The 144,179-nt window shown below is 41.1% G+C and overlaps 6 protein-coding genes across 18 annotated transcripts; 4 read left to right on the top strand and 2 right to left on the bottom strand.

The window, feature by feature from the left end:
• Positions 1-12,346: 12,346 nt before the first annotated feature.
• On the top strand, positions 12,347-19,211 carry LOC307024970 (uncharacterized protein). Of its 3 annotated transcripts, XM_079659510.1 has the most exons (5): positions 12,433-15,064; positions 15,764-16,791; positions 17,647-17,799; positions 17,987-18,076; positions 18,741-19,211. In XM_079659510.1, exons 2-5 carry the CDS (start codon positions 16,690-16,692, stop codon positions 19,047-19,049), a joined length of 654 nt encoding a protein of 217 aa, XP_079515636.1. In that variant the 5' UTR covers positions 12,433-15,064; positions 15,764-16,689; the 3' UTR covers positions 19,050-19,211. The 3 variants fall into 3 exon arrangements, 1 of the variants encoding a protein (XP_079515636.1); XR_013804031.1 differs by lacking the exons at positions 12,433-15,064; positions 17,987-18,076; positions 18,741-19,211 and adding an exon at positions 12,347-12,420 and having other exon boundaries at positions 17,647-17,785; XR_013804032.1 differs by lacking the exons at positions 17,987-18,076; positions 18,741-19,211 and having other exon boundaries at positions 12,786-15,064; positions 17,647-17,785.
• A 10,776-nt stretch (positions 19,212-29,987) lies between these two features.
• On the bottom strand, positions 29,988-91,144 carry arhgef28a (Rho guanine nucleotide exchange factor (GEF) 28a). Of its 8 annotated transcripts, none has more exons than XM_079657961.1 (37): positions 90,916-91,144; positions 88,467-88,521; positions 79,770-79,914; positions 79,311-79,682; positions 70,444-70,633; positions 70,129-70,312; positions 69,054-69,123; positions 66,612-66,658; positions 66,358-66,430; positions 63,240-63,337; positions 56,949-57,220; positions 56,682-56,865; positions 56,456-56,567; positions 55,658-55,744; positions 54,520-54,562; positions 53,118-53,219; positions 52,114-52,237; positions 51,255-51,429; positions 50,875-50,930; positions 50,693-50,753; positions 50,471-50,585; positions 50,256-50,371; positions 49,430-49,570; positions 48,575-48,825; positions 48,364-48,489; positions 47,800-47,917; positions 47,423-47,677; positions 46,290-46,366; positions 45,964-46,142; positions 45,578-45,669; positions 45,299-45,484; positions 44,176-44,411; positions 42,933-42,980; positions 40,998-41,516; positions 38,401-38,680; positions 37,821-37,835; positions 29,988-32,023 (listed from the first exon to the last, which is right to left on the bottom strand). In XM_079657961.1, exons 2-37 carry the CDS (start codon positions 88,497-88,499, stop codon positions 31,854-31,856), a joined length of 5,352 nt encoding a protein of 1,783 aa, XP_079514087.1. In that variant the 5' UTR covers positions 88,500-88,521; positions 90,916-91,144; the 3' UTR covers positions 29,988-31,853. The 8 variants fall into 8 exon arrangements, with proteins under 8 accessions (XP_079514087.1, XP_079514089.1, XP_079514088.1 ...); XM_079657963.1 differs by having other exon boundaries at positions 51,255-51,390; XM_079657962.1 differs by lacking the exon at positions 37,821-37,835.
• Positions 91,145-94,359: 3,215 nt separating this feature from the next.
• ankra2 (ankyrin repeat, family A (RFXANK-like), 2) lies at positions 94,360-97,946 on the top strand. 3 transcript variants are annotated; one of them, XM_079658998.1, is made up of 9 exons: positions 94,360-94,476; positions 94,733-95,059; positions 95,639-95,797; positions 95,877-95,942; positions 96,325-96,422; positions 96,523-96,648; positions 96,737-96,803; positions 96,951-97,031; positions 97,171-97,946. In XM_079658998.1, the coding sequence occupies exons 2-9, from the start codon at positions 94,777-94,779 to the stop codon at positions 97,224-97,226; spliced, it is 936 nt and encodes a 311-aa protein (XP_079515124.1). In that variant the 5' UTR covers positions 94,360-94,476; positions 94,733-94,776; the 3' UTR covers positions 97,227-97,946. The 3 variants fall into 3 exon arrangements, with proteins under 3 accessions (XP_079515124.1, XP_079515126.1, XP_079515125.1); XM_079659000.1 differs by having other exon boundaries at positions 94,365-94,447; XM_079658999.1 differs by having other exon boundaries at positions 94,374-94,508.
• A 167-nt stretch (positions 97,947-98,113) lies between these two features.
• LOC307025190 (chromodomain-helicase-DNA-binding protein 8-like) lies at positions 98,114-104,754 on the top strand. The gene is made up of 7 exons (XM_079659803.1): positions 98,114-98,436; positions 99,121-99,190; positions 99,426-99,524; positions 100,037-100,148; positions 100,330-100,497; positions 100,611-100,756; positions 104,479-104,754. The coding sequence occupies exons 5-7, from the start codon at positions 100,411-100,413 to the stop codon at positions 104,645-104,647; spliced, it is 402 nt and encodes a 133-aa protein (XP_079515929.1). The 5' UTR covers positions 98,114-98,436; positions 99,121-99,190; positions 99,426-99,524; positions 100,037-100,148; positions 100,330-100,410; the 3' UTR covers positions 104,648-104,754.
• A 5,485-nt stretch (positions 104,755-110,239) lies between these two features.
• On the bottom strand, positions 110,240-122,035 carry btf3 (basic transcription factor 3). Of its 2 annotated transcripts, none has more exons than XM_079656660.1 (6): positions 121,948-122,035; positions 120,768-120,836; positions 120,445-120,558; positions 120,128-120,329; positions 113,078-113,140; positions 110,240-110,743 (listed from the first exon to the last, which is right to left on the bottom strand). In XM_079656660.1, exons 2-6 carry the CDS (start codon positions 120,834-120,836, stop codon positions 110,697-110,699), a joined length of 495 nt encoding a protein of 164 aa, XP_079512786.1. In that variant the 5' UTR covers positions 121,948-122,035; the 3' UTR covers positions 110,240-110,696. The 2 variants fall into 2 exon arrangements, with proteins under 2 accessions (XP_079512786.1, XP_079512787.1); XM_079656661.1 differs by having other exon boundaries at positions 121,885-122,009.
• Positions 122,036-126,934: 4,899 nt separating this feature from the next.
• foxd1 (forkhead box D1) lies at positions 126,935-129,307 on the top strand. Its single transcript, XM_079660881.1, has one exon. The coding sequence runs from the start codon at positions 127,761-127,763 to the stop codon at positions 128,784-128,786; it is 1,026 nt and encodes a 341-aa protein (XP_079517007.1). The 5' UTR covers positions 126,935-127,760; the 3' UTR covers positions 128,787-129,307.
• Positions 129,308-144,179: the final 14,872 nt, after the last annotated feature.

The raw sequence follows: 144,179 nt of genomic DNA, 5'->3' as shown, positions 1-144,179 counted from the left end.
AGGTGTCCAAATGGTTTATAATATTCAAAAGTCTCCTTATATTATCAGAAGAATATCTGCCCTTGACAAAACCTGTTTGATGAGGACTAATTAGTTTAGGTAAAATAATTTCCAGTCGTTTTGCTAATAATTTGGTGATAATCTTATAATCATGATCCAAGAGGCTTATGGGCTTAAATGAAGAACAATTCAAGGGGTCTTTCCCATCTTTATGTAGTACAGTAATATATGCAAGATTCATTGATTGAGGAAGTGTTCTGTTGTGAGAGAAGTTGTTAACCATTGACATAAATATAGGTTGAAGTTCAGTCCAAAACTCTTTATAAAATTCTGCCGAGAAGCCATCTGGCCCTGGGCTTTGATTTATAGGCATAGATTTAATTGCAGCCAAAACTTCTACTTCTGTAATTGATGAGTTTAGATACTCTTGATCTAAATCAGATAATGTAGGTAAATTAATGTTATGGAGATAATTGTCCAGTTCATCGTGTGAGTAATCACATTGAGATTTGTATAATTTGTTATAAAATTCATAAAAAGTCTGGTTAATCTGTTTTGGGTGGTAGGTTATCTTGTCGTCTTTCAGACGAATTGCCTTTATAGCCCTTTCTGCTTGCTCCTTCTTTAATTGATAGGCAAGTAGTTTACTTGGTTTATAGCCGAATTCATAATTCTTTTGTCTGATAAGATTCATTTGTGTTATAATTTCATTTGTTAAGTCAATATTTAATTTAGCTCTGGCTGTGTTTAATTGTTTCCAGTTTTCATCTGTTGATGCGGATTTATGAAGTACTTCACATCTGTTTACTTCTCTTTCAAGTTCTTGTCTGAGCTTAACTTTTTCACGTTTTTTAAAAGATGTGTATGAGATAAAAAGTCCTCTTAAAGTAGCTTTTGCAGTTTCCCAAATAATATTCGGATCTATAGAGGGGTCATTATTTTCTTTTATATAGTACCTTATCCATATTCGCATTTTTAATTTGAATTTTTCGTCTCTAAGTAAGGAGTTATCAAATTTCCAGCGCCTGGATACCAATTCTCCACTGTCCAAGTGAATAGTTAGATGAACTCTTGCATGATCTGAAATATTAATGGAATCAATTTTACATTCTTTTACCCTATGCATGTATTTTGAGGGAATAAAAAAATAATCTATTCTAGAATAAGAGTTGTGGACATTTGAAAAGAAAGTGTAATCTTTGACATCTTGATTTAATTGACGCCATACGTCAATAAGGACACATTCTGCACAAAGCCCCTGAAGGACCTTTGAGGATTTAAGATTGTGGCTCTTGGACTGGTTAGATTTATCTAATGTAGGGTTAAGAGTGCAGTTAAAATCGCCGCCCATCAGTCCTAATCCTTTGCAGTTTTCATTGAAGAGCAGCACCATGTCAGACATGAACATTGGTTCATCTATATTGGGAGCATAGATATTTAAAAAGGTGATTGGGGTTCCAAAAATAGTACCAACAACCAAAACAAACCGACCATTCGGGTCCGTAACTAATTTTTCTAATTCAAATGGGCAAGTTTTGTTTCTCACAATAGCTGTCACTCTACTATGGGTTTTATATGATGAGAAATACACCTGACCTATCCAATCTCTTTTCAATTTAAGATGTTCAGTATCTGAGAGAAAGGTTTCTTGTAAGAAGACCACATCAGTGTTGTCTTTTTTAAGAAGAGATAGTACTTTATTCCTTTTTATGGGATTTCCCAAGCCTTTAATATTCCAAGAATAGATTTTCATGTTTTGCATGCTGACTGCTGCATATCTGATGTATTATATTTAATATGTTGTATATTTTGGCCCCATGGTCATGGCCCTGGTAGATTTATAAGGGAAGATATGTATGCTCGCAAAAGGTGGCGTCATGTTCAGTACCTTGCAGAGCAGTTCTGGAGCCGTTGGAGAAAATAATACCTCTTCAGCATTGCCACCAGACAACGCTGGCATAGCCTACTCCAAAGAGAAACCTCGAAGTCGGTGACATCGTCATGGAGAAGACAGATCTGCCCAGGAATGAGTGGAAGTTGGCAAAAGTTATAGAGACAGTTGCTGTGTCCCAATTTAGAGGCTGGGTCCTCCGCGGACTGCGAAATGAGACGGTCTACGGAGCATGTCCTTGTATGTCACCGGCAGTTACCCCTACATTTTGCCGCCCCCGTCACCTAGCAACCAGCTGCAGTCACAAGTGCCGGTAATAATTTCTGACACTAGGCAAAATATTGTCAAACTGTTTTCAAAACTGTTTTCAAAACTGTTTTCAAAACTGTTCAATATGGAGTCAGATCTAGCTGTACTTATTTTGGTGTTATATAATATGTTTAAATTATTTTCCCGAGGTCGCAACAGGCCCCCGTGAAGAGGGCTTCATTCTCCCCGCGCATCTGGATAAATTGCGCAGTCTGCTCCTTGCTACCTATCAAAACAAAATTGTTGCAGTAAGATTTGTATAACAAAAGCAGTTAAATAAATAAATTAGCTTTATAATGAATCCCAACAATATGAAAACCAAACAGGGTTTAGAAATATTTTAACTTCATATTATTTAATGTATGTAATATAAAGAAGACATCTCCAATTGCCCGTATATTTAAATACACAAATTAAATAGGTTTATTTTTCTTTCATGTCGTTTACTATTTGGGTGAGTACATTTAAAAACGAATCCAGCTGAAACCGTTGTAGCCGTTGATGGGACGTTACAAGCCATATTTTTTTTTAAAAACTCATTCGTCACAGTCACCCGTTGCATCCTGGGATATGGTACACCGCGGAGTGTACATCAGATGTATCCTCTAAATATGGGTTATGGCTAGAAAGGTTCTATTTCGTATATGGCTTCGCCCTCTAAGGCTATCGCTATTGGGTAATCCCCCTGCGCCCCCGCGCAGCACTGAAACACTTGTAGTCCACGCCCACCCGCAAGGTGGGCCCCACCCTCGGGCCTCCTTCCGGTATAAATAGGAAGGTGGCCCGGCGATCTGCTCCCTCTTTTCTTCAGCAACCGTCAGAGTACTGAAGCACAGGAAAGGAATTAGAGTCATGAGCAACAATTGTGTCCGTGATTGTCCCTCATGTAAAACGGGGTACATCATGAGCTATGATCTACACGCGATATGCGAATCCTGTCTGGGGCCAGAGCACGCGCACGCGGCTCTCAACCAGCAGGTCGCGTGTTCGCATTGTGCCCGTCTCCCATCAGCCGACAGGCAGCGAAGAGCGGATGCTCTAGCTGCCGCGGCTGAGGAGGACGACTGGCCAGTCCAGGAGCACAGGGACGACAGCCTGTTTCTGGAGCCGAGTGGTGGGCAGGAGTCGGACGACTCCTACCCCGTTTCCCTCCATGGCTCGCCATGCGGCTCTCCCCTCCCCCCTCTCCCCCGGACGGGGGAGACGGGGTCGGAGCGAGGTACGGGTATGGCGGCCGAGCACGCGGTCCCCTTTCCTAGGACGGGAAAAGGTAGCTCTGGATGACATGGCCGGAGTTTTTTCCCGCGTTCAGACGGGCAGGAGTGACCCGATCTGGCCGCGCTTCCCAGCCATTAGGAGGTACCAGGAGGGGGCTGCGGCGAACCCGAGGACCCTGAGGGCTCCGGTGGCCACCTTTGTTCCCTTCACTAAGGTGGAGGGATTCACTGACGAGGGTTTCGCAACCACCCCCGCTCTGGAGCAGAACTTGACAGCGTTCTTTGGGGTTAAGCAGGCCAACTTGGTCGCCGGACGGCGCCCTGTGTTGGCCTCCCCCAAGGATCAGTATGTCGCCCGCCAGGCTGACCGGGCGCACCAGTGTGCGGTTCAGGCGTCTGCGGCGGCGAACAACATCGCGTTGCTGGCAAACTCGGTGGTTACGCTGGTGGAGCGGTCCACCACCGTGGCTCCAGAGGAGGCGGAGGAGATCGGCAAGGCGGCCAGCACGGCGCTCACGCTGTGCGCGTCCGTGGCTGTCTCCCAGGCGAGGATCGAAGCGTGGATGACGCAGATCCAGCGCCACCTCTGGCTGCAACAGGCGGCTGTTACAGAGCCGGCCAGGAAGGTCTTGCTGGACGCTCCGATCAGCTCGGAAGGGCTGTTCGGACCCCAGTTTTTGGCCATGGTAGAGGCCATGAAAGCGGCAGCGGAGCAGGCGGATGATATCCGCCAGCACGTTGGCTGGCTCCAGCCTGCGGCGAAGCCGCAGCGGCACCAGCGGCAGCAGCAGCAGCAGCAGCAGCGGCCAACCCGGCCACAGCGGCAGGCAGAGAGACAGCCGAGGCGGCAGACTCGCCCGTCGGCGGCGGCAGGGGCACCGTCCCGAGCCTCCGCCCCCCCACCAGAAAAGAAAAAAGAAAAGTACTCCCGTTCGTCGTCTGCTCCACGAGAGCCGCCGAGGAAGCAGAGCCGGCCCTGACGGTTTGGGGGGGAGTGTGAAGGAAATAAAAGAAGCTTAATTTTCAACCTTTTGTCGTCAGTTTCAAATGGGTTTCACATATCCCCCACTCTGGGTGAACCAGCTGCCTATGACCTATCGGTTAATAGCCAGCAGGGTTCGTTACAAAAGCCTGCATATTTTAATCTATCGGTTAATAAGTTACAGAGCGCAGTAACTACGCCAGCTGCCTCCAATCTGTTGATTAGTAGGCAGCGGGGTTCGCTGCGGGGGCCTGATGGTTATAACTTTTCGGTTATTAAACCACAGACCTCGCGGCATTCCTCTGTCCGAGATCTGCCACCTACACACGGTCACAATAAGCCCATGAGCGCCGTGGTAACGCCTCATGTGGATATTACTGCACACACCTCTACTCATCCTCTGAGCGTGTACGCGCCTCACGATGAGAGTCCGAGTGAAACGCAGCATGTGGAGGCCCCCTCACAGCCCTTTCGCTCTAGGCCCACCTTGGGTTGCCTCACGGGCAGCGGCGGCGAGGGCTCTGGCGTGGCTCGTCGTCATGACAACCACAACACGTCTCGAGCATGTGCGCCCGCTCTCAGAGTGTTTCTCGGAGTGGCAGCGCGTGTGTCTGATGGACAGATGGATGAGCAGGCTGATCAGCAGAGGGTACACCCTGCAGTTCGCCTCCCCCCCCCCACAGTTCAACGGGATAAAGGAGACACGCCTGTCATCCCGGGAACAGTGTCGGGCGCTCCAAGCAGAGCTACGGGAACTCCTGTTGAAAGAGGCTATTTCCAGGGTTCCCCGAGGGGAAGAAAATCAGGGATATTACTCCCGCTACTTCCTTATCCCGAAAAAGACGGGGGGAATGAGACCCATCCTCGACCTGTCAGCGCTCAACGAGGCAATAATGAAAAGGCCGTTTCACATGCTGACGGTCACAAGGGTGCTAGAGTGTGTTCACCAGGGAGACTGGTTCACCTCTATAGACCTAAAGGATGCATACTTCCACGTACCCATCATCCCACAACACAGGAAATTCCTGCGGTTTTCATTCCAGGGAATATCGTACCAGTACAACCGTCTGCCGTTCGGTTATTCCCTGGCTCCTCGCACCTTTTCGAAGTGTGTAGAGACGGCATTGCAGCCGCTACACAGAGGAGGGATGAGAGTACTATTTTACCTGGACGACCTGCTGCTGATGGCTCGCTCCAGGGAGGAAGTGGCTTTACAGACGGTACAGCTCATATCGCATCTGTCAAAGCTGGGTTTCATGATAAACTGGAAAAAGAGCTGTCCTCTGCCTCTTCCCTCCCAGAGTATTGTTTACCTGGGTGTGGAATTGAACTCAGCCCGCATGAGAGCGCGACTCTCACGGCAGAGAGTGGAGACGCTGACAGCTCTCCTTCGACGCGTCACACCCGGCAGCGTGGTGACAGCCCTCTCCGTGATGCGGCTGCTCGGCATGATGGCAGCCGACCACGGGGTGATTCCCCTGGGTCTCCTTCACATGAGAAGACTCCAGAGGTGGTTTATTCGCCTACGCATCGACCCCGTGCGACAGAGGAGGCGCATGGTGGTCATCCCTCTGTCCGTGGGTTCAGACTTAACCTATTGGAAAAGTCCCCACGTCCTGTCAGAGGGTGTGACCCTGGGCAGAGTTACGTCACACATCTCGGTGTTCACAGACGCATCTCTCTCAGGGTGGGGAGGAACGTGCATGTCGCAGGCAGTGGGGGGACAGTGGCCGGCTCACATGTCCTTCCACATAAACGTGCTGGAATTGATCTCCGTACGGAGAGTAATTCAGCATTTTGCCTCGCTGCTGCAGAATCAACATGTATTGATTTGCACAGACAACAGAGCCGCGGCAGCCTACATCAATCGCCAGGGCGGGGTACGCTCAGCGCAGCTTCTGAACACAGCAAGACGGCTGTTGATCTGGGCGCACGCGCACCTACTCTCCATCAGAGCACTGTATGTGCGCGGCGAGTTGAACAAAGGGGCAGACCTCATGTCCAGATGAGGCCCGCGCCAGGAGGACTGGAGCCTACACCCCAAGCTGATCGCCCAGGTTTGGAGCCGGTTCGGGAGGGCGGAGGCGGATCTGTTCGCCGCACGTGGGAACGCGCAATGCGCCCTCTGGTTCTCCCTGTCAGCGCGGGACCTTCCCCCCCTAGGGGTGGACGCGTTCGCACATCGTCCATGGCCCAGGGGACTGCTCTACGCCTTCCCCCCAGTCCCGCTGATTCTCCGGTTTCTGGACCGAGTGCAGGAAGAGGGGCTGTCAGTGATCCTGATTGCCCCGGAGCGCACGGGCGCTTCCTGGTTTCCATGCCTACAGCGTACGCTGTCAGGCAGACCGTGGGAAATTCCGTGGCGCGGGGACGCTCTCTCGCAGGTGGAGGGAGCGATTTACAGTCACCCAGTGATAGGCCAGCGCCTATGGGCATGGCCCCTGAACGGGAACACTTAGAGAGGTTGGGTCTCTCTCAAGATGTTGTACGCCTGCTATGTGGCGCGCACGGCGGCCTGGCGCCGTTCTCAGCGCCTGTTCGTGCACTATAGAGAGCGCTCGATCGGGCAACCTCTGTCTGCACAACGGCTGTCACACTGGCTGTGTGAGGCTGTGTCACAGGCATATGTCTCCTCTGGGGTGGAGCCCCCGGAGAACATCAAGGCGCACTCCACCAGAGGAATTTCCTCCTCCACGGCTTTGCACGGAGGAATGTCAGTGGAAGATATTTGCACGGCTGCATCTTGGTCTTCCCCCTGTTCATTTATTCATTTTTATTTGAGGGATGTCTCCCATTCCTCTCTGACACACCCTGTACTGGGTGTCCTGTCGGGGTGAGTGATGTCAGGGAGCCGGCTGTGCGCCTCTCTCTCTCCTGCCTTTTGGCACGCGGAGAGCGGCCCATTTCCCCTGAGGGATGTTCCTTTTTCCTCTAACACACTTTGTACGGAGTGCCTGGTCAGAGCGAGTGACGTCAGGGATCCAGCTGTGCGCTCTCCTGCCTGTCTGCACGCAGAGAGCTGCTGTTCCCCCACTACGATCGCAGGACGAGGTGGGACTTTCGTCTCTACTTTCTCACAGCGGCCGGTATGTATTGTTCCCAGCCTTCACCCCGTCGGAAAGATAGGCATGTTTTGCTATGTTCCAGGTACGGTGATGAGCCATTACGCATGGCACATCAGGCAGGGGGGTGTTATTGAGCAGGTATGTCTGTGCTTCTAGTGCCGGGCGGACCCAGTGGGGCGCAGACTACATCATGCTTCGCCCTTAACCCAATAGCGATAGCCTTAGAGGGCGAAGCCATATACGAAATAGAACTGAGGTTACCTACTGTAACCCCAGCTTCTATGAGTAAATGGCGCAGCCCTCTAAGTGCGGGGCCCCACTGGCTCTACGAATAGCTGAAGAAAAGTTATGTTGTATGGGAGCAGATTGCCGGGCCACCTTCCTATTTATACCGGAAGGAGGCCCGAGGGTGGGGCCCACCTTGCGGGTGGGCGTGGACTACAAGTGTTTCAGTGCTGCGCGGGGGCGCAGGGGGATTACCCAATAGCGATAGCCTTAGAGGGCTGCGCCATTTACTCATAGAAGCTGGGGTTACAGTCAGTGCTTGAATTGGAATAAAAAAGGTGCCAGTACTCTAAATCAGCAACAAGTATTTGGTACAAAGTCATAGTATATCCTATAATGCTGGTGGGTTTGTCTCTTTACTGTATATTTTAGAAAGGCTCACTGTACTTAAACAAAATGACTCAGGGTGCATCTGAGATTAGAGGGGGTGCAGTGGTAAAGTGCTATTTTTATAAGTGGGGAGTGGACCTGACACCCTCTAGTCTAGGGGGGTCCGGGGGCAGGCTCCCCCGGGAACATTTTTTTTTTAAATATTGAAGTTAGATGCATCAATCTGGTGCACTTTGAGAGCAAAATGAAGAGATATATGGATACCTCTCAACATCCATAATGAAACAACTGTAAACAGATTTACTTTTTCTTTATGGATATAAAAGAAAGTAAAGCTTGACTCCTACTGGCTGGTTAAATGACTCCTCGTCCCGGAGGCCACTACCAGTTTTTTGTGCCATTTTGCTGGATTTATTTGTCAATAGCCTTGCTGCACAAAGTGATAGCCCTCTAGTTTAAATCTACTACCCAAAAAGAAACATATGGAGATGGGTTACTATTTAAAAAAAATTGCAAATCTATTTGGGAACAATGGGGCCGGGCTTCAAATCCTATTGGGGGGTCCGGGGGCATGCTCCCCCTGTGAGATTTTTTTTTAAATGTTGGACTTAAATGCATCAATCTGGTGCATTTTGAGGGGGAAATAAAGAAACTACACCCATATGAAACAAAAATGTATACATTTAAATAATCATAAAATCATAAGTACATGGCCATAACCAATAACATACAATATCCAATATGAAAAAACATTGAAACTTGTTTATTTATTTGTTTTTGGTTCATTTATAGTTGTGAGTGTGTCTGGGCTCCTGAATCGGCCTCTCCTGTCTCCCTCCTCTCCCCCCTGCTCCTCTTTGAGGCAACAGCAAAGACTAGTTTTAGCTCTCAACAAGTTTATCTTACCTTTTTTCACCTAGTTAACATTTTGTTTGTATTATTCATGCATATTTTACGAATCACTACCCCCTCAAATGGAAATATGTGTTTACAAAAATGGTGACCGAACCGTTTGAGACCCACTGAGATAACTTAAACTAAGTTAACTATCTAAAGACTCAGAGAGTAATTTACCTCACCAGAGCTGTAGTTATCAGCCTCTCAGTCTGACAGCAAAGGACTTTCCCTCCACCTTGTTGTTGAAACAGCTCCTTATATCCGTTAGCGCAGCTAGCTAGCACCAGATGCTAACAACAATACACGTAACCGGTGCGCGCGCTTTCTCGCTCGCTCGCGCCACACATACACCAACACACACCCTCCCGAGCTTGAATGACACACAGAGACCAATGGAGGGCATTAGTATGATCTGTATGAAAGTGGCAATGTCGGCAGGCCACGTCATGTAGACAGCCAGTCACCCTCTGTGAGGCAGAGTCAGACCCACATTTGCGCTGCGTTGCGTTTACAATATATACGTATATTGCCGGCGGCTGAGTACCGGCATTTTACTGAGTACCGGCACCTTGCCGGTACTCAGTAAGAAGTGCCGGTACCACATGGGTAAAAATCAGAAGTGCCGGTACTGCGTACCGGTGAGTACCGGCCCAATTCAAGCACTGGTTACAGTAGGTAACCTCAGATCCGTCTTGTGTAAAACTCTCGCGAGAGTTTGGCTGAATGTCACATGGCTGAATGTTTACGTTTGGCAGGCAGCCTTTCAGTTACGATCGTTAACATCAGTGGGCCACAGCAACTGATGATGAGAAGCTAAACTATCTATTAATTATGTCAATTACAGGGAGTGTGATTGTTGAAATAGGGTGTTAGCGATCTTGCTGGTGTTCAAAGAAGAATGACAACACTGTAGATCACCAACACTATGGTTTATTTTTTATTCACAGGCAAGTCAACGTTGTCGCAGTAAAAGTCCCAAGATAGCTCCTGGTGCAATAAAATGTTCCCTTGCAATGTTTTACTATTATGTCTGATGTTTCTCTATTAATATTGCTGCTGCATTAATGTGTATGTTGCATCATGTTACTGCTGTAGATGTGTTTCCGAGCCGCTCCGATTACAACGAGAGTTACAACGAGAACGTGACGTCATATTTACACTAGACGGATCCTTTCTAGCCATAACCCTAAATCTGGGGAAAGAAGGCTGCATTTGCGGGCCGCATTCGGAGGAGTCTTGGTTTAAAAAAAAATTGGGACAGCCTTCGTTTGGCGGAAGTGACGTATGCGGTCTCCGAATGCATCCTCAGGAGGATGCGGCCGCTGAATTGGGACACAGCTAGTGACAGATAAAGATGGGCTAGTGAGAAGAGTCAAGATTTGTATACACTGAAAAAAGGGGGACTGGCCATCTGTTGGATTTATCCAAGCCTATTGTGTGAATGTTATACAATTGCCTCATGTTCCGAAGCAAAATGTAATAGTATTGAGTAGATTCTACATTTTATGTGGAGAGAGTACATGAACTTGTTTAGGTCATGTTGGGTTAAAATGAGTCAATCAAATAAATGTATCAATTCCACCGCAATATACCCCGCGAAATTGCGCAATGCATTTCTTTGTGGAAGAAGACAGCCGCAAGGAAGGCAGCTCTGTCCCGCCATTACCCAGCTTGGATCGGTAAGTATGGATGGTTGGAATACATTGGAATATTAGTTAATGCGTAACTATATGTAATATAATGCATTGAAAGTCACCAACATAAGTTAATGAACTGTCATGAAGTTATTTGCTCTCGTGCTGTTGAATTACCATGTGCTACGTTTCCTCTGTGAAAATGTCGGGTGGGGCCCGCCGCAAGGTTTTGGTTCGTAGTTACTTAATGCTATCTGTTAATTTAGCCATTGTTAGCTAACGTCTCATTAGGATTAAAGTTAGCTTTCAAACGAAAGCTTTGGTCAACGAGCAGTACGAGTTTACATTACTGTCTTTTAATTAAGAGGCTGGGGCGCTCACTTTTTAACCAAGCCACGCTCCAAAGTTATGCTAAATTTTAGCAAGGGAAAAACGGCCATGCTTTTTTAATGTCAATGCTTTTGTTGCTGCTGCAGATTGCTGCTGCAGATTGCCGTCAGACGACCGTAGTGCCTCAGCTGTGGCTCAAGTTCTGTGGTGAGTATGTATTTTATCTGTAAATAACAGGATTAGAAGTGTGGGTATCGTTTATCAGAATTATGATACCAGTAGGCTACCCTTGAAACCTGATTTGGGTACTAACGGGGCTAACGGCTTAGCATGGTTAGCAGTCCGGTGCATCAGCTTTAGGGCATATATGTTTGTGCGTCATTCTAGGTGATACAGACAGGATATATGCTTTAGTTACCAGAAGCACATGGCTAATTATTATGCAGCACATGGTTAATTATTATGCAAACTGACATCATCTGACTATCCCAGTGCCCCATGTAGCAGTGATTATTATGATAAGGATAGGTATCCTTTGACTTGAGAAGTCGATACTACTTGGTACCAGATTATTTCGGTAGGTACCCAGCCGTATATATACATGTACATTGAAGAGAGCAATGGTGTCATTTACATTTTCAGATGCAGACATGTATATTGGCTATTAGTTGATCTGCTATAAAAAAAGATTGGCATCATCCCTCAAAAAAACATAATCTGTTGACCTGTAGAGTCATAGCCGCGGGAAGTCATTTTACTTAGGGGGTGAGGCCAAAAGTGGGGAGAGATTTCAACAGTAACATGAACATAATAGTAACCAGCAAAAAATGTACACCATTCACCAACAGGGGGTGCTGCAGCACCTCCAGAACCCCTACTTCCCGTATGTGTAGAGTATTTACAATTTTTGTTTATAGAAATACTGTTTTGCATTGTATAAGTGTTTTTTGTGTTGCTGTCCTCTGTACAGACCTCCTTCAGAGGCTGGCCTCTTCCAAGTGGGACCAGAGACGAGAGCGTGGCTTTGTGACACTGAGCTGGACATATGACGACGATACACGAAAGAAGAAGAAGAAGAAGTGTTGCTCTTTGTTGCAGCAGATTGAAACGCGAACTCTGTGCGTGTCTGGAGTCGGCGCTTTTACTGTGGGCTCAAATTGATGTGGTGAGAATACAATTGTATTTTGGTTTAACCCTGTCCCACTCGGTGTGATTGGCCATTGTGTGATGTGTCACACTTTTTGAAATGCTTTTTATAAACAGTTGTGTCACTACTGTTACTTAGACCTTCCCCATTTTATTATTGATTGATGTTTGTTATTTCATTTTGACAGCTTGTCTTACATTTTTGTCAGAATTTTCTCATTAGACATTAATCCTTCTTTGTTTCCATTTGTCTTTTGCAGTGAATGGTGCTGCAAGTTTGCCAGAATGTTGCTGTGAATGTGGCATTGTAAGGCCTGCCCCTCAGTTTTACCAAGTAGGTCCCAAATATTAAAACATTATCGAGTGAAACATAGATATTATGGGAATAATAATCGTTTTCCTTGTGTATATGTAAGCTGCCCCTGCACTTTTAAAACGTGGAATGCGCTTTTAATTCATTTGAATAGATTTCATGTGACTAAAACCAGTCATCAGTCCAAGAGCTGTATATTTAGGTGCCAGTTATGTCCTTGTAAGGATCTTGTCTCGGAAAGGTATTACTGGGCTCACATTAATGCACACCTTAACAAAAATGAGGTTGTAACTTGCATGTTTTTAGATTGCAACTTTCAAACAAATATCTACGGAACATTTAAATCCCACAGGAGCAGAAAACATACTTATTATTCAATTACAGATTTTAAACCAGAAATTGAGACATCAACCACCTTTGTTTCTCTGGAATCTGCGCAAAATACTTCAGATGATGAAATAGGTGAGGCATACTCTGATGCACAACCAGATTGCAGTGTTTATGCCCCGAATGACCTTCCAAATGTAATTGAACAAACTTTTGCAGCAGCTTTGTTAAAGTTGGAACATTTAACCCATGTACCAAGCACAGCAATCAATGATTTTTTGCTAGAGCTTCACAACTTAACTAGCTCTCTCTCGAGTTCCCACACTGATGGCGTTCTAGTTGATATTTTTCAGAAGCACAAACTCCAGGTTGACAGAGCTATCATAGAGGAAATAACCACTTCTCTGTGCACTGGGAATCCTATAAATAAAGCCATAGAGAAGGGTGGTCCTTTGAGTTCTACATATCAACGTAAGCAGTTTTACAAGGCAAACTTTAATATTGTTGAACCAGTTGAATGTATTTTGGATGCTAAAGAGAAGAAAACCTTCCAGTATGTCCCCATTCTTGAATCTCTACAGGTGCTGTTGAATAGGAAAGATATTGTGGACAAGTTAGTTTGTAGTCACGAAACGCAAAGGGAAACAGAGACAGCAAAAGAAATTGTGTACAAGTGTTTCAGGGATGGTCTGCATTGTAAGCAAAACAGTTTATTGTCAGGTCAAGAGTTAAGGGTATCTATTGGTTTGTATGTTGATGACTTCGAGGTCTGTAACCCTCTTGGCACCTCCCGTAAAACCCACAAACTTTGTGCTGTGTACTGGGTGCTGAGTAACCTACCCCCAGGGTCTCATTCCTCTTTGTCCTCCATTTACTTAGCTATTTTGTGCAAAACAGACAATGTTAAGACCTATGGCTATGACAAGGTTTTAGAGCCACTTCTACGTGATCTCAGGTCTTTGGAAGTTGATGGAATTGTTGTCCCACAACTGGGAACATCGCTCAAAGGTACAGTTCAAACTATTGCTGCAGACAATTTAGGAGCTCATGGATTAGCGGGTTTTGTTGAGAATTTTTCAGGCACCTATTTTTGTCGTTTTTGTACTGCAACAGCTTCAGACATTGCATCAAATGAGGTTAGAGCAGGAACTTTCAGCCTCAGAACAAAAGAAATACATGACACTCATGTCAGAACAGCCCTAGATAGTGGCAGCAGCTGTTTTGGAGTTAAAAGAGCTTGTCCTTTGACTAAAGCGCTTTCTCATTTTAATGTCATCAGTGGCTACCCTCCTGACATTGCCCACGATCTCTTTGAAGGCATTGTGCCTGTTGAAATAGCACATTGTCTAACATTTGTAATCTCAAAGAAGTACATAACCTTGGAAGATATTAACAATTCCATTCTACATTTCCCATACAAGTGGACAGACAAAACAAATAAGCCTCATATTTTGCCACAAAATCTCTCACACAGGAAAACCATAGGTGGTAATGCCCATGAAAACTGGTGCTTGTTAAGATTGCTCCCATTTATAATTGGGCCTAAGATTCCTGAGCATGATCCAGCATGGCAGGTCTTGTTGGACCTAAAACAGATTGTTGAGCTTGTGGTTGCCCCAGTTCACAACGACGAGTCTATTGCATACCTTGAGAGCAAAATTTCAGACCATAGACAAAGGTATCAAGAGGTTTTTCCTAACAATAGACTGCGTCCCAAACACCACTACATAGAACATTACCCACAACTAATAAGGTTTTTTGGGCCTCTTGTGGGACTTTGGACTATGAGGTTTGAGGCAAAGCACAGTTTCTTTAAAAACATAATCAAACACACCAGTTGCTTTAAAAACGTGCCCCTACCTCTGGCTGTGAAACATCAGTTTATGATTGGCTACCACTTGTCGTCTCCAAGTATTGATAAACAAATGCTGGATGTCTCAGATGTATCTTCTGTCCCCTTAGATGTTTTGAAGGAGGAGCTAGTTCAAGCTTTTAAACAGAAAGATCCTGACATATCTGAAATACACCTTGCAAAAAATGTTTGGAGCAAGGGAATAAACTACAGGACAGGTATGGTAGTTGTCCATGGGTCTAAAGGTGGCTTGCCCGAATTTTGGGAAATCCATCAAATATGCATTTTGCATCAGAGAGTGTTTTTTGTCTTGAAACTGCTGTGTGGATGGTATAGTGAGCACTACAGAGCCTTTGAGGTGACTCCATCTCCGTCACGAGAACTTGCTCTTGTGGAAGTCTGTGAACTGGTCGATGAGTATCCCTTGGCCGCCTATCTGGTTGGATGTGTGCGGATGGTGACCTTGAAGAGATCAATCTGTCTGAGGTAAAGCAACAAATTAAACACTGCTTGGGCAGGTACAGACTAAAGTACCGAGAATAGGTACCGTTGGGTACTGGTATCGGTTCAAACACATATATATATATATATAAACAATAGATGGCTCATGGGAGATTTTCCAGCGTAGCTCACCGGCCGCCATCTTGCTGCAGTCACCAGCTACTGTTGTAAGGTGAGTGATCTGCACAAAAATAATCTTAACTCGCTGAAATCTTGACTGATTTACAAACGGTTTGCTTTATTATAAACGTTATTAGCATGGCTATGATACAGGAGACAACAAGACATGTTGAAAAAAAATTCATAATTATAATTATGCAGTATCATAACTACATCTTTGATGTTTATAACAAACCAACCCGTTTGAAAATTGAGCAAACTGGTTATTTAAATAGTAAACCATAATGTTATGAATGAGCGAGCTGACTGCAGCAAGATGGCGGCCATGTTGCAACGTCGGTCTCCATTGGCCAGCAGCACGGGTGAGCCATCTATTGTTTATATCTATGGGTTCAAATGTGAACAGTACCCAACCCAATACATTGGTCCAATAACATTGTTATTGTTCTTCACAATGAACCCTTTTAAAAAATGACAAGCATTCACTCTTCTACCAAGCCCCATGTACTTGAAATAAAACTAATTATAAACCTTTTATTGTTTATATACTCTCTTTCCTAACAGACGGTGAAGAAAGACCATGATGACATCAGCTGTTCTCAGAGTAATCCTAGGGGCTGACAGCTGTCAGAGGGTGGTGATTTCTGCTGGCCTGCCTTCAACTGTGAATGAACTGGAGAATGAGATAAAGACTCAGTGTAATGTAAAGGAACCTTTTCGGCTGCAGTTCATGGACACGCTTTTTGGCGATGAATTTATGAACTTAACTTCCATGGGAGAAATACAAGACAAAGCTACAGTCAAGGTCATATACACATCATGCAGACCTCTCAATGCTGATGCAGATCAATGTGTGGACAGTTGCTCCTTTCCACCAACCAGTCATCCTGATGACACCACATCTTCTCTAGGCGACAGCACCGGGATTCTCACATCTCCAGAGTCCACTTCTTCACGGTCTTCATGGCCAGGTGTGTTCCATGTTCCCCGTTTTTCGTATGATGCAGAGATTAAGCTTGAAAAGGCCCACAGAGTTCTCAGAGAAGAAGGGACACTGTTGATCCCTGATTCAAAGCTCAAGTCTGATATACTAGAGGGGTTGATTCAGGAGGTAGTTAAGCACAAAGTCTACGCCACGGACAGGGAGTTTGACCAAGTTGCAGAGGCGCTCGTCATGAAGCATCCATGTTTACAAGAAAAAGGCTCAGCCTCTGGCTATGGGGGATGGAAGACTAGTCTCAAATACAAGTTGTCCAACTACCGCACACATCTCCGGAAAGTGGGATGTCCTGAAGTATGTGTAAATACTTTGAAACATAAACCAGAAGGGAAACGTTCTCCTGCTTTTAAAGTTAAGAAACCAAAGAGGGGTGAAGTGGCCTACTGCCCTGACTTTCCACTTGGAGAATGCGCCCAGTCCTTGGAGAAGATGAGGGTTGAACTCCTTTCAGATTACAAGAAGCGTAATAACAGAGACAGTTAAGGCTAAAATGGAGAAAACATTTGCATTGAGAAGAAAAGAAGTCATTAGTGATGTTCCCATGACCAGTGATGTACAAGAGAGATGGCCAGCTCTCTTTGGTGTAATGGAGGTGAGTACAAAGATAATGGTGTAACTTTTTGTGCTGTAGATGGTATATGCAACTGTTAGAGTAAAGCTTGGCCCCATTACGATGTTGTTCAGAAGTAGGTGCAAATGAATGCTGGATGTTGAAAAGCTGATGCTTCACTGCTTTGCTGGCTTAAATGTGTAAGAAGAAGCTGAAGTAGTAGGAATATTTGAAAAAGTGGGAACATGATTGAAGCAGATGAGTAGGGCTTGAGTTTAAGGATGTCCGTCATCCCGAGGGCCGAAAAAAATAGGATTGAGGAGGAGGAACATTTATTTAGCGAGGAATTTGGGCCTAGAGTTAAAAGAAAAAATACCGTGATAACGTCATAAATTAAAATGACTGCAAGTTTTGTTTAGCACAAGTTCTTATTAAACCTCCTTGAGAACAGAAACACACAGCACATACTGCTGGTGTCATGTCCCTACTGGTTTTCAGACTAACTGGTTTCCACATGTTGTGTTTACCGAACACAACAGTTGTGGTCTGCCTCTGTCATCAGATTCGTCACACATTCACAAACATATTATTGGCAATTTTCAGGTCCAAATCTCGTATCTACTGTGGCGAATATGATTGTATAAGTTAGCACTACATCAAAGCCGCCTAAAAAAATAAGTTTGTCTAAAATATATCAGATCGCGTCGAGCTGGATTACATCTCGGTAGAGCAAAATGCTTTCAGCATTCACACCCAATATTCCATAGCCGAAATCAAATGCTGAGCAAACATGCATAGTGCATACAGTTATGTGATTGGCAGCTGTAAGTTTAATGAAACAAATGTGTGTATGTCAGTGGGCCGTGTTGTTAAAAAATGGTTTCTTTTTTTTTTCAGGTTAACGCAGAGTTCAAGCGGATTACAACTATGGCTCTACAGTCAAGGTTCCTGTCACAGCTTGACCTACACTCCGCAAGTCTGCTGAGGGTGTTCTCGAAAAAATCGGGGCAGCAGGGCAAGAAGTTAAAAGACATGGCTGCCATGATGACGGTAAGAACTTTTTAACTGTGTGTATATGTGTAGATATGTGTGTGTGTGTGTGTATATATATAATATTTCCTTTTTGGCATTAGGTCAGTCTAAAATCAATTGCAATGGTAAATTATCCCAAAATGTGACCACTCCATCGGTTCAATTTGATTCAAATGTCCCTATATTCTTTGTTTTAATCCTTAAGGAAGACATCGATGCTGACAGGGAGTGCCTCATTAAAGGACTCTGCATCTACCTCAATGAGGATCCTGAGGATCTGGTGAATGAGTACATGGTGAGTGTGTGCTAAAGTAGTAGGCCACATACAAAAAAGAAGTTAGTTTGAACATGTTTTTAAGAAGAAAAATAGCCTCAGTTAAAAGAACCTCATTCGACCAGATATACCAGACCATATTACTAGACATGTTACTTAGCTGTCTTCCTGAAATTGATATTATAATTGGTTTTGTTAGAATTAACATGGTCTATCATGATTTGTGTTCTTCTGATTCCAGAGACACATTCAAATACTAATGCAATAGTCTTAAGGACAGCTCTATCCTCCTCAGGCTGCAGTATCTTCCACCTGTGGGGCTTATATTACATTACATAGGGTGAATTATGAATCAGGAGTAGTACCTAATGCTTTGCTCATTAGTCTCCAGCATTTGGTGTCATTTCATTTCACCTGTTTATTCTCTCCAACCTTCTCCTCTTTTTAAAGTCTCTGATATATATATTACCAATAATAATTACAATTCACTCAATTTAATGTACAACCTACAATCTGTTAGCCAGGCTGGTGAAACCCACAGGTGAAAAGAAACCAGGTATTCTTCTTCGCAAGCATTGTGCTAATTAGTGTAGTGCCACAGTAGAGTCAAATAAGCAAATTGTGTCTTAATGAGGTCCGAGTAAAACAAATCTTATCCTTAAAGAAATAATTTGTCTTCCACCAGGAAATGACTGAGGCCAACACACTACGTGAGGTAGAAGAAACAACAGTGGGGATCTATGTTGCCAGAGAGACTCCCAGCAGTGACTATTCTGATGTCGGAGTTATCCTCGAGGGTGTGGTGGTGCTTCAGGATCTGGAGAATGTGGCTCTTGCAGCTGTAATGCTGTTTGGACTCATGTATGCCCTAAACATGAATTACCCGTTGAAGCTCCGCAACACCTTAGAAGTTATTCAGAAGCTTATAATGGAGGTGGATGCATCTGACCTTTCAAGAAAGGCCCAAAACTTGAAGAGGAAAATGCACGAGTGAAGAGAGCTCACTGTCCATGTTCACTGTCCATGTTCACGGCTCACTGTTCCTACACTGTTCTTGTAGTTGAGATGCAGAGTATACATTCCTGGACTGAGTGGTGTGGCTGGTTCTCCCACCATCGCAGTTATTGATGCCTTATAAAAAGCAGGGGATGCTTTATTTATATATATATATTGTTTTTTTGTTTACATTGTTGTTGTTGTAACGAAATTGCTAAACGATATGTAAGGTCCTTTTTAATATTTGTAATTCTCAAATTGGAGATTAGTTTTGGAAAGACTTGAGTGATTATTTAATCTCCAGGTTCTTGAATAAAGGTCTTGAAACAAAACTTTCTTATCGTTTTCAATGCAAAAAAAGTGGGTTATGTTTACTTTTAAAATCTGTTTCATATTTACATTAAATTATATTTATAAATATAATGTATAACCAAAAAAATTACAATTCTGAAAACATGTTATAGACATGGGAATATTAAAATAACAAATATTGCTAGAGTTATGTGATCAAATAGTGTTGGAATAAAAGGGATTGAATTGTGTTTGAATAAAGTGATCAAAATGGGTTGGAGTAAAATGATGAAAGTGTTTAATTTACTTTATTGAAACACATTTCAATAACTTTGAATCAACACAAAGTAATTGCGTTGATTGGACATAAATCGTTTGTGTTGATTTAAAACAATTCTATAGGTTGCTGCCAAAGCAAATTATTTGTGTGCAACAGATGTCCACAATTGAATTGAGTAAATCCAATGTGTTCTTTTTTTCAGTGTAGGAGACCAGAAGACGGGAAATATGGGACAGTGTTCTGGAAAGCCATCCATTCTCGAACGTCCAGTGCAGAAGCTGATCCTGCTCTTGGAGACGGTTTGACCACCCTCTTCACGGCACAACCATATCCTTTACAGTATGAACACTTATTCATGGAATTTCTAATGGAATAAGAGTTAAGGTTAAAGGTCAAATCGAGTTCAGAAATTATTCGTGCTTTATCTATAAAGTTAACAAATTCACTCATAATTTGGTGGAAGTGTAAATGACCTTTAATATGTTTAACCTTTTGTAGAGGTGGTTATATTTGTATGCCGATGTTTTCCTGTGGTAAAGTTTTAGTTTTGTACTTTTATTTTGATAGTTATAAGATCCGGACTTTTATTTTGAAGGGACTTTTGCCGGAAGTGAATAGAGAACGAAGGATTGTAAACACGTGTAATGACGGATGAATGACGGAGAAATTAACTTCAGATAATTAGTTACGTTAGGTTTTTTTAGCACCTGGATGATAGGGGTACAAGGTTTGTTATTACTTTAATTAACATGTGTATTGATATTATGTGGTGTTATTTCGTAGTTTGGCAGAGTTTTGATTTCACACTTTTGTATTAGCAAAACTGCTATAAGGAATGGAGATGTTTTATCTGTGAGATGGTGGCTAATTATTGTTTTTTCTTTCTTTTCTTAGCTCTTACGTTGGTACTTGACAATTAATGTATACATGCAAGTACAATAAAAGGATACCATCAGTTTGAGAGTTAGACCATTATTCAGCTGGGGACGCTACACACATAATCAAGGATTTTAGCCTGCATAATCAAGGATTTTTGCCCGCGTTTTTCTGGAGGGTCTAGGTTACCTCTTTCTTAACAGTTGTAGGCCTATGGACGGTAATAGAGCTCTCAAAGAAAACACAGGAATGGTCGGAGAGCGCTACATCAGTCACCACAAGCTTAGCTATGTTCAGACCCTTTGATACAATTAAGTCCAGGGTGTGCCCCTTATTGTGCGTTGGACACTTGACATGCTGAGTCAGTCTAAAATTGTCGATAACACAAAACAGTTCTTTAGTCCCTCTGTCCTCAGGGTTGTCAACATGGATATTAAAATCGCCAACAATGATTAAACGGTCAATGTCAATACACACTATAGACAACAACTCGGTAAAATCATCAAAAAAGCTTGCACAGTATTTGGGTGGTTGTTGTGACTTGACAGATATGTTAGGTTTAGTTATTTCTCTAGTTTTGTGTTTGGATCTTGTCACTTCCTGTTTTTATTTTGAAAGTAATCTTTCCTCTCATTCCAGATCCCACATTTCCTGCCTTTGTGCGTTTCCCACCCGTGAGATTGCTTGGCCCTGCCCTGATAGTTTTCACCTGTGCCCATCCCCCTCACCTATATATAGCCCTGGTGTTTCTTTGTTCCTTTGTCAGTTCGTTATGTTTCATGTCGTGAGAACCTGGGCCTTTTTTTACTCCTGATACCTACCTTGAGATTTAGACCTTTTTCCAAGTGAGTTTTTGTGTTGCTGTACAACTTAGCTTTGGCTATTTAACTGCTTTCTATTTTTTGAAAGTATGATTTAGTTTTTATTATTAAAGAACATTCTATTTTTGGACAACTGTCTTCGAGTCCTGCTTTTGGGTCCTGCGTCCTGTGTCTCGGTTCATAACAGTGGTCTGTAGATGTTTAGAAAAAGAGCTCGAGAGGAGCATTTCAACTGAAGGGCCACATATTCAAAAGAAGCCAAGTTTGAAGACATGGTCTGCTTGCATTGAAATAAATCATTAAACAAAATAACTACTCCACCCCCTTTCTTATGTAGTCTTGCCTGACTCATAGAATTAAAGTTGGGAGGAGTTGATTCTATAAGAACAGCTGTGCTGTTTTGGTCTAACCAAGTTTCAGTTAAAAACATAAAATCCAGGTTGTACTTGGTGATAAAATCATTGATTAAAAATGATTTACCTGCTAAAGACCTGACATTAAATAAAGCCAATTTGATACATTACATACATTCAGACGGATGCCTTTGGATCCTCTGTTCTCAGTCCGAGTCACCAGCCTGTGTAAGCAGGCCACAACACTAATAGGACGCTGCACTGGTATAGAAGCCTCTGGTCGTTGGGTGGCGCCAGAGAGCGAGGCGGCAGGCGTGGAAACAATGGCCTTGGATGACACCGCTGGAGAGGGGGGTGTGTCAACGTGGCGCTGGAAAAGTCAGGGAGACGTCTGAACAGCTTGATGCATGTTAGCCGCTAGCATGCGACTACCAAGCCTGCTCGGGTGGTTTCCATCAGTGCCGAAGAGGGCAGGTCTGTCCCAAAATAGATTGAAATTGTCAATAAAACAAAAATTGTCAGCTCTGCAGGCGGATTGGAGCCAGGTGTGGAGGCTGAGGATCCTAGTGACACGCCCTGCTCCACGGCCTAGCGTTGGGATCGGACCTGAGATAAAAAACGACTTTTCACAGCTCTGTAAAAGAATAAAAAGTTTCTTAAAATCCTTTTTTGTCAGCTCCGACTGCTGGCGGGCTGTATTGTTAGACCCCACATGGACGATTAGACCATTCACAGAGTGTCACATCATTTATTTTAAGTATATCTCTAGGGGCGCCTCCCTCCTAATTTTGAAAAGTAGATTTAGATGTTGCTTAGATGTGGAATTGAATCGCCTTGTCAGGATTTATTTCAATTTCTTGATCATTATTACCATTACCCTTTAAGGTGGATGATATAACATGTATGAAGTTGTTTACTTGAAGTTCAGTGGTTGTCCTGGATAAGTATGAAAATAAAATTGCTGATAAACTTTTATGTCCTAAACAGAAGTTGCGTTAACCGAATATTTTCCGTCGGAAAAATCTGGAAGCACTCCGTCATTTTGACAGATTAGAACAACAAACTCAGAAGAACAGAGCCAAAGTTTCCCTGCAGCGAGGCTCCGGTGTTTTGCCGTGTTATGCATGCCCGTCAAAAAGGAAATTATATTGTTTCCAAACCTAACTTTGCCGTACAAATCATTGAAATGCGCGCTCCCACAAGGTGCAGTGGGCATGTACAGATAGGCGAAGTCCCTCCCTTAAACCTTATTTCAGAAAAAGTATGTATTGAAGTAAATGGCGAGAGAAACGTTATCTTTCGATCCCATTACACATATGATGTTTGTCAATTTAAAAGATAATTTTCCCCAAAAAAAAAAAATGTTGCCGTAAAACTTTTTTTGTGTGAAACCGCTCAATGAACTACATCTCTGGTCTCGCACAGCAACACACGTCACCAAGATGGCCGTCACTACTGTCTTGCCAAAGAAGGGATTGAATACCCTCACTATCACCACAATGAAACACGTCCAGAAGAAATGTCATGCAAAGCTGCCTGCCTTCCTTCGATTCTCCCTGAACTGCCTGATCTTTTAAATGTTCAATGTTAACCATTTGTGCAGATAGCATGAAGTAATAAAAGATCGCCGATGCTAATGTAGCGTTAGCATGTCTCCCTCGGGGGCATCCGGGCTTAAACGTGTATTATAGAATGATCACACCGGTGTGACAGTACTCTTCAAAGGGTTCACAAAATATGACTACTTCTCTACTGTTTAACACTTTGGTTAACTTAATGTTACTTCATGTTAAGGCTAATAAAAATTACAAGGCTAAGCCGGCTGTAATGCTAACTAACAGGCTTGCTACTAGCTAGGTAGCTAACTTGATCCAGCCAGCCACTCCTGGTCCTTTCATCAGACGGGAAGCGAAAGAACGAGTAAGACCCATTGCTGGTATGATTACAACCTGGTACAAAGCACACAGGCATATTGTTAAAGTTATCTTAGCTATCTCTTATATTTAGTGGAGGAAAACAATGATGACATACTTACGCGAATCTGGGATTTGTAGTCTTTCTAGTTGCGTATTGTTCATAGTCTTATATTTCAACAGTTTTACGACAAACTCTGACTTTTTTGACATGGAAATAATTTTTTAAGATTGACAAACGTCATGTGTAATTCATGGCACAATTCAAATGGGATTGAAGATACGTTTTCTCTCCCCATTGACTTCAATAAATAACTTTTCCGAAATAAGGTCCCATGGGGCGGAAGTAGGAGGGCGGGACTTCGCCTCTCTATAACACGGCGCTACAGTTCGTGTAGCACCCCCCCCCCCCCGTTGTACAGACCGACGGGTAATAATGGATTTTTACGGAAATGTTAAAGGTCCCATGTCGTGGCCATTTCTACTGATCAGAATTCCATTGTTGAGGTCTACTAAAATTGTTTTATATGATGCAATTTTCCAAAATCACATTGGTTTCTCACACAGCATCTCTGTATGTATTTTTGTATTCACTCTCTGTCCTAAACGGCTCCACGGATTGGTTCATTTGGACCCATGGGTCCATTTCGGTATGGGCACGTCACCATACCCAGGAAGAAAACGATGGAAAAAGAGAAATCTCCAACAAGGCGTTTTGTGACAGCATAGACAGGTCTTTTCTGTGTTAGAGTTTTACTCGCTACAGGGTGTACTTTGAGGGTTTGTGCCTTTGCAGACCGTTTACAAGCAGAAAAACCTTCATAACACACAAGGGGACGGGTAATAACCGTAAAAGCATGACATGGGACCTTTAAGATCCTGTCCGTCAAAATGACGGGCAGCGAAAAAGTCTAGCGTCACCACTGGTCCTAAGAGACTTCTGTAGGCTACTAGAATTTCACAAAGAAATCCCTATAATAACAATGTTGGCAGAGTTTTTAATTAATGCTGTGTTTACGTCACAAGGAAGGAATACATTTGCCATTTTCCAGCTTGTAAAAGCAACATCCAAGTAGCTGAGATGCATCCGACTTGGCTTTACATAGAATGGAAATGTAGGAAAAAGGAAACAAACATGAATGGCTTGCGTCAACCAAATTTAACTATTATAGGGGAAATAAATCCTTATTTAACCCTTTTTTTGTAGCTAATTCTGGATAAATATTAATTTCTGGTACGTTGTGACCTTCACTGCCGATCTGACTTTCACACCTTGGCTTCTTGCTGGGACACTAAAGCTGTCTCATGTCTGAGTGCTGTAGTTATCATTTATTTTGGGGTAAACATCATTGCATTTGGCTTTGGCCCAGATCCATGAGACTGTGACTTAAAAGGGACACGATGAGTGAAACTAATTAAATCCAGGACCCAAAATAAAGCTCAGAGCATAATGTCACTTAATATGTCAGTTCAAACGTAACACTGCATTCTTTGCAAAGAGAAGCTGCTCAAACATGTTTCAGGGAGTGTCAAATTCACACTGACATATTTTGTTAACGAGAATTTTTTTTATTGAAAGTAACTAATTTGGAGGAAGTTGTCGTAGATTTTATTTTCTCCTACGGGTGTGAACAGTCAGTATATTTATTGAGTCTGGCGTGTCACTATATTTCACCCCAAGAGAAATCTAATAACCTGTATATATGCTGTATATTGTTCAGGGTTTCTCATAAAAGCATTCCTCACTGGGATAAGCTTTAATGGCTGTTATTTATATTTGGGCCGGGCAGGTTTATTCTGTGCGCCTACAGAAATCATTACACTTTCCCTTGGGAAAGACTTTAGCGACACGTGTTTCACCCTGGCAGATGACTCAGCGATAATATGTTTCCCCTTTATTGGTTTTTCCTTTGGCATTATTGGTTACCTTCCACCGAGGTCATTAAAAAACAACTAGGGAAGAGAGACACAGGCCACATACAGCACTGGTTTCCATACTGTGTAATGAGGAAGGAACTACTTCTGATTATTGAATCCACACCGAGCGAAGCTGCAGGAGAGAATCACTAAAGAGCTATTAAGTATTTAACACTATTTTAGTTGTAATATTGGGCTTGTAAGGTTTAGTAAAGGAACTCAAGGATATTTACCCTATTGGCACACACTGAAAATAGATCCATCTTGATAGAGTTATCAGAAAATGAAAATACTTTTATCATTTTATTAGGGAATTATATCAGTGTCAGTTCAACTGGAAGTACCCAGATGGCTCGTTGGCATTGATCATAGTTAGAGTCTCTGTTTGTTCAATAACACCATGTCAAACAAACACAAAGCACAGCTTCTAAACATAGACATACAAAAAGTGTTTTTTATAAAATGTGCTCTTCCCTTTCTGCCATTTCTCCTCAAACAGCTGTTAATGGTTTTGAAAGTTTCCCTTAGGCAGAGCTGAACAACTTGCAGAGGCACATAAAACACAGGAACATTTACATTATATCCTACTTTATGGTCCATAAAATCACGGTAGAAACGGCTGCTCACTGAAGCATACAAACTGTTTCAAAAGTGATTATGCGAGGGCCCAAAAAGAGATGATGGAAGAGAGGGTAATCTTCAATTTAACAGCAAGTATAATGAGAAGAATGGTGTGTGAAGAAGAAAGAGTTCCAAACAGAGGCTTGACCACATTTCTTTTTTCTTTTTAGTTTAAAAGATCAGGAAGTGGAAGCAACACAATATCCTTTAATAAAGTTTGAAAACACATTTTCAAAAAGATCTAAGCATATATTAGAGTAGAATATTAGCTAGAGAAATAACAGTATAATGTGATTACAGTGCAACAATAACCAAAAACGTAATAAAGCAGGTGCAGACAGAGAAACTGTTGAATTTACAGCAGACCTCAGATGTTCCAGATTCGTGGTGCAGAGAAACTAACGACTATGTTTCTTTAACCCTTAGTAGTGAAACAGTCCCAGTTGACCTGAGAGGCCGTAAAACTGAAACGGATCAGGGAGGTATTTTGAGCCTTGAGTATTTTAAAATCAATACTTAAAGATGAGAAGAAGAAGTAGATGATGATGAAGAAGATCAAACATGTGGTGGTAGTGGATGGTTCAGAGGGTAATTTTATAAAAAGAAAATATATGCAAATTACACCTGTTTGTACTGGTTGTTACGGGTGAGCGAAGCAAGCAGGACCCAAATGCAGAGAACACTGAAAATACCTTTATTTCAAGGATAACACGGATAAACAGAACACTCCACGGTGAACACAGTCACAGACAAACGAACGACGAACCATAAATGACAGACAGAAAAAACAGAACTTAAATACACACAGGATTAATCAAGGAAACAAGAGGCAGGTGAGGAGGGAGGAGAAAACACAGGGGCACCAGGTGAACACAATCAAGAAAACAGGTAGGAGGGAACAGGTAGGAGGGAATACACACAGACAGGAAACCAAAGACAGATCTAAACAAGGCAAAACAACGCAGACAGAAAACCAAAGACAGATCTAGACAAGACAAAACACAACACAGACAGATCGTTACATTACTCAAGGGCGAAGACCACGGCTCTCGGGGGGCTGGGCTCTCAGGGGGCCGGGCTCGAGGGTGAAGACCGCGGCACTCAGGGGGCCGGGCTCGAAGGCGAAGACCGCGGCTCTCAGGGGGCCGGGCCTGAGGGCGAAGAAGGCGGCGACGGGACAACTACGGAGGCCGGGCAGGACCCGGTGTCGGCTAGACAGGAACCAGAGCCGGTGGGACAGGCTTCGGCAGGATCCCCCACGGAAGAGGAACAGGAGTTGGCAGGACCCCTGGCGAGACAGGTGACGGCAGGACCTTCAACGGAACAAGACATGGGATTGGCAGGACTCTCAGCGGGACCTCCAACGGAACAGGACATGGGGTTGGCAGGACTCTCAGCGGAACCCCCAACGACACAGGACATGGAGTTGGCAGGACCCCCGGCAGAAGAGTTGTCGGCGGGACCTCCAACAGCACAGGACATAGGGTTGGCAGGACCCCCGGGCAGAAGATTAGTCGGCGGGACTCCCAACGGGACAGAACATAGGGTTGGCAGGACCCCCGGCAGAAGAGTAGTCGGCGGAACCCCCAACGGGACAGGACATGGAGCTGGCAAGACCCCCAGCGGAACCTCCAACGGCACACGACATAGGGTTGGCAGGACCCCCGGCAAAAGAGTAGTGGGCGGGACCTCCAATGGCACAGAACATAGGATTGGCAGGACCCCGGCAGAAGAGTAGTCGGCGGGGCCTCCAACAGCACAGGACATGGAGTATGGACTTGAGAGGGGACTTGAGAGGGAACTTGAGAGGGAACTCGAGGGGAGACTTGAGAGGAAACTGGAGAGGGGACTCGAGAGGGGGCTCGAGAGGGGGCTCGAGAGGAAACTGGAGAGGAAACTGGAGAGGGGACTGGAGAAGGGACTAAAGAAGGGACTAAAGAAGGGACTTGGGAAGGGACTAGAGAAAGGTCTTGAGAAGGGACTAGGGAAGGGACTAGAGTAGGGAATAGAGTAGGGACTAGGGAAGGGACTAAAGAAGGGACTAAAGAAGGGACTAGAGGAGGGACTACAGAGGGGACTTGAGAAGGGACTAGAGAAGGGACTAGGGAAGTGACTAGAGGAGGCACTTGAGAAGGGAATTGAGTAGGGACTAGAGAAGGGACTAGAGAAGGGACTAGAGTTGGGACTAGAGTTGGGACTAGAGTTGGGACCATGGCGGCTGGGGCCGGAACCAGGGCCGGAACCATGGCTTCTGGGGCTGGGACCATGGCTGCTGGGGCCGGTACCGGAGCCGGAACCATGGCTGCTGGGGCTAGGACCGGAGCCGGAACCATGGCTGCCAGGGCTGGAATCCTGGTCTTGCGTTTCCTTCCATGCTGCCTTGAAGCCTTGTGGAGGCTCAGAGATCCTCCAAAGGCCAGACGAGACCCAGCGAAAGGGTCCTTGAAAAGAGCCTTGTTGGGAACTGTGGCCAGCAGGGGGCTAGCATGCCAGGGGCTAGTAGGCCGGGAAACAGATTTGACCTCAAAGCCAACGAAAAAAATCCACCCACTTGGGTAGTAACTCCTTTAACCAGGGCCTTGAGGTTACTTCTTGGCGTGCCGTTGAAATAATTGACTGCCTCTCTTCACTACTGGAGGCATATCGACAGTCGTTTTTAAAGCACATTCAATTGTACGTCACCTCGTACAGGCTGTCTGCTCGGTCCATCTTTTGGTTGGTTGGTTCTGTTACGGGTGAGCGAAGCAAGCAGGACCCAAATGCAGATAACACTGAAAATACCTTTATTTCAAGGATAACACGGACAAACAGAAAACTCCCCGGTGAACACAGTCACAGACAAACGACGAACCAACAATGACAGACAGAAAAAACAGAACTTAAATACACACAGGACTAATCAAGGAAACAAGAGGCAGGTGAGGAGGGAGGATAAAACACAGGGGCACCAGGTGAACACAATCAAGAAAACAGGTAGGAGGGAACAGGTAGGAGGGAACACACACAGACAGGAAACCAAAGACAGATCTAGACAAGACAAAACACAACACAGACAGATCGTGACACTGGTCCATTACGACAGATTATCCACCTCTGCTCTCATTAATTCAGACTGAAATGTTAAGGAGTGGATAAAATAGAAATAAGGTTGAATCAAGTTCATGTTAAATTATTAAAATCATTACACGATAATTCAAGAATTAATTAGCACTTGATGTCATTGTAAATTGCATTTCATAAAGCAAAATGCAATAAGATAGAAAACAGGCTGAGGAGTGCGGTGACAGGGAACGAGTGGGTGTTTGTATGCAGCACCTTAGAGCAGGGAGCCTGTTGATCTCAGGCATCTGCTCTTCTGTCTAAAAAGGGAAAAAGCAACAGAGGCACAGGTGAAGCATGTGAAAAACATTACTGCTGTCAGGGAAAGCCAGAAAGCTCCAATTAGGTTAGCTCAGTTTTTATTTGTAGCCTTTTCTTGAGAGACAGTTTGTGATTAGTTGGGGTGTTTATACCCATAAAAGTTTAATGTATGTAAAAATAGTTATGTATTAATAAAACATACATTTGGTGACAAAAATATTGACTTCATTAATTCGATACGGATGTGTTTTTGATGATTGCAATCTAGAGGCGCAGTCTGAAAGAAAATCATTAACATTCATGCACCTGCTCTACCAACTGTCACTGCTGGAAACTGCACATCTTTTGACACTGCATTCAGAACAGAGCCATAAAACTGAAGTGATATTTGTACACAGGCGTAAAATTGGTGTTTGTGCTTCAACAAAGTTTTTTTATTCTATAATATTTTAATGTCATCTTCACTGAGCCCCATTTAACAGCCGAAAGAAAAACAAAGCACTGTGTCAGTCAATAAAAGTTATTTTTATCAATGCGGACATGTCTTCGTCCACAAAAAAAGAGACGTCTTCACACAGATACACTTTTATGTACAACACAACCCTTCACAAAGCACTGTTAAACTCTTTTGTACTGAAATGAATAAATAAAAGCACAGGCATATAAGGTACTACAATTACAACAACATACTGCCACTGCATTGTAACCCATTGATAACAGTAATAACATGTATCTTTTAGTGTCTGTAAGAAGAAGAAGAAGAAACAACACTTTATTAATCCCTTACAGGGAAATGTCTTTCAAGGGACATCTAAAGCATTTGCAGAGGGACCTCTTTACACATAACAATGCCTATGAGAGATTATATGTAAATATACAACATGAATATTCAAATGTAATAGCTTATAGCATTAGCATGACAGCATCAATACGGCAATTTACTGTTCTGGGAACTTACAAATATAATTTCAGGACAATATATTCAACCCTTTACAGCTTGTATAAAGTTAAAATATATTTTTTATATAAAGTAATGACAAAAACAATAGCTCAAAGTGGTGCTTTGAGCTAAATGCTTATTTCAGCATGCTAACATGCTTGCAATGACAGTGTTTTAACATGGTCATGTTTTTCATGTTACATCTTTCTTTAAGATGCCATTGTGCTGTCAGCGTGCTGACATTTTCACAATGACAATGCTACCAAGCTACTGTTTGCCATCTTACTTTAAGATGTTATCATGCTAACATTTGCCAATTAGCACAAAGCAAAATGAAGCTCAGGCTGATGGGAATGTTATTAATGTTTTAGATATTTGGTCATAAACCAAATATTAATATGGGACTATATGAAAAGTTTGTGGATAACCAAAGTTTATACCCAAAGACATTGTACACTTGGTAGGGCTAGAAAATGTGTCATGTAATGACCAAATGTATTAGGGTTTATCCTCATATTTAAACTTATATCTGCGCAATATTTCACTGCGATGGACCAAAGGAGAGGACTGAATCACTGGCAATACCATCCCCAGAGCCATGCTGCTAGTGTGGCTAAAATGAAAGAAAAATGAATGAGAGAAATACAAATGTAGCGGACATTTAACATGTTTTCTTTCTTTCAATCTTCCTGCACCACATTTCTTTCCCCAAGGATAAGTGTGCTTAAAAATGCTTTCTCAGACTTTTGCGGATGAATGTCTACGTTGCTTATTTCTCTTCACATGAAAAACGTGCTTCAGATGAAAATAAATAAATATTGGGGTTTGAAAAACGTGGGACTGACGCTGTTGCACCTCATCTTTCAATCCTAATGTTCGGCTTGTACATACACAGAAGCCGTCTGATAGATGAGGGGAAGTTTACTCGATGGTAAGACAATCACACTAGAGAGATACCGCCTGATGCTTCGCTTGTGATGGGTATACGCATTTTCTCTTCTTCTGTGGTAAACATAATAAATATAGTGCTTAAGGGACCTGAGAAAGAAAAGGAAAGAAGTAGGTATGGAAAGTAGCAGAGAGGGGAAATAGTGAGGCTGCAGGGACCCAGTCAATAAAGACCACACACATATACACACACACAGAAAATAGACATTGAACACCCAGTAGTGCCTCAAGCTAAGGTGCATGACGCATGTGAGATTGAGTATGAAACACCCGTGTTTCTCGCTCTGTGTTCCTGGAAACTTTACACTTACAAAAGACCACAAAACATCTTTAAAATATAAAAGAAAAACATGACAAAAGACTGTTTCTCAGTGAAATGCTCACGGAAGCTACCCCGATTCCAATCCTGTTGCTTCATAAATGTCTTTATATTTTTTCCAAGTGCTGTGTTGGCTGTTTGAGAGTCTGAAATGTTTCAACGTTCAGAGGTACACAATGGTTTCCTCACAGCCCTCCTCACCACTGCTGTCAGTCTCTAAGGAAACAAGAGCACGGAGGTCCAGCTGAGGGTCAGCGGGATGCGAGAGCAGAGGATACGGGTCAGCCCCGCTGGCTGTTGACGGCCATGTGTCCCCGATGTAGCTGTGAGGATCTGAGAGAGAGAAATACAAATATTAAACTGGAGGGAAGAACTGAATGTCATGTTATACATTTGAAGCTTCTCATGGGAATTTTGAATTATTTTTAAATAAATGTCATCATACTTTACAGTGCCATAACCATAAAAAAAGTTATGTAATTGAACAAAATCCTCGATTTGCATAAAGTGATTTATTGGATTAAAATACATTTGAAGTCATTAATTTGCCTCCCTTTGTGTGCGGCTAGCAAGAGAGAAAACAGTTTTAGACTGCAGTGGAAATGTTGTTTTTGAAAGGCTAAATAATGGCAACAAAAGTGGATTAAAGCAAAAATATTTAGTGAGAGAAAAACATGTGGTGAATTTCAACTATTGGACTTTACAACTCTGGAGTTATTTTAAATGTTTTGATCACACAAGACTGAAAAATTCCTACACAGCCATCACCACTGGAATCTATTTCTATAAAGTCTAGAATACTAATATTATCAGTGTAGTAAAAGAAAGAAAAAAGAGGTGCAGCATTGAAATGTTCATTTAGAAGTCAAACGTTATGCATAAAGCTTTAAACTATTCTGTACAGCCCTATTGTACTGTGTGTAGAATAAATGCAGCTACTATTAATACATTGATCTTATCAATCATTCACTAACCAGTGATACATAATCACCAGGATTAATTGGTTAATGAGTTCAGTCTAATTGTTGCGCCCACTCTTCTAATCACTACCTGCATATAGATCAAACCCCCCCCCCCCCCCCCCCCGTTCTGCAGCGGAGCATGAGAGTGAGAATGAGAACAAAAAGAGGTTTTAACTATCCATCATTCCCCCTTCTACTTAGAGGTGTCCCTTTTATCATTATCTTTGTCAGCATCATCCATCGCCATGGTTAGGATTTCATGACTAACGCCTTCTCAAATTTGACTGTTAACCAGAAGAGATGAGGAACATGGGTCCGGAAAGGAAAAGGAATTAACGAATATTTAACAATTGTAATACTGTGAACCATGCACATTCCTCTCTATATTTATATAATGCACATGTTTTATTTTCTGTATTGTGCTTGGTTTTTATATTTAAAATGTATTGTAAATAAATAATTCTTTTTTTTTAAATAGTTTGTAAGATAGATTGCTATTGATCCCTGAGGACATTAAGGTGTTTAAGAAATGATTATAAATATGTATTTAATCAATATTGTTTTGATACAAATATAAATATATTAAAATATGTACTGCTGAAGTGTTTTTTAAAGAAATGTGATATCTCCAGCTTCAGTGGTGTTCCTCTCAAGGATCAATAACATTACAATTTAATTAAAGGCGATCTGAAATATACATTGTTTTCATGGGTGGCCTCTAGTTGAGGAAGTGTGTGCTCTTACACGTGTGTGCGTGGTGGGTGCTGTCTAGCATTAGGGCAGGTGTGCTGTCATGGTAACAGATGGCGTGAACTATAAATTGCCTCATTGTGTCCCTGAAGGAAAGTGCCTTTGTTTGATTAATTATATAAGAGTCTGTTAGAGTGGATCTGTTAGCCACCATATAGATGGCCTCTGATAGATGAGACATCAAGTGTGCAGCAAGATGATAAAAACACTCAATCTCTGTCTTCATCTATAAAGTAATACGATTTTAGCGTTATTAATATGTTGGAACACAGACAGCTTAATGCATGCTATTAAAAGAAAGCACCAAAAAAATATCCATTTGTACGGGCTGCAGAACATTTGGAGAAATGAATATCAGTCTTGTATGGTTACCCAAACAGAAACCAGATGGCCGGGGTTATTAGAACGACCTGGATCATTGTGGATTCCCTTGCCAACATCATTAGATGCTTTGTAAGATACTACAGGAAAACTTAGCCTGTAACACTTCCTCTCTGAATTTGAGTTAAAGCTTTCTGGACGAGGCAATACAACACATCTGGTAAACGGAAAGAAATAAAAATGATTTTTTAAAGCCATATGCGGTTGTTTTGACATCTTATGAGAATATATATTGTTCTCCTTCAGTACAAACGATCAGCCTCTGCAATAAACAACCTGTTATGACAACAAAACAACTTTAGGTTTAGGAAAAGCATAGGTAAACATTTTAAATAAGTATGTTTGTTTCATATTTGAAAAGTTTAAGACACCCTATTATGCTTTTTGGGGTTTCCCTTTTCTGTAGTTATATAGGTTTCAGTGCATGTAAATAGTTTGCCAAGGCTAAAATCCCTGTGTTCCCTCCAGAGGGAGTTTCTCTCCCACACACTTCCCCCCCCCCCGCCTAAAAGGATCTAATTCTCTGCATGTCAGTCTCAGTATTGAGAAAGAATAATCATTGGCATTTAACCATTACTGCGTAACCCAATGCTTTGTTAGAAAGTCACATTCCAGTTTGTGTTTCACGCAGCACATTATCTATGTGACAAATCTGCATACTGTAAAGAGCACCAGTCTCATCTCTCTTTTCTTCCTCAGCTAACTCATCATCCTTTGTATGAAAAGGTGAGCAACAAAAAGCAGACACGACTCATCAGATGAAACGTCATCTCACAGGAAATTCCATCCAACTGGTTCACCGAGATTACATTGTGCAGGAACAAATTATGGAAATCCACTGAATGAAAAAAGGGTGTGTATGTGTGTGTGTGCATGAGAAGACATTTTCACATGCTCAGGTGAGAATGAGAAGTGAGATCGTGTTTTGATCAACGTGAGAGGCAGCACAATTGAGGATTTGCATTTGAAAGAGATTCCTCTTCTTTTCACACGATAAAAGAGATACCAGGTTCCTCTGCACAGCAGGCATCAGTGATCCGGTATGAAGAGGACTACAAATCTGAGATTGCACATAAAATACTCAAATGAGGCATAAAGCAGAAATACATCTAACAGGGATTTATGGGAAGAAGGCAATAATTATCCGATTGCATTTATAACATAATCGCCTGATCGCAATTATATGAGATGACTGCCATCATTCTTGCTAAATCGTTGGGTTCCAATTCCAATAAAAAAAAGGGAATTTAAAGTTCAAACTGTGGCAACAAATAGAAAGTATCTATCTACTGGGTAACAAGTGCACAAGGTTCAAATATTGGGAGAAAGAGAGTTTGGGTCCAGCTCTCGCTGCCGTTGGACAGGTTTTTTTTTTTTTTTTGAAGAGGCCATATTTCACTCTTACAAAACCAGATGCTGACAGGAAAATGCTGATAACAGATCTCTTTTTCTATAGCAGAGTTTCCCCTATGTGTTCAGCACTGTGTGCAGGGTCGCCCCTCCCTACATGCCAATCACGCAGGCTGCATGGGGCCCCCCCTTACCCAGAGGGCCTCAGCTCCTGTGCGCAGTTCTCCGCGCACCCCCCGCTGACACGCGAGAGTGAGAGGTGATAAGGGGAGCACGTCTGTAACCCGACACCGTTGCAATGAGTCGATGAGTTCTGACCAATCACGGCTTTGATACGGCCATTAGTGCAGGTGAAGAGATGTCGGTGAAAAGACAGTTTCAGTGGGAAAAAAACAAAACATGAAGAAACTAGAGCATCACTCGAAGGTGGGTTAGTGTATGAGTCAAATGTACAGCTTGCGAATGTTGTATAAGTCAAATTGCCAATTGCCATATTAAAACATCAGCTGCAATTCACGACATGAAGAAGGCAGTCTCTGCATAGCATATACTGTAGGCTAATGGAGATGCTGTTATTTCCAGCATTCTTTATTTAACATTCATTCAAGTATGTTATGCCTTTTGTCTGCTAATGTACAGGAGGAAGAGTGATGAACTGTCTGCCTAGTTGGCTGACATAACAGTTAAAGTTTACAGCCTAAAAAACATGGAGCATTTTTTCCCCTTTTATTCATTTTTATGTCAATTTGCACATTTCATGGTGATGCTCAGGAGTTAAGAGGAGAGGCTAACAGTCATCATCATGTCAACCATAACACAGAGAAATACTGATAGAAATGTGTGTGTAGTTGTTGATACATTGCTGACAGAGGGAACTACATTTGAATACAGATTTAAGAAATATCAGTTTTTGAGCATGTCATAAGCATGTTTTGTCTTGACTATATTACAACTATATTATAATAAAATAATATAGTACATCTCACAATGTTGCTTGGGGCCCCAAGTTGGCCAGGGGCGTCCCTGACTGCGTATGACAGCTCAGAGGTTAGTTAAGCACGTGTTGTAGCTTTCAACAAATGTATTAATTTGATTCATCTCATTAAAATGTTCAGATGGAAACATGGTGTTATATAAGAGGAGTGTAGGTCATTTAATAAAAAGCTTAGTGTGTAGTGTGAGTTTAGCTAGTGTGTGGAAAAGAATGTGAGAAAAAGAGTGATGGTGATCATGCTAAGAGAAAAATAACAGTTAAGTGTAAATATAAGAGAGTATCAGTTGGAGGCAAAACAAAGTGTGTATCCCTGATTCATTTTTGAGTTCTTGAAAAAGAAAAATCACGCAACCTTCTACCAATGCACAAGGTTAGTTATTAGAAATAAGTTATTAGAAATAAAACTGTGCAGCACAGCGGCAGGTGCAACACGGATTCGGAAAAATTTAAAGATGAATTGATACTCTTTTGGCAACGAACGCATAATTTGATGTGCAGCAGTTGAAATGTCCTACACAGATTGAGGTCTAGTTGTCAAGTCAAACACAAAAGCACTGTGTGGCACAAAAAAAAGAGGCTTTTAAATTGTTAACCACAACTATTTGTGTGACAATCAAGTGTCAACTTAATATTCATGATGGTGACAGGTCTAATTGCAGGTCCTCATGGGACCCACTGAGGAATGCATTGTGGGTAGATGTCAGCTGGAACGCACCCTGGTGGTAGATGGCTGCCAAGGTTCCACCCCAGGCTTGTTAATGAGTGACTCAGGTTTCACTGGGGCTGTTGTGAGCGCTCAATAACGAGGAAAGGTTAATAAGCTGATCAATGAGGAAGAGATTGTGCTGCCTGCTGTAGCCTCTAAACAAAACCAGCAACTCCCATCAGCCGCACTTAACTCTGACCCGGTTTATTAGAAAAGAGCAACACGACACGTGTAACCTGTAATTTTCCTGTGGAAATGAGAATGAGCGTGTTGCATGAATGGATTAGGAACGGGGACGGCGTAAACGTCAGAATGTATCCGACACCTTGCGAGTGAAACGCAGATGAATACGCGTCTCTCATTTCCCTCCCCCCTTCTCCTGATGCGATGACAAGTCATGCTGTAATGAGTTTTATAAAGATTTTTTTAGATCGATGTCCCAATCAGTCCGCCATCGCCTCTGAACTGTGATTCACATGCTGTTGTCTGTCCTGCCAGTCGATAGATAGAGGAACCATTGATTTTCTTTCCCTTTGGCAGGTGGGGGCCTGGCTCACTGCTGCTGCAGGTGGAGGTGGTGAGGAGGGGGGGGGGGAGGTTTATTTTTAAGGAGGCACTGATTAACTGAGAGGAGGACAGACAAGGCCTCACCAGGGATAGAGAGCAGAGTATGTATGTATGTATGTATGTATGTATGTATGTATGTATGTATGTATGTATGTATGTATGTATGTGTGTGTGTGTGTGTGTGTGTAGTAGGCTCTCATGACATGGGTGAAACCAGTGCAAGCGGAGGTTTGTTTACATTCTCACAGGAAGCAGGTTTCTCATTTACGTTGAGCAGCAGACAGGATGATACTGTTTTTCATAACCGAGGCACTTTAGCCAAGTAGTGTGGCGCTAAGATACAGGATATTAAACAAAACCAAACATTAAATTATGAATTGAGCATAATTGATGCATTCATTAGCGGGAGTTTTTGCATACCTTGTAAGATGATATCTGAAAACATAATATGGAAATTAATGTAGTTAATATGTGCTCAAAAACCTAATAAGCAGTTTGAATGACGAGAAAGAATAATCTTGATTATTGTTAAGTACTTCATCAAGCAGAAACTTTTAAATTCTCTTTAGTTACAGCAACTAACTTGAGGATTTGCTTTTATTAAGTTGTTAGTTATTTCAGTGTTTCTCTGCCTGTGGTAGAGACCCGATAAATGCGTCACAATGGGGGTCTAAGGGGTTAACATAATGCTCAATATAAGGCTTTTTTCTACTCTTTGCTGTTTAGATAACAAATTGACAGTTAGAGCTCTTTGTGCCTCAAAAATGCATTTAAATGAGACAATCTGAGACATTTAGAGGTCAAAACATTTAACTTATAGACTTCGGACACCTGCTTAGACACTGCTTTACTTAAAGAGATCCTAGCCATCCAACATAGGATGTATTAGAAGCAGGAGACAACACTTTTAAATATGGCTCCCCATGAGCCGGGTAATGGCCATTTAATTTGTGATTAGCTCTAAACATCCTCTATATCAGATAACAGATGACCTCCTCACCTCTGGCGCTGTGCTGTAGCTCCAGCCTCCCTGCAGGGCTGTACAGGTACCCTGTCCCTGTCATCCATCCCTGGGGGTCTGAGTGTGGGCTGTGGAGCGTCTTTGCTCCGGGGGGCGGTCTGCTGTTGGATTTTGCCAACAGGGAGTTGAGACAGTTGTGAGCGCTGGGGTCATCTCTTTTGTGGCGGACTTTGCGGTTGTTGATGGCAGAGCTTGTGAAGGCGGCCTCATTCACAAACACGGAGCCGTTACCGGCCAGGTCTCCGGACTGGGTCGATTCCTGGAGGAGGGGGCGAAGAAATCAAGAATACAGAGTGAAAACACATTCAGAAGGAGAGCTTTTTAAGAAAGAATGATGATTGGATAGTTTCTACACCTAAAAAACAATACAACAGTTATCCTTTGAAATTCATTGGTGCATTTTAACGAGAGATCATGAAATTCATTTTATAATTTAAAAAAGTTAGTGGACGTTAATATACATTTGTCAAAATATCTAATTCAAAATAATTATAAGTGCCCAAAATCAATTGTCCCATTTGCCTATAGTGGTATCATGTATAAATAGATTGATACTTAATTTTGTTTTTATTTGTCCAGGTTTGGATATTTTTCTGTCTGAGATTCCACCTTCCAACCCAATACAATGTAAGCGAACAACATTTCACCTGAAATAATATACATAAATAATATTAATACACAGTCTTTACTGTGAGAAGTTTTTTAGGGACTATTCATTCAGCAGAAATTGGCTATGAGACCTCTTTACAGTGTGTTGTGTGGATTGTGTTGATTCATGTAATTCTATTTCTGAAAAATACACTTTTTTAAAGATTTCTTAGAAAAAAAACCTCTTTGGTCAAAATGTAAATGCAAAACTCTCAGAGATTGAATTCTTAAGCTCTGGAGTAATAAATGGTCACATACTGTACACTTGATGTACAATAAGTGGAAAAAATGGAGATTCATTTGTGTGGACCCCTTATTGCATAGGAAAAGGTATTAGTGCTGCATCTCTCAACCTGTCCTCTCCTAATACCCCTGTCCACTGTCTCATCTTCACATTAATGTGCCCTCCTTTTCTCTGCAAAGCCGAGGCAGCACGGCTAATTAGAAACGACCTGAGAACAGTGTGTGTGTGTGTGTGTGTGTGTGTGTGTGTGTGTGTGTGTGTGTGTGTGTGTGTGTGTCCATGCGTCATTCGATCTGTGTCTGACCCTGTGAACTGCTGCCTCTGGCTAAAGCATTAGCAGGGGAACATTAGGACCTCTGCACGCCTTTTTCAGACCACTGCAGCCTCCACACCGACTAAAATAGATGAATTGAAATTAAAAAAAGGTCCGCCCAGAGCCAAGAGAGCCTGATCCCATACAGCCTGTTAAAGAAGCCCAGGGTGGTGTGTAAATTAATGAGGCAGAGAGGGAATATTGTAACACGAGTCAGCTCATTTGTCTGTCCGTTGGAGTGCTCTCTGTGTGCGTCTTTTGAACGCTCACACCTGCTGAATGGAGCAGCACAAAGCAGCGCAGAGGTGTGTGTGCTGTATTTCTTGTCCACATGAGGTGCATTGAGACTTAAAGGGCACGGGGAACAGTGCACCCTTTATCCTCCCTGCTTTCCTGCTGCGGGGGGGCATTTCACCATAGTGTTTTTCAAACAAAGCGTTGATAATTGAAGTCCTTTCCAACACGATTGATTGGATACTCGGGCTGCGTGCCTCTAGTTTTAATTATTTTGTCGGAGCTCTTATTTGCAACGGTTTACTTATCATCAATCATTAAGATGTTTATGGGTGAGTGGACCTGCAGGAGCACTAAGACAAATGATGCTGAAATGGCTCTCATTATCGCAGGTCATACATCAAGAGGGGATTGAGCTGTGTGTGTAAGTGTGTGAAGCAGCGTAACTCAGGCTGAAAGCTGTGTGAGAAAAGCTTCTAGTCAATGACTTCAGAAATACTCCATAAACTCTGTGTATCTACCGCACACTTGTGTCAGGGTCAAGAGCTTTGGACCAGGGGTGTCCAAAGTGCGGCCGGTGGTCCATTTTTAATTGGCCCACAGCAAATTCTTAAAGTACAATGAAATAATAAAAGCCCAATAACTTATCTGCATAAAAAGCTTGAAATAAACCCTTCCTATTTCCCCTACACTTAGATCGCAGGTTCCTCAACAAACAATAAACATAAACAAAAACAATAAAAACAAAAATAGTGCAATCTCAGGCGTTTAATACTGAGTCTGGTGGTTTTAGTCCTGATGCTGCGGTACCGCCTGCCAGATGGCAGCAGACAGAACAGTTTGTTGCCGGGGTGATGGGGGTCTTTGATAATCCTGAGGGTGAGGGCCTGAGGACAGAGGGTGTTGTATTCATCTTCTTTACAAACTATAAAATGTGTGATATTGGGCTAGATAAATAAACTTAGATTGATTGGTTGATAAACCTAACCTCCAGTGAGTGGCCCAGCCAAATGTTTGGACTACCCTGCTTTATACAGAATTGTTCTAAGCCCTTGATCATCGCCCCGATTAAACATGAGAAGTTATATCAAAGTCTATAGACAGAGGAAACAGTAGTGAGTTGTCCATCCTCCTTACCTGCGTCCCATCCAGAGGGATGACCATGTGGGGGGTGACAGTGGGCAGGCTGCTCTGCCGGCTGTGCCTCCAGGTCTGCAGCAGGGTCTGCTGGTGGTCCAGGCGCTCCCTCTCCCTCTCCACGCTCCTCTGGCCCTCCCTGAGCCGCTCCAGACTCTGCTGGTACTCTTCCAGCTGCTCGTCCAGCTCTCCCCTCTCGCGCTTCAGCCTCTCCGTCTCCAGGTGGCACTGCCTCTCCCGCTCCTCCAGCCTGCTCTCCTGCTCCCCCTGCTGGCTCTCCCTGGCCTGGCACTCCCTCTCCCAGCGATCCTTCTCCTGGCGCAGCCGGTCCTGGAGCCGCCGAGCCGCCACCACTTCTTCTTTCCTCTTCTCCAGGTTCCGCTGCTTCTCCTGTTCCTGCAGGGCGTTGCCCCGGATGCTGGGAAGGTGCATTCGCTGGGCTCGGGGGGAGGGGCGCCCCGTCTCCTGGAGGAGGAGCCTCTGGACCTGGAAACAGCTGTCCTGGATGGTCACTGCGGCCTAGAGCACAAAGATGGGGTTCATGGGAATATAAAGGCTCAAGCACAACTGTAATTACATGTGCATCCTCCTCATAACAGGCAGAGATAGAAGAAGTGCTGCGATTATTAACTCAAGTAAAAGTAGTAATGCTACATGGTAAAAGTACTCTGTTACAAATAAAGAAAAAGTACTAGCAATGAAAAAACTAAATAAAAGTACCGAAAGTAAAATTACTCGTTATGCAAAATAAAGGCAGTGGTGTAAAAAAGTATTTGCTTACAAAATGTAGTGAAGTAAAAATATAAACTAGATAAAAAATACTCAGGTAAAGTACTTGTACCGACATTTTTTACTTAAGTACAGTATATGAGTAAATGTACTTACAGTAGTTACATACAGTTAAGAGATGGTGATTTGAATGGGGAAAAAAAGATTAATAACTAAAATTATTATGTTAAAGGTCCCATGACATGGCCATTTCTACTGATCATAATTCCATTGTTGAGCTCTACTAGAATAGATTTACATTGTTCAATTTTCCAAACTCTCATTGGTTTCTCATACAGCATCTCTGTATAGTATGTGTATTCACTCTCTGTCCTAAACGGCTTGCTGGAGCTCCTGCCCCCCCCCCCCCCCCTTCCTGTAAGCCCACTGTGCTCTGATTGGTCAGCTCGCCCACTCTGTTCTGATGAGTCCACCACCGTTACAGTGGAACATCAGTGATTAAGTGCTATAATGGCGTTAGCAACCAGAAAACTACACCAGTAATGACAAACAGATGAGAATGCTGCGCGGCTCGCTGCTGTGAGGAGCGGACAGTGTGAGCTGGATTACTGGTGTTGTTTCCTGGTTGCTGCGTGGGGTGAAACTCAGCCTGAAATCAGCCTGAGCACCATGGACGCGGGAAGGCGGGGTGCTGAGGGAGCTGCAGTACCCCCATCTGCGAGGCTCCATTAGCACCCGAATATTTGAATAACTTTGAATATGAAAACATCAGTCAAATCAAAACCTCAAACTCACAAAGATCGGCAAGAGTGCGCACACCTATCGCCCTCATGCAAATACACACATGTTCTCCTTGCACACATTTACATGTGATACTTAACAGCAGTGTGTCAGTGTGTGTGGAGAAACATGGATCCTCCTACATGTATATCTATAAGCAGGAAAATGATCAGTGGGATCTCGCACGTGCTGCTACCTCTGGCTTCAAACAGCTGAGCTCAGCGATGGTTCTCTGTTTACTGGAGCTGGAGTGTGCAGGCGTATTAAAGCCTTTATCTGACTGAGAGTGAGGATAACAAAGCAAGTGTGTTCTCAGGGAAGGAGAAGGGAGGTGGGTTTGTTTTCAGACCTGCTGATTGGATAGTGATATGGATGAGGGCTGTGAGCGGGATAAAAGGTTAACTGTATGTTAAATAAGTCACTCACCTGCAGACTGTAGAGTAACTGGGTCAGGCTCTGGACACTTAGAGCAACCTGTTCATGGAAAGAGACAATCAAAATACCACATGTATATTAACCGGCAGTGTTTTAATGCAGGACTTAATAATGAGCTTTACAATCTACTCATCTCCTCAGATTGTTCCACTCATGCCCATTTTAAACCTAATTCCTGCAACATGTGCGCCCCCTTGAGGCCACCTGTTGTCCCCTCACACTGTTTTGGATTAAATTAACGCTCTGCAGTCGACAATAAAATGATTTTCACTTCTCAGAGCACTTCTTTTACCTCACAGGTCACAAAAAGCTGCTAACGGAAGCACAACTGCGGCATAGTAATTGGAATAAGTATTCATATTCATTTTTAATGCCGAATGCCTCAAGGAACTAAATGGACTTCTTCCTTTATTATGAGTTTATCAATAATGTATCACATTAAGACTGAAATGCAGTTCTAATAGACTGTACTGAATTATTAAAACAACTGTTGGCAATCTTGAGCCACACATCTGTGGAGAAATGGAAAGCGCTGAGGTTCAGATGCAGGCTATAATGACCTGTAATACTGCTGTAGCTACAGTGAAAAACATTACATCATATTGCTCTATTAACTAATAAATCCACAACCTTTAGATGTTTTACAAGGAGGTCATACAACAATTGCTGTACGCTACATGATGTTATATATATCAGCAGCAGTAGAACTACTAATAATAACTTAAAAAATAAAATGTGAAATACTACAGTGAATGAACACTCTGGTAAAGTAAAGGCCTTGCATTTAAATATAGTTAAAACGTAACATATCTATCAAGATATACTTTGAACACCAACATTAAAAGTGCTTATTATAAAGAATTTCAGTATAATATATATTATGGGATAATACATATTGATGCTTTAATGTGATTATCACTTTAATATTGCAGCTTATGAAGATGGAGCTGCCTGTAATTGCTGCATGGGTTGACTCATTTATACATTACATAATAAGTTATTAGTTGTCGACTATTGGTTATATTTTATATTTATCAAAATCTTTCCAAAGTAACATGTAACTACATCTGTCGAATCAACGTATTGTAGGAAAACATTGAATTTCTCCCTCTGAAAGGTAGTGGTTAAGAAGTATAAAGAAGTACAAGATTGATATGCTTCAGTTAATAACAAGTACCTGACATTTTACTTAAACAAATGTATTTTTTTCACATTCCACCACACCAGTTTGTACCTTGAAGTCGATGTCATTGCCGTCTGGTTTTGGCAGCCCACATGGGGCCTGCAGCAGGAAGCCGCCGGTCCAGCTCCCCTCTCCGGCCCCCGGGGTCTTAGGTGAGGCCTCAGAGTCTGATGGGGGGGGGGCAGGAGCTGCCGGGCTGACAGGAAACACTGAGTCTGTGTCAGAGTCCGGGCTTGGGCTGGATGGAGAGCAGGCCTTAGAGGACAGCGTGGCTTTCAGGTTCTTAGCTGGGACACAAAAACAACAACAACTGAGTGCACTGCTCATCGATTAAAACGATTAAATATGAGACCGGGTTCTCCTGGAAGAACATAACATTATACTGCGCTCCTTTAAAATGTATCATGATGGCAAGAGACTGAAAAAGAAATAATTGAATATTTGGAATAAAATTTAATTTCTCTTTTGTTACAATATATCTGGGCAAAATCCAAGATACATTTAAGCCACGGGATGAATGACTCTTTAAGAAAACCTCTAATCAACAATGATGGGTTGCATGACCTTCATTTTAAAGATAACTACCAGAAAAATGAATACAACATGAATAAACATTAAGTTAATTATTAAAGAAATAATGAGGTCACATTTCTTTATTTGATGGAAATATTATTGCCACTGTCAATTGACACTTTATGCCCCACACCAATACAAATGTTTAAGCAGTACATGAACATGTATTGGTTTATAACACATCATTATGTAGTTTTGAATACATATTAGTTTTATTATAAGTTCTATAGTTTTAAATTATAAGTATCATATTATTACCGATGTGTTTTACTACTTTGTCATTAGTTATCTGTTCATAACCCAGCCTCCACTTATGGGTAAGCAAAGGAGGAGTGATAGTTGCTGATATTAAAGTATTTCTTAATAATGTAAAATACATTATTATTTATGAAAAATACTATACATTAGTAACAACTTAAATATTTCCCTTTATCTGCCTAAAAATACATAATTGGATTTAAACTATTTGAAAATGTTTATAAGAGGGGTCAAAATAAGTGTATCTAAGATTTTTCTCACTTTTTTGTCCCGTGTTGTTACAAACCAAACAGAGGTGCTGTGTATGTGTGTTTGTTCCTGCAGGGTACAGTAAACTTCTCACCCTCTTGCAGAGCTGCAGCCAGCAGCAGGGCGGCCTGTGGAGGCTCCTCAGAGAGGGGCTGGACGAGGAGCCGGGGGTCCAGCAGCGAGGCGCCCCCCCGCCCCCGCAGAGCGGAGAGCGCTGCGTACAGCTGCAGCTTCTCCTCCAGGCTGCCGCAGATCCGCTGGTCTTGGCTCAGCAGACTCTCTGAAACACAGGGTCGGATGGTGAAATGTTGACTCGGGGGTAAACAAATATGAAGGAAAGGGAAGAACAACAAAACAAAAGTATAAAAAATACCTTGTAACTTATGGATCTTCTGAATACGAGCCTCGGCAGCTCGCTTCTCCTCTTCAGATCCACTTGTGTATTCTTCTTCTTCCTCAGGACAGCTAAGCACAGAACAACAACATGTTTTCACAAATGCTGGGAAATGTAGCCTTCAATATTCTCCTCTTGGTATTTCAACATGTATATTTTCTATACATTTTTTTTATTGCTGTTTTATTTCTATTTTGAGATGTTTACATTTTTTAATTGTTTATTTCTACTCTTAATTCCATTATGTGCAATGCCTTGTATTTTATGCTTTTCCCAAATTGGGATCATTAAAGTATCTCAACTCATCATCTAATCTCTCGTTCTAAGTGTTCATTTGTACACACATGTAAAACAGTGTTACACACCTCTCCACAGCCTCCCTGATGAGCCTCATCCAGGTGTTTCTCTCCTCTTTGGATGACGTGTGGACCTCGTACATCTCCGGCCCGGCGGCTGAGGCGCTGATCAGGAACATTCCTCTCTCTTCATTTGCTACCTCTCGCACTATTAACTTCTGCAGTGCGATGACTGGAGGCTTCTGATCCTGAAGCACATGAAAAATGGAGATGTACATTTTTCCAGGAAGTGTTAATGGCCCAAGATAAAATACAACAGGTAATATGGTGTGAAATGATAGACACACAGCCGAGTTTTGGCTCTTTGAGATCAGACATAATGAATGTGTACATACCACTGCGGCAAATGTATACTTCTGGTCTTTTTCTTGCAAGAATATCAGTGTATCTGTGAGTAGGAGAGCCAAGACATCTATAGAAGGGAAAAAGCAGGAAAATGTCAGGAGTTTGCATCTAAACAATGCAAACAACAAATTAAAGGGATAGTTTGGGTGTTTGAAGTGGGGTTGTATGAGGTACTAATCAACAATCTGTGTAATAACTGCGGTAAATGTCGGTCGGTGTAGAAGCGGACAGTTTTATAATGCAGGCTGAGCAGCAAACTGCTGTGGACCGGGGCAGCATGAACAAATATTTTGGCCACCTCAAAGACAGGCTTACCAAAACAAATCAATATCAGTTTAAGTGTACTCTTTATTTAGAATATTTCACCACTTTAAATTGTAAGCAGACAGCCCTTTTCAGCGGGGGAAGCCGCCATATCCATCTATTCTCTCGGCAAAGCCGAAGAATACTAAACTGTTACTTTTAAATGCATCCGCTGGCCTTGGAATGAGGATGGATAACAACTTCAATCCCTTTCATAGACAGACTGTATACCTGTTATACGGCAATATAAAGCAGCAAATATGATGTGATAAAGCATTGATTAAACTGATGTTGATTCTTATATCAATGTGTTTCCTTAGGTGGCTAAAATCCTTTTGACTGCTGCCTCTTTCACTGCAGTACATCGCTTTGATTCAGTTCGATAATGCCATTTACTATAGGTATCACACGGAATTTCATACAACACACTTCAAAACATAGATGGATAGATACACATTACCCAAAATGATTTGGCATAGCAGCATATAGGCAGTCAATCTACAATCTAGAGAATAAACATATTCTCAGTAATACATACATATATTTAGAGGAGTATCTAAAGTTTAGACACTCCTCTAAATATAGGTATTTTCAGATTCTAAGCATTTTACAATACAGAATAAAATTGAATACGCTCGAATATACCAATCTACTATAAACAGGGTGTATTACATGCATACATACATTTGTTTTGCTTAAAACTAAAAGTAAAATATATCCTGTGAGGAAGTGTAAGTAGGCTGTAATATGTAAGTACAGTATGCGCAAATTGCTCATGCATCCCAACTTTCCCTTTAATTGAACAACAGGGCAGTGTCACCTTTCAGCCGCCCGGTGGCCGTCTTCCACAGCAGCAGGCCCTGGTGTTTGAGCATCTGTCCGGGCTTCATCATGTCCTGCTTGCGGAAAGTGTGTCCGTTCTTCAGTTTGGCTGCGCTGCGGTTCTCCGTGCGGTTCCACACCTCCTGCAGCCGCTGGTGCTGCTCGTACTCACTGACGCTCAGGTTCACGGCTGCTATCACCTCTCGGATCTGAGCCAGGGCTCTGGAGAGGTCGGCATGCTCCTCTGTTCCCTCTGAGGGGACGGAGGACAAATACAGGATGACCAAATGTTATATTGTGTATTCAAATATTGTAAAATGGGCTGTAAATGGACCATACAAAGATGTAGCCAGCAGAGGGCAGTATATAACTGACCTTGAGTGTATTGTAGGATCCTCTCCAGCAGCACCGGGTACTTTGTTATTCTTTGGGTGACAAGCAAGATGCATTCTGGGATCTCCCGCCGCCTCACCAAGGAATTATTACCTTGTTGCTTTAAAAGAAAATCAAGAGTTATGCAACATTTCCCTCAGCAGAAGGGTAGTGGTGCTTTTGTTGCAGAATGATATATAACATAAAATCAATAAAATCGTTATAAATAAAAAAAGGATCAAAGAAAGAAGATATGGGAACTTTTGTATTTCTCTAAAAATGTGTCTGTAAAACACGCAGCATAATCAACAGGTTTTAGCTTCTCACGTGCACCTTTTCACTTTAATATTTGATTTTCAAAAAGGCTTGAATAGATTTTAAACCTATTTGACATTATTGTTTCTCTTTTAGGGCTGAGCGATGGTTGAGCATATATGGTATATTGCTTTACTGTGGACTTGTTGGTGTCCACAGGTCTAAAACACTGGACATACACATTTTTCATAAATTAAGCTGAAGATACATTTGTACAGTAAAATACAAAAAAGATCTGAGAAGGTTTCATACCTTAATGAAGTTCTGAAATCTCTTGTTATGCTGCTGGAGCTCTTTGAAAAAGCTGACTGCTTCGTTGTGATGGCTGCAGAATTCTCCATACACCTGCTTCATATTCACGCTGTTCTCATCTGAAAACTGCAGAAAGATAAACACTCAGTTATTCACATCCTACCTCATTTCTATTGTACCTAAGGTAATATACCCCAGAAGAAGAGCGGACCTGTTGGAGCAGGACGTCCCCTACTCTCTGGATGAGGTAGTTGCTGTGTCCCTGGGGTTGGGCGGAGCTCTGTCTCCGCTCCTTCATGGCAGAGAAGAAGGCATGATGGAGGAGCAGCAGCTGATCCAGGCAGGGGAAGACCCGGTCCAGCGCCTCCGCGTCCAGCTGCACCTCCTCCCTCATGCCTCGCCGGAACACCTCGGCCATGATGTGCAGCGTCTGCAGGTGGTGCAGCTCCGTCTGCATCAGCTCTGCAGGCAAACAAGGAGATGTGTGTGTCACATACAAACATGCAATATGTCCCTTGCAAAATCTTAAATCTGTCACTAAATCATATCAACCAATTATCAGCGTTGTTAATTGAGTGTATTTACTTAAGAGCTGTACGGTAAAATGTTGAGGTACTTGTGTATGTTTATTTTCTGCCACTTATCTTTTTTCTCTTTTTTACTACTTATTTTTGGCAAATATTGTACTTTTTGTATTTAACACTTGAAGTTAGCAGTTATTTTTTACAGACATAACACGATGTGATGTGAATACCTTTCATTTATTCAGCAGCACTCAGTGTCTAAAATGTGCCCCAAATTGACATATTACATCAATAAAAAAACTCTTACTGTATATATGCAAGCACTTTTATTTTTTATACTTTAAGTACATTATGCTGATAATACTTTTGTCCTAAAGTTTAGGTATCTTTTTAAACCCAGGATGTGGTATTATTACTTTTACTTAAGTAAAGAAGCTACTTTTTGCAATCACTGCCAATTAAATGTGTTTACAGCAATCTTGAATATGATATTCTGACACTGACAGAAAATGACACATTCCATTGGTTTTCCTTCTGCTCACCAAAGATGACGTCCTGCCTCTTCACGGCTCGTTTCTCCTGCTTCTTGCAGAACTTGTGCTCCACAGTAAGACTCCACGACTCCGCCTCGTAATCCACAGCATCAGCCGAGATGTCGTCATGGATACACGCATCCACGCAGTCTAGGGAGAAAAAGACATACCAAATCAGTTTTTCTTATCAAAACTGCAAGGTATTGCATTTCTATAATCACAACATTAACTACCATCTTAATCTACTTCTTTAGCCCAGGGGCTAATTATATGTGTGTTAACACATCTCAGTCCTGGTGACAAATCCTTTCTTCATTATTAACAAATAAAATATTCATATAGTTGTATCGTGATTTAAGGTAATCATAAAAGGCATTTCTCCCTCCACAAACAGAAAAACTCAGTTAAAGTACATTTATTTTACATATAAAATACAATCATTTACATATTTATGTTGTTTTTAAGTCCTGGTTGAATAATCAGACAACAGGTCTTTATCCACCTTTTTAATAATGAAAAATTGACATCGTGTTTTTATTTGTTGATCAGGAAACACACACCTGTCATCAGCATTGAGACTAATTTCTAAGGAAGTATGCATGTTACTGATTAAAAAATACATATTTTGTATATTAAAAAAATTAAAATCACTAGAAAAAAATCTGATAAACAAACCGTAATAACATATGTGTAAAAAATGTATGCAGCCAATCAGTTTTCCAACTATTTCCAATGGGAAACACGACAACATGTTTGTGCATGAGGACATACATTCCATGTGAAAACAATGTCCTTTATAGGAAACTGAAAACAATGAGCCTCATTCATCACATACCTTCTCCAAAGGATGAGTCAGTGGAGGTGGACGACACTGGAGTCTGCAGCAGCTCCTCTGATTGGCTGTTCGCCTTCCAGCCGTCACACTCTGTCTCTGAACCCTCACTGAGCCGACTGAGGAAAACACGGACAACCAATATTACCCTCAAATTGTCACCAATAACTCCACATTATAATAATTATATAATTCATAATGTCTGAGAGCTTAATGACCTGTCACTGTTTGTGAAAGACCCAGAGAGAAGGCATGACTCTGCAGTTTCCTTCATGACAGGTAGAGAGATAGAGACGGGGACACACAGAGGAGGACTGTCTCTTACTGTGAAATCTGTGGGCAAAAGAAAATATATAACAATAAATCATCCCCAGAATGAAATGATACAAACAGGAAATGTCACAAACAACTCCCTTGTGACCCTTGTGTTGTAAACTCACTCTGTGGGAGGGATGCTGTCTTGTTCTTCACCGTGGTAACAGCATACTTATCCTGAAGTTTCTAAGTAATACAAATGAGAGAGGCCGGTAACAGAGTATAAACAATTGACACAAGGACAGACTGCAGTAGATAAAGCAGTTCAAACCACTTTCTAACAAATACATTTCAACACAATATTCACCTTTAAACACGGGGGGACAGAATCCTTACAGCCCTTATGGACGATAGCAGTGCAACCTGGGAAAGAAATACAAACATCTGAGATAATCTATGTGGTTTGTAGGGCTGTGTTTCTTAGTCAAATAAGATTTAGAAAAATAATCAATAGTGGATTTCATTGACAAATCTGTTAAATTAATTTCTCCATAATAAATCATGCAAAAGCAAAACTTCCCCAGAGATATGCTCAGAATTAACCTGGAAATAAGTCTCTCAGCATGAAAACAGCTTCCAAAATTACTAATCCACAGATATCTTAATCAAATCAAACCAAAACAACCAATCCAAGGAGAGGGAAACCGTGGTGGGTTTTGCAAAGATAGAATATACACTTTTACTCACTGGAGCAATGCAGCAGGTCCTTTCCAGAAGCTGGTTTGTCACACACCACGCACATGTTGGGGCCCAAACAGGAGCCTGTGTTGAACCGATGTCCATTTGGCTGCCGGTCCTTGGCCTCCCTGTCCTTCCCCTTCCCCTTTGAAAACCATGCCGGAGACATGAGTAAACAAAGAGGCTAGACAGACAGAGAAACAGTGACAGCTCCGAGCCTTAACTCATATTTCTCTAAACCAGGGTGAGTTTGTATTTGCAGAGTAAACTCTTCCACATGTAGGTAGATACATGAGCCGGGACGGAATCCCCGCCTTTTGCCAAAGTATAAGAAAGTCCACCGACAAGGAAATGGAGCGTAGCATAAACAACAGATGCAGGTCGAGGGGGGGGGCTTCCGGTCTCTGTGCTGACTCAACAACAGGGGATTAATCATTGAAAGGAAGGAGGCTGGACACCATGTTTGGTCTGTCGCTGTGACCTTGAGTTATTCCCAGAAAACATTTCCTGGTTGTGTCTCCCAGAGTGTCCCATATTTTAAACCTGTGTCCAGACCTGGACTAGTAGCCTTCACAACTGTTTTATAATGGTCATTATCTGTAAATTATCCATACCTTTATTAAATAAATAAATATATATATATTGTAATATATAGAAACACAATTGCTGCAGAGGAGCACAAACGTCAATAAAAGTAAAACACATTTTATTTTGAGGCTAATAAACAAAGCTGAGAGTCTAATATAGCATGTAAAGCTTGCTTGTATGTACTGGAAGAGGACGTTTTGTTATGTTATTCCTGATACTCTATGGAATCTTTGACAGGTGTAACATCAGAGGCGTGGACTGTTTGTGTTTTGTCTTTTACCTTTGTCTTGTTGCGTGTGCTAGACATCCGGCTCTTGAGGAAACTGAAGGTGCGAATGACTTTGTACTTCTCTGATTCCACCTTTGTCGGGATGTTGTACTTATCCAACTCCTCCTCTTCAATTCTGAAGAAAAAATGAAATAATGTGAGTGCAATTTGTTACCTATCACAAGGGTATATAACCAACAACAGTATAAACATCTTGGTTGTTTTGCAGACATGAGGTAAGTGATAAAGTCTCGGCATCCTGTTTTCCTCCTGCTGAGTCTACAGGACAACAAAGGCAAGTTTGGTTAATGCAGGCGCAGGCACAGTGAGAAAAGTGTATGTATTCTTATATGCTTATAGCACAAAAGCATATAGCAGGTTAGTTCATACTGCAACATCCTGCCATGAAATGATAAACAGGTCATCCAGGGTGTACTTTCTGTTATCATAAATGTTTGATAAAGCAATATTTTAGTCAGTAAAATGTGTCAAAAAAAAGTATTCATTCTCTGCGACTCTGTGCTGTGAAAGAGGAAATCGTTAGGGGCTGGATACATGCAAAACCATAGAGACTTTGGTGCATATTGTTAAAAGACAATAACAACCAAACTTTTGTTGTGCTGTTAGAAGAGAAGAAAGGGGATTAAACAAGGAGAGGAAAGGAAACGGAGAGGAGAGGAAGAAGAGAAGAGGAAACAAGAATATGAAAGAAGGAGGGGAGATGAAAAAAGGAGAGGATAAGAATCAAGGGGAGGAGATGAAACAAGAGAAGAGCGAAAACAAAGAAAGGAGATGGAGCAGTGAGAGTAATAGAAAAAAGAAGACTGGGGGGAAAAAAGGAGATGAGAGGAGAATAAACAAGGACAAGAGGAAACAAGGAGAGGAGATGATATGCAACAGGTAGAGAGGAAGAAATGAAACAATACAAGGAGAGGAGAGGGTCGTGGGTTAGTTTGCTGGAGGTGGATGGTTAAGGATGCTAGAACAGGGGATCGGGGGTCCACCCCCCCACATACTCTTTGAGGAACTCAGACAGGGTGAGATGTTGGAGGGACTCGGCCAGCTCCATGCTGCCCTCATCGTCAGCAGACTGCGCTCGCTTACGGAACCTAATCTCCCTGTGAAGAGCAGCGCACACACACCCACACACACACACACACACACTGATGAGTTAATACTGATGAGAAGCCACAGCGGTCGAGGGGAAAGGCTACAAAGAGAAAGCAAAGATGTGCTCAGTTGTCACCTGCATATATTTAACACTACATACATGTGTTAATGAATATGGCCTCTGCTCCTAAAATATTCTACAGATGTTAGTCATCAAGGGTTAAACTAAAGAAACTTTAACTACGCTGCAAGAATAAATAAAAAGAATGACTTTACTATGGGGGAGTTTAAGTAGATTTTGAAGCATTAAGAAAATGGCAGTCTTGGTTATTGTGATTGCTGGTAAACTTTTCAATGAAATAATTGTATTTTGTATGCATTTTGTTGTATTGCGTATTAACTGGATATTCTATGTATATATAGTGTGACAGTTGTAATTGTGTGCATGTATTGTTTCAGTTTGTTGCTGCCTTCTTGTAAGCTCACTGTTAAAAAATTGAATTTAATATCAATGCATATACAGTATACACGCATCAAGTACATTCTGTATATTAGCCCTAAATGTGTCTAGTATCCTCCACTAGGGGGAGCCCCTGAAGTGCATTGGTTCAATAGGTGTATGTACACATGAAGATAGTAAAGATGGTGAGATCAGTAGGAAAACAAGAGGAGGAAATCCTATGTTATGTTAGTGCCAACCCTCTTTGGTCTGACAACAACCATCTAAAGCAGCACGGTCACTTGTACACTTACATTGTATACAATTGTTCAAATCATAAACCGTCATTTGCCTGTGCATTGTAGTATACAGTACACTCATTTTGAATTGGGACATCCTTGATGCAGCTGATCATGTCTGAGGCAAGACAGCCATGGAGGAAAAACAAGAGCATTGTGCATTTCAATAACAAAGCAGGAAGCCACTCAGGGTCACGCTGATATCTTTACTGTACGTCACTAGAAACAGAAACAAACGGGGTCAAAACCACCAGCTCGTAAAGCCTCTGCTCCACAAGGACAAAAGAGCTTTATAAAAGACGGCAGCGAACTTCACAGAGTGCCCGCTGTCACCAAGCAACCCGGTCGTCACGGTTACCAACATAGGTTGCTCCCCACGCTGGGGATAACATATTTGATGAAATTATCTTTGATTTTAATTAAGAGTTAAAGACCTGCTAATGTGAAAAGATGAGTCATTTTGTAAACACTGAAACTAAAAAGAGAGAAAAAGACACATGGAATATAACGTCACAAATAAATAAATAATAAGATTTAATTCAATTAAATAGTAAAGTAAAGAATAAATACCTTTTGTCATGTGACTGCTCTGATATACTGGAGGCTCTTTGCTCTGTGAACATGAACAATGATGAGAAGTTATCAAACTAAAACATTTAAGGGTTCGATGTTTATCCGAAAGAAAAAAAGAACATGACATTCAATATCATAAAAAACAAAGATCTATCATTTTAACCTCAAACTGTTTCAGCGAGTGAATATTTTCTGAAAGTTTAATTTTTGCCAGAGAAGCATTTCGTATGAGAGCATAATAATACATATATATATAATAATCAATTAAATCACAACCGATATGCAAGACAACAGATGATCGGGGGTATATGAAATTACATATGAAGCTGCAGCACAGACAGACACAGAGCGCAGACCCCTCAGAGATCCCTCGCCAGGCTGCAAAGCAATCAGCTGGCTTTTTATCTCATCACTGCAAAATAATGTGATTTCTTCTTGCACTCCCACTGCCATTCTGATTACTATAAGGCTGTCTCATGATTAGGGAAGCCATACACACAAACACACATGCAAACACATACATGCATACACACGCCAAGGTTAGTATGTTTTCATGATTCTAATTTACTTTGATTATTGCTTAAAATCCTCATTCTTGTTCAAACTTTTATCTAATTGTGGTTTCATTGTCCATGGTTTTCTACTCAAACTTTTAACCTTAACTTATCTTATACTCAACTTCAATGCAGAATGATGTTGCTGATCAGGTAGTTATATTTGAACCAGACAACAGTTTAAATATAGTCCTTTTTAAAAGGTGCAAAATTGTATTTGGCCACTTGGGAGCAGTGAAAACAAACCCAGAACAAATATTGTCCCCTATTTTAAATTGATATGGCAATCCTGACAGTTGTTTATTTACATGTTTGGCAGTTTCAAAGCAACCTCTACATTAATTTGAGTTAACAAAAAAAAATTGAGATAAAACCTATGAATATCTGTAGAGCTGTGGATATTTGCACTGCAAACGTTCCGTCTTCAAATCAAATCAAATGTTTCAAAACTTTAATTCAATAATCAGAATCAGTTAACAATAATAACCTTGACTCACACACACACACACATAAGCACTGACACTGACAGCGGCATGCTGAGCCTTGGCGCAGTGTGACGGCTGCAGGTGTCCAGTACTTACTACCAGGGTGGAGAAGAGACAGAGATTTAGACAGAGAGAGGGCCTGAAGGAGAGATCGGCTGTGGCTGACACTGTGGAGCCCAGCATCTACAGGACACAGTGGACAGAGCTCAGGCATCAACCACAGAGCAGCAGAATATCACCGCATACAGTCAAATCCAGACTGAGAGCTCTAAAATCAATGTGAATTGCACTGGTGTAGGCTCACTGTGAGGATTTGAAAAGTGTTTTTGAATACTTCAGAATCTTGGAAAATGTTTGCTTTCTTGACAAGAGTTGGAGATGAAGATCAATATCACTCTCATATCAGTCAGTCGATTTTCCTGGCTAAGAAATAGTGCATCATATCATCTCCAAAATAAACCAACATTTTGGGTTTTTGAATGAATTTAACAAAATAAATATATAACAGGTTTAATTAGCGAGTTTCACACGTGCTGGTAGGCCGATATTTGATCAGCCTATGCTAAGCTAAGGTAAGCTAAGCTAACTTTCTTCTCCTTGTTCATATTAAACAGACAACAAAAAGAAAGTGATATTGATCTTCTCATCTGCAAGAAACCAAATAGGTGTATTTTCCCAAAATGACACAATATTATTACGGAAGTTGACTGCACTTTTTATTAGTAGTGTGATTATCTGCATTGAACAGCTGGTGAATGTAAAAAAGAGAATGTAAAAAGTTAGCTCTGCACCAACCATTAGTGACACATAACACAAGTAAAGTTAGTTGATGAGAGCATTGTTAGTTAACTTATTTGTTAGACTACTGTACATTTCTGACTGTGTGTTACTGACCGGGGCTGATATCTGATGTGTGGTTGTCCCGCGCAAAACGAGCGGGACGCAAGCTGATTTTGGATGAAGAGTAGGAATACGAACGCGGGCGAATCCCCTGGTCACCCAATTCCTGTGAAAAATAATATTTCAAAACCTAGAAACACAAGACTTCAAACAATGCTAGTCATGAATGATATGAGGGGAACGGGAAATGAGTGTTAGAGAGCCTGATATGGTATTTTACCTTAGTGCTGGGTTCACATGCTGAGGAGGCAGATTGGCTGCGAGTGCATGTAAGGTCATGGGTGGGGCGAGATGCTTCACTTTTCTCTTCACTCTTCTGAACATCTGACAGGAGCGGGGAGAGTGGAGACTTTGGCTCAGTGCTGTCCTCTTCACTGTCCAGCTCCAGAGCCACCAGGCTGGGACTGGAGAAATAAAGAACCAGTTACACACAGTCACCTGAAACACTGCCTCTTGATTAGAGAAAATGTTCTACAATGTTTTATACCTGAGGTCGCAGGTTTCCATTGGGGAATTTTCTCTCTCATTGGTCGACTCAGAGGAGGTGGGACTTTTTAGCCTTGCGAGGGCCTGGTCAGCGAGGGAGAGTGGGGGAGAGCAGGGGAGAGAGGGAAGGAAGAATTCTTCTGAATAGGGCGGAGGAGAGTCAGTGGCTGCAAGGAAATCATCTGAGTCCACCGTGTCCCACAACCCGCTGTCCGTCCCCGTGCTGCCCCTCGTCACTCCGCTGACGCTGTACTGAAGGTCTGCATCTTCATCCTGAAGTCAAAATACACAAGTCGGATTAAAGAGTGCAAAAGGAAGAAGACATTTATTTTTATAAAAGTAGCAGGGGAAGATTCCCAGCTACAGCTCACCCCAAAATCCACAATACTTAGATTGTTTTTGTGTGAGTAGCAGAATGATGGAAATATAAGCCAAAAAGATGTCTGCCTTCTCTCAAATATAATGTAACTGGATAGCACTCAGCTCAAGGTGCTCTAAGTGGCAAGAAAGTAGATTGCCAGCATGTTCTCTTTCCAAGAATCAAGACCCGGTTACTGAAGATAATCAATAGACCTTGTTATGAGCAAAGTAGGAACTATTATCTTTCTACCGAACTACACCCACCAGCTGTATCCCCTTGAGTAACAGGTCATGATTCCTGGAAAGAGACTGATGGCCACAGCCACACAGGGTAAACCAACTACACTGCATCCTCATCTTCAGTAGTTTTGTTTCAGTGCAGCTACAATAAAACATGCCAATTAACACCACATATTTGCTCTAAAATAGTAAACTCTTTATTTGATTGTAATCTGACATTACTTCAAACATTTTAGCACAGCTAACACAAGTATTTGTTTGTATTAATGACTTTCTTTGTCTCTTGAGTTACCATGTCCATTGGGGGAGGTTACTTCCTGGTTCAGCAAAAGGTGTGGCCGAGCGCTGAGGACTCAAATACTGCAAGGAGCCAATTGGGACAGATTGGGACAAACCACCTGCTTCCATGTCAAAGGGGGGATTTGGGTTTTGTCAGTGTCCTTTGTGTATGATGTGACTATTAATTATCCCTTGGGTTCAACGTGGTTTGGCCAAGCCACTATATAGGTTCCTTGGTTTTTCATTGTAGGAGGTCAGTTTGTTGAGTTAACACCTGTTATGTTTCTTTGAGGTATTTTCTGTTGACCTCTTTTATAGGCCTTGTTATTATATGATGCTTTGTGGATTTTTGGGTAAATAAAACCCCTAGTTTATTTAAACCACTCCTGTGTCCTGTTGTCTTACTGCTTGGTCCCTGACAATTGGCGGCAGTGGTGGGATCATTCAGTGGAGGACACAGGTGTTTTTTTTCACTTTCTTTTCTTTAAAAAACAAAAAGATGCAGCGTGGAGGGAGAATTACAAGGAAACCGCGAGGACCGACAAGCCTTTCAAATGTCCAGGAGAAGCAAGCCAGTAGTGAAGAGGAGGACAATGGGGCCTCTGGAGTGGTAGAAAGCACTGAGGGTGAAGGTAAGGAGCCATCCATGTCGGACCTGGTGGCCCTGCTTCAGGCCCATATGGGGCAGACTGAGGGTCAAGCGGCAAAGCAGAGCGAGATAACTACAAGACAGGAACAGCGGTTTGAAACAATGCAACAGCAGTTTCAGCTTTTGCAGTTAGAAGTTCAGGCCAGAACATCTCCAGTACCAGATTCTATGTCCGCAGACCCTGATCCATCAGAGGTGGAAGTCTTACCATCCACCAGCAACCATCCTCAGGTGCAAGCTGAGTTTTTTTACCATGGCTGCCCATCCAAACCTTGCAGGTCAGTCTCGCACACACCATGAGCCCAGAATGGAAAGATTAACGGAAAATGATGACATTGAACACTTTCTGATTACGTTTGAACGGAATGCTTATAGCATGCCGGTGGCAGAAAACAGATTGGGTTTTTCACTTGTTACCATTGCTTACTGGCAAAGCTAGAGGTGCTTATGTGCATATGGACATTGATGATTCCCTTGACTACGACCAAGTCAAATCTGCTATTCTTTCCAAGTATGACATCAACCCTGAGACCTAAAAGGCAAAGATTTAGTTCCTTTGAGTTTAACCCTGACGAGAGCCTCAAGGAGTTGTATGTAAGACTCAAGGAACTTTATGGGAAATTGATCCAACCAAAAGGTAAATCCATACATGTAATTGGTGAAATAATCATACTAGATATACCAATATTTGAGAAGGTTGTCCCCTGAGCTTCAAGTCTGGATCCGAGAGCGTGACCCAGGATCGGCGATGGAGGCTGCTGGACTGGCTGATGTATTTGTTGCTGCCCGTAATAAAGTTCAACAATGGAGCTATAACTCATGGAGTTCAACGGATCGACACAAACCAGCTTGACAGTACGATCAGGAGGCACCCTCCGGTGTGGGTAAGCCTCCCATGTGGGAAAAGCAGTCAGCTAGCGGCCCATTTAAACCTCTTGGTAAAAAGCCAATTTATTATCTCTGTGGAATAGAAGGCCATAAAACCTATGTGCAGCCAAAATGACACAAATGTGCTTTGTGCCTCGCCCTCATATTGAGCATGTTCGTAAGGATGACCAGTCTATTAAGATGACACTCATAGAAGTTAATGGACAGATTATCAAGGCCTTGCTGGATTCTGGGAGTAGTCAGACTCTTGTACACCGGAAGTTTGTACCACCCAACATTATTAGCACAAGAGACACGATCCCAATCTGTTGTGTGCATGGAGATGAGAAAAGCTATTCAACAGCTGACATGTACATAAAAGTAGAGGGTCAAACTTACCTCTTGAACATTGGGGTTGTTGATAACTTGCCTTATCCAGCGGTGCTGGGGCGAGATCTTCCAGTGCTTTTTGATTTGTTGGAGGGGAAGCAAAGCCAAAAATGTAATTTTGTAGTTACTAGAGCACGGGCAAAATCACCAAATGAGCACTCTGAGACTCTTAGTGCTTTACCTTTTTTCAATCAGAAGCTTGACACAACATCTGGGAGACCTCGGAAAACTTGCAGACAGAGGAGGCAGGAAAAGTTCCAACACCCAGTTGTGAACCCACCATCCAGCACTGAGCCAGATTTAACCTTACAGTTTCAAATGCCAGCCAATATCATGGAAATGCAGAAAGCTGATCTATCCCTAGTTTCTCTTTTTCAGACGGCGAAGGAAAAAGAGCCAGGGGCTGAGCTGGGCATCAACGAAGAGGAGTATGTTCTGCAAAATGGCATTCTCTACCGTCAGCAGGGGACAGTGTTGCAGCTAGTGGTTCCCCAAGCAGTTAGATACAACATTCTCTCTTTGGGGCACTCTATCCCCTGGGCTGGCCACCTGGGTAAGCATAAAACCATAGCTTGCATCCAACGGTATTTTCACTGGCCTGGCCTGCGAAGAGAGGTCACTCAATTCTGCAGAAGTTGTCCTCAGTGCCAAATAACATCTGCTAGAACCCCCTCCAGAGCTCCCCTCCAGGCTTTACCCATCATTGGCACCCCATTTGAGCGCCTTGGGATGGACATTGTTGGTCCTGTTGAAAGGAGCAAGGGGGGAAACCGGTACATGCTGGTCATAACAGATTACGCCCTAAAGTACCCAGAAGTTTTTCCATTGAAATCCATAAAAGCAAAATCAGTTGCTTTCTGTTTGGTTCAGTTCTTTTCAAGAGTAGGTTTCCCTCATGAAATATTAACTGATCAGGGAACTTACTTCATTTCCACTTTGTTGAAACAGGTGTATCACTTGCTGGATATTCGGAGCCTGAGGACCACACCATATCATCCCCAAGCTGATGGATTGACAGAGCGTTTCAACCAAACCCTGAAGCAGATGCTACGGAAGTTTGTCAACAACAGTGGCACAGAATGGGACCAGTGGCTGCCATACCTCCTCTTTGCTTATAGAGAAGTACCCCAAGCCTGCACTGGTTTCACTCCATTTGAACTTTTGTATGGACATGAAGTACGAGGACCTCTCTCACTGTTGAGGGAGATTTGGGAGGGAAACAAGGCGAGGGAGGGTTCTGTTAACATTGTATCCTATGTTGTTCAGATGAGAGATCGATTGGAGAAAATGAGTCAGCTTGCCCAATCTCACGTGGCCCAGCAACAGCAGAAGTCCTGGTATGATCGGTCAGCTCGGCAAAGATCCTTCAACCCAGGACAAAAGGTACTAGTTCTCCTCCCAAGTGATAACAGCAAGCTGTTGGAAAAGTGGCAGGGACCATTTGAGATCAAGAAGCAACTCGGGCCCACAACATATGAGGTATCGACTCCTGGGAAGCCACGCTCCAGAAGAGTACTACATATAAATCTCTTGAAAGAGTGGGTGCCGCGACCTGAACAAGAAGCAAGAGTGATGCTCATCAGGGATGTGCGAGAGGAAGAGGAAGTAGAGGAGCAATACCTATCTCCAGGGGGGGCTACGGTGAGCCATGACCTCAGCCACCTCTCAGAAGACAAACAGCTTCAGGTGAGAACAATCTGTCGGTCAGAATTATTTCAGGAGAATCCTGGGAGAACAGATATTGTTGAGCATGACATTGTGGTTAGAGAAGGTGCTTCTGTGAGACGGCTGATTTACAGGATTCCGGAATGCCTGCTGGCGTCACTGAAAAAGGAGGTCGATCTGATGCTGTCCCTGGGGATCATTGAGATTTCGAAAAGCGAGTGGTGCAACCCAGTGGTCCTTGTGCCAAAGAAGGATGGTAGTCTTAGGTTTTGTATTGATTTTAGGTACCTGAACTCAATTTCTTTGTTTGATTCTTATCCAACACCAAGAATCGATGAACGGCTTGGAAAAGCCACAAACCAGGAAGCAGCTCCAATCTTTTCTGGGCATGGCAGGCTTCAACCACCGCTTTGTACCACAATTCTCTGCCAGGGCAGCTCTACTCACAGACCAGACTGGATCCCGGTCTTCAAATCGGATACAGAGGAGTCCTTGGCAGCTTTTCATGACATCCAGGGATCATTGAGTAAGAAATCTGTTCTTTACAGTCCAAACTTTGATGAATATTTTATCTTGCAAACGGATGCTTCTGATAGGGGTCTGGGCGCTGTGCTTCTCCAGGGGTCATCAGACAACCGCCATCCAGTGGCCTACATCAGCCGGAAACTGTTCCCCAGGGAGGTCAGGTATTCAACCGTGGAAAAGGAGGCACTGGCTATCAAATGGGCCCTCGACTCTCTCCGCTATTACCTCCTGGGTAGAGAATTCACCCTGGAGACTGATCATAAAGCGCTTCAGTGGATGGGAAGGATGAAGGATACCAATGGAAGGATTACCCGGTGGTACCTGGCACTGCAACCATTCCGCTTTAACATTCAGCACATCCCAGGCAAGGACAATGTCACAGCCGACTACCTCTCTCGCTGTTTCAGCGAGAGTCTTGAAGGGGGGGGAAGTGTGTGATGGCCACAGCCACACAGGGTAAACCAACCACACTGCATCCTCATCTTCAGTAGTTTTGCTTCAGTGCAGCTACAATAAAACATGCCGATTAACACCACAAATTTGCTCTAAATGGTAAACTCTTTATTTGATTGTAATCTGACATTACTTCAAACATTTTAGCACAGCTAACACAAGTATTTGTTTGTATTAATTACTTTCTTTGTCTCTGGAGTTACCATGTCCATTGGGGGAGGTTACTTCCTGGTTCAGCAAAGGGTGTGGCCGAGCGCTGAGGACTCATAAATACTGCAAGGAGCCAATTGGGACAGATTGGGACAAACCACCTGCTTCCATGTCAAAGGGGGGATTTGGGTTTTGTCAGTGTCCTTTGTGTATGATGTGACTATTAATTATCCCTTGGGTTCAACGTGGTTTGGCCAAGCCACTATATAGGTTCCTTGGTTTTTCATTGTAGGAGGTCAGTTTGTTGAGTTAACACCTGTTATGTTTCTTTGAGGTATTTTCTCTTGACCTCTTTTATAGGCCTTGTTATTATATGATGCTGTGTGGATTTTTGGGTAAATAAAAACCTTAGTTTATTTAAACTACTCATGTGTCCTGTTGTCTTAATGCTTGGTCCCTGACAGAGACATTTGTTGAGTTTTTCAAATGTAAACATTTTAGCGAATTTATCACCAAAAGCTGGTTTCATTATACTTGAGAAAAAGGCAGACATCTCTAGGGCTGATACCGCTAACAGTCAGCGACTCACACTAAAACAATCGAGGTTGAAAAATAGCAGTGCAGGTATGAGGACAAATAAGTATAGTTTATTTTGGGGTTAACTGTCCATTGAAATGATAAATCTGTGTTTAAAGAGAGAGGGTGATGTATGACCTGTGAGTGTGTGATGATCCGATCGCTGCTGTTCATCATGGAGAGCAGAGGGTCTGCAGCATGCTGCCTGAACTGGCTCTGCATGGGATGCCCATCTACTGTGAAAACAAACAGAACAATCTTCAGTGAAGTTTATATGAAGCCACTTATTACTATTATTCATCCTAACATCAGTTGGTTTAATATAAAAAACAGCTCTCAATGTGCCATGAGTTACCCAGATTTCCAACCTGTACAACCAAAATACATTACAACCATTTCAATGAAAACTCTCCATCAGATATGCCATCATATATTTCTGTTAACAGTTAGCCTTCTGTCCTGCTTCTTTCTAATGATTTTTGGATCATTGTGCCATAATTTATTGATCTTTCTCCTATGAAATGTCAGGGATAGAGTAAAGAAAGGAAAATGTGATACTGCATACCTTCTCCCTGTCTGACCTTTACAGGTTTGTTTTTATAGAAACCTGCACATGTCAACCTTACCGCCAAACTGACCGTTTTCTAGGAAATGGATTATGGACTGGAGCCTTGTTCTCCTTTATAGACCACATCTGGTTAACAGTAATCATGTACACTCTCTTTCATATTCATACATTGAATTATAAAAACAGGATGTGGGCAAATGTCTAAATTGGGAACTCTGGGCATGACTACAATTCACATATACAAAATGTTTTTCCTTTTTTTTATATATATATAGTGGTGTAATATTATAGTTTGTATGAATGCTCCTACCACCATTTTAATTAAAAATAACATGATTTTAATACCTTGGTTAGGTTTTGGGACTCTTTTTGTAGACTGAGAATATAAGACTCTTTGTCTTGTTACTTTTTTAACATGGAAAATCTCACAAAATACCTGCCGATATGGAATAAAGGAAGACATATTTATCAAATATTATGAATCAATGTATATTTATAAATGTTTCGATATGACAATTACTTATCCTTCACATTTTTTAAATCTGAACTCCTGTACAGTATTTAGTGTTTATAGAGTAAAAAGCACACTAAATAAGGCTTTTAAATGTGTATAGTGCAGTAACAAGTACAATGTTTCTGTTTAAAATGTAGTTAAAGTACAAACCAACAATAAAGCACAGTCAAAGCACCTTACAAATGTAAGAAACTCAGATAAATAAGTAAAGAATAGGTGCAGTTTACATACTTGTGCAGACTAAAGTGCATGTTAACAAGAGCTGGTAATTCTAAGATAACAATGTGGAAAATGACCTCTCTTGATGAGAAGCCATTTTCAAAGCCCTCTGAGCGCTTTCCCCTCAGACTTTGATGTCTGAGCGGCCATGCCCACACTAATGTAAGGGAAATCCTGAGCATCACAGAGGCATTTCCTCTCTGCTCTCACACAGTGAAGACATTAGCTGCAGCTCAAACACACAAGTCTGTGTTTATTTTACATTCTGTATATGTCTCTGTCTGCATGCTTCCATTTTATTTGCTCAAATCAAACTGTCAGTGTATGCAGCTTCACACTCAGACACAGAAATCTCCCCTCTGTTTCATTTAAAGCATGGTGAGGGATTGAAGACTCAGATGGTGGAATGATTGTCACACAGGCACGTTCCAACAAGAGCTGAAACTGTTGAAACTAGGTGACCATTTCGACAGATCTGGAAAAAACAATAACTCTGGATGACAACTTTATACCACAACCATCGTCAGGCGCTGTCATGACAACAAAGATATTCAGCTCAGCTGGGAGTTTGATGCCTTGAGTAATACTGAAAAATCTGCAGTCCTGCTTAAGACACACACACACACACACACACACACACACACACACACACACACACACACACACACACACACACACACACACACACACACACACACACACACACACACACACACACACACACACACACACACACACACACACACACACACACACACACACACACACACACACACACACACACACACACACACACACACACACACACACACACACACACACACACACACACACACACACACACACACACACACACACACACTAGGACTCCCAGTAACCGTGGCAACACCTGAAACATTTGAGGATCCTCCTCAAAGTTTTTTACAAGCCAGTGACTGTTTGCGCTTAGCTGGGCTTCTACAATCTTGCGTGTAAGAACTGGAGAGAACTCAAGGTTAATGTATGTGGCTCATCTAAAATGTCAGCTTTTGTAAAAAGCTACGAAATTTGAGCTTGTTAACATTCCCCCCTCTCAATTCAAGTACAGAGCCCCACTGTCCGATCCAGGGGAGTCGGGGGAGGGGACGGCAGGGAGACAGGCTAGACTAGGAGGGGGGGCATCTCCGTTCCTGACCCCATTCCTGCTTTTGTCCCAGTGACAGGGCAGATTCCTGGGCTGAGTCATTGTGGACGCAACCTGCAGCCAGACTCCAGGAGGATAATACGTCGGTTTAATCAAACAAAACTGCTCATTAACCTTCTCCAGAAGTGGATCCCTGTCTGTGTCTGCCAGGCAGTTAGTGTATTGATTTCTTATGATGTGATTCAAAACAGAGCTCTACATATTGTGCAAGCGCCACCAGAGAAAAGCTCGAGTCAGGGCTTCTCCTCCACCTTATTATCCCACACCCTGCTGCTCAGTACAGCCACAGATATGCTGTTGTGTTTCTTTTTTATGTGTAACAGATTCATTATTTAAGACACATGGAGCTCCTCGCTTATACCTGTGCAAAATAAAAATATTTAACCAAAGTTTGATTAATGACATACGAATCTCCTCCAAGAAAACATTCGCATTAGCACATCAGGTATTCTGGATAAAACTCTTCAGGAATTGAAACCAGATGCCAGTATTATTGCCATAATATTAAAATGGAAAAACGATTTTGGGTTTGGCTAGGTTGGTATTGTGTTGCTTGAGGTAGATACATTGAGAGAGGAGAGAAAAAACACTTTATATTCACATATTTTGTATATTTAGAGGTACTTCAAATAAAGTGCCTTTTTTTACTTTCTGAAAAACCCTTTATATTGTAATAAAGTGCTGTGTGAATTTATTTAAAAACAACATAAAACTAATTCTCTCGATGTGTGCAAAATAGAGAGAAGAGGAGATCAGAGAAGAGAAGAATTACCAGATAATGAGGATGTGTACTCGTCTTCATCGTCGTCATCATCCAGAGAAAGGACAAGCTGCTCATCAAATACCTTTCAACAAAACAGAAATCACACAGAGGAAGCATGGCTCTTAAGAGAATTCAAGTATTGTTTACTTTGAGTAAACAGAGATACGATCACAGTGAAATGCAAGAACCAGGAGGAACTGAAGAGGCAAATCTATAAACATTTACAGCGACACTCACAAATATATATGTGCATGTATACTCACGTTGTCCACCAGCGTGTGCTCCTTCACTTGGAGCTCCGTGCTGATGCCTGGGCAAAATACAAATGTTTAGCCAGGAGTTGATTCATGACAGGCTACAGCTCTCCTCCCGAGAGGAAATGTGCACATGGCACGGCATCAGCTCCTCTGGATGTGTCTTCACTTTCCAGGAATTAAAAAATGTTCTGTGAGATGTTGGAACAGAGCACACACTCCCCCCAGTGAGGTTGTTATTGGGAGAGGATTAATGGACGGGGCTGAAGTCGGACAGGGTTAAGGTCAATACCGAGGTACACTTCCTGCTCTGCTTTATGAGTCGATACAGGCACGTGCCATCTCTATGGTTACTAAAAACATTGACCAGGTAGGAGAGAGCTACCCAGAGTGTGTGTGTGTGTGTGTGTGTGTGTGTGTGTGCGCGTGCGTGCGTGCGTGCGTGCGACAAGAACAATATGTAAGATTTGCAGTGGTGGGTAGTGATGAGTTACATTTACATTACATGTCACTTGTTAGACGCTTTTATCCAAAGCGACTTACACACTCAATACTGTGGACAATCCCCACAGGAGCAATTTGGGGTGAAGTGTCTTGGCCAAGGACACAACGACATGCTGACTGCAGTGGGGTTTGAACCTGCAACCCCCTGATCCCAACACCAAGGCTCTATCCACTGCGCCACACGCCTCCTGTTACTATGTTTATGTTACATTATTAGTAATTTCATTAAAACATCTCAATCGTAAGAGTGGTTGTTTTGCAGAAATACTTTTTTCCTTTACCAACTTCTCCTTCATTTTAGGTATATATATATATATATATATATATATATATATATATATATATATATATATATATATATATATATATATATATATATATATATATATATATATATATATATATATATATATATATATATATATATATAACCATGAATAATGTTAATATCCGGTATTTTGTAGTTCTTGACTGACAAAACAAGACATTGAATTTGAGAAACTGGGACATTTTTCACTGTTTTCTGACATTTTATAGACCAAACAATTGAAAGATTAATCTAGAAAATACAGTCATCAGATTAATTGATGAATAGTTGATATTTGCAGCCCTAGCTCACACACACACACACAAGGATTTATTTTTCTCTGGTTTTAAGAGTTTAACAGTCATTACCTGCACATATCTCTCTCTATTTGGCACTTGAATGACACTTACAGTGCACTTCTCATTTGTTTTTTTTGAGGATCTGTTTGAAAAAATACAATAAGTTGTGTATTACACAGCATCTAATTAAGTTCATCTCTGCTTGATTAGTTTTAATGGTTGTTATTCTTGAAGATAGTTATTTCTACATGTACTTTCACTTGAGTCAATATAATTATAAAGTGACAATAGTTTTGCTTGAGTACCGTTGTGTTTACTCTACCCACCACTGAAGGTCTTAAAGGATCTTCCTGTGCGGTTAATAGCCAGCCCAAGCATGTCACCAAAGGAAGAGAAAAACAATCTGCCGCTCAAGATTTCTCTGTACTCTCTGAGGAAGAACAAACACACGTGTAGGAGGAGAGTGTGCCTTTTATGGTCTCTTTCAAGAGTGTTTTCTTAGTCTCTTTAGGTTGTGAGTGATGGATGACCATACGGTTTGCTCAACTGAATCTGTGGGGATTGTTTTCCACAAATGCACGCAGACAGAGAGCAAATATTATAAACTGTTTTTGCAAGAAGAAAACTATCATGGCGTATTACTTGGTAATCTGTTGATTATTTTATTTTCTCAGAATCAAATAATAATTTAGTGTTGATAATAAAACAAGACGTCTGGGAAAATGTACCTAAGCCTAAGAACACGTCTTCAAATGATTTGTCCGACCGAAAACAGTTAAAAATCCAAACAACGTCAGCATTTAGAAGCTGCTTCCTAAATGAGTTAAAATACTAATTAATTTGTTCAAATTAGTTGAATGTAAATTAAAGGAATGAGTTGTATTTTCAGCACTACACACATCATTGAGTCTAATGTCACTGTGGACTTTGAGTGTGTTCAGGTGTACGTGTCTGGCGTTTGTTTTTCAGAGCTCGTGTTACACAGTTAACATAATGACAGCTAACATAAGGAGAACAAACACAAAGCAGGTATCTGGATTGTGCTCACCTGTCACTCAAGTCAGATGATCACAGGCTGACACTTGATTAAATGTTCTTGCTTTAAATTAGTGTTATTGTGTACATATTCAATGTACCTTTTGTCTAAAAGTAGAAATTCTTAAAGTAGCATTGTACTTTGGATGCAGGTAGGATATGGTAAAAAGCATCTTGTGACAAACAGTCCTTAATAACCTGATTTTCAGATGAATGCAAATAAATCTAGAGTTAATAAAAAGCCACTGTAAACGGGAATGTTATACTTTATAGAGCACAGAGTTAGATTTAAATAAGCCACTTTACCTTCATCAGGAGGAAGGAACTCTTTTTTGCCCGTCTTGTCTACCTCACTGTCAGCTTTGAGCATGTTGATCTGGAAAAGAAACAGATATGTTAACAAAATTGAATGGAAAAATATACCCAAACTAATCTCCAAAACCAGCAAAAACAATATAAGACATACTGTAATGGGATCACACTAGCTGCAGCGCTAAATCCCACCTGAAGCGTAAAGAGGGGGAGGCTATTGAGGTCACAAAATATGTCCAAAGAAATACACGCCAACCGAAACACCACGCTGTTCGAAACAAGGCCATCTTTGAACTTTACCTTCGTTTTTACTTCAACTACACATGTAAATGTCACGCCTCAAACTGACGGCACTTGTCTCAATAGCATGTTTTAAATTGAAGTTGTCAGAAGTCCTTACCACCAGCTGCTCTTGCAGTAATAAGTAGTACCTTTCTTACTGTTCTAATCTGCACAATGTAGTAACTGCTTTTTCATCTTTTGTTTTCTTAGTTATGCTCTCTGTATTTTTTATGTTTGTGTTATGTGTAACGTGGCTGCCTTCTTGGCCAGGTCAGCATTGCAAATGAGATTCTATCTCAAATCTTTTATCTGGTTAAATAAAGGTTAAAAAGAAAAATGGTTGTGAAGCAATCTTGTTACAAAACTGTCCACAGACACCAACTGAACCACACAAACACAGAATCACAGAGAAAACAATACCAGAGTCACTGCAGCCGCTGGTTGACTGGAAGTTGTACAAGTTGTACTATCAATGTGGACCTGTGTGTCCTTTCATATCACCGCTCATGCCCTCTGATTTATTATGCATTGTTGTGTTCACCGTTACCTGCTCAACTCTTATCAACATGTCTGACTGTATATTAAAGGGTGTGGGAGTCAAGGGCTTTCTGTTTACACAAGCCCGAACAAAACCTGTGCAAACGGCCTTATCTCGACAGCAACACACATAGCATCATTAACAGAGACCCATGGGAATATTTATCAGCCCTTTCTGTTCTATATTGTGCATTAGATAGGAATACAATAAGGACTTTAAATAAAGGTGTTCCTGGTTGTTTGCTCTCACCCGTTTGAGGATGCTGTGGTCTGCCAGTTTGTCTCGGAGGGTGATGATGGCGTCCTGAGGGGGTGGGGTGGATGTACGTCTCACAGTCAGGATCAGGGAGTCCGTCGCGGGACAAAACCTCAGCATGAAGGAGCTGTCGGCCCACACACAACACACACCTGGAGCAGGGCCGTCTGCAGGAGGACTGGGGAGGAGAGAGAAAGATGACAGAAAGTGAGGTAAAGTTCATTTACTGAGAACAGAAAGGAGCCTTCCCTATGATTCAGCCTTATCAGAAGCCTTGATTATTCAATTTGTAAAAAGGAGTAGCCTTACGCTGCAAGCACCCTGAACATGGCATGCTGTCCGTCCCTCTGAGCCAGCTGCAGGGGGGTGTCTCCCTCCTGATTGGGTAAGGTCAACGCCCTCTGACCTCTCGGTTGGTGGATTAAGAAACGGGAGAGATGGACTAAACCCAAACGCACTGCGAGGTGAAGGAGGGTCTCTTTGGGATGGAGATCAGCAGCTGGAAAAAGGGACGAAAAAGAAAAGGGAGTCGGGCAAAGATATAACGTTAACTGTTGCTTTACCTGAAATGTTTGGAGGAATCAAGACGTATTGCATTAGTATTTTGGGATTGGTTAAGTGAGGTTGTTGCCATGTGTTAAATACTATTATACTTAATATTACATACTATATTAAGCTTCAAAAGTATACTGTACAGCTTGTTTAGTTGGAATGCTGATACAGCATTCCAACTAAACAAGCTGAACAGTATACTTTTGAAGCATTCCAACTAAATGCTATTCTACGGACAAAAAGTGTATTATTCCCCCGGAATTTTGCACCTCTTCTTCTCCTGCATTGAACATCGCAGAAACTCCGTTCAAACATCAAAACAGCTCGATCGGGAATTGATGCCTATTACTTTTCTCATTCATAACTTTCATAATTCCAGAGATAAATCCCATAATGCATCACATTTTTAACATGGAAGTCAATGGATAAATTCTTCAGATTTCAACAAATCTTCATCAGACTTCAACTGCTCACTGTTCATTCATACTTTCACTCAGAAACCTCATTCCAACTTTAAAATGTTACACATCTTTCTGACATTATTCGTGTAACACAACTTTTAAATCTGATTCTTACTTTTAGAGATATTAAACATTGTTCAGACCTTGTTAAAGAGGTTTTCTTCAGATTTTAGCATTAACTAGATTGCGTGATGTGACAGCTAGACGGTAGAAAATCTTGAAATTTGTCTTCATATATTTTTTTAAAACTGCCATAATTCCCAAACCCTACATTCCTATAAAAACTGCCATAGTTCCCAAACCCTACATTCCTGAGACATAATTTGTCATGACAAACGTAGGAAAACATCTCATGGCTTGAAAAATGACAAATAATTAAGCGAAAAAATAATTAAACAAAATGCCTCTTGAGGGCATGAAGTGACAAAAACTTTCAACATGCCTCCATTAAAGCCCATTGTAATTTCAGGCTGATATTTCCTCACGGCAGCAGCCGCACACCTTTAGTTAAACTGCCAAAAAGGCCACATTATTAACCCGAAATTACACACAAATTACACTTCAGATACTCAACTTCCTTGACATGCTTCACGTTTTGAAATGTCACAGATATCTGTTACGGTTCTTCCACAAAACGTGAAGCATGTAAGAGGTTTATTTCTCATTCAGAACAATGGAAACCTTTGATCTCTGGACACCTCGTTAGCTCAAATAAACACCTGTGTCATGGAACACGATGATGTCATCACTCCAACTGACATGCTCAGAGCAGCAGACTTCAGATAATGGTTAATGGTCCTGCCCTCAACAGTCATCATATGCCGTTTCCATGGAAACTCATCCCTCGCCATAAAAGACGATGTCGCTATACATTAACTTCTATGAACATTTTCAAAAAGCGCTCAAACTTCACATGTGTGCCAACAGTCAAGCCGTGAAGACATCTACGGGACAGTTTTGAGATTTCTTCAAAAATACCGTTGCCATGGCAACACAATGCTCGCCATGAAACACGGTTTTCTCATAACTTCAGTGAAAATGCTCCAAACGTCCCAAAACTTCACAGGTTTGGTAACGATGCAGCCACCAACGCATCTAAGCGTGTTATGGGGTGTCATAAATGCCGTTGCCATGACGACAGACCACTCGCCATGAAACACGATGTTGCTGTAAGTACGATGGACACGGTCCGATCGTCCCCCACACTTTGCTTGTATATCACCGGTCCATGCCTCAACAGCTCTACGCCAAATCTGAGATCTCACCATATCCCGTTTCCATGGAAACGCATCCCTCGCCATAAAACATGATGTCGCTATAACTCCTATGAAAAGGTTCAAAAAAAAAGTGAAAATGCCCCAAACACCACAAAACTTCACAGCTTTGGTAACGATGCAGCCATCAACGCATCTAAGCGTATTATGGGGTGTCATCAAATGCCGTTGCCATGGCGATAGATCACTTGTGCCATCAAGTTAGTTCAGAAGTTTGCAATTCAAATATTCTGCTGCTTTTCCAAGTCTTTTTACTTTCTTTTCTTCTCTTATCACACATTCAAGCACCCAGTTTTCATGTATCATTTCAATCTAAATTCTTCACTTTCTTCTTACACATTACATTTCAGCATAGCAGTTTAGCGTCAGATTTTCAGCATAAAGCATTCCCACTAGCAATTTCTTCAGGAATTGCATTCTCTAGTTCGACGTACGAAATTCTTTATTATTCCGACTTTATTATTTTGCGCCTCTTCTTCTCCCACATTCCATGTCGCAGAAACTCCGTTCAAACAACAAAACGTTCAGCTCGGTCGGTTATCGATGGCTATTACTTTTGTCATTCATAACTTTCATAATTCTAGAGATACATCCCATAATTCATCACATTGTTAACATTGAAGTCAATGGAGAAACTCTTAAGACTTGAAAAATCTTCATGCGACTTCAACTGCTAACTGTTCCTTCATACTTTCACTCAGAAACCTCATTCCAACTTTAAAATGTTACACATCTTTCTGACATTATTCATATTAAACAACTTTTAAATCTGATTCATACTTTTAGAAATATTAAACATTGTTCAGACCTTGGTAAAGAAGCCTTATTCAGATTTTAGAGTGCGTGATGTCACAGCTAGAGTGGAGGACAGATTTAATTTTGCCTTTGTAATTTCTTTCAAACCTGCCATAATTCCCAAACCCTACATTCCTGAGACATAATTTTTCATGAGAAACGTAGGAAAACATCTCGTAGCTTGAAAAATTAACAACATTTAAGCAAAAATAATTAAACAAAATGCCTTTTGAGGGCATGAAGTGACAAAAACGTTCAACATGTCTCCATTAAACCCCATTGTAAGTTCAGCTTCATATTTCCCCACCACAGCAGCTGCGCACACCTTTAGTTAATCTGCCAAAAAGGCCACATTATTAACCCGAAAGTACACAAAGAGTACACTTCAGCTGCTCAAGTTCCTTGACATGCTTCACGCTTTGAAATTTCACTGATATCTGTTACGGTTCTTCAACAAATGTTCACATGTAAGAGGTTTATCTCTCATTCAGAACAATGCAAATGCTCTCCTCTCACTGATTACTGCATATCACCATGGAAAACTTGGAAACGCATCCCTCGCCAAAAAACATGATGTTATCGTAACTGATATGAAAATGGTCAAAACACCACCAGACTTGAGATGACAGTTAATGGTCCAGCCCTAAACATGTCTATGTGCCATTAGTGAGTTTTCCTCAAAAGCTGTTGCCATGGCAACTAGGGTTGCAAAATTCCGGGAATTTTCAAAGATGGAAACATTGCATGGGAATTAACGGGAATAAACGGGAATTTATGGGAATAAACTGGGAATTTTCTAAATTGAAGGTTGGCTCTTCATAGGGAACTTAAATATAGTTGGGGAAAGCATACGGTATCTTAGCATAACCTTGACTAAAACAAACAGATGCCATTCAAGTACACTTGAATATCCATGCCATAGCAGCACACTGCTTGGCTATTGAGACCACACCCCCCTACAGGCACTGTGCATTCCCGATCCGATCTTAATGCAATGCATTAAGAGAAAAAAAGGTAACAGATAACGGCTAGTCATCCAACGCGATGAATTCAGCTTTCTTGGCTGTTATTTTTTTGGCCATTTCACTGTTCTGGGGCAGTTTCTCTTTCCTTTTAAAAGTCTCTGAAAGTGTTGGTTGTTTCAGTGCCGTTACCTGAGTGGCCGCTGTGTACTCGTCTTGTTGTTGTTTGTGTTTGTTTCTCAGGTGGCGTATTAGATTGGTCGTGTTGAACGTAGCTCTGTTCTTTCCACCACGCGGAACCTCCGCCTTGCAAACATTGCATCTGGCTGTTAAACTGCCTTCGCTTTCAATTTTATAATACTTCCAAACTCCTGACATTTTCTCTGTCCCGACTCCCGAGTCACCAGCTGAACGTAGCCTCTCGTTAGCTTACTGCTACTATTAGACTAAAAAAACTAAGGCCTCAGGATGAGTTTAAGACGTGAACATGGTCATTTCTTTTTTTTAACATTAAAGAAAATAATTAAAATATTTTATAAAAAAAAAAAAAAAAAGATTCCCTATCCCCGATTTTTTTTCTCCCAAATCCGATCTTTTGAAAATCACGTGACCGGCTCTGATCCCCGATCACGTGATCGGATCGGGACACCTCTACTAATGGCAATAAAACACGATATTGCTATAACTCCTATAAAAATTGTCAAAAAGTGCTAAAACTTCACGTGTGCTAATAGTCCAGCCGAGAAGACATCTAAGGGACAGTTTTGAGATTTCTTCAAATGCTGTTGCCATGGCAACACAATGCTCGCCATGAAACACGGTTTTTTCCTAATTTCAGTGAAAATGCTCCAAACAGCCCAAAACTTCACAGGTTTGGTAACGATGCAGCCATCAACATTTCTAAGCGTATTATGGGGTGTCGTCAAATACCGTTGCCATGGCGACAGATCATTCGCCATCAAGTGAAAAAAACCTTTTAAAAAACGAAAAACTTCTTGGTTGATATATCATTTTCTGAAACCCCTGAACATCCATATCAGATTATTTGACTACTCTGTTAGTAGAGAAAAATATAAGCCACGTATTTTGATAATCGATCATCGGAAATGCTGAGTTCAGATTCTCAGATATAGAGATATCCTGCTGTTATCGGTTTTATATCGTATTAAACTACATTTCTTCACCTTAGCCTTTGAGATGGACTGAATATGAACTGGACTTGAATATCCATGCCATAGCACACTGCTTACTGCATAGCTATTGAGACCACACAAAGGTTCGCAACAGGCTCACAAATGTGAGAGTGGAAAAACTGGTTGACATTCGGGGAAACCTAAGGCTCTCTGAGCCTGACACAGAGCCATCCTCAAAAAGGCTGGACAGTGACACTGAAGAGGAAGACTCAGAGTTGGAAGTTGATGAGGACCAGGAAGAGCCCGTTGACTGAAAGGGTTTCGCAAAAATGCAGAGGATTGCTTGAAGGAAGATGTGCATGTTTAATGGGACTTTTTGGAGGGAGAAGGGCTCTTTTCATTTAACATTTTGAATGGGTCTTTGTGGGGATTTTTGGATGGGGGATGCATTTTTGTTCATTTTTTAATGAGTGGGGTTGGGGGGGATGAGTAATATTGAACTCAACATTCCTGTTTTCGTTCTTCAATTAAACAAATAATTGTTCAATAACATAATTAAAACTTGTTCTGTTCTACTTAAATTTCAACAAAAAAAAATCTGTTGAAATTTCATGTTTTTTCGAATATTTCCAAAATTCTCCAGCTTAACTTCTGGAAATTTACCGGAAACTTTCCGCCCCTTTGCAACCCTAGGCTCACTGTGGTTTACTTAAATGAAGTAAGCCTTTTCCTCCAACCCTCAGATTGATCAAGGCGTGGTTTTGTACACACGCTTTCTCCACTGTGCTCAGATGTACAGATATTCTGCTGCATATGTACGGCATGGCATGTATCGCATTAATAAAGCGTTCAGATGGAGGAATGAACTCTGGGTCACGCAAGGTCTAGTATATCTAGTATATCGATAATATATTATCTAGAAAAACTGGATATTTCACTGAGCCAACACCTGTTGTGAACCAACCGATCCTGCCTCCTGCCACGTGTGCAACGGAGTATAATGATGTATAAACACAAAGGATACAGGTGTATAAACAACCCTCACTCACTCTGAATGACTCTTTAACATGAAAGTGCTGATATCATGCTGTAGCAGGGAGGCAACCGCTTCTGATGATCACTGCTCAGCACAAATCCTCCATATACACCCTTTTTGTTTTGTAAACACGGGATGAAAGACAGCTTGAGGCCCAATCCCAAACCACTCCCTCGACCCTACCCCTCCGTGACGGAGTGAACTCCGTCTATAGCCACACTCGCAGCTCAACGAGGCTCCCTCCTGTCAGGTGGAGGGAGTAAATACAGCAGCAAGCTTTGGGACGGCCTCCCCTCTCTCCGGCAGAAACAGGAAATGCCGTAACTGTATGTAACAACGGTTTCAAATCAGCATCTCTTTGATAAAAAATGTAAATTAATAACTCAAATAAAACTCCAAACATCTTTAATTGTGTTACTTTTTTGTAAAGCTATTTTAGTTTTAAACCTGATGTTTATAAGCTTCTTAGTTTTTGCAACAGTCTGTAAATATACACAACTTTATAATAAAATGCATACATTTACCTTTTTCTAGACTAAACACATGTATGATCCTAAGTTAAAACATATGAGGTTATCATGAGGTTGTTAACATCACTGTTTATCAGTGGATGTTTGCTGGAACTACTTGTAAACAGCATGTTTCCTGACGGACACACACAGCGTGACTTCGGTCAGGTAGAGACCGGTCAAAGTCAGCACCGCTGCAGACTCGCTGTTTGAGGGCTTGATAGCCCACTCCCCCTCCACACCGCTCCACACTCGTTGGTTTGGAACAGCCCTCAATATGGCGGACCCTCCGCGTGAACGCGCAAACGAAGGGGTAGGGTGTAGGGGTAGGGTGTAGGGGTAGGGTGTAGGGGGGCGGTTTGGGAATGGGCCTTAGAGTCGACTCAAGGTATTTTATCTGTACGCCTTCCCTGTAAGTGCGGGTAATAGCTGAAGGTTGCCATGGTGCCTTTTTTCCCACCCAGAAAAAAATGTGCAGAATAATTTAACTCTTATTTTCTCTGTTTTCAATGTGTTGCCGGGAACCCCGGGGGCAACTGAAACTCCCCGTCACCTCCACAATGGCGCCGTTAATTGTGACCCGGTTTCACGCAACTGAGAGAAGTGAACACTGATCATGCTCTCCATGCAAAGTTCAACAAACAAGAATGTCATTGTCGATCACACCAGTAAATAGTGCCCAGCAGAGGGACTATGGGCCGACAGCTACTTTGCATTTGCAGCCTGCCCATGTTTTGCATGTGCAATGGGTTTTTCTAAGCAAGCCATGTGCAAATACCATACTGCAGTTTAAAGGTGGGGTAGGTAATTCAATTCAGAAACACTTGTTGTTATATTCCATGGAATGCTCTTAACATCCCGATAGCAATGAATGCATTAAATGCTTTGACAATAAATATATACATTTCATCTCTGGAAGCCGTAGTACTGTAAAGCACGACCAATCATCTGAGCTGGCCCGGCTAAAATAACTGGATGGTCTACCTGCCTGTCAGCCTTCCATCTGTGCACAAACTTATCTTGTGCCCTCATTGGTCATGTGCGTGTGTGTTGGAGGAGGGGATCTGTAAGAAAGTCTGAAGGAAGGGGTAGATTGTTTTCGGCTGTACTTTCAAATTCTAGCGCACTCGAGCTGGTTTCTCCATTCTTACCTACCCTACCTTTAATGAGAGGACAGCCTACAACTGTATGAGGCCTTTTAACCAGGCTATGTACTTGAATTGTAAAAAGGCAATTAGCTGTATTAGCCAATTATACTTTTCGATAACAGGTCATGTCATCTCTTAAAATGCACCCATGTTAAATCAATACCTTTTTTGTGTTAGGCCCTCAGTTTGTTAAAAAAAGTGCTTTGTAATAATGAACCATTATAAATAACTAATTCTGAGGCCTTTATGCAAGAAAGACACAGCAGTGGTGTTGAGCAGTGGGAGTGCAGTGCAGAGGAGGATTGTGGGAGTGGTTTTAACAGGCACAGATTTCTGCAAGGCAACTCTAATCTGGCTGAGGAGGAATAATGGCAGTAATTGCTCCGTCTTCTTCAGAGCACACTGGCCAGCTGGCTGGTCCTGCACATCATGTGATGAAGATGGTGGGTTTCGAAAACCTCTGAGCACTAAGAACAGCACGTTAAAAGTATTTCTGCAATTATAATTGGACTACCCTACTTCATAGCTCGATAAATGAGCTTGCTAGTTCAGCATCTAAATTGTATAATTTAGAGAGATAGTTTACCATTTGCACTTTTGATCATTTTAAGATCAAAATGGCTATAAACATTACCGATGAAATAATGCGTGTGTAAATAAAAGGTAACTAGTTTGAGAAACACTATGAAGATATATTTTCATTATTAATAAAAAACATTTCAATATGGGTCATTTTTTATCCACTTTTGGAAGAGTGTAGATCTAATTGAACTATACATCAAAAAAGTCTCCTTTAGTCTGGATACATAACAGATCTGACCTCAAACCCTATGCAAGTGAGACAAGAACTGTGTACCACAGGAGTTAAGTGACAACATACAGTATGTGTTTCTGAACCTGTGTGAACCAGCCTTTAGGAACACCTCCAGGATGTGCATCTCAGCAACAACAGAACAAAAAAAAGAAAAAAAACCTCCTTTGGCAGTTGAATAGTTGGTAATCCTCATACTGTATCTGCTGACCAGAGGGGATTCCCTGATATTTGATCTCTGCAAATGATCCAGGAAGAAGCACAGCACCAACCAGGATGTGAGTGGATGTGTGGCTCAACTTACTTTAATCTTCTGAGTATGAAATAAATCCACATGTATATACCCTTGCTTTCTTTCATACACTACAATATGCAGACCCAATTCTGCTTTAGAAGGCATTAAATCCGTGGCTCGTACTGGCTACAACATGACCTCTGGCAAATAAAACCCACAAGATTGCTTGTTACTTACACTCTCATCTTCTGTTTCATTACCTTCTCTCTGCTCACTGTCAGTGTTTTTCCACTGCTGAGGGTAATCCATGTTGGCCAGAGCCTGTGTGATCTTCTCGTCCAGCTGCCTGAGACCAGCTTCATCAGCTGAACTTTGCCCGAGTCGCATATCCTCCTCATCGCTGTCCGACCCCAGAGCGAAGGGCTCCTCGTCAGCTGCCTGCGTGGAAAACCTCTTCAGGACCTCTAGGTAGCTGTGAGGGCCGAGCTGCTCCCTGTTTGCACTCAGGTACTCTGCAGCCTGCTGGGCAACATCCTTGATGTATCCAAGAGAAGCTTCACCTTCACATGGATTGACTTGGTCCTCTGTGTAAAAGTAGGTTGTCACAGAGGCAACCTCCACAAGGGCATGGCCTGTGGAAGATAGAAAGAATCATGATAAGGGGGTAGATAATGACAAGGCCAAAAAGTGAAAACTAAATGTTTGATTGAAGGACATACCGGGAACTGTGTAGCAAAGGCTCTGCCCATCATCTCCTCTTTTTGCTGCAGTCACATGTGTGAGATCAGAGCCTTGCACAACAATGTAAAATTCTGCATTTTCAGGAGCGTTCGCCTGTAACCTTACATGGGCCTCCACTTGTCCCTGCAATGATAAAAAGAAAATCCAACTATTTAAATTGCTTTTACAACTTAAAAGGGGCCCTATTATGCTTTTGTTTTTTTTTTCCTTTCTTGTAGTAGTTATAATGGTTTTTGTGCATGTAAATGGTCTGCAAAGGCTTTAATACCAAAGTTGTCTCCAGGGGGAGTTTTCTCTCCCACACCCCCCCCCCCCTGCGTGAAACACCTCCATTGGACTCCTTTGTTTACTTCCTGAACATAGTGACATCACTATGTAACACGTGTGCTTCTATTGGCTAGCGCTCCAACACATTAGAGGAAATAGGCTAAGGGGTGGGACATTTCTAAGCAGTTTACCAATCACAATAGAACTGGCCTGCTGACCAATCAGAGCAGACTGGGCTCTCGTTTCAGGCATGTCACAGTAAAAGCACAAATTGAGCGTAATAGGGTCCCTATAGTGTAAAAGGCCTTTCATAAACTGCTCTCTCTAGAGCAGGGCTATTCAACTACACATTCAGTTGGGCCAGACATTCAGCGGCCTGTAAAAAGCGGGTAGTGACACATTTTAAACAAACACATATTACTGCGATGAAAAACATGCCATTTTTATTCATTGTTCATCTAACAAAGGTAGGTCAAAAAGCGCATAAAAACACAACAAATTAGCATTAATTTAACAGAATCTGAAAAAAAAAAGTGCACAGTTGTAGCATTACATTTGTTTGCTTTAGAAGTCAAATATTAAGGTTATGTTTTTTGAACCAGGCACATCGCAAAGTGCATTTACTGAATACAATAATAGCAGTCTTAATACATTTCCTGACATTAAAAAAAAAACAGCTAAAGAGCAATGCAACACAAAGAGGTAGTACTTTAGCAATACTATTTTTTCACTTTTCAAGTAATAACAAAAAAAATATCATACGTTTTGGTCACATTTGACCCAGACACATTACAAAGTGCATTTAAATGAATACAGAAAGAACTGTCCAGTTACCCTTCAGTGCACAAACCCATAACAAGGGATACGGGTAACTATATGAATGAATACTACACTACACGTCTACTATAGTAAACTAGGTGCTTACTATCACCTCATTTGTGATTTGTCATCGCTGACTTTCTCAATGGGAGAAGGGACATTTTTTGTTTTGAACAAGAGCAGTGATTTTTGGCTCATAGGATGTCAATGCAATCCTAAGACATTGGTGAAGAGTGCTGTCAGTCAGGGAGCAGCGAGTGCTACTTTTGATTGAGTTCATGTGTGAAAAGCTTGATTCACATGTGTATGTTGATCCAAACATACTGAGCACACAGATCGCTACTTTCTGAACGTTAGGGAACTGCCGTTTTTTGACATCACTCCAAAACTTCGCTGGCCCGTTAGTGCGCTGCATGTCAATAAGTTCCAGTGTATATTTCCCATTGTCGATGCAGGGGACCACTTCCTTTGCTCTGGTTGATACGTCCCCCTCTATTGCAACAGTGAAGGGGTCTCTGGCAAAGCCCATCACCTCTGTGGGCAGAGAAAGTCCATCCAATCGACGGGCAAAGTTCTCTTTCAACCTCGCAATGAAATCTGTAATCACATCCGTGATTTGTGCCGGAGATGTGATGTGTTTGGGGAGCGTCGGAAGATGCAGCATCCGACCCGTGCTCAAGTCGGTCGCGAAAAGGTCCAGCTTGACTTGGATCTGCTCCACAAGATCAATGACCGTTTTGTCTCTGTTTACGCTTCAGAGTTGAGAGAGACATGTTTTAGAGTTGCTATCATAGGACCACCGTCACTAGCACCACTAGATGCACTTTCAAAAAACGTGCTGCGTTGTGGTTAGGTGGTTTCTATGCAACGCGGAGTGTTGCGTTCATGGTCTGTACTAGTGTAGGAATTTGGCTATTGGAGGCTGGGCCACTCGGGAGTTGGTTCTGGGCCGCATCTGGCCCACGGGCCGCCAGTTGAATAGGCCTGCTCTAGAGGAACAATGTATTTTCTTATCAACCTCTGACACAACATTAAAGGAGCAAATATGGGGCAGCCAACAAAAAAGGAAGAAAGAGAGACACAAGTCATTTTCCCACAATAGGAGTGAAAGGCATCCGTAAAATGAGGTTCATGACTTCTGTAACATCAGTGACCTTGTTATTTTTACTGAGCTCATCTGAACTCTGCTTTGACCAGCATCACTCCCAAAACACCCACAAGTCATTTCCTCGAAAAAGATTTTAGAGGGGAAGATCAACACAGACCAACTGAATTTCCTCTCTTAGTGTTCTCTCCATCACCCACATTATTCACTGATATGAAGTGCCTCTTAGTCACTGACAGAGCAAAGTGAATGTCAATAAGATTACCAAACAGGAAAAACGCAATATTCACTTCACTACCTAGTGTTATTTTTCCCTCCAGAGCCGACCTTTTCAAGAGGGTATCGTTGAAGTTCAAGAGGGATCACATACTTGGAGTTCAATGCTTGTGCAATATCCTTATCATCTGTTTTTCTTGTGCTCAGTTTAGGGTTTAATCTATTGATTTATTGGGGCGTCCTTCATTTGTCCTTATTCTTAATACTTTAGGCTAAGGTATTCATTATGCTTAAATGTATTTAACAGGGCCTACATCAACCAGGAATATGTTGTTCTCAAGCCAACAGCATTTGTTGCTTCGTAATGCACAACTGACTCTTAATTCTTGTAACATTTCAGAGTGAGGACAGCTAAATAAAAGGGACTGAAGCATAAACAGCTGATAATTACAGCTTTGAGTGTGGGTGGATTAAATATAATCATCATTATATTTTGAAACATGAAGAGTCTTGAGTGGTTGTGACTGAGGCTGTTGAGCACAGCCATGCTTAAAGCTAACGTCAGGACGCTAACATGCTGAGGGCTAGCTTGAATGCAAATTTATAGCAGGAATAATGTTTACTATGTTTGGTCTGACAATAAGCTATCATTTGCTAATTAGCACAAAATAAAATATAGATGAGTACTGATGGGATTGTGAATATTTTTGCAGGTAATTGTACTGAAACCTGATAGTAGCTGCCTGCTAAAGGACACAGATACAGGCCTAATTTTCAAAATGACTTTTGTTAACACCATTACTGTACAGGGGAAAGATTTCTCTGCACAACCTCATAGAGACCATCTTCCTTCACTCTGACTAACCAAACAATAATATCAAAAGTCAACGTTTTAGTTTGGGCCTTTCAAACTTAAGTCACTCTCCTTTTTATTTGCCTTAACCCAAAAATCTGGGAGCTTTCCAGAGTTTCTTCTGGAGTCTGGTCAGTGGTGATTCAGAGGTAGAACTGAAACTGACCTCCTGTGTTGGCAGGCTGTTAGTTTAGACTGATAAAAGAGGTCTGACTCAGCCTCCAGTTTCTCAACTTGCTGCGTGCACTTAGTGGTTAGTAGCACTACCACTTAGCAACCCCTTTACACTGTTAAGGATATCGCTGATAATTATTCCAGCAAACTAAAAGATAAGATGTCGGCCTATGGTTTGTGCAACCTTTTTGATTTCTTACAAGGCTAGCAAGACGCAAGGCTCAAATTGAATTTCATTACATTTATTAAATAACCATCACATGTGTGTCCTGTACCCATTACAAGTAATATTATAAAATATTACAGGAGATTTATCAATTGTCTATATCCGCTGCTTTATGTTTTGGAAAATTGTCTTCCAATTAGTAGATTTAAATGCGTTGAAAAACACAGAAACATGTGTACGTTTCTTTTTGTATATCTTTTGTTTTTGTTTCCACCCCTACAATGAGGCTGAAGTTTCAGCTTTATTGTCCCAACCATCTGCAGCAGCCTCAGACGATATTGTCCACAGGTACATTCTGATCAGACAGAGTTTGCTTGATCCTAACTTCATCTCCTGTGCCTTGGGGAAAAGGGAAGGAGGAGGGCTGGTGATAATAAAAACGATGTGATATGCCCTTTGCTGTGGGGCTTTATCATGAGCTGATCCAGTAACAATGAAATATTCAACAACTTGTAGTTTCACCTCATGCCTTTCATATGGGCAGTTCTCAGGTCAGATGTAATGTGCAAACTATGGAACATGAGGAGGTCTATCGCATATGCAATAGGAGCTTGATACCAATCTGAAAAGGCGGGGGTGCTGTGTCAGCTAGCTTTAATGTATGGAGAAAAAGAGAAATAGACTGCACACAGATAATGCTTCCATAACATAATTATTTATGTTATCGACAAAAATCACTTTGTCTGGTGGTAATTCAATAAATATATGTTAATTGAGTGTTATTTTGTATACATTATTTGTCTTTTACTGTTTAATCTGTCATACTCAGTATTTATTGTCTGGACGTGTATGCTTTAGTAAGAATATGCAAGATTACCATAATATGACATAATACCTGGTGCATATTAATATTTGTTTTCACTAGAAATCCACCAGTGTTTATAATCCCCATGTTATTGTCCTTTCAGTGGGGGAAAACAACGTGGGATCTGCTGCCTGTCGTCTCCAGGAAACCAGCAGTCATCAGCTTTGGAGCTCTTTGCTGTGATCTCCTGAGTGTAACACGCAGGTGACGTCAGGGGAGCAACAACACTGCAACAACAAAAACAGCTCCAATAACAGGCTGACCTGAGTGAGAAAACAGCCTGACGCGCGGACAGAGGTTGTTTTTTTGTTTTAATTATTGGCCATTTTAACAGTATAGTATTTCAGTTTAGAAACGGACACAAATTACGTTGCATCAATGAAATTTGTTGAAATCCCCACACAGTCACTATATCTTAATATTTATTTGAACAGTTAGTCTTTGTTCCAACCAGCTGACATCTCAGGTAATGACTTTTCGAATTCTAAGAATAATTCAAAGGGAAAATATTTTAAGTATTTCTACGTCACACAGTGCCGAAGTGACACATTAAGTACGTACATCTAAGCTTAAAGAAACTCAATGGACTGGAAGCTGATTGGAGCCTTGAGGGTGACAGCTTTAACTGTACTGCAGGCCTGTTCTCATACTCAGCTGGGACACATACCTCAGATTTCATCTGCTGTGAAAATTAGATACTAATACCTAAACTTCACATCAGAAAGATCTGTCAGTAAAGCTGGCGTGGTGCCGCAAACATTTCTAAGAATAGGGCTGCCAAGAACAGACTTAGTAAAATTACTAAGAAGTGCCTGGAGTTTGTGCAAGCTGTTACTGACATTAATCATTATTACGTCTATTTCAGGTCTGCAATATTAGAGAAAACTGAGAGCACGTCTATTTGTTCAAGTATTTTTCTTCTATTATGATTGACTGGCTTCTCAAACGTCTAAAGGCAGGGTGAGGTTTTGTTTGTTTGACATGTGAAAAGCATGGCAAACACAACCACCTCAGCACTTAAAGGCGAACAAAATCATAAACCATGACACAGAGATACCCCCTCATTCAAAAGGCACTGTGAGATTACTGTCACTATCGGACCATACGGGCAATTGAATAAATATGGCAAAAGAAGGATAGGGCTAATCTGTCTCCATTTTGTGAACATGCAGTTGTGCTGTGTTGAGATAACAGCTGCTGTGAAATAAGCAAGATTTAAAAGACTGTATTGGAAATAGAAGTAATTTGAGAAAAATGCTAACGTCTACATGCTAGCATGCTGCTGTTAACAGTGCCAAGGTGTTTATGTTTAACAGGTGCAATGTCTTACATGGTAATAATCTATGTTTAGTGTGTTAGCATGCTAAAATTCACTAATTAGCATTTAACAATACAGCTCAGGGCAGGGGTTCCCAAACTTTTCAGACCGCCACCCCCAAAATAACAGTGCCAGAGACTGGCGACCCCCTGTCAACGAGAGATTGACAGAGATTATTATCTAATATATGTATCCGATGAAGCATTGCATGAAGTCTGTTGATGATCAGAGGCTGTTGTTGGGGCTGCATAAACGTTTTTTTATTTTTGTTTTGTAGGCAGACCATGCAGGCCTCAGAGAGTTAAACTTGGGCCTGCGACCATAGTTTTACTGTATTTTGTTTTGGAAATCCACAGCAGAGTTTGTGTCGAAGGCCTACTAAATCCAACAGAGTCAGGGACAGTTTCATCCTGCAGGCAATAAGACTGTTAAACACCTGAACTGTTGAAACAACGTCCACAATATTCATCTGGCTGCTACTTAAAAATGATTTATCTATTTACCTAATATATCATATTTCAATGACTTGCATATAGACTCTTATTGCACTATTTCACTTTTTTAAACTATTTTCTTCTTGTATTTAATATTTACTTGCACTATATTTTTCTGTTTATCCGTGTTTTGAGTTGCACTGTTGGAGAAGCCTGTGACACAAGATTTTCATCAACATAACTACACTGTAGCTATGTTCGTTTGACAAATAAAGAACCTTGAACCTTACTACATGCGGTATATTTTGCATATCTCTCAGTAGCCAACTATCTGTGAGCCTGTTGGCTCGGACATAAACTTCGTAATAAATGTAGTCTACATTTCATAAAACGTGTAAAACCTGAGAGCAATTTAAATCGCATTTGAACTAAATGCTTATATAATCTGTAGTTGTATTTATATTGTTAATTTATTGTGTGAACGGGGCGATATACAGTAGAGAAGGTTAAGCTGTTTATTATGCTGTTTTGTACTGTTGGAGTGGTAAGCAGGCCTATTGTTTTTGGATATTTGTGGAGTTAGGTGATCCGTGAGTGTTTTTGTATTGATTAAGTGTCCTTGGTATGAAAAAGTTTGAGAAACACTGCGCTAGTGGATTGTCAACGGGGGGAGCCTCGCTGCGGGGAAATTATACAGATGGCTAGTCCGCCCCTGAAAAATGTCTATGCACACGTTATTTTTAATTAAAAAAATGTTTTAATTGATTAAAAAAAATATTAATTTCTTTTTATTTTCCATTTTTATTTTTTAATCATCTTGCGACCCCCAATCGGGGAACCCCTGGCTTAGGGAATGCCATTTATTTGGCAGTGCAAAGTTGGCTAATCGACAGATAAATTAAAGATTTTTTCTTATAAACTTCTGTGCAAAACAATTTACCTGCCAAAAAAACAAAGTTGAGAGACCATGAAGGTTTGAACAAAATGTAAATCCATCCAATAGTTGTTCAGGAAATGTGGCCTATACCTTGTGGTGGCACTGAAGGAAAAGTCAGGCTATTACTAAAATCAGTAGGAAACATCCTCTGGGGACCATAATTGCCTGTACAAAATTCCAATGTAATCCCTTCGATAGTTATTGAAGTATTTCAGTCTGAAGCAAAAATGATGGACCCACTAACAGTCTGACAATGTCATAGAGCTGTTGGCTAGATGAATTCGTTTTTGGGGATATTTCTCTCTTACATCTGATGTGAACTTCTCACATTTCAGTAACATGAGTCTTCTTGCAGGGGGATTCATTTTACTCACACATAAGCACATGGACGCACAAAATCACTGCACTGGAGCTCAATAAAACTTCGTCCAAGACAGGAACTCCCACTTCCTGCCTGCAACTCAATGCAGCCATTTATCCATTGATCTGGGGGAACAGTACCTGCTATGGGCCTGACACTATGTTGTATGTATGGTGCACTATAACACTTCACTAAGGGTGTTACAATAACAGCTTTTATAGAACAGCAGTGTGGATTGGCTCACCTGCACAAAGCCTGGCATTGAAATCTGGATCTCATTCAGCAGTGAGTTTGTGCTGTTGAGCTGTGACCTTAGAGGGTGGAGACGCCACTTCCTCCTAATGGAGAGGTGTATGCGAGAGTGGTAGAGCCCTTAATGATTCACATGCCTGGGTTTTTAGACCGGACCTCAATCAGCCTCTATGAGCGAGGGAAGGCAAAGGTTTTGGAGCGAGCCCCCCCCCCCCCAACCACTTAATCCTCTAAAACTGGTGACACAGCAAAACAAGCAGACACTCTGCTTACCAAAAATCTGGCAACGCTTCAGTGAATGGCCCACCCAGACTTCCACACACACACAGGAGAATAAGGGCAAGAGAGTGAGAGAAATTGAGGATTGACGAGTAATAGAAAGACAGATGGAAGAAATGAAAGTACCACAAAGAAACAGAGTTCTATTATGTCAAACAATAATCCAAACACACCTGCATACTGTGCACCCTGACCAGTGTTTTCAAATGGAACATGTGTATTTATTCAATTAACACACTGGTCGGTGCACTCCTTCCAGGAAAACCCACTACAAATAGGGGATATTCTTTCCCTTGTTCACTACGAAGCGTAGAGGGCCTTGTCATTCGGTGACCAGGCTGTGTAAGGCCTGGCTTCCCCGGGGACTGAAACCCTCCTGGCTTAAGTTTCATCTGCGACACAAGGCTGCTAGTCAACCCCAGCACAGAGGGGGAGTCAGGACTGAGAGAGAGGCGGGAGGAAAAAACTAGAGTGCTCTAATTCTGGTGGGAAAACACAGAGTGGGGTCTAAATATGGCAGTCTGCTATTCAGAGTTCATGTACTCACTCAACCACACCCTAAAAATATCCAAATAGACCACCAACACATCAGACACTTACAGAATGGAGCAAAATATACGAGCACTTACATATAGAGGCACCTCTCTTCTGTTCACGTCCATTTTAACTCCATCCACCAGAAGCCTAGGGAGGAAACAGTCATGTTACTGCAACATCAGGATAAGAAAAAACGAACCATACAAAGTTAATAAATCATGACATTTATTTTATTGAAATTGTTTGGTATTCATTCAGGGAAAGGAAAAATGTGTGCTGCAGAAAGTGAGTCAAACCAAGTGAGCACTTATCATGTTAATTAACCTGAGGGCATTTTCTGGTGAACAATGTGTACACTTTTATATATGATCCTCTTCTTAAAGAGAACATATTATGCTCATTTTAAGGTTCATATTTTGATGTTACAGAAAAAAATTACAATGTAGGCGTTTCAGAAAGGGGCAGAGTGTCGTGAACTTTGTGATTATAGCCAGATAATCACTGAACTAGGACAGAATAGGGCCCCTTTAAAGCCTTTAGGTGATTGGGTTAACCTGTACAGGAGAAGCTACAATAACAACAGCGTCACACTCATGCAGGATGCAGCAGTGGAGGAAAAAAAAGTAAGTGTATGGTCAGCACACACCAGACCCACTGTGACTTCACTCTCAGCTTGAATAGTGCATGACTTCAAAGCTGCACAGTGGTGTCAGCTCTGCAGGCTGCACAGTGTCTAGACACTCATTAGCATGAGCTGGTGCCGCTCAGACAAGCCAAAACTGTTTTAATTCTGCAGTTCAGTGGTCATCAGAATCTGTAGTCATCACTTTTTCTTAGATTTTTCAGTCAAAGCAACTGTTATGCTAGCAATGCTAGATGAAAACGATGTTCCACCATTTTTCAGATAGGCAGATATAATGTCAAAACATTGAAAACAATCAAGCACCTATTTCAACACTTTCCCCAATATTCTCAATACAACCCCTTATGACATTTTTCATTTTGACACTTGGTGTATACACTTTAATGTGTCTAAAGTACAATAACCTAAAATCCTCTGAACCTTGTTTGAACTGAAGGTTACTTCATTAAAAAAAAACTATAGTGACACAGAAGACAAAAATCAAGAACAGTATCCACGGGGTTAACAACAAGCAAAGTCACTTTAAACTAACTGGTCTCCTTAGGGTGTACCTAACAATAATATCACTATCCTCTGATATTGTATCGTATCAATTGAAGTGAATGCCACAGGCCTGGGCGTCTATCTCCTGCTTTTAATCCTGCTCATATCAATGGGGCTAAATGATTGTAACTTGGAACTAGAGAGGGTTTACGTTTCATATTATAGAATACAAATTTTCCTAGGTTGGCAGGTTGCGCCCTATAAAATCAACATACGTGAATATTCTGGTATGCTAGTGTTTGCAAGGTTTAAAGACATAAGCTGATTCAACACATAGAAAAAGGATCAAGATCCATCTTGATTTAATGTTCTTGAGCTCAATAACACACTCTGAATCATCTATTAGTAAAAAATAACCATGTGATCAGGTAGCCAAAGAACAGGAGGAACACACAGAGATAAAGAATCTCCAATCCTGATATCCAGTATTTCTCGTCTGCGCAGAATTTGTGTCGGTCATTGTCCTGAGGCCGTCTTCAGCCTCTGACATGTTCAATGTGCTGAACAAGAAACCTGACCTGGCTGGTGGCCACACTCCACCAGGACAGAGCGTGAGAAAAGAGATTACATATAACAAGAGAACGAACACTGTCACAACGCATTTGGGAAACTAATTTAGACATCTTTATATGTGATGCAAATATTTTCAGACGTGAGCCAGCTGATCCTGTTGTCCCGTAACATTTTTTTCAGGGGATGCATGATTGAATAATCCAATTCCTCTCACATGACAAGCTGCAATCGGCTGTATTAATAAGTTAACTTTTCTACTTTCAGCCTTTAGGTAGGCTACTAAACTTTAATGTGGTAGCCTACATTTGGTATGTGGCCTCACTGAGTAATAAAGATGTTGAAACTTTTTTTCAGACCACATTTTGGCATATATTAAAACAAATGGCTATAAGGTAAACAATGAAAAACCGAAACTTTTTTTGTAAATAACCTAAATGCTAAGCCACTGCATGGACAGGTCGACTATCCCTGAAAGAAGTGAAAACAGGATTTAGATAAATAGCCCACACATGGTCAGCACTCGAACATATACTTCAGGAACAATGACTCTACTGCTTTCACCGGGGAGTGAAACTCCAGCACACAGTCAAATACAGTCAGTAAATGCATAAAAGCAATAATAAAACAGACTGCAAGACCACAACATGGACAAAGAGTCAGTAACAGTGAGGCATTGAACTCACCACGTTGTTTTTACGGTTTACCTATGAACGCACCAACATTTGATAGTTTATAGCCGAAGTCAACTTGTGCAAAATTTAAAAACCATCATAATATCAAAGCGCAGTTGTTGATGTAAAACTATTTTACGCAGATTTTGTCAGCTGAAGATGAATCATTACCTGCTGTCGTCTCTTCTCAGCCCTCGGTGCGATCCGTAGAGAACTCAAATCGCGCAACTTTTTATACAAGTTGTTTTTCTGTTTGGTTATTTGCTTAATAAGCACCTTTCGCACCTTTATTCCGCATTACGGTTTGCTCCAGCTTTCTCCGTCCCTTCGTTCTCTTCAGTCTGTTGGCAATTTGTTTGCAGGTGTCGCAGAGTTGTGTGAGGCTGTCCTGTGGTCCCGCCTCCCCCCCCCCCACATACACACACACACACACACACACACACACACACACACACACACACACACACACACACACACACACACACACACACACACACACACACACACACACACACACACACACACACCGGTCTGCAGGACTGAAGTCTGTCAGGGGGCACAAACGTTCCTATAAGCGTTATGTGTTTATTTGTGTCCCCTTACATGCTATGTCTACTATATAGACTGAGTTTAAAGCGACATTTAATACTTTATTATGATATGTTTATCATGCTGTGCACGGGTCAGTTGTAATTTCAATTTCCTCTAATCAGAGATGAGCTTGAGTGACGTCACTTTCACCTATGTTCATTTGTCGCCCTCTGTACTGTATGCTGGATCGTATCCTACACAAATACTGTCACTTTTTTTGCAGTTGTGGAAATGTACTGGGTGAACTACATTTACTCAAGCATTGAAAAATTAACAATAGGTTGTTATTTCGTATATTTATATTTCATACAAGGTAAAGCCTATACTTTCTTACTTGGATTGATTTGAACAGTAGTTTGTGTTTGTGGTGGTTAGCATTAGCATTTACATATAGGCTACCTTTTTACTGATTGAATCACTTAAATATAAATGTGACTGTGGTACTAAGCAGGGAAATTGAGAAGCATTAATCACATTCATCACCAATTATTCTGGGATTTTTGTAACCTATAAAATATATAGATCTGAGACGATAGATATGTGTCATCACAACTGAAAGTGCTTAATTGAGTAAAGTTTAAAGAGTAGAGTAGAAGAATACCCTGTTTCATATCTGCTCACTTTGCATGACAGTTAGGCCTTGCGCTCTTATGTTGGATGGAAATCTCAGAGCAGGTCTCTTTTGGATTGTAATCACAAACAGATATATGACAGCAACAGGAAGAGCAGGGAAGACTTTCCCACCCTTCCTGCTCTCAGATTTATCCCACTGATTTATAATGAGCAACAGATTAAATGTGTAAAACGAGGTCACAGTTGACAACAGTGCTGCCTTACTTTAAGCACAGTCAGCAGTGTGAGATAATTGTACTGTTCCCCCCCGCACAGTGCTGTCTTGTTTAATTGGGGAGATGAGAGGATTATAGGCCATTTGGGACTGGATCGCATCTCTTCATACTTGTAGCACAGCAAGTGACTGGGCTGCCATCTGTTGGCAAAAATACATCAGCAAACAAAATGTGAATTAAGTAACAATACTGCCATCATGTGGAGGTCTTCCTGATAACATACATAATCTTAAATGTCACTAATGTGACCGTATATCTTTAAATAAAATACAATAGGCACCACAAATTGATATTCAGAGATGTGAAACATGATCTGGTGTATGTTCTGCTCATCTGGTTTGCAGTGCATGTGATCCAGGTGTCCTGTAGATGGCAGGAGCAGAACACAGTGGAATTAATCTCATGCTGTCATAAGAAAGCAGCTGAGATCAGAGTTGCATGTGATCTTGGTCTAGAAACCAACGTCCTCATTGCAACTGCAGCTTTGTATTGCCCTAGATGACCCTCATCATTAGGAGACTCAAAGGACAATCAAGTAAACAGTAATAACAAGAGGCAGCAGGGCAACCATTTATCCATTTTCCCCAGTGCCTGGTGCTGTAATCCAAAGAAAACTGCAATTAGATGGTTTCAATCAGCCCCCTAAAAAGACATTCCACACACAGTCCAAGAATAACAGCTTAGGGATTGCTGTTTGGTCATTTTACTTGAACAAACAAACAAACTGAGCCTCCAAAGCTCTGTTTGACCTCTCAAACACACTAATCATAGCAATTCAGACCCAAATTAGAGAGTGAATGATTTTAATTTTGCAACACATACATGCAAAGCATGTGTTTCTGAATTTGTCTTTGTTCCTTCTTACAGAATTGCCCAATTTCTGTGTTTTTATTTTCTCTTAGGGTTTTTTAAAAGTAGGGGAAAACAGAGAAGTGACTTGTTAATGTGAACCTCACATAGTAGTCCTAAGATCACTTGACTTTAACAACATTTACAACATTAACCTCACTTGGGGAAATTGCTGATATAAAGCATCACCCAGGCAAGCTATCCTCAATAATTAAACTTTATATTTAGAACCAATGAATGGGACAAATACTCCAGGGGCTTGAACTTGTTTAGACTGCAAATCCTAATCACCAATACACCGTTTTGTAGGCCCAAGACAATCACATACAAATACAAATGAAAGAAAGTTCGATTTGAATGAATGGTGGATGGATATAGTTTACACAGAGTGACTGAAGCATGGTGACCCCCTGATCTCCTCACTTCTGACAACAATAAAAACTAAAGGCTAATCCTGTGTTTATGCCTTTCAATGGGGGATTTGACAGATTATGTGGAAATGTTTGCTGTAACCTGTTAATCAGATTAACATTTCAGGGCTTTGGGCAAAGAACCTCTGGAAGGAACTTGTAATTCTCCATCATTCATTTGGTAAACTGATCTAAAATAATTTTGAACAAGCTCCAAATTGTTCTGCTTTGTTGAACATTTATTATATAAGCCCTTTCTCCAGAATAAGGTGACCATGAGGGATCTCAGGCCACTAGTTTATTTATAAGATAAATGGGACTTTTTACATATTGGTCTGCTAGATAAGACTCATACACGATCAAATTCAATAATTAAATCAAACTATTTAAATAATTTCAGGTCCCACAATATTTGTCGACATTTACAAATCATAAGTAATTTAAATTTTATTTTGTTAAAATGTTTACCATCCTGATCATCTTCCTCCATAGGTTAAAATGCAGTTATATGGCCAAAAAGGTAAAGTAACTAAATAATACATACTATTCAAAGACTATTTGTCTTAATACAAATGTTTGTCCACCAACCTACTTTTTTGCTCCTGATCACTGTGAATGAAGAAAAAGCTTCTCACTCAAGTGACACACAAGAATATACAATAAAGAGAAGTAGTTTTGTGTACTCTACCTTTGTTCGTGTAGTATCAGACACTAAACCTAGTGTAGTGTTTTGACCATTTTTAGGTTATTTGTCTATCTAATCCCTACCATTATTTAAAGTTTGCTCCCAATGTTAAAGCACATGATACGATAAACAAGCGGCCTTGGTGAATCTGAAAAAAGTGTCTTCTTTCTCAGCCAAAGCCTACTTTCTATCTGAGGGCTACAAAGCTCAACGGAACTAAAGACAGGGAGGCCAATAGTGGATGCACACGGTAGTGGACGACCAATTGCGCATGCGTGATAATATCAAAACACCGAATAAAGAGGGATGGCTGCATGAGGGTATTTAAATAAAAACAATGCCTGGTGGAGTAAGACATTTATGAATTACAAAATAATAACGGTATTTAATTTCGTTATGTGTGTCCATGTTCATATTTGTTTGCCATAGCTCGTTAAAAGTTATTAACTGAAAGCAACGATAACAACAGCTAGCATGCTAACTGATCGCTAACAGTCAGTTATTAGGTTTTGTACATGCAATTGCTGGTAAAAAAGGACATGTTTTAATGTAATGTGAACGGTAACTAATTGTGTCTTCTAATATATATTATTTTCTGGTTTCAGGCGTGTAGTGCATACAGTATAATCTCAGTGTGACAGCTCGCTGAATGGACAACGTTAACATGTCAGCCTCTGGGGGGACAGCGGAGGACATGGAGGGGATCTGTGTCATGCCGGATTTGAGCAACATCAAGACGGAGCAGTCGGTGGGTCCAAGCCCAGTTAACACAGGCCCCCAAAATGTGGCCATGGGCATCAAGTTCATCCTGCCCAACCGCTTTGACATGAATGTCTGCTCAAGATTTGTGAAGTCGCTCAACGAGGAGGACAGCAAGAACATCCAGGACCAGGTCAACTCTGATCTGGAGGTGGCTTCTGTTTTATTCAAAGGTAAGACTCAATTTTATGAATCTTGTGATAAAGCCTAATGTACGAGCAGAGGTGGGAGAAGTGCTCAGATCTTGTAGTAAAAGTAGAAGCACCAGTGTTAGCATACTCTCTTACAAGTAAAAGTCCTGCAATCCTAATGCTTCTCAAGTAAAAGTACACAAGTATTGTATCTACTTAAAGTCAAGTTCTCATTATGCAGATTGGTCCATTTCAGAATAATATGTATGATATGTTTTATAATGATCGATCATTAAAGTGTTCTCAAAGCTGGTAAAGGTGCAGCAAGAATGACTTTGTATTCTACATATTCAGCTTGTGGATTTACTCCAGGTGGAACTAAAGTCTGATTTAAGAGTTGGTTATATTTCACATCATTCATCTGTAAAGTAACTAAAGGTATTAAATAAATGTAATGGAGTACACGATCTACATCTGAATTGTAGTGGAGCAGAAGTACAAAGTAACAAAAAAAATGAAATACTCAAGTAAAGTAAAAGTATTTTACAATTTTACAAAACGTACTTAGTTACTTTACACCGAGGCTTTAACTAACCAAAGAATGTTTCTCCTCTCTTTCAGCCGAGTGCAACATCCAGACCTCACCTTCCCCGGGTATACAAGTGCGCCATGTGTACACCCCCTCCACCACCAAGCATTTCTCCCCCATCAAACAGTCCACCACACTCACCAACAAACACAGAGGCAATGAGGTTTCTTCCACACCTCTTTTGGTGCATTGTAAGTAGTACAGTTGTGTTACTACATTTAACATGAATTAAGTCAAACATGTTAATGAATTTAAAAAAAATCCTCCCAGCTTTGTCCATTCATCAGCTTGCAGCCCAGGGTGAGATGGTGTTTCTGGCCAGCAGGATTGAACAAGGTAAGCAGCCAATATGGGTTGTCATGCTGGTGAAATGATTTTAAACTATACTCATAATTGTTGATCTTCTTTAGGGCTTTTTAAGCGATTAAGAACATAGTGGGAAAAATGCCACTATAATCTCCCAGAGCAATATATTTTAACATCTTGTGTCAGACAAACAATCCCAAAACAAAAGATATACATTTAATAATCAAATAATAAGAAAAACAGTGTAGGTCATTTTAATATTTACGATGCAGGAACCAGAACATATTTGACATAATTGGCATTGCCTTCATCTTACATTTTTTTGTTCTAAGTCACTGCTGCCAAGGTATAGTGGGTTAGATTATGAAAATATTCATGTAATCACTTTTCTTTTTATGTTTCACTTTAATAGAGACTGTGATCAATCACCAAGATGAAGAAGGCTTTACCCCCCTGATGTGGGCTGCTGCACATGGACAGATCGCTGTTGTTGAGTTTCTGCTCCAAAATGTACGGAAATCTACTCACATGATTGAATTATATCAGACATATACAGCTTGCTTTATTGTTCCTATGTTATTGACTCACTGGCCTGTATTCTACGCTGTAGGCTGCTGACCCCAACCTCCTGGCCAAAGGCAGGGAGAGTGCCCTGTCCCTGGCCTGCAGTAAGGGGTACACTGATATCGTGAAGATGCTCATTGACTGTGGGGTTGATGTCAATGAATATGACTGGGTAAGAATACTAAGCTATACTATGAAAATGAACGCTGGGAGTTGCTGTTACCTGTGGCTTGTTGTGATTTCCCCTCTGTGGCTTTCAGAATGGAGGAGCCCCTCTGCTGTACGCTGTTCACGGGAACCATGTGCGCTGTGTTGAAATCTTGTTAGGTGAGTACGCACTGTTTACTGTGATCAATATCATAGGTGTAACTTATCCAGCTCCATTAATAGACTATACGTGACAAACATATCCTTTTTTATGTTTGTGCCTCACTTGTTCGATAATAAAGTTTTGTAATGTTTTATGTCTTACAGAGAGCGGTGCTGATCCTACCATTGAGTCGGATTCCGGATTCAATGCAATGGACATGGCTGTTGCTATGGGCCACCGGAATGGTATGTTAACCCCAAAAGCGTGACACACTGATTTAACACTAAGTCAAATGGGTTTTTCTCTGCTGCTTCTTCATAAAGTCACCTTTTTAGTATACACTTGACTCTGTCGATACATTTTGTTTTATGTTTCTCTGTTTAGTTCAACAGGTGATGGAGGCCCACTTACTGAAGTTACTGATGGGTATCAGAGAATGAAATGTGACAGTAAGGAAAACAAATGCTGAAGGGAGGACGCTGGGCTCTGGACAATCATGGAGCACGCCCGGCTGTCCGTTAACAGGAATGTTTTGTGCATTCAGTGGACATGAAAGTCTGTGCTGTGTGGAGTTATTCACATCAACCCAGCATGCACTGCACTCCATTTTTAGTATCCTTCACCCTGCCAAATGTGCAGTGTAGGTTTGATTTGGCTTTAAGTAAGCATGATTGTTTTGTTTTGAGTCTTTTAATATCAGATATGACATTATCATCCAAGAAGTGTTTTTTTTAACTAACTTATTAACCGTAATAAGGAACTGTTTTGAAAAGTGAAATTAATGTTACATGTTGAATTGCCTCATGTTCATACTGTCTTCATTGTGAGCACATTTCTAAAGGTTCATTTTGCTCCTCTAAGGACTACAGTTGGCGTATCAAAAATACATTATAACATACTGTTGTGCTTTTATGATGCAGCCAAGCTGTTTGAGTTGGTTGCCCTGAGTTTATTTATTTAATAATTTAGACATTGTGTTTTGATGTGAAAACGTCATTGTATTGCTGCAAGTCTCTTGTTTTTGTATAATGTGATACTGTCTGCTATGTTGTGATTTAAAAAAAAACTCGCCTTGGTAAAACGTCCCACAATAATGTTGTGTTGCAGCTTCAGTTTTATACCAGACATAAATGGTTCAAAAATAAACAAGTTGTACTGCCCTCAGTGTCTTCCATCATTCTGTATTGATATACATAATAAATACATATATATATAAATATTCCTATGAAATAAATAAATGAGGCAATAAATATGTATACATGTACATTTAAATACATATTTATTTATTTCAAGAGACTTGTATTTCATAATGACGCATTTATTTATTTCAGGTGACTTGTATTTCATGATGACACATTTACATTCCTTATATGCAAATGAACGGGGCGTGGTTAGCTCACAGATCCAGACCAAAGCAACAGCACCACAACACTGACTCAATAGCTTTTGTTTCACACTCAAGTACACTTAAGTGGTATGCAAACTGCCAATAAACCAAACCGGTTCAAGAAGCATTCTTGTGCTTTTCTGGTGCTTAACTTGTCTTAACTCTGGTCTTATCTGGTCCGCCCAATGCTGCTCTTCTGAGAGCAACCGCTCTGACAGATCTCTCTAGTCTCTACCAGGAAACAGCTAAAAGTCCTTCTGGAGGTAAGCAACGCTACACAATTACACCTGAGTGAGAGTAAAATATTTCTCGAAGGTTCGTTTTGCTTTCTTACAACGTTAAGTTAATGTTAACGTAACCTTAAGTTTGCTAGGAGGCTATTGTTACGAGCTAGCTGTCTTAGCTAACAAGAGTTAGCAGCTAACGTTTTCTGCAGTTTGTGTTGCCCCTGAAAAACGTGATGTAGTTATTTAAGGGTATGTTAAATTAACGTTATTTTACAAGTTGAGAGAGTTAAGTTGTGTTTAAAATCGTCAATGTAATGCACGTTAGAGGTTTTTAGTTGGACATGAAGTTAGCTAACTCTACCAGGTTAGCATGTTAAGCTGTACTTTCTGTGGCAGCTAGCTTAATACAAAGAGGGGTTTTGTGCTTCATTGCAAACGTTTATTTGTTAATCTACCTGAAACTCTAGGGACAGTTTGTTTCTACTCAACTATACAGACCATTGTTGAGGAGATGCAAAACATACTGTACATGAGTTGGGTCCAACATATACCTTGAGTAATGTTACTTTGCTGCTAAAAATGAAACTTCATTAACAGATGAGGACATCACCAAAGAGTGTGAGTCTGTCAGGGGATTTGATCTGTTCTCTGCATGTCGTACACACTGCTCTGGTATTACTTATCTTGTAAAATGTAAGTCTCGATCTTGTCATCGTTCAGGCTTTGCATTTGAACTCCTATGACTGGTTGTGGACTTGAAGGGAACGCCTTCCTGACATCCAGGAAAAAGGTGAGATTCTAATACATTTGAATGCCAAAAGTAAGTTATTGTTTTTATGTTCTATCAGGTAAAGCACTTTGGTACCCAATTATTTATGGTATTGAGTTTGAATTTAGCCTTTGGAATGTAAATTCCAACAGTGCATTGTAAAGACTGAAAGATGTAAAGCTTGACATGATTTGGTCTTTTACTTAAGAGGATGTTTGTCCTCCTGTCTTCTCTTATTTCCTTATCTTTCTTTCAGGTGTAACATCTACCAGTGGTTGTACATGACAGAGACCTCCTCCACCTCTTTGCTGTCTTACTAGTCAATCCTTCTGATCAGGTCCTTTCCTAAATAGTGGTAAGTTTTACAGTTCAGTGTACGTTAATTTAGCAACTTAATGCTTTACCGCTGTTGAATAAATCCTATATTGCTAGTCATTTTATTAAAACTATGATTTGTAAACTTTTTGATTCCAATTACAATAATCTTTTTTGTTTTAATTGTAAAACATATCTCAACATCTATCAGCAATCAATACAACAAATCATCCAACACTAAATATAAGAAATCAGGACCTATTTCTTTTTATACAGCAGCATGTTTTGGGACTGCTCATTGATGTCATCAAGAGCCATTGAGTCTCCCTTTTGTCGGCCTCTTAGAATGTTTATAATTTCTTTGTATCTTAACATTCCTATAATAATTAGTTTTTTTATTGTTGATATTGTTTTGTTCTTTATTTTTGTTGTGAGAATCACTTCGCAATTATTGTGTAAGTGCTATATAAATAGTTATACTAATATTATTGTTGTTACCATCATTACTATTATTAATAATGTCTTCTTTGTTTTCTTTATTTATCGCTGCAGAAAGGATCATTTCAGCCCACATCAAACACCTGATCAAGAGCTTGTGAACCTCACTGCTGCAGACACCTGTGTGATATTCGACTCTGACTGGAACCCTCAAAATGACCTGCAGGTACGATATATATATATCTGCTCTGTCTGTCCTAAAGATAGTTCAATAGGGCTACAACAACAGTCTTTCCGTTTATTCCCTCGGTTCTTTAAGTATATATTTTCCCATTTAATGCTTAAAGACGTTGAACAGCAGCTGCACATGATGCTGTTTTGACCCCTCTTTTAATTTTTTATTTCAGGCTCAAGCTCGGTGTCATCGTTTTGGCCAGTCTAAGGCGGTGAAGGTGTACCGTCTGATCACTAGAAACTATGAGAGGGAAATGCTGGATAAAGCTAGTCTGAAGCTCGGGCTGGACCGTGCTGTCCTGCAGAGCATGAGTGGGAACAAAGAAGGCAACAACAACGGGGTGAGAAAAAGAAAATCATTTTTGGGTCAGTCACTGTTGCAGTACGCTTAGTTTATTTTCGAAAAGAGTTTTCTAAATCCACTTGTGTAAATGTCTCTCTGCGTCGCCTTTAGCCGGTCCAGCAGTTCTCCAAGAAGGAGATCGAGGACCTGCTGAGGAAAGGAGCCTACACCGCCATCATGGACGAGAACAATCGCTTCTGCTACGAGGACATCGACCAGATCCTGCAGCGAAGAGCCACCATCATCACCATCACCAGGTATGTTCTTAGCAGCACTAGCCACTTGCTCTTTTTGAGACACCAAGTACTTGGTTGTTGGAAATGTAATATTGATGATTTAATAATTAAAACTAGGGATGGGTACCGAGCCCCAGTATTAACGGGGCCCCGGGGCTGAATTATTAAAGACCGTGGTACCGTTAAAGAGCATCTTGCAGGTTTTTTTTTTTTCTACATTTATGCTTAAACTTGCTTGAAAATTACAATTAAAAAAGTGAATGCAGGATTTGATATGTTTTACGAGACATAAGGGCAGGAATTCAGAGGGAAATGAGCAATTTTGAGCTCTGCTCTTAAAAACGGCTTTTTTTTAAGGTCATACGTCAAACGCGTCATATTACATCACACAGGGGACACATCTCCGCTCTCTGACCGCGGGTATAGTTAGTAGTTGCGTTTAGTAGAGCGGTTGTGTTTTAAGGAGCTGGTATTTTTCGGTAGTTTTACATTGTATTTCACCATTTGTAATCATGGTGCAGTATTGTGTTTGTGCAGGTTGCACAAATACCAGCCGTTCGTTCCCGGATGCGTTGTGCATCCACCTCCCTGCAGCACATACTCTCCACAGCTTTATCAGGAAACCGTATTACTTCGCTCTTCCCCCCCCCCCCCCCTTCGCTGCTCTCTCTCTCCCCTCCGGTACACGGCACCGTAAGACCTGGGCCCTTTCTCATTTCTCTAACTCCGATCCTCGAGACTTAGTCCCGCCCACAGGAGATGCGAGCGGAGGAGCCGAGGAGGGGAACCGAGGAGAGAGGAGGGGAAGCAGCAGGCGGTTAGAGAGATGAGAACTCCTCTCCTCTGAGCGTTCATTTTAAAGAGACGTCCATTAATGATGACAGGAGGCACAGCAGCCCTCTGTCTGATGGACAGATGTGTTCATGACGACTTAGATATTTACTTTTAATTCATTCACAGTGCGGTATAATGATTTTTTCCGCTGCTCTCAGCTCCTCCGTTTCCACTTCCTCATTCTTCTCCGTCTCAAACATTCCAGAATGCACGTTTATATACCGTAATTTTCTGACTATAAGCCGCGCCTTTTTCCCTATTTTTCGACGCTGCGGCTTATATAACGGTGCGGCTAATCTATGGATTTTTACAGCTAACGGCCAACACCTTTAACTCTATGGGCTCTATGGCCGGTCCGCGGACCCCCACCTTTAAGCGGCGGGTTCCAGCAGGAAAAGCTGGAGGCCGGAAAAGAGTGAGACAGGTAGCGCGCAAAAGTAAAAGTGGAACCGAGAGTGGTATGCCGCTGCTGCGGCTTATATTCAGGTGCGCCTTATAGTCCGAAAATTACGGTATATATATAACAGGCTACAGATGCGGACACACACATATATATATATTTATATAAATATATACAATTTCCGAATCAAACGGAGTACTCTCATAATAACGTAACACTATCAGAGACTGGATATGTCACTCCTGGCTCAACCTCCACTCACCTGCTACACACCTGCTTTCCATCAAGCCATTTACAACGGCATATCAACGGAAGCTCCACAACCTTTCTCCGCCAGATCGTCAAGTATCAGCCGTATCTCGCGTCTCTCCTCCGGTACACAGCACCGTAGTATGGAGTTGCATTAGTTAACGCGAGATACGGCTGATACTTGCGCATTAGTTTCTGTTATGGATCAGTATCAACAGTCCTGCAAGTAACGTTACTATATTATCAATGCTGCTTTAGTTATAGCCTGATATATGATAGCTAACTTTATAATGTTGTGGTGTGACGTTAGCTAACATTCTGTAGCTAACGCCGGTCACTCACCAAGATAGCTGCCCAGTTCTCCACTGGTTCTCCTCACACCACAGCTCAATTTCTCTCTGATGGCTGTTATTTCTTCTAATCCTTGGCTGCTCCTGGTCTCTTGCAGGCTAGCAGGCTCATAATTATAAGGTTGTGGTCCGTCATATGCATTCGAATATTCATGTTCAACTTCTTCTGTGTCGAAACTAGCATTGGGATCCATGTTTATTAATACGTTACACCGGCCGCTCTCCCCCTTGTGTCCCCCGTGTTACGTCACACACGGGAGGTCACGTGAAGAGGCTTTTTTAATGCGGAAGTGAACATTTCTTACAAAAACGACGCCAGATGTCACTGTAGTGTATATTTCTGTATATTTTTTTGAAAATCTAGTGTATTCATCATTTTCCTACACATTTATTCACAGGTGTCTTTAACCTGGAAGTTGCTCTTTAACGTCCAAAGTTATCAATCTTTTTATCGGTACTGGAGACATTTAAAAAATAGATGCCATATGTATTATATCGCAGTCTTACTGTCGCCAACTCCGTTTCTAATAAGCAATAAGACTACAAAGTGCGTCTATGATTTATTTTCGATCTTTCCAATCCAGACGAGAGATCTCTCTCCCCTGTCGGTGTGCGAGGGGTTGGGGCAGATTACACACAGAACCTAATACATACATGCATGCATGCAACACACACACGCGCGAGCGCACACAAACACATGGCGGAGAGAACTAAGCCCCCCGAGGGTAGTTATGTTACCCGTCTTGAGCATGGATGTATAATGAGAACTGGATACAGCGTCGGAGGAGGGGTCTCGTTCTTTCCTATGAGAGCTGCTCATTGGCGCATGAAGTCAAAATGGCCCAACTTTTGAGAGAGCGAAACGTCACAGATTACCCGTCATGCCTGGCTGTCAAAGCAGAAGAACCCGTATGTGCGCTCAGAGCATGCGCCCCTTAAGCCCCGCCCCCCGAGGACACACTCTCGGCTCACTAGAAAGAATGGAGAGAGAGAATAAATCTAGATTCGGCTTTTAGTGCATTTTACAACTTTAAGGACTTAATGATTCGAGGGTTATACAATAGTTCATACTGGGTAGTTTATTTACCGTAATTTTCGGACTATAAGCCGCACCTGAATATAAGCCGCAGCAGCGACATACCACTCTCGGTTCCACTTTTACTTTTGCGCGCTACCTGTCTCACTCTTTTCCGGCCTCCAGCTTTTCCTGCTGGAACCCACCGCTTAAAGGTGGGGGTCCGCGGACCGGCCATAGAGCCCATAGAGTTAAAGGTGTTGGCCGTTAGCTGTAAAAATCCATAGATTAGCCGCACCGTTATATAAACCGCAGTGTCGAAAAAGAGGGAAAAAGGCGCGGCTTATAGTCAGAAAATTACGGTAGTTTCAAAAAATAATTATCCACAGATTTACAGACGTCTCTTTCCCAATGTTAGTCAAGGGGAAAAAGCATTTCTGGGCCGGTCGACGTCACAGACTGATAAGGAAATTGTAGTACCGCTGTTTGGACACAACAAATATTTTCCTCAGAGTCCGGCGCACTTCCTGGTGGCTTGGTCTTGAGGTGGAAAATGCTTGTTGCCAAAAGTGCAATAAGAGTTTAGCATGTAAGGACGGTAACACGAGCTATTTGTCTAAACATTTAGCAAAAGTGCACCACATTCAGACGGAGGAATGCACCGGGTTCCACTGTCTTTCTAGTAGCTCTGTAGCCCCATCCACGAGTAACATTTCCAGGTCAGGTATTATGTATGCTAGCAGCAACACACGGAATTAACTCAATGATACAAACATGGGTTAATGATTGGAGGTAACTCAGTTATTTATTTTGTTAAAGTTACAGCTATTCTGTTTGCAGTTCTATGATTACATAATTGAATACAATTTGTTAAAACATTGTTTCTTATTTTCAGTTTGCTTCAAGCGGTGGCTGTACGAGAAAGACGTGGAGGACCAATGCTGGCCAGATTGGCAAAGACCGGAAAAAACATAACAGAGAAGATAATGGATATTAACAAGAAAAAGAATGTTTATAATTTCTTTGTTGCTGTTTACATTTTGAATTATATTTGTTATTTTTAAATCAAATGCATCTATTTTAGATGATATATTTATTTAGATGTAGGTTTTTTTTGTAATATTATTGTATTAAGTATAATTTATTAAATAAAAATACTGTTGCGAACACTAAACAATGTCTTTATTTTGATTGTTACCATAATACATTGTATATTTAATACTAACATAAGCTGGTGATAGATAAATGCTGGTCTGCTGGTATGCCAGCAGACAAATATTTATAAAGAAAGAAACAGAAGGGAGGAAATGATGATAGCTAGACTCAGAATAAATCACACAGCATTGAATGGTACGGGGAAATAGTGACAAGTGTAGGAACTGTGGAGTTAAAGCTGAAAGAGAAAAACTAAAGGATAACGTTTTAGAGGCAGAGAGGGAATGGAATGTGGTTGGTATTTTGGGAACAAAAGGAGAGGGAGAAAGAGCTACCAGAAAGGCACTGTTTACCTTTAGTGCAACTGGGGTAGGTAAAATTATCTAACTTTAGGTCAGGAAAGATCATAGATTGTTGTTTTTATTTATTTTTGGATTAGATCATAGATACGTCCATGAGATGATATGATGATTCACACTCATGTACAGTAGGTGGCGGTATGCTCCTTAAAGTTGTTTGCAATCCGCCAAAAAACCGAGAGAAGAATTCAACTGGTTTGCCAACAGACAATTTACACCGAAGAAGAAGAAGCGAACATTTGTGGCGGGTGAAATTTAGAGTATTAGATTACATGCGATGTCTGACTCTGAGAATTTAGTAGTTTACCTTATAGATGAGAGTAACACCTACATCACTTCCGGGCAAAAATTACGTCCCCGCCCACTTTTGGGGGAAAACGACGCTGTCATTTGAATGGCGGTCAATACAAATTCTGAAGTTTTTGCCCATCCGATCAATTTTTTTTGAAAACCGTGGATTTTTGGATCTTCAAAGAGCTCGATTACGATGGCCAGTCAGGCAAACAATTACATTCGATCATTGGTAATCGGTCTTGATATATGGTTAAATTAAAATCAGTAGGCGAGGCTGTAATTTCTCCAGCTGTTACTCTCATGAGTAGGGCGGGAAAATAATAGTTTTATCATGCCAAAAAGCTGCTGTGTCATTTATTGCACCTCAAACATTAAAACAAATCCAGAGTTGCGTGTTTCTGTACTTCCTCTTAGAAGAAAGGACAGTAACAGAAGATCTCTGTGGCTTCAGGCTCGATCGTCATTCAAATGATAGCCGTTGTTTCCCCCAAAAGTGGGCGGGGCCGTAAAGTGACGTAGATGTTACTCTCATCTATGAAAATCGATAGCCTACTGCTATATTTAACCATATATCGAGCCCGATCGTCTATTTCTAATGGCTTAATGCAATTGTTTGCCTGTCTGGCCATTGGAATCGGGCTCCTTGAAGATCCAAAAATCTCCGGTTTTCTTACATTTCTGATCGGATTGGCAAAAACTTCAGAATTTGTATTGACCGCCGTTCAACTGACAGCATTGTTTTCCCCCAAAAGTGGGCGGAGCCGTTATTTTTGCCCGGAAGTGACGCATTTGTTACTCTCATCTATAGTCCTTCTCCATTTTCTTCCTCTTCTCGAGTAGTCAGTGTGGTGCTGTTGCTTTGGTCTGGGTCTCTGGATCTGTGATCGTGTCTATGTTTTTAATCATCACATTAATGTAAGCAGAAGCTGCTCCATCAGTCCAGTGGGAATCTCTGACCATTCCCTCGTACAAGTCTCAGTTTTTATTAATCATCATCAAGTGTAATAGTGCGTATTGGCACTTTAATGCTTCTCTGTTGGCCGACAACCACTTTAAAAATGTTTTTAAATTATTTTGGGAAAACTACCGTTTATTTAAGAGTGAGTACAATTCTCTTCAGCAGTGGTGGGATGTAGGTAAAGTGAAGATCAAGCAGCTTTGCCTGCAGTACACTTTCAATGTCACAAAGGACATGGCTAGATCTCTGGGAGCTCTGGAGAGAGAAGTGGTGGAGCTGCAGGGATTGGCAGACTCCACAGGAGAGCGAGAACATGTTGACGTTTTCAAAAGTAAAAACTCAGCTCTGTCTGACCTGCTGGGGTTTTCTGCTCAGGATGCTCTGGTCAGATCCCGGTTTCAGAACATCTTGAAAATGGATGCTCCCTCACTTTTTCTTGGGTCTAGAGCGTAAGAATGGTCAGAGGAGGCTGATGCACTCCCTGCGATCCAATGCTGGGCAGCTGCTTCAGGAGTCCGCCGACATTCGTCAGTGTGCTGTGGAGTTCTACAAAGAGCTCTACAAAACAGAGTTCCAGGCCGAGCCAGAGGTGGCCCAGTCGTTCTATGAGGGCCTTCCTAACGTCCCTGAGGAGGACCATGCTGAGCTGGAGGCGGAGCTCTCTGCCCAGGAGCTGCAAGAGGCCCTGCAGAGCATGCAGAGTGGGAAGGCTCCTGGCATAGACGGCCTGCCTGAGTGCAGACTTCTATAAGGCTCTCTGGCCGGTTATAGGTGACGACCTGCTGAGTGTGCTCAGAGACAGTCTTAGTAACGGGAGGTTGCCTTTGAGTTGCAGGAGAGCTGTGCTCACTCTCCTCCCTAAGAAAGGAGACCTGCAGGAGATTAAGAACTGGCGTCCTGTGTCTCTACTCTGTACCGACTACAAGCTGCTTTCCAAAGTGTTAGCGACGAGACTGAGAAAAGTGATGGAGTATGTAATTCACGTAGACCAGACATACTTTGTACCCAGCAGGTTGATAACTGACAACGTGACTCTAATTCGAGATGTTTTGGATCTCTCCGGTTCATTGGGCTGTGAGCTTGGTCTGATTTCTCTAGACCAAGAAAAGGCTTTTGACCGAGTTGAACACCAGTACTTGTGGCAGACGCTGGAAGCTTTTGGGTTCAGCTCTGGTCTCATAGCCAAGATCCAGGTCTTGTACAGGGACATTGAGAGTGTACTGAAGATAAACGGTAGTTTGTGTGCTCCTTTTGAAGCTCAGAGAGGAGTCCGACAGGGCTGCTCTTTGTCCGGGATGCTCTACTCCCTGGCCATAGAGCCCTTTTAACACCGGTTAAGGTCAAAGTTACAGGGTTTCTCTTTTCCTGGCTGTAGGGATGTTTTTTAATTTTCTGCGTATGCGGATGACATAATGTTCTTTGTTAAAAAACAAGATCACATCAATGTTTTAACTGTGAGCAATTTTTGCAAAATCTCATCTGCTCGAGTCAACTGGGGGGAAAGTGAGGCCTTAGCAGTAGGAGAGGGCAGTATTGACAGCTTGTTGTTACCTGGGGGCCTTGGTTGGAAAAGGGCAGGGGTAAAGTAGCTGGGTATTTATCTTGGTGATGACACGTTTTGTTTGAAAAACTGGGACGGGCTTATAGAGAAAGTGGAAGACCGGTTAAAGAAGTGGAAGTGGATCCTTCCCAAACTTTCTTTTAAAGGGCGTATCCTTATTTTAAACAACCTTGTTTCCTCCATGCTGGCTCACCGGCTGGCATGCACCGACCCACCCGTAAACCTGCTGTCCAGGGTGCAGGCTCTCATGGTGGACTTCTTCTGGGACCGCATGCACTTGGTCCCTCAGAGCGTCCTGTTCCTGCCAAAGGAGGAGGGGGGACATGGCCTGGTTCACCTGGCAAGCAGAGGGGCTGCTTTCAGGCTCCGGTTCGTCCAGAGGTTTCTGACTGGACCTGCTGACCTGGTCTGGAGACCCGTACCTCGGGCCTTATTGGAACGCTGTGGTGGGCTGGGTCTGGCTGAGTCGCTGTTCCTAATGGACCTAAAAGGATTACGCCTGAACAATCTCTCGGGTTTCTATGGAGGTCTCTTCAAGGTGTGGGGACTACTCAAAAAAGAGAGACCAGAGTGCTGTGGCTCACTGTTCTGGCTCCTCAGAGAGCCGGTGGTCCGTGGATCTCGGTTTGTGTGTGGAGTAGGGCCTTCTCTACAACAGAGACTCTGTGAGGAGAGGATCCTCACGCTGGGCCAGGTGGTGGAGGTGTGTGGCCTCTGTCTGGACAACGCTGCAGGCCTGGCCTCACATCTGAGCCTCAGGTCAGTCCGGGTGGTCAGCCTCCTGCTGCAGAGCTGGAAACAGCAACTCAGCCAATCAGAGCTGGCGCTGATCGCTGCTCACTGTAACGGACTGAAGTCTCCAAATGACAATGACTCTTTTCCAGAGATGCAATGTTTTCCTGACCTCAGTTGTGAGGGTTTTTTGTTAAAGTTGGACAATGTTACTGATTTTAAGTTTAGCACCATGTCCAACAAAACATTTTATTATTTGGTGACAAAGGTGCTGAATCAGAGCAGACTCCAGGAGCGAGTGGACACCCGGTGGAGAGCCCATCTGGGCCTGACTGAGGCTCAGAGGCCTGAGTGGAGAGCGCTCTACAAGCCTCCGCTGACTAAGAGGGGTGGGGACCTCCAGTGGAGGATTCTCCACGCTGCGGTAGCTGTAAATGCGTTTGTTTCAGTGATCAACCCTACAGTGTCTGACGCCTGTCCTTTCTGTGTACAGAGGGAAACCATTTTTCATTGTTTTACGGAATGTGGTCGACTCCTTTGTCTTTTTCAGTTACTCACTCAGATGTTGATTTTGTTTAATGTGGTTTTTTCTAAGACAATGTTCATTTTGGGTTGTAGGTACAGTCAGAAGCAAAAGTGAAAGTCGGCTTTTGAATTTTTTGTTGGGGCAGGCTAAAATGGCCATTTACCTCAGCAGGAGGAATAAAGTTGCGGAATCATTGGATTCTGATGCAGTTTTGATTTTCAAGCGGATGGTTAAAGCAAGACTGAATGCTTTGTGTTCTGTGGAGAATGAGGATCTTATTTTCAGTCGTTGTCTGAACTGACAATGTGTGTCAATGTGTCCGTTTGGTTATTTGCTTTGTGAATAAAAGTGGTTTGAAAAATCAAATAACCATTTTACCTCCTGGTCTCTTGCCCCCCCCTCCTAGCTCGGAGCTAGTAAAAACATGTTTTGGATATCATGCTATTCAAATTTTAAGAAATTGTAGTTTTTGTATTACTACTCCAAGCTTCCATAAGTGGGTCAAAAATGACCTGCATGCATTTTCTATGGAATTATAATACTGAATATTATACACGTGATTTTTCTTAACCAAAATGACAAAAATGGCATAAAAACACATTACTCTAATACGGGTCCTTTTTGACCCACTTATGGAAGAGTGTAGGGTCCAGTCACTCGTGCATCTAATGGTTAAAGCCGCATTTGTCAGTCATGGGGGAAATAACACTTATTTAGTAGTTGACTTCTGTATCTAGGAGCAATGTATATACACTGATTTCAACACTTTGATAATACAGTTAAAAGTGCCTTATAACATCTAAAGGAAAACGAATAATGTATCTTAATATGTACATGCCAAAACTATTTTTTATATACAAAGAATTATAGTGTGAGAGAAATAAATGCTATCATATAGGTAAGATCTATACACAGAAATATTTTTAAATCTTATTTCAAAAGTACCTCAGTAAGTTTCTCATTGTACTCATTTAAAATAGAGTTATATAATAATGGCTGACCAATTTACAACAGGGCAACTTTTGTTTTTCAACTGTGTAAGTGTTACTTAATGTGAGAGAAAATGCAGACTTTTCTTTTGACAGTAGCAAATGTTTATTCCAGATATGTTGGTTTCAGCGAGGCCACAAAGATCAAGGTTCATTAAGAGAGGAAAAAGATGCACAGCAGGAGCCTTAAACACAACATTTTACACACAATCTCTCACTAAATAGACCACAGAGCACAACAAGCATTTGGAGAGTCTGATGGAAAAGAAGAAGTGGAATGAGGACTAAAATGCTTTAACGCTTTAATACTGCTACCCCCCCGGTTTTAATACTTAAGAGTACTATTTAGAAAAATTACTCAAAAATATTGCACTTCAGAGTAGGCAAGTACTTTGTTCAGGAGTTACATTTTAGAGAATGCTAAAAGTTGACAGAACTGTAAGCGTTAACCTTCCACTTTAATAGAGACAACAACAAAAAACACCTTGAGCCTCACATGGTCCTGTCAAGTTCTGACACTTCAGAGAGTCCCGTTTCCTCTAGTTAGCTTCATCCTTGGATGCTTCATCAAAATTCTCCACCAGGTCTGAAAAGACACAAATTCCGAGGTAAATAGATTCACAAAGACTCAAAGGTACCAGAGCACAGTTCAGGAACAGTGTGTTTATCTGAAATGTGATACTAGGTGCAATGAAATCCAATTTTCTTTTGCCTAATCTTTCCCCTCTCTTAAATCGACCACAATGTGCTGCACAGATGAGGCCCTTACAACTTCTGAAAGCAGCTGTGAAAATGATGGCATAAAGCATCAAAAGGTTGGCTTCAATTACTCCAGGAGAAGTGAGAAACCTGCCTTTTCAACGTTTTGGCTCAAAGGGTCGAGGGTTCAAATGGAAACAATTCAAAAGGTCTGAGTAAACATGTTCCTTCAGTGGGAGAACAAAAAGGAAACTTAACTCCAATAACAACATGATGGTGATGGCTGTTAACCCTGTGCCATCAGGCCCCTATTGCTGAATACATGTGTAATCGTTTGTTACGTTAGCGAGAGCCCAGGCTACAGGGAGAGGAGTCCTGGGAAAAGCTGAGATTTGAGTAATGGCAACCTCATGTGTTTGGCCTATTGTCCTCACAAAGAAAAGCAAACTGAATCTTGAGATCTTATAAACAATGAACATGAGATTCAAACATTGCACCATCATTAATCTGAAGTCATTGATGAATTCCCTTCATTTGACCCCCTTCACAAGCCAAAAGAAAACAAATGGACCATGGCTATTTAACAGAGAGAAAAGAAAACAGTGTTTCCCCATTATGGACAAGTGGGAAGGAGTATCTCCATAAAAAGACTGCAAAGGACTTTGATGTAAGAGGACTAGGGCTGGGCGATATGGTCTCTAAATGATATTGCGATATTTACTGACTATATCGCAATATTCTGAAATGTCCTCTAAAACCCATACATTTTTTTTATTTAACCCCTTGATGTTTACAGTCACGCCAGTATGATGATTCTAGTAGTCCCTGCAACATATGTCTGCATTAAAAAAATCGACTAATAATGAAGAAAATTAACACATTTGTTGCAATAGTAATTTATGCACTAACTACATTACTACTTGTATCAGTATCAGTTCTTCCTCATTTTTCTCAATTGTTCATATTTGGTTTATTAAAATAATGATATTGTGGTCATTGTTCAAAAATGTCTGCTATTATTATGAGTAGTATTAGTAGTATAATGCGCTTTCTGTCTTCCTGTCATTATCAGGAATTAGACATGTAATGGCTATGTATTAGATTAGATTAGAACCTTCATTCTCCTAAACTGCTGGGACATTTCCCTATAGCCAATACCTTTTATATTTTCTACTCTTCACTTAGTTGTCAGCATAGGTCGGCATTGATGTACAGAGCCGACAGAAGAACTTGTTTATATAGGCATCATATTGAGAGGTGCAGTGACGCGTCCTAAACCAGGAAGTAAGCTGCTGGTTCCCTCGACAAAAAAGCAATGGGATTTCTCCACAGGGTTTTGGAAAATAGCTGGAAATAACGTCTGTGGAAAACAAACCTGTTTGATAAATGCACGTTTTGTTCAGCCGGATAATCTCCACATGTCTACCCTACTTTTATAATTTTATAATCATAAATCTAATCGATAGATTATAAAAGGGTTTTAGGACGCGTCACTGCACCACTAGAAAACAACTCCATCGATCAAGCTGGCTGAAACTTTCTCTCCCTCTTCTTCTCATGCTACCTGTCAATCTCCTTTCACTCCTCCGGTGACTTTCTTTTATTTGAAGATAGTTTTTTGCCCGGCGCTCACGGGCAAACGGGAGCCTGCTCGCGCTGGCTCCGCAGTAAACAGCTGTTTGCTTTTCACCCAACAACGACAACCGCCTCACGAAACGCTATGTTGTAGCCTAATAAACGAAACAATTTAACAAGATTGCTTGTCAAAATACCAATACCACAGGACAATTTTATTTATTTTTAGCAATATTTTTAGTGGCCCGAGCGGGCAAGTGGAAAGTACGTTATGCTGGCCCGGGGTGTCTAAATAGTGCTTCCGAGCCAGCGGGCCATTTATAATGTCGAGCCCTGCTCTCTGTCACTGTGCATGTGTGCAATGTGTGTGCAAGTTAGACGGGGCCTGCGTGTGTGCCTGCGTGTGTGACTGTCTATGAGGGAGAAAGGAAAGCTCATTTTGGCCGCGGCGGGAAATTGATTTGACAACATAATACTCGATGTTCACGATGTGGTCATTTACGACATCGCATGTAGTGCAATCCACGATGTATCGTGTAAACTCGATATATCGCCCAGCCCTAAAGAGGACCACGTTACTTCAGACGTGTTGACATCTTTAACGTTGCATGGAGAGATTAGTGTAATGAGACATTGAAGCACTCACCTGGAACATCATCATCTTCATCCTCTTCTTCTACTGTTGCAATTGGCGCTCTTCCATCTGAAGCTGCAAGAACAGAAAATACCTGTTAGAAGCTTGAAGAGCAGTTTAAAACGGCCACAAAACGAGGAGGCGTGTAGAGCGTTGGTGTTGGGAGGTTCAAACAGGTTCAAACCCCATTGCAGTCAGCATGTCGTTGTGTCTCTGGGCAAGACACTTCACCCCAAATTGCTCCTGTGGGGAATGCCCACAGTATTGAGTAGGGATTGACCGATTATCGGCCTGGCCGATTATCGAGGCCGATATTCCGCATTTTACAGATTATTGGTATCGGCCTTTTTAAAAAAAATCAAATTGCCGATACAACTTTGGCTCTGATCTGGCCGTTTCTCTGGCTGCAGTCACCACTGTTCACGAGCAATGTCCCGCCCACAGCACTATCTGATAGGCTATTACTGAAGTGTCAATCAACACTGGAGATTTTCCGAGGCGGGACCTTCTCAGATTACAGGCAGGTGCGAAGAACGCAGACACAGACAGAGGCAAGCAGCAGTGAGTGGTGTATCCAAGGTAGTTCAATAAACATCTCAATCCCCCTATGCTGAAGGGGTACTCAAATATCAGAAGTTCAGAACAAGTTTTAGTAGTCTTTATTTTATGTTTTACTTCGTTTACTTTACTCAGGGTCACAGAGAGGAAACCAGTTTTAAGATGTTGAAAAGTTCATTAACCCTCCGGTATCACTGTGGACGTTTTTGTCCATATGGGTCATTTTTCACTTTTCATTTTGCAATAACTTTGGTTGTGTTGTTGCAAATGGCCTAATTTTTTGTAACACGGCTATTTTCTCGATCTATTTTGGAATTCCAATTTTTCAAATCGGTCTTTAATTCACTGTGTAACAAATCGACTACGCAAATTAGTCATTCGAGACAAAAATGTCCACTGCAAAATACTTTGATAAAAACATTATATAAAAAGGTTTTTTTCACAACTTTTTTGGGTTCAATCTTTAAAGCCCCTGTCACACTGTTCCGAAATTGACACCCGATGGACACACGATTAAGGAAATGTTCAAATTCGGCTCTGATCGTAACAAAATCGGGCCATTCGTGAGGGTATCTTAAGCCATCGTATGACCGCCGGTTGAGTTTCTCAGGCTCCGGCAGCAACTTCGGGAGCGGTGGCAACATCTTTGGCATCACAAAGCATTGCCGAAGGACCATGAAGGTTCATTTTCATGTTGACTTCATGTGTCCATTTTGCCCTTCTTAAGGCATTCGTGAGGGCATCTTAAGCCATCGTATGACCGCCGGTGGAGTTTCTCAGGCTCCGGCAGCAACTTCGTGAGCGGTGGCAAAATCTTTGGCCCGAAGTTGCTACGATCAGAGCCGAATTTGAACATTTCCTTTATCGTGTGTCCATCTGGTTGTTTTATTGCACAACAAAATCATGTAAACATATTATATAAATAACCCAATTTGTGTTCTGTGAAACTAAAAAGGATATAATATATTATTTTGAAGGCGAGGAAGTTGTTGTTGCTATGGAAACAACATGACGGAGAAAACTTAATATCTTCTACATATAAAGACGGAGAAAGTAAAGAACAAAGTCGGAAAATATCAGTACAGTATCATAATACTTTAACATAATTGTTTGTGTTACTTTCGTTGCAGTTGTATGTCTTAAATGTAATGTAAATGTTGCCTTCGTGTGTGGTTCGGGGCCATCTTCGTGCGAAATTCACAATTCCATATTCGTGTGTCCATCGGGTGTCAATTTTGGGACAGTGTGACAGGGGCTTAAAGCAACTTCCGCCCTAATAGAAAATACCAAAAATGTAATCATTTTCAGGATTTTGACCCTTTCAAATGCCATTTTGAAAATATGAAACCGCTGTTTTTTTTCATGATGAAAACAGAGAAAATTAGTTATTTTCCAAAATATACATATCTGGTGACTGGCTCTTTTTTTTTTTTTATAACAGTCTTGGATATGTCAAAGATTAGCAGAAAATTGTTTTTTTGCACAAAAAAGTTACATATTAGTCATTTGGGACAAAAATGTCCATTTCCAAAAACTGCTCTAAAATGACAACAGATTAATATTTGTTTTAACTTTTTGGGGTTAAATCTTTCAATAATCTTCAGTCCTGATCAAAAATACCAAATGTTAAATTATGTTCAGGATTTTAACCCTTGAACTGCCAGTTTGAAAACATGAATTTGCGTTTTCTATGAAAAACATGCACAAAAAGGCACTTCTTTTCCATATAATAAATGTTGGGGGGGGGGGGGTTGGCTTTTTTAAAATTTGAATCACAGTCTTGGATATGTCAAAGATGAGCAACAACATTGATTTTGGTGGATTATTAGTTTTTGCACAAAATCAGATTAAACAAAAAACTCACATTAGTCATTTGGGACAAAAATGTCCACTTCCAAAAATTGCTCTAAAATGACAATAGATTAATATTTTTAAAACTTTTTGGGGTTAAATCTTTCAATCAACTTCAGTCCTGATCAAAAATACCAAATGTTAACTTATGTTCAGGATTTTAACCCTTTAACTCTCAGTTTGAAAACATGAATTTGCGTTTTCTATGAAAAACATGCACAAAAAGGCACTTCTTTTCCATATAATAAATGTTGGGGGGGGGGGGTCGGCTTTTTTTAAAATTTTAATCACAGTCTTGGATATGTCAAAGATGAGCAACAACATTGATTTTGGTGGATTATTAGTTTTTGCACAAAATCAGATTAAACAAAAAACTCACATTAGTCATTCGGGACAAAAATGTCCACTTCCAAAAATTGCTCTAAAATGACAATAGATTAATATTTTTTAAAACTTTTTGGGGTTAAATCTTTTAATCAACTTCAGTCCTGATCAAAAATACCAAATGTTAGCTTATGTTCAGGATTTTAACCCTTTAACTCCCAGTTTGAAAACATGAATTTGCGTTTTCTATGAAAAACATGCACAAAAAGGCAGTTATTTTCCATATAATGAATGTTGGAGGGGGTCGTTTTTTGATCACAGTCTTGGATATGTCAAAGATTAGCAACAACATTGATTTTGGTGGATTATTAGTTTTTGCACAGAATCAGATTAAACAAAAAACTCACATTAGCCACTCGTGTCCCATCCACTCCCTTTATAACCACATCTTTTGATCTCTCCGCCATACCGGTATAAAATCATGCATTTTGTAATGTCAGGGTTTTATATTGGAAGAAAATAGTTCAATTTGTCCTTTTTACTGTATATCACCAGATGTGACATTTTACCGTTGAATTACATGCTTGTCATATCTTGGTTTCTTTGCCTGTTTTATAATGGGGCCCTGACAGCCATTGTATGTACCATGTATGCAACTAATATGATGTAGGTGTGTTGGTATGGATGTGGAAGAGTGGTATCAGCTGAGAAATGTGTGTGTGTGTCTGGATGTACAGTGTGTGTGTACAGAGACAACAATGTACAGTAGATTTGGTTTACAGCAAGTCGCAGTTTTCGCCTCATCTTTCTTTCTATCTCTCTTTTTCTCTCACTCCCTCATTCCCAAACTCATACACACTCGTACATATTAAACCTCCTTATACCTTGTGTGTGTGTGAGCGATTGTGTTTGAGAATGAGACAAGACTAAGTGTGCTCTCATGGCGTTTTGTTTTTTCATTTGTGCCGTTTCATGTGTCTTAGAGGTAAACAGATGTATGATATTGACCCAGCTTGCCCTCGATGTTTTGAATTGTTTGGAACTTCTAAGTCCTTTGATAATGTCAAACAGACATACATAGCCCTACATGCACTCCTTGAAGTAAATAAAAACACCTGGCTGCAAAGCCAAAGCTTCAAATATGTGTAGTTTGGTTAGCTGGTCATTTCATTCCTGTGATACGAAAAAAACAAGCAGTAAGATGAAGAGGAGCTTCTCTGTGGGACAAAAGGTCTCATGCAGCCCGTAACTTCAGCTGCAGGACTCATCCTCTGAAACAGAAACACCCTGAGAAGGAGAATCTGGTGTGGATCTGAACTGTGCTTGAAAGGAGTCAGCACAAGGATAAAACACTTTTTTGCCAAAACATGAGAAGGAGAATCTGATGTGGAGTTTGTAGTGGAGTCTGATCCTTCTTCATCTGACCCTTCCCCTGAAAGTGGAGAGGACACAGAGGATCCCATCCCGTAGCTGCACTACATGCCTCTGCACTATCCTATCCGGAGGATCGTGTCCATCATGGGTGGACATCAAAACATTTTCAAATCTGGTTTCCCTCTCACGAGGAAACGCCGCGCTACATTCCTGCTGCCAGAGGTTTTGTTTCAGGGCCCACGCGTTATGCCATTACGAGTGGCATAAATACAAATTCATGAAGTGGAATCCTTCTTTGATTTATTCTTTACCCCTGAGATCATCAGCAGTATTGTGGACATGACACACCTGCAGGGGGGACGTTCGGTGGCAAACTGGAGGGATGTTGATGCCACAGATGTTTGCGCAAACATTGGATAGGATAGTGCAGAGGAATGTAGCGCAGCTACGGGATGGGATCCTCTGTGTCCTCTCCACTTTCAGGGGAAGGGTCGGACGAAGAACGATCAGACTCCACAACAAACATCTGATTATTTCTCTAAACATGGCTTCACGTGGCGGCGCAACGAATATTCTTGTTACTCCTGGGGCAACCTCTGGTGCTATCGTCCCCTTTGTGGTGTGATTGAGGAGGAGCTCACTAAGCACTTTAGTGAACATCAGGCTTTTTCCATCTAAAAGGTTTTGTAGTCCTTCATACATCTCAACCTCATCACCATCGTGTTGTTCCTCAGCAGCTCCTCTGCAGCTCCTCAACCTCCTCAGCAAAGGACCTCATCGATTCCTCTGTATCAACGTGGGATTCGGGGCAGAATTGTTCCTTCTTCTCTGCCCCCATCCGATAAATGAACTGTTTGGCAAAAAAGTGTTTTATCCTTGTGCTGACTCCTTTCAAGCACAGTTCAGATCCACACCAGATTCTCCTTCTCAGGGTGTTTCTGTTTCAGAGGATGAGTCCTGCAGCTGAAGTTACGGGCTGCATGAGACTTGTCCCACAGAGAAGCTCCTCTCCATCTTACTGCTTGTTGCGTATCACAGGAAAGAAATGACCATCCAGCAAAACTACACATATTTGAAGCTTTGGCTTTGCAGCCAGGTGTTTTTATTTAATTCAAGGAGTGTATGCATCGCTGTGTATGTCTGTTTGCTAAAGAGACATTATGAAAGGATTTTGAAGTTCCAAACAATTCAAAACATCGAGGTCAAGCTGGGTCAATATCATACATCTGTTTACCTCTAAGACACATGAAACAGCACAAATGAAAAACAAAACGCCATGAGAGCACACTTAGTCCTGTCTCATTCTCACACACAAGGTATAAGGAGGTTTAATATGTACGAGTGCGTATGAGTTTGGGAATGAGAGAAAGAAAGATATGAGGCGAAAACTGCGACTTGCCACACACACACACACACACACACACACACACACACACACACACACACACACACACACACACACACACCAATGGTAAAATGTCACATCTGGTGATATACAGTAAAAAGGACAGATTGAACTATTTTCCTCCAATATAAACCCCCCCCAACATTTATTATATGGAAAATAACTGTCTTTTTGTGCATGTTTTTCATAGAAAACGCAAATTCATGTTTTCAAACTGGCAGTTCAAGGGTTAAAATCCTGAACATAATTTAACATTTGGTATTTTTGATCAGGAATTAAGATGATTGAAAGATTTAACCCCAAAAAGTAAAAAAATATATTAGTCTGTTGTAATTTTAGAGCAGTTTTTGGAAATGGACATTTTTGTCCCAAATGACTAATATGTAACTTTTTTGTGCAAAAACTAATAACGCAAAAAAACTATTTTCTGCTAATCTTTGACATATCCAAGACTGTTATAAAAAAAAAAAGAGCCAGTCACCAGATATGTATATTTTGGAAAATAACTCATTTTCTCTGTTTTCATCATGAAAAAAAACAGCAGTTTCATGTTTTCAAAATGGCATTTAAAGGGTTAAAATCCTGAAAATGATTACATTTTTGGTATTTTCTATTAGGGCGGAAGTTGCTTTAAAGATTGAACCCAAAAATGTTGTGAAAAAAACCTTTTAATATAATGTTTTTATCAAAGTATTTTGCAGTGGACATTTTTGTCTCGAATGACTAATTTGCGTAGTGAAATCGAATGATACCGGAGGGTTAAACATAAAAAGAAGTTTCATAGAAGTTGTGTTATTCTACATTTTGACACAAAGATTTTCTGATTTTAATGCAAATGTATATCGGCTATCGGTCTCCTTGATTACTAATGATCGGTATCGGCCTTGAAAAAGCCATATCGGTCGATCCCTAGTATTGAGTATGTAAGTCGCTTTGGATAAAAGCATCTAACAAGTAACATGTAATGTAATGAAACAATCATGACTGAATCCAAAAGGAAAGAATCTCTTTAACCCTGCGAGACCCACGTTAAGACCTTTCTTTATTTGTATACCTTTATGTTTCTCCGTAGAAATTGTCATTTTAGCAGTACATTCCCAGAATCATCACACTCCTCTGAAAGTGTGTATAAACAGTTTGGATCCGTGTGTGACATCCAATGGAGCAAATAGGAGTGTTCGATTCAGAAAAGGTCACTAACAAAAATGTATGTTTCACATACAGATTGACTAAGCAAATCCAACATGCAAATAGGGTGAGTCTTCACATCTTTTACAACTCAATTATTTTATACACAGCTAAATGGCTTTTATGGAACAAAGGCGGTTCGGAAAAAGGGTCGTTTAGCATTGTTCACTAGTTTAAGAGGGAGAAAAGGCATGCCACTAGCATAAACCATTGCAAAGTTATGACAGTGTAAAGAGGGCATGGTTTTTGGACTTGTATATGGCCCAGTGAGTCCCAGATGGTTAAACGAGTTTGAAAACAATTACACCACAGTTCCTAATCTTGCATCACCTGTACAGGTTTTAGTATAGTAGGTTACTGACCCTGTTTGGGCAGAGCCTCGGCGAGTCTCCGGAGGCTCGTCAGGCTGTCGGCTCCCAGCTGGTTCAGGATGCCCGGCAGCATCTCCGTCAGCTGCTTGGTCTCAGCGTGGCCCGTGATGGTGAAGGTGTTGGCTGCCAGGGAGGCCTGCACTTTGGGATTGTTGAAGTGGATGACTGTTCCTTGATTTGTAAACATGTTAACCTGTAACGGACCAAAGAGTTACACTGTTAAAAACAAACAAACAACAACAGGCAGCCCAACAGGCAGCCCTGAAACAGTCATCTTAAATCACAGTGGGATGAAAAGTCATGCTTACCTCCTCAATCCCAGAAATGTTGTTGACACCAAGTTTCTTCAAGGAGAACTGAAGCTTCTTGTCATCTGCGGTGGCCGTTCTGTGTACAACCTTCTTCTTTCTGCGAGCACTGCCCTGTGGGGACATTCATACAAACATATTATGAATATGTATAAGTAAACCTCCAAGCATCATTTATGTTTCAATACGTTTTAGGCTGCATTTGTAACAGTTTTGGCACCAAGCTCAAAGTAAGCATGACTGAACACATTAAGAAACAGCAGACAGTGCTTTGCACAAAATGTATTACTTCATGGAACCTATGATGTTTGAGTTTCACTTACCTTGCCGCCGATGCGGACTTGTGCCTGTAGTTTAGCTAGTTTTTCTTGATTCATAATTGATTCTTTCATCTGAAAAAGAAGAAAATAAATAACATTAGTTTATTTAGGTGTATCTGTATACTCACAGCCTCTAAGTTTAACACACTTTTAAAACACACTTTGGATGTTTGATGATTCACATAAGTATTACCGCCACATTTAATATTTTGTAAATATTACATCATGGTCAAGAAAGATAAACGTGTAAGGGGTAAAAGATGAAAATATGTCAAAAAAGCAGGCATCAAGACACAAAGCAAACCATACAGGCTGTACTAATGTCAGACTGCAAAGCCATGAAAATGAGACACTTTGACTGGTGTTGCAATAAATAATTGCCAAATGGAGATTGCACAACACTACAAAGAAATGTGGCTTTCCTATTGGAAGTTTTTGACAAACACACATGCACATTAACAAAGAAGAGCATGTACATATAACCATGTATTTAGGTCTCACTGTCATGATCATATTGCTACAGCGAATGTAGGCCTACTACATTTTATAATATTACTGTATCGTGTTCATAACACCCTTGCAAAACAGTCATGCTAAACATGAAAATAGTAAATCAGATGCATTTAAAACATAAATACTACAAATGAAAAAAACGTTATGAGCTCTCACATTTAGCAATATCTGCAATGTAGCGATTACTTCGAAAATACATCGCAACCAAATGATGAAAAATGTGAAAACAAGTGACGATATGACTACTTTAACGACACACACGGGCCAACACACTCAAAAGCCAATGCTTCCCCTTCTATGTTGTCTGTTTTATGGACAACAAGCTAAGACAGCCACATAATAAAACACTGCGTTAGACTAAGAAATAAGCCAAAAACACCACAGGCAAAGACAATTACGTTTAAGATAACACTAGATGACTAATTCAGCAAACTACTACTCCGAAACAAGGTGTGGTTTAGCTTTAATGCGAGAACTTGTAGGCTAACTTTAGCTAGCTTCTGAGCTAGCTGTGAGCCTGTTGAGTGGACGGCCTCTCACACAAACTGCGTCAGTAACGTTAGCCTGGAGGATTTCAGCCATCTAGCCAGAAAAGGCTTTCGTTTACCTGTTGCTGTCGGAACGGGGGGAAACAGTGCAGGGAATAAGGTATTTAAAGCTCCTCACTAACCTGTAAACTAACTGCAGACACATGCGGGGAGCAAGATGGAAGCGAGAGAGGAGGTAGGAAGTGACGTAGGGCAAAAAGCGCAAAGTGGTGGGAGGGTTTTCATTCCCTGAGTTTAGCTTTGCAGGCAACACTTCCACTTTATCAATGACATGTCAAAATGTGTGGAGTAAAGCTGAGCGCATATTTGGGTTTTGGGCTGCCCCAGATTTAACACATTTTAGATATTTAAATGTTTATACATGTATGTTATTATGTTTATGTTCTAAAAAACAACAACAACATAGTTAAAGGCTACAACTTAAACAAAGTGTTTGCAAGCACTTTACATTATACAATTAATGTACCATACATATCCATTATTCATCCTGGCAAAAACATTTGCTGTTAATGTCATCTTCAAGCGTCTGCTTCACTGTAAATCCGAGGCTTTCTTCGTTCTACATCTCCATGACTGAAAGTATTTTTTACTTTAAAGCACATGCAGGTGCACAATGCAGACATTTTTGAGATAGAGCGAAGTGAACTGCTTTAAAGTGTTCATCTTGTATTTGTGTATTTTCAGTGCTACAGTCTTTTAACTCTGAGGAAGATGCGACATAAAACGTGCAATCTAGCGCCCTATAGGCACTGTAATAAACACCAGCCTTTGTAACATTTGCAGGCCAATATTTAATTGAACTCTCTATATAAGATAGGTATGACACAAGTATTTATAATACCTTGTTAGTTTGTGTTGTCTGGTAACACTGCGGATAGGATAAAACACAGAGGCTGCAGCTGATAATTCCTTTTGATGGATGTAATGGGTTGTCGAAATATACAGTCACCTTGGCACATGTGGAGGAAGAGCAAACATATTTTTGATTATGAACCTTACTAAGCGTACTGATGATGATATATTTGCAGTTTACTCTATGCTTATACATGATAGTGACATAGCCCATTTACCAGTGAAACTTATTTTAAGATGAACAGAGGGAAGACTATGTATTTGATATGGTTATGCAAATGTTGTAATTTGACATTAATTACATCTTCATCAAAATAATGTTTTTATATGCAAAAACACCATATATGCACCCAAATAGTTTTTAAATGTGTTAATTAGACAATTTCATTATTTTATACATTTTTCATAATAACAAATAAGTCTCGCACATGCGCAGTACAGATCGGGCAGGGGGACGGATCGGGTAGTGACACAAACAACAAATAGCGTGTGCGTTCCATTTTCACTCTCGTCCATCGAAAACATGTCTTGTGCGGTACTGGAGCTATCAGCCATTGGAGTGTTGCTTGCGGAAGACATTCTTTGTGCCTTCTTAAAGCGTTTGTTTACGTCCCTCACTTCCGTTTCGCTTCTCATGCACTGATTCGCTAGCTGAACAGCCAATCAGAGTGATTTATTTGGCCCGGCCATGGCCGATTCAACATGGCCGTTGAATCGGCCATGAAAGGCCAAATAAGGCGTGTCACGGCCGATGGTGCGGGACACACCAAATTTAGTTTGGGCGACAGGGCACGCTTCGTCGTCCGACTAACGAAATCGGTCGTTTTCACCGTCGGCCGTGACACGCCTTATTTGGCCTTTACTATTGCCTTTCATGGCCGACGCACGGCCGATTCAACATGTTGAATCAGCCTTGCGTCGGCCACAGGCAGTCGGACAAAGAAATCACTCTGATTGGCTGTACAGCTAGCGAATCAGTGCATGAGGCGAAACGACCATGAAAGGCCAAATAAGGCTTGTCACGGCCGACGGTGCGGGACACACCAAATTGAGTTTGGGCGACAGGGCACGCTTTGTCGTCCGACTAATGAAATCGACCGTTTTCACCGTTGGCCGTGACACGCCTTATTTGGCCTTACTATTGCCTTTCATGGCCGACGCACGGCCGATTAAACATGTTGAATCGGCCTTGCGTCGGCAACAGGCAGTCGGACAAAGAAATCACTCTGATTGGCTATACAGCTAGCGAATCAGTGCGTGAGGAGAAACGGTTGCTTGAGAATGTATTCCACAAGCAACACTCCAATGGCTGATAGCTCCAGTACCGCACAAAACATGTTTTCGATGGACGAGAGTGAAAATGGAATGCACACGCTATTTGTTGTTTGTTTATATCCCATGTTATCACGTAGTCTGTTCTTCTACTCTGTCTTCCGGTTGTTGCCTCTTTTGAATGACGAATACACACTACCGCCGCCTGCTGGTAAGGAGAGTTATTGCCACTCACGCATGCGCAGTTAGTACGTGCTCGGCTGAAGTCTTTGCGGTGTGTTCCAGTGCGACACATGTCCAAGACGCAGGAGAACACGCCGACGCAACAGTCTCGGCCTCGGCGAGTTCTCTGGTGACTGCTTGGTGTGTCAGGGCCTTTACAGTGATGTCACAACATGAACATCAGCATGAGAATAATTGTATACACACATAGCACCATGTAGTGTAAAAACCACACACACACTACAAAACGAATAATTTATGGCTTAATATCAAATTATAGGCTACTGTATATTAATATTTATAATAATAATTCTAGAGGTGTGATAAGTAAATGTTTGCTTTGCGTATTGTTTTGTCTTTTAAGAACTTGAATAAGAAGCACCTATCACTCCGTAACCTTGAAGACAATAAAACTTATGTCATGTTTTTAAATGTAACCAACAGATGTTAGCAAATACAGACACCATCAACTCGTATGTCTTTATAGAATATATAAATAAAAACAATATTTAGTATCTTTTTCCTGCTGTTCCTCCTGCAGTCCACCTCTCCTCTGTTGGTGCGGCCTTTGGTCTCGCCTCTGCATGTGATTCATGTGATACACACACGGATCACATGCCGCAGAACCTCAGACGGACAGGGTCGGTGACACTCGGGTTTTGTCGGAGCAGCAGCAGGCAGGGATCGCGTTGAACCAGCTAAGTGCTTTCTTGGTAGCCTACCCCGTAGCACAGAAACACCCTCGGATTACACTTTAGAGGTGGTTTACCACACATGCGAGAGCTGCTTTGCAAGTGTCGGCTCAAGACGAGAACATATAATCGCCTGGTTTTTATTCAGTTGTGTGGATTTTTGTTCTGATAGTGTCAGACACTTTCGCTTAATTTTAACCTTTTTGGCTCCGAAACTTCGCTTTAGTGAAATGCACTTGCTCTCTTTAAAAAAAAAAGAAGTTTTCAATACAATTTTAACTCGAACAAGAATTAAACCATTCTTTGGAATCAAACTGAAGGTCTGATGTTGACTTGATAAAAATAAATACAAATAAAAAGGTTCGTGAGTTAGCCACTCACGACGTCGTTGGGCAAATAATAAGTAATAAATAACAAACAAACAAATAATAAGGCAATAATGTCTGAATAATAAAGGATAATGCATAGGCGTAATAACTTTTGTAATGTCCATAAGGTGTTTATTTTTATAGAGGCACATCCATTTTTTTTCAATGAAGTTTGAAGTTTAATTTGATTAATCCATGAATTTTGCTAACAATTCTTAAATCATTGCACAATACGGCCAATTGATAAATGGCTTCAAATGTATCATAGCAAACGATACAAACTTGTTCCAACAATGACTCCTCTACATTTGGAAACGACACTGAAAGATTCACCTTATAGTTGAAATATATTTTTGAAACTTTAAATTGAATAATTCATTAATTCATACAAAACGTGCGAGGGTCATGTCTACCTTTTTTTAATTTTATTTTTTTAAAGTTTCTATCAGATCATTTTTTTCCATTAAAAAAACAATAAGAAATACTGAGTTAGGCTATTGACTTACTTTAGTGCACTTATACTTTCTAAAAAAAAGAAAATGCAGAAGCGATGAATAAAATACAGCCTTCAATCATCTAAATGAAAAATAACAGTTTACTGTTCACAAAAAATACAGATAATATTGGTTGTATGTTTCACCAAGAACTTATTCATTTTACAACAGAACAGTACAAACCAATACTCATTTATAGGGGCCAGAAGAATTAGAGCTTTATTACCAGGATAACAAAGCACTTACACTTTACATCAAACTCTTTATTAAAAATGTATAGTTTAAGCGAGGTTAGTGAGTTGATGGTTGTGAATGCTGCAACAGTTTTTCACTTTGATGGGCCGTCAAGTGTTTTAATTGAGACTCTTTTACCGCTAGATGGCGTTGGTCCAATGGGAACCTTAGAAGGTGACTGACACCTGAACAATTTGTGTCAGCATAAGCTTCATGTAAATATGTTTTATTTGAAGTATAAAAGTATTTTTACACCTAGTGCATCTATAAAAAACTGGGTTTATGTTTTTAGATACAAAAAAGTAAACTTTACATAAGTTTGGTATTTAAAACCAAGTTTTACCAGTTTAAAAAATATATATCATCTGATTTAAGTCAGCAAAATGCAATCATTTAGTAAATGCGTTGTTTGAATTGTTTTCGCTATTTAAAGCAATTCTTGATGTTTCACCTAGGCTAACAATAAAAGGAAACCACGTTAAAAAAAAATTCTGCCAACTAAGTTAATAACAGTTTTAAAGGCAGATCTGAACGCAGCAAGATGGCGTTAAAAATAATATCAATATAGAACATAATCTATAGCCTACTAATAATAATGTTAATTCAACAAACATCACTTTACATAGGTTTAATAAGGGTCAATTAGGTAGATATATTACGTGTTACAATGTTTGTTATGGCCCTACATCTTTTGTTAATTTTTTTATATAGTTCACATTTTGTTATTTTATGTGATTAACCTGTATAAAATGTATTTTATGTTTTTAGACACTCATTTAAAAATAGTCGTTTCATTTTCCTAACTCCATGAAATAAATAAAGATGATTACAAATGTCCACACACACACCCGGCACTGTGCTCCAGACGCACGGCAGAGGCCTTCTATATCTGGGGCGTGCATGCTCTGCGTGACCCGTGACTGATGCGAGTTAACAGCTGACTCTTTTCCATTACAAATGGCTTGCGGATAATCTAGATAACTACCGGATCACGCAAACTGAGCTGCCTGGATACGGTGCCCCAGTCTGCGGCACTATTTCACAAGGCAGTCATGGTAAAAAAAAAAGAGGAAAAAAACACCAAATAAATCTATTTTATTTTAGCGGATACTTTTTTTGATTCCAAGTATTTTTTATATATTATTTCTGCATATTAGATCAAAATTGCATGTGATTCCTCAATGTAACCCACCAGTAACTGCTTAAATAAATACAACGGTTGTCAAGATATCCACTTCGATCTTAGCAATAACTAGTAATTACACTTTCTGAAAAATCTGTAATTCTTCCAACATCTATTTTTGCGCAAAAACACTGCGGTAGAATAAAAAATTCAGATTAATGCGGACTACAGGCCACCCTGAATGACCACTAAAAAGGATGGAGGCCACATCAAACTTTTTTTTCTCCAAACCACTCAGTTAATTTTCAAAGACCTTTTGTTTTGTGTTATTTAATTTGTTCTCTCTCTTTTCATTTGCCTCGGTGACGTTTCCTGCCATGTGACCAGGGCGGCGGTATAAATACCGGGAGAAGATCCGCCCCCTCTGTTATTCAGGTTTGGCCCCGTTTGCAGGTTTTCCCGGCACATTTCCCTTGCCTGACATCAGGACCGTTCGGTACAGTGGGCGATAAAAAAAACCTGAAAATATATGGAAATAGCGAGAAAACAAGGGGACAGCTCTCACCGACGGCGACACGTGGTCCTCTCCTCTCCCCCTCCTCATATGAGTTTTTGAAGAGGGAGGGCATCTCATCGTCTTCCTCATCTGGCGTCGGAGCGCACAACCGTGTGTGAGCCATGACTCTGAGCTCAGAGATGTCGGATGCCTCCATCCTTTCGGAAGAGACCGACATAGACGTGGTCGGCGAAGGGGAGGATGGAGACAGCCAGACGCGGTCCTACGTGGACGAGGAGGCGCAGATGCACGACGGCATCCTCCTGGACGGGTCTCCTCCGTGCCTGGACGGCTCCACCTCCTCCTACAAGCCGGCGGGCAAGAACACTCTGGTGAAGCCCCCTTACTCATACATCGCCTTAATCACTATGGCCATCCTGCAGAGCCCCAAGAAGAGGCTCACTCTCAGCGAGATCTGCGACTTCATCAGCAACCGCTTCCCGTACTACAGGGAGAAGTTCCCGGCCTGGCAGAACTCCATCAGACACAACTTGTCCCTGAATGACTGCTTCGTGAAGATACCGAGGGAGCCCGGGAACCCTGGGAAGGGCAACTATTGGACCCTGGACCCGGAGTCTGCTGATATGTTTGACAACGGAAGCTTTCTGCGGCGCAGGAAGCGCTTCAAGCGGCAGCAGGCACAGGACTTGCTGCGGGAACACAACAGCTTTATCCCCGCGGCTGCTGCGTACGGGTACGGACCGTATGGCTGCGGAGGATACGGCATCCAGCTCCAGTCCTACCACACACACTCTGCACTTTTTGCGTTTCAGCAGCAGCAGCAGCAGCAGCAGCAGCAGCAGCAGCAGCAGCAGCAGCAACAGCACTCCAGGCACTCACACACCGGGACCATTATCCCCGCGCCCTCTTTGATGACCACGGACTTAGCCAGGACTAGGTTTTATCCCCAGCTCAGCTCCAGCCTGGGCTCAGCCAGCGTGCAGGCTGCTGTCCCGGTGCAGAAGTCCAGCTCCCCGGTGCAGAGGTCCCCCTTCTCCATAGAGAGCATCATTGGGGAGTCACTGAGCCCCTCCAGGACTTCCACGGCCGTTATCCCGGTGTTACCCTCCTCTCTGGGGCCTCCAGCAGCCGGCCACCCCGCAGAAATCTTCCCCAGCAGACTGTTGAGCGGCTCTAGCGATTGTTAAATGTCTTAAAAACTTTTCCAGAGACTAAACAGCAAAAATAACAAAAAACGCCCCTCTTCGAAGGTAGGATTATTTTTGTATGTTTGTTTGATAGCACGCAGCTGAATGATGGACATAAAAAAGAAATCACTATTTGTGCCTATATTCATGCTGTTTAAAAATATATATTTATGTTCATGTTTTTCGGTGTGAATCAGACTACCACTTGTGTTTCCATGGAGTAATTCGTTTCAGTCACTGTTTAGGGCGTCTCAGGATAACGATTCAATGGAAGGGTTATTAATGATCACATGTTTGGAGAATAGGCTGATAATGTATTTGTATCAAACACATCCATGTTTTTTTGTATTAGTTTCAAAACTTTTTTTTAAGGTTTTGATTTGAACTTTGTATTACAAAAACACAGAGAGCAAAGTCATCCATTTATAATAATAATAATAATAATAATAATAATAATAATATGCAGTGTGTGTTTATTTCAGTAATAAAACATTGTACATTTTTTGGCAAGTTTTGTGTAATTGAAGTGTGATCTTTTTACACAGTTTGTTTTTCAACAAGAATAAATTTCGTTTTGCAAAAAAGTAATTTGTTTGGAAATACATTTATTAATTAACATAGAGCCTGCTGCGCCTATTACCACCACAGGGTTTTAAAGTTAGGAAGAAATGAGGCTATACTGCAAAAATATCTCAAATAGGAAGTTATTTGCCCTTGAAAACTTTATTTGAACTTTACATTGGGATTATGCTAATGTTCTCTCAGCTGACAGTACAAGGATAGTATAACATCTATGGCTTTAATGGAGATTGTAAAGTGTTTTATATTGCAGAAAGTTTTTGTGATCAAGTTGTTCAGATGTGGCAGATTATCTAAAGTCAGTGCTGTAGGCTTTGGAACATGCGCACACGAGGCCTGCGTGTCCATCTGACCTCTCTCACACTCATCCTCGTAATGACGGTCAGCGGACAGGAGGGTGTCACTGGTTGAGCAGGCTGCATTTTGCCTGCTCCAGGTCGGTGATTATCCCGGTGCTGGTGTCGACAGCTAGCCAGCTATTGAGAAAACAATCCTCGTGTAATATTTCATTATCTGCTCTTGTTTTACACAGTTTTCTAACCAGAGAAAAGAAACTGCAGTGGAGTCTTGCTCTGCTGTGCCACAGGGGCCAACAGGGTCTGCGTGCAGGCAGATATGTAGTGCAGGTTAAAATCATCTTCACCCACTTTTTTTGTGTTTACTCCCATTTATTTTACAGGAAAGGGCATGTGGTGTGGTGACACAAGAAGCCAAATAGTGTGCCACCTTTTACGCAGAAAATTACGCACCAAAAAGAGCCACAGTAAAATAGGGTTAGTAACACACTAGGAGATTATACTTTTGCATTGGATTAAAAAACAACAATCAATGCACAGTATATTGACTTTCTATATGTGAAAGTGCAGATAGTAACTGTGTAGTAGCAAGAAATGATGAATTACACTTAGAATACAGCCTACAATTGTTATATAAAATACAAATAATCAGTTTAAGAAAATACCAAAAATATTGGTTTTATTTTTCGCCCTCAAAACTTTCTCATTCATTTTACTATAGAAGGGTTCCTGCATACAAACAAGTACTCATATAGGGGCCAGTAGAATTGGATTACGTTATATTTTTATATTACTATTTTCAAAAACATATTTCTTTGTTAAGCAGGTGCTGGAGCTCCTGTATGAGGCTGCATGTGTTTCCCTTTAATATTTCACGAGTTTGCATGCAGCCTTTACTGTAGCCGTGCTGCTTCCGTGACTGGATGTGTGCGCGCGGCCGCTGCGCGTGTCTGCAGCCCTGATTCAAGCAGCGTGTGTAGTAGATAGCTAAATTGGTGCAGCGCTTAGAGCCAGTTCAGTAGGCCACGGGAGGACAACGATTGCGTGATGATGTAACACGCAACCAGAGACTGACAGGCACACTCACACTCACACACTGAAGAGAAGGAGGTCAGTTGTACTGTATGGACTTGTTTACAAATAGAGTAGGTTAAACAGGGAGCATGCGAGAATAAATAATGCAATAGGACCAGCTTTAATGAAGTGTAGACGATAAGGTTATATTCCAATTGCGTTTAAAATAATGATACATTATAATATAGTGCTTTTCCAAATTACAATAAGAGTCCAATAGGTATTAACAGTGTGTGTTTGGATTACGATGTTTATATTAGCCTTGAAAAGCCTATTTATTATGCCGTTTATACACACATAATGTGTTTTACGCATTAGATGTGATATATTGAATACTGTGATCCTATATCGTGGTGATTTATGGTCTAACAATGCTATTCTCTATACAATGGTGCAGCTAGTGTGTCTGCGGTCCTGTTATATTCTGTAGGATTTCCTGTACTCAACTTAAAGCTAATTTAGCAGTCTTTCCTCTGTCTCATTGCTGTGGTGTTAGCTTATTTTCTAAATATTCGTTTCTAATAATAGGAGTTTGTTAATGCGAATGAATGGATGTCTCCAAACGTATCCTGGGCTTCAAACTATTTAAAAATCATTTGGACGCACGGATTTAATACCAAGCATTCTTTCGCCATATTGAAAACACGTTTCATTAAGAATGAATGAAGCAGACTCTCTCCTTTATGCCTCTCTGCAGGCCATGCTATCGTGGTATAGCCTACAGCTACAATTTTGAAATAATCGTTTTTAAATGATGCCATTTTGAATAAGAAATAATGTATTTGAAAATAGATCCTGACTAAATAAAATAAATAATAATTATATTTTTGAAGAAAATTGACGACGACGGCAATTTCTATCATTCTTAGCCAATGGGAAACGTGCACTCGTTTGGTTGATTACAAAAGGTATTACATAAATAAATATACCGGGTCCGGGTGGTAAATCACCACAAAGGTCTTTAAGATTTTCGTCCTGATAAAAATGGACTATAGGCTATAGCCATTACTAATATGCATTATTCATAGTATTAGTAGTATTAGCAGTATAGTAGTATCCCACATCATTCAAATGTGTGGTTCACTCAGAGATATAATAAAAACAATTATTAAACAGGCCTATTATTTTTAAATAAAGCCTTGTTGGGTTTAAAATGGAGCAGTCAATATTTAAGGGCATTTATTTTATTGAATTTATAGAAAGTCAAATCAGGTGCAATTCCTAAACGTCATTTAAATCAGAATTCTTTATTTGCTACTTTTGTACACAAACCTCTTATAGTACACATCTTTTAAAGAACAAATCACAGCATATATAAAAAGAAAAACATAATTTAAAAAAGCTGAACAAAGAGTGGTAAAAAAATACAAGGTTTGTTTTTAAGAATAGGGAAAACATTGATCCAGAGTCTCAGGGTTAGGTTTGTTAAGTGTTTTGTCAGGGGCAGTTTATCATCAACAGCAGAATAGGTGGGTAATCCTGCAGTTAAAAAAGGAGCTTGTCATGGATCATGTGGGCATCAGCCTTCTTGAGCATGACTGAAGCTCAGTTAGTAGTTTATCCTGCTGGGTCACAGGTCATGAGGAGAGGGGATAAAGCACCACACTCAGCCCATAAAACACATTCGGCTTTGGGTAAATGTGTTGGGCCATTCAACACTGTGAGAATAATCTATATTTCAAAGGAAGTCGTAAAGACTTTTGCTACTATAGTAAGAAACTTAGTGCCAGTAAACGGCACATTTTGGACCACCGTTAGACACCTATATGAATAAATAAGTCTTAACCCCAGCAGCTGCACTTCACGCCACATAGCAGTGTTTGTAAAGACAGAGCAGCAGCAGCAACTACAGGGAACATTTAAAACAGCAATAAAAATAAATAGCAACAATGCTGTAAAATAGGATTTTGTAATAAGATTGTTTCTTTTATAAGAAATATTCTAACCTTTCTAACACCATTATATACAAATGTCAACAAATACAGTTTATGACCCTCACTAATAAAATGAATGAATAAACCTAAATGCAAGTTGACCTGTACAGTTGCAAAGAAGTTTATTAAATTGAGTCTAATTAAAAACAGTTTATGAAGCGGTGTAGTTAACATGTTGTGTTTCTGGCCTCGTAATGCCTCCATCAAATCTTTCATTATTTACAAACCCAGGTGCACTGCAGTGTGGGCGGAAGTCCTCAGTGAGGGGAACCAAGCTATTTATATGTTTTTAATTGTTCTATAATTAATAACACAAGTTAAAAATGAACATCATCATAATAATCATGAATTACTGTGCAAGTCAAACAAACCAATAATAAGGACTGCTGTTAGAAATATGGTTTTACCCCATCATAATACAAATTCAACATCTCAAATTGTCTCTTTAACATTTAAACAGCAATAAAAACATAAAGTATATATATATGAATATATATATATATGAATAAGTAAAGAAATATGTCTTGAAAGAAAGATACTTTTAAAGATCTTACATAATAATCACAGAGAAAGTATGTGTTTCTATCTTGACTCAAGTTTTAAATATGTGTATTCAAACAAGTTGTCAATATATATGCAAATGTGATCATTAAGCTCATTCATTTACTTTTTCCACTCATGTTTAAGCCCCACACGAGAAAAAGAATATATATTAAATATAGATAATAGAGTAGAATACAATAGAGTTTTAGGTCATTTTTCCAAAATGAATTTTTTTAACTAGAAAGATGTACTTATTACAGGGATAATTCACATTGATCAGCAGCACTGTACGTGTGTCAGTGTTGTCCCTCGGACCAGTGGGTTTTAATCAGAAGCAAGACTAATGTGCCTTAACCTTGGATCCTCTGCTGAAGTGGAATGTCTGGAAAACAGAGGAGGAATATGAAGAAAAAGAGAGCAATTGGAAAAGGGGCGAGTAAAAGGAATTACATTTAAAAGTAAAAAGAGTGCATACCTCCCAGGGAGGTGCAGAATCTCTCCATCTGCTATTCAGTGTATGAGCAGGCACTACACTTATCCCCTCTCTCTAAAGGGAGCTCCGCTTTCCACCCCATTAAAAAGTTTGGGAACTAATGCCACCCCTGAATACTACCCTAATTAGAGGCTGCTCAGAGCTGCAAGGACCTGCTACACAAGAGTGGCTTTGGGATGGATTCTGGTTTCCCCCTTTTGTAACGCCGTCGTTTAGCTCTTTCTTTTTCTGACCCATTACAACTTTCTTTCTGTCTTTCTTCCCTTTCTTCTTTCGGTGTCCTCTCATCAGAGCTTGCTCACACAAAAAGGAGAACCAAGCTTTCATCATGTTTTAGCACTTTTGATCCAGAGTGATGGGGAAAGTGCCGAAGCATACAGCAGCAGTGCTGGAAGGTAACTAAGTACATTTACTCAAGTACTGTACTCTACTCAACTAAAATTCAGAGGTAAATGGTGTACTTTGACTCCACTACATGTATTTAATACCTTTAGTTACTTTACAGATGTGGATGAATGATGTGAAATATAATCAAGTGTTAAATCAGACTTTAGTTCCACCTGGAGCAAATTCACAAGCTACCCTGCAGTATACAAAGTCATTCAAACTAGCTGCACCTTTACCAGCTTTGAGAACACTTTCATGATCAATCATTATAAAACATATCATGTATGTTATTCTGAAATGGGCCAATCTGCACTATGACTACTTTTGGTACCTTAAGTATATTTTGATGCTAATACTTTTTACTTGGGCAACAATTGCAATGCAGGACTTTTACAACTTTTACATTCCCGCCCCCCCATCCCCTCTGTACAGAAGTGATGGTACACATGATGAGCCTTACAGTTTCAGCTGTACAGATGCATGAAGTGTTTGACAGAGAATGAAAGAGTCTGGCTCCAGGCCGCTGCAGACAGAGAGGAGAAACACTGAGCTTTCACCACCTCATGAACTACAAGCTTACGCGTCCTTGCACATCATTTATTTAGCTGAAGACTTTCAGAGGTGTTTTTATTTGTTCTACATCTTGGCTGTCTAACCCCGGTGTGAACCCCCAGATCCGGGATCTGCTGCAGAATTATGTTGCTGCCTCTCACTGCATTTTTCACTTTTCTTTTTAGCCCTCCACGTGTTTGCTTTGGCATGCTATCCGCTCATGCAAACAACTGGGGCCCGTAGCTTATCCATCACGCTTGTGCAGAATGTGATGATAAAATAACAGGCGGCTTGAAACAAACCATTTGTTACAGCAGAATTTATTATTCTGTCCACTTGAAACAAAGTACAGAGGTTACCTAGACATCTCCTACTTAGGTTACAACAATAAATAGTACAAAAAGAAGTTGGCTGCACAAAGTCCAGCAGCTGTGTGATGTCACTGCAACATCCGCCGAGCGTCTGCATCCCACACATCATTTAACATCATCGCGTTACCATTCAGAAGGCTCTGCCAGAGGAGCACAGCTTTTCACTACCAGCTTCAGGCCTGATTAGTTACATGCAACAACGCCTTTCAGTCATAAACACTTCATGGAGCTCCTGCAGCCGTTCATCATGGTGACGCCCGCAGGTAATCCACACCGTAGCTGCAGCTGACACAAGGCAGGACACAACATCTCCTCGAGCCTCTCAGCACAGACTGCCAGCCCTCTATCGGTACACTAACAGTAATATCACAGGAAGTGTTCAGAACTTTCTTTAGATTTAAAGAGCTGTATGACATCTTTAACTTTAAGAAAATGTATAAAAAAGAACAATTAGACAGTGTGAAGATGTCAGGTAAACTGTTTCGGTGAAGGCACACTTAAAAAATGAAACGTTGACTTTAATTAAATGTATTATGTCAACAGTTTCACACAACTGTATTAGGTTAGTTGAGAGCAATACCATTACGTTTAAATAGGTTCAACTTAATATTATTGCTTTCAACTGACCTAATACAATTATGTCAAATAGCTTGACATTATACATTTAATTAAAACCAACATTTTAGCTTTTCAGAGAAGATTGTTGTGTTTGTGTAATTGGTTTCATGATACTGTAAGTATTGGTTGTGATCAGCTGTGATTGGCATCTACTTTTGAGTAAGTGACAGGTAAAATAAGACCTTCTTCTCCCTGCTTCTTTCCATTATGGGCTACAAAGAAAATGCCTAAAGTGTACATGTTTTGTTTTAAAGTAAATGCCATGAGTGGAATACAAAATCTAATACATATAAAACCATAGCAAACACAGAGATAGAAAGCTCTGGTGTTTAAACATATGTAAAGACTTGTTTTACTTCCTCAAAAAGCTTCCAAGTTTGAAACTTCAGTCTGTATCCTCTGCCTTATGTCACTGATTTCTCAATGACGATGGCCTTGTCACTCAAAGGGGAAAGCATCAACAGTGGAAGCCACCCATGCAGGCCCATTCACTCCTCACTTTTCCTTTTCCTAAATATCCTTCGCTCTCTCCTCCCCCAAACATTCCCTCCTGTTTGTATATTTCTTCGCCCCCCATCCTCCTCTCTCTCTCTGCAGCTCTCCGCCTCATTGACTCGACCACAAAGTGTCTATGGCAGATGACTCGATCCCTGAAAGGGAACAGGGAGACGTGGAGCTGAGCATTTAAGTGGTGGGCTTCAATCCGCCCCACCTCTCTTTCTGTGTCACTGTGTCTTCCAAGGCTTTTGGAAGTCTGCCTGATCCGTCTCCAGGTTTGACATACGTGCTCTTCTCACACAGCAAACAGATCGACGCACAATTAGAAACAGAGATTTTACGATACACTCATAAGCACCCCGACTCTTGGATGTAGGCTTTGCCAAACTGTGAGCCACATAAAAGACAAAACCATGACCCTCTGCTGTGTATTAGGGATGTGAGGCTTTGACTTTGTGATCACACACTGCATGGTTATGTATGACATTGTTGAGGTGAGGGATATGCCTTAGAGACACGTTCTTAAATTGTCAGCTGCCCTCTGAGTCATGACTCGATAATGCCTGGAAAAAGATCAATTACTGGGGGGAGTGAGAGGAAATACAGTAAATGTGAGTATTTGAGTGTTCATTTCCCAAGCATGTTCTAATGTATGCAGCTAACATTGGCCTGGAGGACCTTCTGGAGAGCGACAGAGGTTGTTTCACCAAACCCACCTCCATTCCCTTCTTTCCTCTCCACAGGTTTGATAAAATAAAAAAATAAAACATATACCTAGAGTGCAACAACCATGTTGACTCTCAAAGGAAGGAAAGAAACTGTAACAACACTGTCTTGCTGAAAGCCTCCTTTTGTCTGCAGTGCCAGTGCTAAAACATATAACTGGCAAGATCTCACTAAAGTTAAAAAAAGATTCTGTTCTATTTGATACTTCCTCCCAAGGCAGTAGGCACTTCCTGTTCCCCGTCACAACATTTTCAGGGGCCTCTATCAAAGTATAATGTCGCCAGGGGGTGTCCATTGGCCCCTGTGCTCCAGGGTGGTCAAGCCCGCCAATTCTGAGCAGAACTCTGTTGGATATGTGAAGTATCTCCACTGATCGGTAACTAGATACACATTCAGGGCACAGCAGGGTTCCGCAGACCTGCTGAAATGTAGCCTTACTCTGATGTTAGCACAGGCTACTTTTACAGGCTCATTTGTAATGCAAGTCCACTGCTAACACAAGCTTAATAAGTACCAAAAATCTGCACTCCTACTCAATTCACAAAAATTGCAACATTAGTAGTAAAGAGGTCCGACTTGTGTGTTTACTGACGTTCCATAAAATGAAACCTCTTCATGTATCCAAGTTACATCCATAATCACTCTATTTCACGTTTTATCAATGCTCAGAGTGCCTCACTTATGCTCCATTTTGCCCTCTCATACAGGGCAAAGCTGGAAAAGTGGCTTTTACACACCCACATACCATCAGTGCACACATACTCTTAAATGGGAACACTAAGACTAATTACCACCGCCCAATAGTGGTAATTCAGTTTGATCATTATGCAAGCAGACTTTTCTCCAAACAGCAAAATATCTGTTATAGCAGGAACCAAATTATATTATACATTCATCTACTCACCAAAATATGTCCAACTGTTGTTATAATTACAGTATAAAGCTTCGCTGGTGATTTGTTCATCATGGGACCGTGTTTATCCTGAGTTGATTGGCAGCTCCTGCTCCTGGTCCTGCTCCTTCTCCTTCTCCGTGGGGTCGTTGGAGTTTGAAGTCACTTTATACTTCAACACAACTGGAATCATACCTGAAATACGTGCGACAATTTTGGTCAATTGATTAATTGTGTGAAATGTAACCGTAGCTATAGTTAGCATGCTAAGGTAACCAGCTAACCAATTCATTATTCCTCACTTGTTCTTGCCAGTCTCCAACGCAATTTTTTTGTCATTCAAATCATCAACTCGATATTTATACTTATATCTAATTTAATATATTATTTTTAAATATGAAAGCATCATAATGACATCATATTTGTTATTATTGAAGAAAATCCCCTGGCGATAAGCCATTGCAATGTTAATTTATGCAATTCATTTGAAATGATGTAGTATCCTGTGAGATGTTACCATGTTAAATGGTTTTGGTATTTTCTTCCATAATTCATAAAGTTGTGAAAGGGGGTTGAGGTTCCAAAACAGCATCTCTTCAGATAAAATGCAATTAATTATCAATAATGAAACAAAATGTTACGGTCGGGTTGGCACTTGGAGTATTTCGTTTTGTGACCTAAGTATTCTTTTAAAAACCCTCCTGTTGTCTTCGGGTCAAATCTGACCAATTTACTACTTTCAACAATCATAACTTTTTTGTTTTACATTCGATTGCATTATGGCTTTATGATATCCTTCAGAGTAGACATTTGAACATGTCAAATTGCTGATCAGCACTTTCATTGAATTTTGGATGATTTAGTCAACTTTGTAACACCCATGGTGTTCCCGCCATAAAGAAAAGGAATTAGTAACCATTCGGATCAGGTAAAACACGCACACGCACACGCACACGCACACGCACACGCGCACACACACACACACACACACACACACACACACACACACACACACACACACACACACACACACACACACACACACACACACACACACACACACACACACAGTGTCTGTTCTTTGTATATTTACTGCAGTTTTTCACGTATACCAGTAGTCTGATACAAGATTTACAGTTTGAAAGGGTGTTAAATGAAATTTGGTGATGATTAATGGTTTTTGTGTTAATGTAATAGCAGTTAAAACAGGACCCGTCAAATTTGACCGCGAACACAAAAGTAAGACAATAGGAGGGTTAAAGCCTGCATATGCTCTAATTTAGACTTGTTAAATGGGTCTGTTCTGGTTTCTTAGTTTTTGTTCAAATTAAGCAACTAAATGATCAAAAAAGAAAACAAATGGACAGCAGCAACTTCAACCCCAACTATGTATTGCATCTAAAACATTGTGACATTCTCATCTTCCTGAGATAATATTTGTGCTGGGTTTTGCTGAACATGCAGTGCTTCACTAATTGTGGTCTGCAGTATGTGAAGCCTAAGATAACATTATCAACATTTGTTTTAAAGTCGGTTTCTGTTTCTTTAGCCGAGGAGCTTTCTCAAACGATGCCCTGAGTAGTCTTCAGTGGCTGTTTATTCTTTACAGATTCATGTTCACATTCAGCCAACGCACACATGGTAGAATAATACATTTGGAAACTTTTGAACAGAACTGGATTAAAGAGAGTTCTTGTTTTTGGAGTAAAGATATTAGGCGCTAGACAAACATGGAGGAGTTTTGACAATGAGTGAGACGCTTAGAGGAGGAAACTTGCTTTTAAAGGACCTTGGTATGTTTCCTTAAAGTCATTTAAAGGAAAACAGCATGTGTTCATGTCCATTCCTCAAAACCAGGATTAATATTATTTATTTTTATAGCATTTTTATACACCAGGTGCAACTCAAAGCACTTAAACAACATGGCACACATCGCAAATTAAAACAGAGAACAACTAATTCACTTCAGGTCAGTTGGTAAAACCTTTTTGCACATATGTAGCGTATTAACATAACAGTTTAAGATAAGATAAGATTAATCCTGGTGGGGAAATTCAGGAGTTTTAGCAGCAACAGAGTAAGAGTGAAAGTACAGAACAGATTCACACAAGATTAATACAATTAAAGATACAAATGTAAATTATATACAGAGAAGTAGCTTTTAAAACAAGAAATACATTAAATGAACATATATATATTTGAGTCCGAGTTAAATATATTTACATGTATGTGTGCAGGTCAAAGTTATTGTGCAAACAGTGCAGATTTGATGTACAATACGTGTTACTAAGGGACGCAGGAGGTTAAAGGTATCATACAAAAACACATTTTTGTTATCCCTCTCAGTAAAATAAAGGAAGACTAAATGAATAAGTACAATGACAAAAATAATAATAATTTAATTAAATAACAATAAAAATTAAATAAATAATAAAAGGTTAAAAGATTAAAGACTAATTCCTTTGAAAGGGATGTCGCTAATAAAGAAAAAACCTATAAAATAAATAAAACAATGTAAAAATAAAGAAATAATGAAGATTAAAAGACCATTTAAAATGGGGGTGTCGTTAATAAAAACCTCATCTAAAAAGATGTGTCTTTAGATGTTTAGCTCTCAGAGAACCTGACAACATATCCCAGATACAGCAGGCAGGATGCAGACAGCTGGGACTCCTGCCTCTGCGCCTCGTTGTTTCTACAGTAGCTTAATTGATTCTCTGGTCACACCGATCTCCTCCTCTTCACCTCTCCATCCTCCCCGTCACTCTGCACTCAGGTGGAGCGAGGCGTTGGGGGTCTCAGTCCAGCCTGAGCACACATGCTGCACAGATCAGTGTTTCCATTTCTCTGCCCGTCACCAGGGGGGATAAGGTTACCGTGTGCCAAAGAGGGAAGAGGATGAAATGCAGATCTGGTTGGATGGTGCTGGGATGTGATGAGTGTACACGGTATCTGTAAACGGTGATACTTTGTTAGCTGTGGAACATTTCCTCCTTCATGAACCTCACACTTCTTTAACCCACCGCTCACCTCACTTATTTTGCAACTATGGAAAACCATAGTCTATCTCTGGTTTAATAGAGTCAGACAAATTCATCAATGTCCTTGTGTCTCTCAAAGTATAGAGTATAATAAGAGTTGACACTAGTTTCTGAATATTTATGAGATCAAAAAGCAGCTATTACTTAGTATTGATGCAACAGTTAACTTGTCAAAAAAACATATAACTTTACTTCAAATACTCTCCTGACTGTCTGGAGGACAGAATATTACCTAAACAAAACTAGTAATTCTCCAGTTGTGAATGTATTCCCTTTCCCTGGATGGGGAAATGGGGTTATCAATTCACTCTTTAGGGATGAAGGAGGGAGCGAGGGCTGATGCCCGTGGAGGAGTGGAGAAGGGGCTTACCCAAGAATTTATCCTCCTTGTCTTTGGCTGCTCTGAGGGCGGTCAGTGTGGTGACCTCTCCCCTGCAGGAGGGGTCCGCATCTGACCCCTATATTCCCCTGCATCCCCTTCTAGCCTCGGCTCAATGCAGGCCATTCATGAGTGTGTGTTTATCCTGGTGATGCTCCTCAGGGACGGCCTGCTATGGCATTTTGTGGAGCCTGAGGGGCAGAAGGAGGGAAAAGAGGAGCGAGATGGAAGCGTTTAACTACTTTACTCACACTTACCCACAATAACATTTCTACTCACCCCTTCACCACTTGTTTGCTTTTCTTCTCCGTGCTATGGCGTTATAATACACTTAATTCCTGATATTCTCTCATTCAACAAAACACCTTTTGGGCTGCGTAAATGTAGAAGGATTGATATGCACTGAAGAATAACACAAACTTTCACTCTCTCACACTGCCTTACACAAACATACAGTGGAGGCGCACCCACCAGGAGGGAGAGGGAGTGTTGAAATATGTCTTACGGCGCTTAACCAAGTGAACCTTGAAGTTATTTAGCTTCCTCCAAACCAAGCATCTGGGTCTACCCCCAAAACCCCTGCAAACCCCCCCTCGCCAACAGCGGCCTCCAGGGACGAGCCGTAGGACAGGGCGGAGGAGGAGATGAGTCCACTCTGTTTTCACAGCTGAGGTCATTAAAGTTGTACGTGCAGGATAAGACAAAGAGCAGGGCGACGGCTTCAAGACACATTCTCATTCAGAGAGATGAATCTGCAAACTCATGAGCGTCTGCATCATGTTGTGAGTAATCCACAGCCTGTGTGTGATTGCTTGCATGCATTATGCTTTGTCTCGTCTTCTTTGTTTTGAAGGAAGTGTACTGGATGTGAGTCTGGCTGACGCGTGGCGTAGGGACCGACCATCCACACTCTCTAACACTCATCAGGGTGAATGTCTCTAATATCATTTATTTAATACAGCAGTGCAGGTGATTTTATGATGAATTCATCCTGGAATACTACCAGCACAGACATGTGACATGTGTTCCATGTCATCATGTCTCAGATACTCTCTCAGACCGTTATTATTTAGTCTGTGTATTTGTAGAAGAATTTAAGCTTAAAAGTGAATTGAAATAAAAAATGTCGCTCTCATCGCTTGTGCACACAAACTTGGATTTGATCTCCACCCACAGCTTGTGAACCTTTGAAAACAGTGCACCATATTTTTCTCACGAAAATCGGATCAGTTTGCCTTTATGGGAAACAATACAAAAATGATTTCTTTGTTAAAGAGCTTAATTCTTCATTGCATTCATTTCCCATAATGAAAAACAGTAAGAGAATAAAATATATACCAGTTAGAACAGCAGTGATACACTCAATATATTGTCACATTTGTAGCAGAGTGCACAGTATTTCCATATTGGTTGTAACTATTGGAAAATGTGTGAGTCTTCTTGTGCAGTTTGATAATGCTTCACTTGAAGATACTCTCCATATATTTGTCAGATAATCAATTCCTGCTCCCCAGCGTGTAGAAAGGCCACTGCACACACCAGGCTGTTTTGCCATTCTCATTTGTTGGCTGTAGACGGGCCAATTACAGTGCGAGTGTTGTTGTGTTGAAACAACATGTTGTCATTTCCTTTTTGGGTTCATCTGTGTTGGTGGTTGTTTTTCCTGTGCGACAACAGTCTTTTAACAAAGACCAAAACAGATTGCTCACATTACTCCGTCTCAATACAATGGCTCCCATTGCATTCAAATCATTAAGTTATTTATGCTAATTACCATTACTCAGCAAAGCCCTAGAGTACATTTAGTCTGTGGTCACCTGACCCAGATCTCCTTACTGTCTCACCAACTTAACCTAATGTTAAAGGAGATTATGCAGTTGCAGAATCTGAAGGAAAGGTAATCATGTTCAAATCCATTTTTTAAAATCTAATTCAAAATGATATTTATATTATGGCCTTGACCTTTGTCATAAGCTGTATCATTGCAATTTGCCTTTTTTTGTCCTATGGGATTTATATATATAATGACCATTAAGGTCTGTGTTTTAGTGTCATGTTCCAGCCTTTGGACCACTTTGTAACGTTATTTTTTAAACATTTCTATATAAATGGTAAATAGGCTGTACTTATACAACGCTTTCTCACGTCTTTACCACCCCTCAAAGCTTTTTACATACTACGAGTCATTCACCCTTTCACCCCTCGTTCATGCAGAGCAGTACCATTTGCTCTAGGGAAGCTAACACTCACACATTCATTCACCGTTGACCATCGGGAGCAACTCAGGGTTAAGTATCTTACCCAAGGATACATTGACATGCCATACTCCCTGGCCACTGGCTATATTAACAAGTTATGTAAAGCTATTTCAATGATTATTTAATCCCATTTTTTGTATGCATGTTTCTATGTTGTTAGTGCTGCACGAAAAAAAATACCCATCACATCAAACAACTGATGAGTCACAATCAGCCTCACAGCAGAGGAAAACAACATGATTTTCTATTATTAAGAAGATACAGTATGAAATGAATTCTAAATTTAGGAAGATGAGTAAATATACATAGTTGTTTCTCCCTGTAACATTGCTCTTTAAGCAGTAGGAGCACATCACTGAGGAGGGTCTGCTCCATGTGAAGGTGGTTAAAATGATGCCTCAGGACGTTTGTTTTAAAAGCCCCATAAGGAAAGCTGTTTGACAAAGACGAACCACAAGCAAAGCAAAACAAACCTGCACTTTAAAGATGTTTAAAACCAGACGCTAACACAACTCCCAACCAAACACGCAGCTATCATAACCAAGAGTTTGGAGTTCTGTTGAAACTTCTTACACACATTTGAGAACAGTGATGATTTCCCCTCCATTTTTGGTGTTTTCTACATGCTGCAGTCCTCACAATATAAACTTTATGCAATACCGCAACCATTTTGCAGGATCACATAATTAAATGGCGAGAGGCCATGATTGTAAAAACAATTAAACAGACCTGATATTTTAGCCACCTATCTG

Source organism: Notothenia rossii, assembly GCF_949606895.1.
Source record: "Notothenia rossii genome assembly, chromosome: 11".
In the NCBI taxonomy this organism is placed as follows: domain Eukaryota; kingdom Metazoa; phylum Chordata; class Actinopteri; order Perciformes; family Nototheniidae; genus Notothenia; species Notothenia rossii.
Note: the sequence above shows the minus strand (reverse complement) of the source record. Positions and strands in the feature narration are given on the sequence as shown.

What these genes read in the sequence shown, in the direction of transcription:
- btf3 (XM_079656660.1), bottom strand. Translation starts at nt 120,836, where the DNA reads ATGAAAGAATCAATTATGAATCAAGAAAAACTAGCTAAACTACAGGCA. An exon ending in ACATTTCTGGGATTGAGGAG is followed by an intron (nt 120,330 to 120,444) that starts GTAAGCATGACT and finishes GGTCCGTTACAG; the next exon opens with GTTAACATGTTTACAAATCA. An exon ending in TGAAGATGATGATGTTCCAG is followed by an intron (nt 110,744 to 113,077) that starts GTGAGTGCTTCA and finishes GTGTCTTTTCAG; the next exon opens with ACCTGGTGGAGAATTTTGAT.
- LOC307024970 (XM_079659510.1), top strand. Translation starts at nt 16,690, where the DNA reads ATGGAGAAAACATTTGCATTGAGAAGAAAAGAAGTCATTAGTGATGTT. An exon ending in CTCTCTTTGGTGTAATGGAG is followed by an intron (nt 16,792 to 17,646) that starts GTGAGTACAAAG and finishes TTTTTTTTTCAG; the next exon opens with GTTAACGCAGAGTTCAAGCG. An exon ending in ATCTGGTGAATGAGTACATG is followed by an intron (nt 18,077 to 18,740) that starts GTGAGTGTGTGC and finishes GTCTTCCACCAG; the next exon opens with GAAATGACTGAGGCCAACAC.
- LOC307025190 (XM_079659803.1), top strand. Translation starts at nt 100,411, where the DNA reads ATGCTGGATAAAGCTAGTCTGAAGCTCGGGCTGGACCGTGCTGTCCTG. An exon ending in AAGAAGGCAACAACAACGGG is followed by an intron (nt 100,498 to 100,610) that starts GTGAGAAAAAGA and finishes CGTCGCCTTTAG; the next exon opens with CCGGTCCAGCAGTTCTCCAA. An exon ending in ACCATCATCACCATCACCAG is followed by an intron (nt 100,757 to 104,478) that starts GTATGTTCTTAG and finishes TCTTATTTTCAG; the next exon opens with TTTGCTTCAAGCGGTGGCTG.
- foxd1 (XM_079660881.1), top strand. Translation starts at nt 127,761, where the DNA reads ATGACTCTGAGCTCAGAGATGTCGGATGCCTCCATCCTTTCGGAAGAG.
- arhgef28a (XM_079657961.1), bottom strand. Translation starts at nt 88,499, where the DNA reads ATGGACGTGAACAGAAGAGAGGTGCCTCTATAT. An exon ending in GGATCATCACACACTCACAG is followed by an intron (nt 57,221 to 63,239) that starts GTCATACATCAC and finishes TTTTGACTTCAG; the next exon opens with GATGAAGATGCAGACCTTCA. An exon ending in ATCAGGGAGGCTGTGGAGAG is followed by an intron (nt 45,670 to 45,963) that starts GTGTGTAACACT and finishes TTCTGTGCTTAG; the next exon opens with CTGTCCTGAGGAAGAAGAAG.
- ankra2 (XM_079658998.1), top strand. Translation starts at nt 94,777, where the DNA reads ATGGACAACGTTAACATGTCAGCCTCTGGGGGGACAGCGGAGGACATG. An exon ending in GGCCAGCAGGATTGAACAAG is followed by an intron (nt 95,943 to 96,324) that starts GTAAGCAGCCAA and finishes TCACTTTAATAG; the next exon opens with AGACTGTGATCAATCACCAA. An exon ending in ATGTCAATGAATATGACTGG is followed by an intron (nt 96,649 to 96,736) that starts GTAAGAATACTA and finishes TGTGGCTTTCAG; the next exon opens with AATGGAGGAGCCCCTCTGCT.